At 34.7% G+C, this 123,418-nt stretch overlaps 7 protein-coding genes and 1 long non-coding RNA gene across 10 annotated transcripts in view; 5 read left to right on the top strand and 3 right to left on the bottom strand.

Moving 5' to 3' along the window:
- Positions 1 to 12,045: 12,045 nt before the first annotated feature.
- Positions 12,046 to 14,703, top strand: LOC132599925 (GCN5-related N-acetyltransferase 4, chloroplastic-like). Its single transcript, XM_060313085.1, has 2 exons — positions 12,046 to 12,315; positions 14,549 to 14,703. Exons 1-2 carry the CDS (start codon positions 12,201 to 12,203, stop codon positions 14,665 to 14,667), a joined length of 234 nt encoding a protein of 77 aa, XP_060169068.1. The 5' UTR covers positions 12,046 to 12,200; the 3' UTR covers positions 14,668 to 14,703.
- A 28,956-nt stretch (positions 14,704 to 43,659) lies between these two features.
- Positions 43,660 to 57,398, top strand: LOC132645213 (sodium/hydrogen exchanger 2). Of its 3 annotated transcripts, none has more exons than XM_060362063.1 (16): positions 43,660 to 43,924; positions 44,432 to 44,465; positions 45,422 to 45,685; positions 45,899 to 46,017; positions 47,099 to 47,196; positions 48,023 to 48,082; positions 48,169 to 48,215; positions 48,296 to 48,490; positions 48,624 to 48,670; positions 54,425 to 54,491; positions 54,577 to 54,677; positions 54,999 to 55,100; positions 55,223 to 55,361; positions 55,437 to 55,499; positions 56,387 to 56,470; positions 56,600 to 57,398. In XM_060362063.1, exons 3-16 carry the CDS (start codon positions 45,515 to 45,517, stop codon positions 56,912 to 56,914), a joined length of 1,608 nt encoding a protein of 535 aa, XP_060218046.1. In that variant the 5' UTR covers positions 43,660 to 43,924; positions 44,432 to 44,465; positions 45,422 to 45,514; the 3' UTR covers positions 56,915 to 57,398. The 3 variants fall into 3 exon arrangements, with proteins under 3 accessions (XP_060218046.1, XP_060218047.1, XP_060218048.1); XM_060362064.1 differs by having other exon boundaries at positions 45,417 to 45,685; XM_060362065.1 differs by lacking the exon at positions 44,432 to 44,465.
- Positions 57,399 to 58,899: 1,501 nt separating this feature from the next.
- Positions 58,900 to 65,736, bottom strand: LOC132645212 (vesicle-associated protein 1-1-like). Its single transcript, XM_060362062.1, has 10 exons — positions 65,377 to 65,736; positions 65,040 to 65,140; positions 64,378 to 64,448; positions 64,202 to 64,283; positions 61,811 to 61,926; positions 61,557 to 61,736; positions 61,369 to 61,464; positions 60,704 to 60,868; positions 59,724 to 59,801; positions 58,900 to 59,282 (listed from the first exon to the last, which is right to left on the bottom strand). Exons 2-10 carry the CDS (start codon positions 65,089 to 65,091, stop codon positions 59,169 to 59,171), a joined length of 954 nt encoding a protein of 317 aa, XP_060218045.1. The 5' UTR covers positions 65,092 to 65,140; positions 65,377 to 65,736; the 3' UTR covers positions 58,900 to 59,168.
- A 6,545-nt stretch (positions 65,737 to 72,281) lies between these two features.
- Positions 72,282 to 73,077, top strand: LOC132599924 (uncharacterized). Its single transcript, XR_009567069.1, has 2 exons — positions 72,282 to 72,453; positions 72,669 to 73,077. It is a non-coding gene; the product is annotated as an uncharacterized LOC132599924 (long non-coding RNA).
- A 4,880-nt stretch (positions 73,078 to 77,957) lies between these two features.
- On the bottom strand, positions 77,958 to 84,819 carry LOC132645211 (protein CANDIDATE G-PROTEIN COUPLED RECEPTOR 2). The gene is made up of 6 exons (XM_060362061.1): positions 84,370 to 84,819; positions 82,231 to 82,422; positions 79,210 to 79,363; positions 79,020 to 79,122; positions 78,355 to 78,436; positions 77,958 to 78,195 (listed from the first exon to the last, which is right to left on the bottom strand). The coding sequence occupies exons 1-6, from the start codon at positions 84,646 to 84,648 to the stop codon at positions 78,118 to 78,120; spliced, it is 888 nt and encodes a 295-aa protein (XP_060218044.1). The 5' UTR covers positions 84,649 to 84,819; the 3' UTR covers positions 77,958 to 78,117.
- A 6,212-nt stretch (positions 84,820 to 91,031) lies between these two features.
- On the top strand, positions 91,032 to 91,682 carry LOC132644326 (uncharacterized). The gene has a single exon (XM_060360913.1). The coding sequence runs from the start codon at positions 91,032 to 91,034 to the stop codon at positions 91,680 to 91,682; it is 651 nt and encodes a 216-aa protein (XP_060216896.1).
- A 22,886-nt stretch (positions 91,683 to 114,568) lies between these two features.
- LOC132599923 (LOB domain-containing protein 20) lies at positions 114,569 to 116,325 on the bottom strand. Its single transcript, XM_060313083.1, has 2 exons — positions 115,907 to 116,325; positions 114,569 to 115,085 (listed from the first exon to the last, which is right to left on the bottom strand). The coding sequence occupies exons 1-2, from the start codon at positions 116,297 to 116,299 to the stop codon at positions 114,714 to 114,716; spliced, it is 765 nt and encodes a 254-aa protein (XP_060169066.1). The 5' UTR covers positions 116,300 to 116,325; the 3' UTR covers positions 114,569 to 114,713.
- Positions 116,326 to 119,796: 3,471 nt separating this feature from the next.
- Positions 119,797 to 123,418, top strand: part of LOC132645210 (mitochondrial import inner membrane translocase subunit TIM44-2) — a 9,243-nt gene continuing 5,621 nt past the window's right edge. The window contains exons 1-4 of the mRNA XM_060362060.1: positions 119,797 to 120,040; positions 120,146 to 120,264; positions 122,081 to 122,209; positions 122,346 to 122,421. Coding sequence (XP_060218043.1) covers positions 119,963 to 120,040; positions 120,146 to 120,264; positions 122,081 to 122,209; positions 122,346 to 122,421 — 402 coding nt within the window. The 5' untranslated portion in view covers positions 119,797 to 119,962. The remainder of the gene's footprint in view (positions 120,041 to 120,145; positions 120,265 to 122,080; positions 122,210 to 122,345; positions 122,422 to 123,418) is intronic.

Here is a 123,418-nt window from a genome sequence, read left to right as displayed (position 1 = left end):
ACTGGATTCTTTCCTATACGTTCAGGAGTATTAGTCTATTGCTATGTTGTTTTAGCTTGCCTGGCTATTTGTCGCTCGATTATGCTACTCATTTGTGTTTTAGCTTTGAATTTTGTATCGATTTACAATTGGATTCACAATCTTTTACTCTTTCTATTTGCAGAAAAACTGCTAAGAATTAGGATTTTTCTACTACGATTCTTGAGCGGAAGAAAGCTGCAAATAGGCTCATCATAGACGAGGCGGTCAACTATGATAACTCCGTTATCATCTTACACCCTACTACTATGAGAAACTTCAGCTTTTGCTCATCAAGGTTTTCAATTTAATCTTCTAACTGAAACGCTCTATATTGTGTTGAGATTAATGCAAAGTCTTTAATTGTTGGAGTAATGTAACTTCTTTGAATGAATGAATTCCTTTCATTCATGACAAACTCCTGATCTTTCAATGCATTTTTCGTTGAATGGAGGAATACCTCATTTACGATAACTCATGTTATTAAACATCAATAACTGATGTATTGATTTTTGTAATAACGTGTTGTCTGTAAATGCTACGCATTAGCATTTCCCTATAAATTGAAGACTTTTGAGAACATATCAACCACCAAAAAATTATCCTTTTTGTTTTCACTAGAAATCTGAGCAATTGTATTTTTTGCAAAATACTCCAACTTCTAGCCACAAGTACACGCTTCTGGAAGAACTGTGAAACCTTGGGAGCGACCAACTATGAATGATTTGTACTGGTGTCGGGCCGAAAATCGCTTTCAAGGCAGTGGCTTGCCACGACACAGTGTTTGTGATAATTTGGTTACTATTTTTTAATTCCAAGTTCAATATCAATATTGTGCTATTTTTTCTAACAATTTGAAAGCGATTTTACACATACAATATTGAACAAATGGCTATTTCCTTGAACAAAACTCTTCCTGATATGTCAAAGCTCGAGCCTTTGGACAGAAATAATTTTAAACGTTGGTCACAGAAATTTCTCATTTTCTTTGAACAATTAGAAGTTGATTATGTGTTGTTTAACGAGCCTCCTACTTTTGATTCTAACACTGTTGATGATGTTGCTAACGCTACTACTGGTTCTAGCACTGCTATGGTTGTTGATGATGCAACTAAAAAGAAGTTTGAAAAAGATAACAAAACTGTTAGAGGGCATTTGCTGAACCATATGACTAATCCTTTATTTGATTTATTTGTTACTTATAAATCTGCCAAGGAAATATGGGACAGTTTGGAAAAGAACTATGGTGCTGATGATGCAGAGAAGAAAAAGTATGTTGTTGGCCAGTGGATTAAGTTCCATATGGTTAACAATAAGCCAATTATGGAACAAGTTCATGAGTATGAGAACTTGACTGCGGTTGGTTTGACTGAGGGCATGAAGATGTGTGAGGTTTTTCAAGCCAATGTTCTGCTTGAGAAATTCCCGCCTTCTTGGAGTGATTACAGGAACTAACTGAAGCATAAGAAGAAGAACTTGACCCTTCAGGAACTGATCAGTCACATGAGGACTGAAGAGGCAAACCGTCTCAAAGATAAGATGGAAGCTCTTTCCCTTAACTCTCCTAAAGCTAACCTTGTGGAAACTTTTGGTACTGTTGTAAAGACAGGTTCAATGGCAAGTAGAAGAAAGTTCCGAAAAAGGGAAATGGGAAGAAGAAGAATCACTTCAACAAGCTAGAGAGCCAAATCCAGAAGCTCAAGGGACCTTGTTTCGTCTATGGGAAAATTGGTCACAGGGCTGCTTACTGTAATCAAAGACAAGGGCAAAACTCGAAGCAGGGAGAACAAGGTGCTGCCCAGCCAATCTTGCTGAGGGGAATGAAGTTATTGTTGCTGTGGTCGTTGAGGCGAATCTAGTAGCTAAGAAGATTAATTGGGTTCTGGACACGGACGCTTCAAGGCATCTTTGCGCTAATAAGGAGTTATTCCATAACTTTGAGGAGTCTACTGATGGTGAGTGTGTCTACATGGGTAACTCCACTACTGCTGGAGTTATGGGTAAAGGAAAAATCCTACTTAAATTAACTTCTGGAAAAACTTTAGCATTGAAAAATGTTCTGTATGTACCCTCCCTTCATAGAAACTTAGTTTCTAGAGCACTTCTCAACAAAGCAGGCCTTAAACTTATTTTTTAAGTTGGTAAAATTATTATTTCTCGTGGAGGAGACTTTGTTGGGAAGGGGTATCTTAGTGGGGGTTTAGTTGTACTGAACACTGTTCAAGAGATTATCAATAATGAAAATGTTTCCAGTTCTGCTTATATTGCTGAGTCTGTTGATTTATGGCATAGTAGACAAGGTCATGTTAATATTGCTTCTATAAAAAGACTTAGAAAAATGGAGTTAGTCCATACGGTAAAAGTTGATGGATTTTCTAAGTGTCCTGTGTGTGTAGAAGCAAAACATGCTAAGAAACCATTTAAATTTGTTACTAGTAGGAAGACAGAATTGCTTGAACTAGTACATTCAGACTTAGCTGATTTCAAGAACACGATTAGTAAAGGTGGAAAGAAGTATTACATTACTTTTGTTGATGACTTTTCTAGATACACTAAGGTATATCTTCTTAAGTCTAAAAATGAGGCAGAAAGCATGTTTTTGAAATTCAAAGCGGAAGTAGAAAGCAATTAGATAGAAAAATCAAGAGACTTAGATCTGATAGGGTGGTGAATATAGTACCAATACTCTAGAGGATTTTTGTGAGAAAAATGGTATTATGAAGTTAGTGCTCCCTATACTCCCCAACAAAATGGTGTAGCTGAACGCAAAAACCGAACCCTTAAGGAAATGATGAACTCTATGCTTTTAAGTTCGGGTCTGTCTGACAACATGTGTGGGGGAAGCTGTTTTGTCTGCATGTTATATTCTTAATAGAGTCCCTCATAAGAAGTTAGACAAGACTCCATATGAGTTGTGGAAAGGGTTTCCCCTAACTTGAAATTTTTGAAAGTGTGGGGTGTTTGGCTAAGGTTGGTCTACCTGATTTCAAACGGGTAAATGTAGGATCTAAAAATTTTGACAATGTTTTTATTGGTTGTGCTCAAAATAGTGTTGCTCAAAGATTTACGTCTTTGAATGATTATTCTGTTTGTGAATCTAGAGATGCATAATTTTTTTAGCATGTTTTTCCGTTGAAAAATAATGTGCCTACTGATGTGCAAAATAATGCTTCTACATCTATAACTGTTAATTCTCATGTTGTGCCTTTTTCTAATGCTGTTGACAATGAGGATGAAATTGAACTTAGAAGAAGTAAGAGACGTAGAATTGAGACTAGTTTTGGTCCTGATTTTATTACAACTTTCTTGATTGAGAATTGTGATATTGATTCTTTAAATGATGAATTAGTGTCTATTTACTTAATAGAGGAAGACCCTAAAACTTATGATGAAGCAATGAGGTCAATAGATGCTATGTTTTGGAAAGAGGCCATTAAAAGTGAATTAGACTCTATAGTTTCTAATCACACTTGGGACTTGCATGATTTGCCTATAGGTTCTAGACCCATAAGTAGCAAGTGGATATTTTTTAAAAAAAAATTGAGAACCTAATGGTACAATTGATAAATATAAGGCTAGACTTGTAATTAGGGGCTTTACCCAAAAGCAAGGTGTTGATTACTTTGATACTTATTCTCATGTGACTAAAATAGCGACCATTAGAACTCTTATTGCCTTAGCTGCTATTCATAATTTAGTGGTACACCAAATGGATGTTAAAACGGCTTTTCTAAATGGTGATTTAGAGGAAGAGATCTATATGACTCAACCTGAAGGTTTTGTGGTCCCAGAACAGGAAGATAAAGTATGCAAATTGAGAAAATCCTTGTATGGCCTAAAACATGCACCTAAGCAGTGGTATGAAAGGTTCAATGGCACATTAGTGGCTGATGGTTTTGTTGTTAATGCTTGTGACTTGCATGATTTGCCTATAGGTTCTCCATAAGTAGCAAGTGGATATTTAAAAAAAAAAAAATTGAGACCTGATGGTACAATTGATAAATATAAGGCTAGACTTGTAATTAGGGGATTTAATAAAAATCAAGGTGTTGATTACTTTGATACTTATTCTCATGTGACTAAAATAGCGACCATTAGAACTCTTATTGCCTTAGCTGCTATTCATAATTTAGTGGTACACCAAATGAATGTTAAAACGGCTTTTCTAAATGGTGATTTAGAGGAAGAGATCTATATGACTCAACTTGAAGGTTTGTGGTCCCAGAATAGGAACATAAAGTATGCAAATTGAGAAAATCCTTGTATGGCCTAAAGCAGGCACCTAAGCAGTGGTGTGAAAGGTTCAATGGCACATTAGTGGCTGATGGTTTTATTGTTAATGCTTCTGATACTTGTGTTTATTTTAAAATGATAGGATCAGATTGTGTGATTATATGTTTATATGTGGATGACATGTTAATTTTTGGCCCTAATGTGAATATTTTTAATGAGACTAAGAATTTTTTGTGTTCTATGTTTGAAATGAAAGACCTTGGAGAAGCACATGTGATTTTAGGCATTAAAATCAAAAGAACTATTAATGACTTTCCTTTGTGTCAGTCTCATTACATTGAGAAGATGTTGAAGAAGTTTGATTGTTTTGATGTTGCTCCAGTAAGAACTCCTTATGATCCTAGCATACACTTGAAAATGAATAAAGAATCTAGTGTTTCTTAAACTGAATATGCTAAAATAATTGGGAGTGTAATGTTTCTCATGAACTATACTCGGCCTGATATAGCTTATGTTGTTAGCAGATTGAATAAATATACTCATAATTCCAGTAGTGAACATTGGAATGCTCTTCATTGTTTGTTAAGATATTTGAGAGGTACTATGGATTGGTGTTTGCATTTTAATAAATTTCCTGCTGTTTTAGAAGGTTTTTGTGATGCATACTGGGTAACTGACAATGATGAAGTTAGCTCCACTAGTGGCTATGTGTTTACTTTGGGTGCAGGTGCTATTTCCTGGAAGTCCTCCAAACCGACCTGTATAGCACGTTCTACTATGGAGTCTGAGTTTATTGCTCTTGAGTTGGCAGGGCAAGAAGCTGAGTGGTTGAGAAACCTTTTGCCAGATAGGCCATTGTGGGGAAAACAAGCTTCACCAGTCTCCTTACATTGTGACTCACAGGCGGCAATTGGGATTGCTAAGAATAATGTTTACAATGGAAAAAGGGGACATATCTACATCAGACATGGTGCAGTTAAACAGTTGTTGAAACATGGTGTTATATCCTTGGAATATGTAAGGTCCGAAAGAACCTTAGCGGATCCTTTAACCAAGGATTTAGCAAGGAAAATGATCCTTGAAACGTCAACGGGGATGGGGCTAAAGCCTATGGATTGAGGTAATATGGTGAATACTTGTTTGTGGTCAAACGAAGCCATATAGGCCATCAATAAACACTAAATTTCCTATCCCTATGGCGTGTAGTAGTGTTTATATGGTTGAGCTCTTTGCTCTTAATGATTCCACAGCCTTAAGGTGGTCTATGAGATAGACTTGATGGAATCACCTACGTGAGTGTAAAGGTTTGGTCGCCTTTTATGAAAGACTCGGGCCATCTTTCTAAAGCATGCACTCATTAGACCCAAGATGTGTGCATGACCATAAAGGCACTTTGTTAGTATCGCGGAGGTTACACAAAATTAAGGATGTGGTATGTGTTATGGGGGTCTCAAGTTATATCTATTTAGTTCAAGAGTACTTCACTTTGTGGATATTAGTTGTTGCCTCATTTCACTATGTGTTAATTCAAATCGAAAGATATTGACACTTAAGTACATGTTCCTTCCTTTCGCCCAGAATTTGTTCTTAATCTTTATCTTTGCATTAGTGGGGGACTGTTGAGATTAATGCAAAGTCTTTAGTTGTTGGAGTAATGTAACTTCTTTGAATGAATGAATTCCTTTCATTCACGACAAACTCCTGATCTTTCAATGCATTTTTTGTTGAATGGAGGAATAACTCATTTACGATAACTCATGTTATTAAACATCAATAACTGATGTATTGATTTTTGTAATAATGTATTGTGTATAAATGCTACACATTAGCATTTCCCTATAAATTGAAGACCTTTGAGAACATAGCAACCACTAAAAAATTATCATTTTCTCTATCCTTTTTGTTTCCTCTAGAAATCTGGGCAATTGTATTTTGTGCAAAATACTTCGACTTCCAACCACGAGCACACATTTCTGGAAGAACTGTGAAACCTTGGAGAGCGACCGGCTGTGAACGATTTGTACCGGTGTCGGGCCGAAAATCGCTTTCAAGGCAGTGGTTTGCCACGACACAGTGTTTGTGATAATTTGGTTACTATTTTTTAATTCCAAGTTCAACATCAATATTGTGCTATTTTTCCTAACATATTGTACTTATTGCCGGTTTTTTCTTGATAAATATTTACAAAATTTATGATTATTATTTAGTATTAATGTTTTGATGATAACTTTCAAACTTACAGGTATGTAGTTTACATAATAAATTCCATAATTGATTGCTTGTGGAGTCCTTTACTATTACTACTAATGTTACTAATTGCTAATTGTATAATTGTATTTGTATTGGACTGCCTCACAGCTGAACCAAAAAGAACAACCGAGTTTTATATTTTATTGTTATTTCTAACTATTGTTAAGGTTGCAAAGCTACCTGCATCTTACATGGATAAAAACACTTAGAATTGTCTCTTACCATAAAAAGTTACAATGCCTACAAGTCATGTATATTTTGATCACGAAGAGCAAGCCTACATGCTACAATAGTTTACAATTAGAGTGCAATGCATTGACTATTTGATCTTTAATCAACGCTAGATTAACACTAAAATTTAGTATTTTAGAATTGCTTATCTAACATTGATATACTATTTGAGCTTTTCATGATCTAAATGTAGGGTTTGTCTAGAGCAATTGAAGGAGGCAATGTCGAGCTTAATTTATGTAGCTTCAAAGTGCCTAAATAATTATATTCATGTCAAGATTTGGGAAGAATTCAGCGGCTATCGTACGTGTTGGAATTAAGGTATTAGATTTTCTCTTTGTGAGCCAAGTGGTGAAATTATTTAGAGTCCTTTTTTACTTTTACAAAGGATTGTAATCGTGGATGAAGTGGAGTTAGAATTGGTTTTGGCTTGAGGAATACGTCGGTGAGATAGAATTGCTATTGGAATATGATACACATTAAGAGTCATAGTATAAGAGCTAAAGTAGTCTCCTCCGATTTGTTCCGTCTTTTAATTTTTCTTTAAACAGTCATATTGTAAATTTAGAGCCGTCAAAATGGGTTTGACCCGTGATGCGGCCCTACCCAACCCGCTATTTAAGTAGGGTTGGGCTACATTTTTTTAGGTCCTTTTAGAACTGAGGCTATTAAGCTCAGCCTCAGTTGGCCCGCCAACCTCAAGGGCTGGGCTGAGGCCGGCCCACGAGGCCTAGAGATAAAAATAAATTATTTTTATTCATTGAGCCTTCCACTGATTTATGATTGTCAAATAAGAACTTCGATAAATCTTCAAATAAATCGAGGATATAATGCGACATATATAAGCGTCCACCAATTAACAATCTTGAAAGTTTTGTTGGCTATAGTTATTAAAAACCATACAGATTACCTGTAATGATCAAACAAACTTTAAACAATTATCTAATGTTTACGTCATTAGCTAGCTAGATTGCAGCAACTAGCGTCACTGTTTAATGTTAAAATGGTCACATTACTATATAAAATCATTGTTTTTATTTAGTTGGGAGATGAGTATGGCCATTATTACATATAGGCACTCTTTTTATGTTAATTTGAGAAGTATCATTATATTAGCATAATCACTCTTTGTATTAGCTTGGTATTCAAATTGCTCTACGTAGTCTAGTCACTTAATGACTGGATTTAGTTGTGCACAATATTACTATTAGACTCCAGGAGAATTAAGGAGATTCTCGCATCTTTTGATAGCAAAAGACAATACCACGAGATAGTAATTATCTTATTAATTCTTCTTTGAAACTACTACTGCATTTTACTTGGCAGAAAAATTTCTCCACCGAATACAGCTGGGAGGGAGGATCAATGGAGCATTTTGAGATGAAAACTATAAAAACACACACCATTTTGAGAAGAAAAATAATAAAACATGAACCGATATTAATTTGAAGGGCTAGCTCATCCTAGCCCGCGGCCAGCTTAGGATTGGATTGGGCTAGCATTTTGTAGGCCTTTTAGTAAAAAGGGTCAGCCCGTCCTAGCCTGTTTAAGTCTATAGCTGCGAGGGTTGGATTGGGCTGGGTTGGGCCAGCCCTTTTTGACGCCTCTAATTGTAATATCATACCCTCTCTATCTTCTCAACCATTGTGTTCTCTTTTTCAGCTTTTCATGCCTATTCTTTTCCATGAAAAGTAATATGCATTCCAAGATTTTTCGAAACATATCCTTTTTTTTTATTGCTTTTGTGTCCTACAGAGAAGAATTTGAATAAATTATCGAGCAAAGGAATGTCTTCTTACAGGAGTCAGACTTGGAGCAATTCTCGAAGCAAATGTTTCACAAAAATCCCAAGGTAGGTATTTATTAAACCGGATGTTATGCGTTAATTGCCGGACTAAAATATTAAGAGCTGTGAGATGAAATCATGTTTGGACATGCAATTTGAATTTCTTAAGTTTTATTTTTTCTTATAGACATAAAAACCCCCATAAGTTGTGAAAACTAACAAAACTTTCTCAATTCTTACAATCCTAGCAAATAAGCGAGTTATAATTCATAACAAAATTAATACGCTACTAGAAGACCTTGCTAAAAAATATAACATCAATTGATCAAACCTTAGTTCAATAAAAAAGAAAATTTAACATAAATAGTAATGTAACTATTCTTTAATATAATCCTCCACACGATACAAACATAAATAACAGTGGGTAGAAGTTAATGAGGTTAGTAAATGATTGGTGGGAGTAATTGTTAAAAGTATCTACCAACTTATGGGTCTTTTTTTTTACAAAATATAAACTTATGGATCAAGTTTTACATTTAAATTTTTTGAAATCTCAAATCATGTCTTTTTGGATGATTTGAGATTTCATCTCATGAGATGAAATCGCATGTCCAAATGATGATTTCATCTCATAACTTGAAATCATGACATGAAATTGCATGTCCAAACGCCTACTTGTCTATAACTTGATTACTGGGTAATCACAATTAATATGTTTCTTTTTTTTTATTTTATCTTACAATTGTTACAAATTGTTTTTTCCACTTTGAACGCAATTTCATCCGTTCTTGAATTGATAATAATAACAATTTAAATTAGATTACTGAACTTACTTGAAAATTACATGTGGAATCGCAGTAGCTCATAATTTTGAGTTTCTACGCCTGGAAATTTGTTATTTATTGACTTTTAAATTTTATATTATAGTTCATTATCTTAGCGCGGTGTAAAAGTAACTTTTCTCATAAGGCTATAACCTAAGATTTCAAGCAAGGTTATATGAGATCATTTAAAAGTTATTGTGTTAATTTCTTTTAGTTTAAAGTTTGTGTTTTCCAATATAGTGGCTTGCTAATATAATGAACATCTACAAAGTAAAATATAATAAGTATAGTAGCTAAATAGATTAAGAAACTTCTTCAATGTAGGGTAGAATAAAGAAATTAAAGAAGTAAATAATGGATGTGTTGGGTGTGCGAACAAAGTACCACACTGGTAGCTGAAAAGAAAAAAGAGCTACTTATAAGGAGTTGGAGACTCTTCATGATGTGAGGCCTTTTGGGGAAAACCGTGCGGGCTTGGCCCAAAGCGGACAATATCACATCATGTTAAGAGTATCTTTGGGCCGTTTTAGCCCAACAACTGGTATCAGAGCCAATGGTTTGGCGAGACGAGTATGAAAAAGGCGGAGTGTGACATCGGGCCCGGCCCAGTGCCTTTGTCCGTCTATGGGTTGGTTTACGACCTTTACCCGTAGTTTTGAAGACGCATTCACAGCCTTTGGGATTCGGTGACCGTAAATACTCTGACGATATGGGTGGCACACAGACATGTTGAATCTCTGATCCGTGGTATGATGAGCCACGTGGAACTTAGTTCAAGGGAGAGATTGTTCGGTGTGCGAACAAAGTACCACATTGGTAGCTGAAAAGAAAAAAAAACTACTTATAAGGAGTTGGATACTCTTAATGATGTGAGGCCTTTTGGGGAAAACCGTGCGGGCTTGGCCCAAAGTGGACAATATCACATCATGTTAAGAGTATCTTTGGGCTGTTTTAGCCCAACAGGATGTTCGTTTTCATTTTTTACTGACAATGAATTGCAACCTTTTCATCTTATTATTATGAGTTTGCAAGGTCTGAAGGAAGTAGTAAAGCAAATTCGAGGAAGAACCATTAGAGTCGATCCACGTCCCTATAGCATTAGAGTCGATCCACGTGTATTTATTATTAATTGGAATATCAATATCAATATCAATAACAAAAGTTCGGTCACGACAGAACAACCAAAGAGACATAAAACATACACCAAGAACATCGTGGATAAAGAGATAGTAGGTTAGATGCATCAAACATAACATTTAATTATCTCAGGAAAATTAACTATAACTATAAGTACAATATAATTAACTTACTTAACTAAATTATTCATTATTGCAACTTCAGAAGTTATTTAATTACTTTGAATTCAGCAACTGAGTCAAGTAACAACATTATTTTGTCCATTGCTATTTTACATAATTATTCTTCTTGTGTAGAATTTTTTAATTTATTGACACGTGCAACGCACGTATTCAAAACTCGTAAAACTATATTTGGCTGAACAAGAGTTTATGAAAAATTAACATTTTTGACGCATAATATATTGTATACATTACTTTACTACTACTTAGAAGAGGGAGTTTGGTCGTCCCTCTTCGTCGTCCGTTGATGGGCCCCATTAAAAAAAAAGACTTTTGGGCCCTATATTAAACAGACCCTAAAAAAAAGAAAAAAAATTGTGAATCTCATATATATTAAACAATAACTAATATTTAAAAAAATTTGTGGGCCCCATATTAAATACCAACCAGCATTATTAAAAAAAAAAAACTGAATCTCATATTTAAAAAACAAACAATGTTAAAAAAAAAAAGTGGGCCCCATATTAAACACCATGCGTATTCGTAGCAAACACTAATATAATAAAGTTTTAGATACGGAGTACAAATTACAATGTTATATCAATCGTGTTTTGAACATAATACATATAAAAAAAAAATTTGAGCCCCATATTAAACAGGCCCATAAAAAAAAACCAAATTGTTTAAAAAAAAATTGTGGGCCCCATATATATTAAACAACAACTAATATTAAAAAAATGTGGGCCCTATATTAAACACCATCCAGTATTAAAAAAAATGTGGAACCCACTACATCCAAACTCACGGGAAAAAAAAAGTGAACCCCATATTAACAAAATCAAGTAATATTAAAAAAAAACGTGAATCCCATATTAAAAAAACAAACAATGTTAAAAAAAATTGTGGGCCCCATATTAAATACCGTGCGTATTTGTAGCAAACACTAATATAATAAAGTTTTAAATACGGAGCACAAACTACAATGTTATATTAATCGTGTTTTGAACATAGTATCCCATATTGACAAAATCAAGCAATATATATATATAAAAAAGAATCCCATATTAAAAAAATAAACAATGTCAAAAAAAAAAAAGTGTAGACTTTGTATTCTTAGCAAACACTAATATAATAAAGTTTTAGATACGGAGCACAAATTACAATATTATATCAATTGTGTTTTGAACATAGTATATATATAAAAAATAAAAAAAATAAAAAAATTGAGCCCCATATTAAACAGGCCTATTAAAAAAAATTGTAAAAAAAATTGTGGGTCATATATATATTAAACAACAACTAATATATGTAGGCTTGCTTACCAGTTACCATAATAAGAAGCCAAGTACAAAAATATCCCAATAGCAGAAAAACCATTTTTTTTTTTTTTTTTTTTGGCTTGTCGTTTTCCTTCCACCCTCTTCTTCTTTCCAAAGACAGATAGAGCAGGGAAGAGAGAAGTGTTTTGTGCGAGTCTTTGACTTTAGGTTCTTTCTCCATCTCTTTGGAGGAAGAAAATAGAGACACAGAGAGTGGGTAGTGTACATAAAATTCCAAGAAATGTGGACCGTACCACTTGGAGGGACAACATGTGTAATTGATAACAGTCTGAATCTTGGTATTAACAAGATCCCATTTCCTTTCAAGGCTTCTCCTAAATCTCTCCCAACATCAGGTCCAATTCCTTTCCCTTTCCCTTTTCTATTTGTATTACACCCTCACATATATACAAGACTTGCTTATTTTTCATTCGGTTTCAAGTCTTGGGAAAGGGATATTTTGTTACTTCATCTTCTTGGAAATTATGGATTGATTTCTTAGAAAGTCACCTTTCTTCTTGATTTCAATTTTTTTCAACAAAGAAAGTGACTTTCTGAGATAATAACTAGTAGTTGAGTCACCTTACGAGAAATCAACTTGGAAATTATCATATACTAGTAGTTGCTGTTTATTTTCTTTTTACGTGAAAAAAGAAGCAATAACTTAGTACTGCTAAATTATCTGAACTAAAAGGTCAAATATTTAGGATAGATTATTAATTATGGGCAAAATTCAATTGTTAAAGAATTTGTAAGAGTTGAACTTGCTTACATGACTTGTGTAGGAAAAAGTTACTTGCGAACTTATTAAGAACTTTAACATATCTTTGGTAAGTTTTTGCTGATTGGATTTGCCCCGAGAGTAACAGACCGTCCAAGCCGAACTTGGGGAAGGTAGAATGAGCTCACAATTAGAGGCCCGAAGAGTTTTTGTATCCGTTACTCTCTCACATTCTATCTAAAAGGGTGATTGATTCTCCCTACAAAATGAGTTTAGGGAAAAGAGGTGCCTTTGTTAAAGGATAAAGTATTTTCTGTCGATAGCGAACCAAATGACCAGAGGATCATCCACCTAGTCTAACTCAATTCACCATTTTGAACCTTTTTTTTTAATGACATGGGAACCCGCAGCCGCTACCCTTCGGGTGCGCACACGGTAAATCCAGCTCCTGTGCAATAGCTCGTAAACCACACAGGAGAGATAACCCGCACTAGGCAAGCCTCGTGCCTAGTTTTTCTGTACGAGCTCCTATGGAAGTCCTTTCGAAACTTTGTGGACGTTCATGCTTGCCTTAGTTGTCTTCTGACATATCTGGTGAACCGTCTAGTGTTATTATGAATTTCTAAAGACCAGCACATACACAAATGTGATGATTGATGGCTAGCATATAGTAATCTTGGAAAATTATACTGAGAACTTTGGATTAAAAAGAGCCAGAATTCTTTGATGTTACTGAATTTGGCAGTGCTGGAGGATGGAGCACCCTGAAGATTTGTAGGAGTTTCATAAGCTAAGAAAATTCAAATGGGTTAGTGTTCTTTGCCAATGTTGCAAGTGCCATTGGATGGATGACTATGACGTGGCCTTGATTAATAAATGAGTAGCCTGCAACAGAAAGCATTGCAGACTATCCTCGGGGAGGTCTCTAATAGTGAAGTTAGGCTACAATAAATGTTAAATTATTATGACTGTATCAATGCTGGAATAGTTTCCCAGATCAGCAATTGGGAGTATTTATAGTATGGTTATGTGAAAAATATTCTTTAGCCTTGTATTTTAATGGGAAAAGATGACTTGATAAAACGTGATCAGGTGTCAGCTTGAGCCTGGTACATCTCCCCGCATTATTTTAGAAATGGAAAGAATCTCTATTGAGTGCAACTGATGCAAGTTACTTAGGGTGGTGAAATGTTTTATGTTTTGTTTTTGTGTTACATTATTCTCAATTGGTTTTGCCATGTAATTTGGTATCGTATTACTTGCTGTTGTTCGGGCATATGAAGATGAGATGCACAAATGCCCCAGTGAGGAGATGTGAGAGGTTGGCTATGGTGGGTCTGAGGAGAGATAGAGATAGGCCGAAAAAGTATTGGGGAGAGGTGATTAGACAGGACATGGTACACTTTCAGCTTACTAAGGACATGACCCTAGATAGGAGGATATGGAGGTCGAGGATTAGGGTAGAGTAGGTAGTCGAGCGTTGTCTACTTCTCCTTATCAAAATTATTATTATTATTAGTATTACTCTTCTATTATCTTATTCTTCAATTTTTATCATCACCCGTTGTTTCCTTTGCATCGGTAGCATATTACTTGCTGTTGTTACTATTCTTTTCTCCATTATTTTCAATATGACTTCTTCACTACTGTATTTCCTTTTCAAACCTACTTTGAATCGCTTTACTTGAGTCGTGGATCTTCCGGAAACAGCCTCTCTACCTTCACAAGGTAGGGGTAAGGTCTGCGCACACACCACCCTCCTCAGACCCCACTTGTGAGATTACACTGGGTATGTTGTTGGTTTTGCCATATAGTTAGGCTTATCATATTCATCTACATCTAATTGAGTGGTTTCTTTTCTCTAACAGGTCTATGTAGGGCCAGTCAAGTTGCTGAGCTTTTTCCAACTATATCACCTGAGGTTTATGTTAGGGAGGCAAGGGTAGAGGACTGCTGGGAAGTGGCTGAGACTCATTGCAGCTATTAAAAAAACATGTGGCCCCATATTAAACACCATCCAGTATTAAAAAAAAAAGTGGAACCCACGACATTCAAACTCACGGGAAAAAAAAAGTGAACCCCATATTAACAAAATCAAGCAATATTTAAAAATAAATAAATTGTGGGCCCCATATTAAACACCGTGCGTATTCGTAGCAAACACTAATATAATAAAGTTTTAAATACAGAGCACAAATTATAATGTTATATTAATCGTGTTTTGAACATAGTATCCATATTGACAAAATCAAGCAATATATATATATAAAAAAAAAATGAATCCCACATTGTGGGCCCCATATTAAACACCATCCAGTATTAAAAAAAAAGTGGAACCCACCACATCTAAACTCACGGGAAAAAAAAAGTGGACCCCATATTAACAAAATCAAGCAATATTGAAAAAAAAAGTGAATCCCATATTTAAAAAACAAACAATGTTAAAAAAAAATGTGGGCCTCATATTAAACACCATGCGTATTCGTAGCAAACACTAATATAATAAAGTTTTAAATACGGAGTACAAACTACAACGTTATATTAATCGTGTTTTGAACATAGTATCCCATATTGACAAAATCAAGTTATTATGTTCACTAAATATACTTAAAATATTTATATTTTAAAATAAGATAGAATTTAATGCAAAAGACAACATGACAAGTAAAATGAGCTAAACCGAGAATATTTACCAACAATTAAAAAATAGTATTTCTTCATTTAGATAGAAAATCAATTTCTACAACAAGTCTTCTCTTTTAAAAAATATTAATAAATTTGCCGATTTTGTATTCGTAGCAAACATTAATATAATAAAATTTTAGATACGGAGTACAAACTACAATGTTATATTAATCGTGTTTTGAACATAGTATCCCATATTGACAAAATCAAGTTATTATGTTCACTAAATATACTTAAAATATTTATATTTTAAAATAAGATAGAATTTAATGCAAAAGACAACATGACAAGTAAAATGAGCTAAACCGAGAATATTTACCAACAATTAAAAAATAGTATTTCTTCATTTAGATAGAAAATCAATTTCTACAACAAGTCTTCTCTTTTAAAAAATATTAATAAATTTGCCGATTTTTTATTCGTAGCAAACATTAATATAATAAAATTTTAGATACGGAGCACAAACTACAATGTTATATTAATCATGTTTTAAACATAACATATACTCTCTCTCTCTATATATATATATAATCACTATTCAAAGACAACTACATACACATAGATGCACTATAATCTAAAGTGTTGGGTTAGTTATTTTAGAAAAAACCCCTCTTCGGCTTGGGTTCGGTCGTGATCGTTGAGAATTTTTTTAGCAAATTTCATTTAAGGTAAATCCCTACAAAAATATGTTAGAAGACAATATATATATATATATATATATATATATATATATATATTTAAAAAAATAGACACACACACACTAGATGGTGATGGCCTGTGGAGATCTATAATTATTAACATTATATATTGAATATTGGTGTATTTACATGTTTGTGCAAATTTGAAATCTGAACTTACCAACAACCCAAAACCTAGAGAAGTGTAAAGGGAGTAAGCAATGCACAACAAATAAATTAATTGCTTGGTACTATTCACTAAGGAACCAAGTTTTACAGGATGTCCAGGGGTTTACAAAATACCTATTTACATATTAATAAACTGTGGTGCATCTACTTAAAGGTCAATCAAGGTAAAAATTGTCAGCTTCATTTAGCGTAGTCCTCGACAAAAAACATTGCGACCTGTTACATGATATAGCCAAGGTAGGAAATTACTGCCCCATGCCATGATAAGAGATATAAGGAGCATTGTAGCTAATTTATGTATTTGAACTATTCAATATCAATTTTCAAGCAACGTCTTCTGTATTCTGTCATGCTAATGTATAAATTAGGTCCAGAGTAGTTAAAAAGGTATAAATAGCGTACAAAATTTCAGCAACATTTCCTATCCCTCTGTTACTACTGCTACCTGTATCTACATGCCATAAGCTTAGCTTTTAGATTATTTGGGTTCATGGTTAAAAATGAAGGCAAGCTAGTTATTTGAATTATAGTGCAGAGTTCAGTACTTTCTTGTTTTAAATACTTTGTTAATTACAATGCAACAATTAAGAACATGTCATTCAGAAAGACAATCCCTTTTTCAAGGAAATATATATACAATAGTAGGAACATTTAAATAAGTTTAATCAATGCAGAATGCGAGAAATGAAAGGCACAAACCAATGCAAGCGTCAACCAGACAATGAAGATGAAATCAATTTACTTATTATAAGCGTTCACACCGTATCTTTGATAAGTGGTGATTTTACCACTTATTTTAGTCTTTTTGCTTTGGTTTTTGTGTTCTTCATCTATAATATGAGGCTATTCTTGGTGTGTATTGCTATTATTTCAGGTGCACTGAGTCCAGGGCACAAAAAGGACAAAATGGCGTAAAAAGAAGGAAAAGAGCTGAATATGCATTCAGTATGCGGCACCGCAAATTCTGGTATGCGGTCACATGCTCAGTCTCAGAATGACCAGTGGGTGGAGCTAAATGCGCAAGGATGCGAAGACTATGCGGCTTCGCAAACTCATTTTGCGGCCGCATGTCGACTGGCAAGAAGATCGAAGTTGCGGAGAGAATTCAGAGTATGCGGTCGCATACTCCAGTTGCGACTGCATACTTGGTCCGCAGAGCGTCATTAAAAGCCACTTTTGCACTTTTTGTCTCCCTCTTATAAATACTCTGCTAGAGTTTTGTGAACCACCTTGTAAAAGAAAGACATACGAAGATGATCTTGAACATCATTTCTTCATACTTTCGACCTAGACCACAATAAACTGATGTGAACTTCATATGTCAACATAATTAAGGATATAGCAAAAGGAGGGATCAAGAGGAATTATTGATCTATTAGATAGAAAAAAGTAAACCTCTATGTTTGACTTGTCCATTCAAATGGTAAGAGAAAACTTTGTATCTCTTATTCAATGAAAGTATGAAACTACTTAATTATATTTTATGAAAAGTATAAAAGAGCATTAGTATGTTTATGTTCAACCAGTTTCACAACCCACTTGAGACGAATAAACAGAATATCTGCATAGCATACGTAAGCTTTGCTCGAGACTTTCAGATGTATATTGAGGCAGGTAACAATGAATTAGTGGGTTTATATAAAGGTTTTTTAATCTTGTAGACAACCAATTGAATTTCTCTTTTAATTTTTTTATACAAATTCAATAAAGCAATATGTAGAGAACTCAAATCATTATCCAATTCAAACAACCAGCCTGATTAGACCACGTGAGAAGGTCATTTGCTACATGAACTGTACTCTTCAATCACAAGTTTCATCAGCCATCCTGAATAAGAAAGAATGAAATGTCATAAACAGCATTTTGAAGTTATAAGGCTTTCTAACACACATTTGATTTAGTTCTTCATATTAATCTGAAAAATAAGTTTATAACTTTCTACAATTTTTTGAAATGTAAGACAATTATGGTTGTTTAACATAGGAAAAAGACCTTGTAGTACTCCATAATCCTCAAAGAACACACTTTAAATAGCATGGTAAGAAAATCACATGATTGTATTCTACTTGTTTGATGCTCAAACAGAATGCACAACCGACTGTATGCAGTTTCGTTTCAAAAATATTTTGAATGTACATAAAATAATACCTTCGTTACTCGAGCTACGACCCCTTCTTCCCCTCGAATGACCATGTACTTTATGCCAACAAGATGCAGGCCAGTTGGAGCAGGTGAATCGGGCTCATTAAAATCATTCAGCATGTCGTTAATCTCCGCGGGTCTAAACTACAACAACGTGGACACCAGTAAGTTACAAAGTCTTTGACAAAAATGTAACACCCTAAATTTATTATTGACATTTAAATAATCTTGCTCTTATAGTAAATACTTTTTATTATTTTTCTTGAGTTTAAAATTTTAGTTTTTGTTTGAAAAAAATAAAAATTGAGACTTGTCATATTTATTGGATGAAGCCTATTAGTTGGACTCATTTGATAAAAATGGGTACTACCTTTCTATCTCAAAGAAAAAAAAGACCATTTTCTTTCATTTTTTTGCGCGGATTGCCCTTCTTTTGGTGTGGTCTTTAAATTTTGTCCCTCATATTTGTGGTCTTTAAATTATGCCCCTCATATTGCTGGTCTTTAATTTTTGCCCTTCGCGCTGTAACCCTGAGCATTCACGCAGAAATCATGATGTTCTGGTTTCGAACCCCCGCTCAAGCATAAATTAAAAAAAAAAAATTGCAAGGCAAGGTTTGGGTCGCGTGTATGTCGGACCCGGCATACACTTGTTAAGGAATTACCAAAGTTATGCCGGATCCGACATACTCATGCCTTACGGGTAGACTTGGCATAAGTATGCTACGTCCGGCATAACTTTAGTAATTCCTTAACAAGTTTATGCCGGGTCCGGCATACTTATGGGCAAACTTTTAGTTAAGCCTTAACTAAAAGTCATTTCTTATTTATGCCTTATGGGGCAGACTTTTAGTTAAGGCTTAACTAAAAGTCTGCCCCATAAGGCATAACTTTTCCTTAAGACATAGACTTTGTCTTATAAGGCAAATTTTTAGTTATGCCTTAAGGAAAAGTTCCGCCTTATGGGACATACTTTTAGTTATGCCTTATGGGGCATACTTTTAATTGTGCCTTAACTAAAAATCTGCTCCATAAGGCATAACTAGGAAAAGACTTTTACTTAAGGCTTAACTAAAAGTTTGCCCTTTAAAGGTTTGCCCATAAGTATGCCGGACCCGGCATAAACTTGTGAAGGAATTACCAAAGTTATACCGGGCCCGACATACTTATGCCAAGTCTGCCCATAAGGCATAAGTATGCCGGGTCCGGCATAACTTTGGTAATTCCTTAACAAGTGTATGCCGGTGCGGGCATAGCGAAATTTAAATTCTGCCTTGCGATTTTTTTTAAAATTTTTGACTGAGTGAGGGTTCGAACCTGGAACCCATGGGTTTTAGCCGAAGGGCAAAATTTAAAGACCACCCCAAAAGAAGAGAAATTCTGCGAATTTCCCATTTTCTTTCCTTCTCACTCTCTACTTGTTCTTCTTCTTCTCCTAAACCCTCCATTAGAAATCTCAATCCACCTAAACTACTCCCCAAATATCATCAAGATCCTCTTAGTTTTCATGCTTTATATATATTTTGGAAGGTTGCCACCAAGAATCAAATAGGTTAAGCCTTGTTTTGATAATCCTAGGTTTTGGGTTTGTGTAGAAGCTTAATTAATCTTGTGGTAAGCTTGTTATTTCATATTTTATTGAGTGAAATATTCAAGTTTTTGTTAGAGATTTTTAAACCTTGAAGTAAGACAATTTAATCCCCTTTTTGGAGCTGACAGCAATTAGTCTTTTGAGCATAACCTTTTATCTATAAGGCGGAATTAGGTGATTGAAAATGCTGTGAAAAGATAAGAAAATTACCCACAACTTTCACGTTTTGCGAAAATTCTAATTCCCCTATTTACTATGTCAAAAATGGGCTGCAAAGCGGCACATAACTGCTGTCCAGAATTTTTTCTACTTAAAAATTTGCAATAATGGCGACCCATTTAGCCCCGTTTTTGTTCGTCATGATTTAGCTTCTATATCGTTAAACTCTAGACTTTAAATGAGTATTCCATTGTGTATTTAAGGTACAAGAGGCTCTTGTAAAAGGTAAGGAAGTCGATATAATTGCTTGAACGTTGCTTTGGGGATTGTAACTTCTTGGTGCTTTTCTTTGAGATTTAGAGGCACTAAAGCTCCAAGGTTTTCACATATTCTTGAATTTCACATTTTATTTAGTTGAAGTATGTTGAATATCTTAAGCTTGGGTAAAACTTGTCTCTACTTTAATTTGCTATCCTATTCGGTTATTGCTAGTTAACTTCTTATTTCGCTATGTTTAATTGAGTATGAACACTTCGAGTCACTCAGCAACTTTGAATACCATTGGTATCATGTGGAATGCTTTGTAAGACAAACTAACTCGCCCACATATACGGACTGCTTGAGCATTATTGCATTCTCGTTGGGATTTTGTCCTTCTTGTGATAGTGACTTGTCACTTATATTGGCATGCCTCTTGAGATTATTCAAATCTTGTCCCATCTGGACTTTGGATTCACATTTCATCATAATTATGGATCTTGGTCCATCTTAACTATGAATAGGGAGGTCACTTTCAACATGGTTCTTGATTCTCTTGATTATTGGGTGATGACCCTTCATGATTTGGGACTCCGGTCCTTCTTGTTATTCGATTATGCTTTGATGTAATTGCATGATGTATGTGTTGGGAGAAATTAACCAAATGGTGAACTTTCTTGGATTTGCTTTGGAAAGCTTCTTGATATTTGATATTTTGAATATTGATATCTTAAACTATTTTAATATTTGATATTTTATTTTCTTGAAAGGATTGTATCTTCATTTAGTTCTTGATGGTGATTTTGACAAGCTTATTCCTAGAATTTATTCTTGTACTCCTTACATTATATTTTTATTCTAAGTGTTAGTTAAGTTTATGTACCACTAAGCTTTATGCTTAGCAATAGTTTGTTACTATCGTAGGTGATGTTCTGAAAGAGACTTGAGGATGACCATTTAAAGTAGACTCTTTGGATGTTTAGATGAAGATCACATTTGCATGAGCATGTTCATTTTGTATACTTTTGGAGACTTGTACGTGATCCATGTGATACACTTAGATATGCACTTTTGAATGAAATTTGGGTCATGATTCTAATATTTTGTAACTTGATATTGATGAATGACTTGACTATTTTGGGAGTGTCCATGCCCAAGTTTTATAATATTTTAAATTCAGTACTTGTGTTGAACTTGGGAACTTAATTAGTTTGTATTTTGAGATTTGGAGTTGAATTTCATGCTTGGTATGAGCCTTGAATGTGGTAGCATGAAAAATATTCCTCTACTACATGTTTGATGAATTCTAAAGTGTTGATTTAACTCAAAATAGGTGTTGTCCATTTTTAGGATTGAATATTTCTATTTTTTTTGAGGTTTCTTTTAGATCCTACTATGTTGATATGTCGTATTTGGAAACTTATTCATATGGGCCTATTTCCGCTAGCACATGATAAAGTCATTGTTTTAAATTTGTTTCTTCTACATTTTGTGGTACGCATGTATACATATGTATATATTATTTTGTTCTACTCGTGAACATGTCTATTTTGCAAAAAAAAACAAAAAAAATACTTTCGGGATGAATATTTAATTTAGTTAGTATGGATAAATTTCGATTAGTAGCATCCTCCCTGGGAGTTGCTACAGAAGAGGAAAGATTACAAAATTAGAAGGCAAACATATTCATAAACGACTCGCAACCGACTACAAAAATAATTATTCTTGTCTATTCACAACATTAGTATTGCTAGATCAAGTCTTTACTATATTTCATTTTGAAAAATATCAAGTCTTTACCATATTTCTCAGTGGATCTCAAACATTGCCTTTATTCAACATCATTTTCAACTCATCGTTTCTCTTAGTCCAAGCTAGTCAGGATCAGCGATCCTCTATATCAGTTCCTACCATCTACTTGTCAACATTAAGTCTTTACTGTGTTTCTCAGTAATTTTTCTCTTCATTAATTAGGGAAGAATCCACCCAGACCAAAGCTTTGAACAAAATAGAAATCGTGCCTTTTGTTGCAGCAAAATCCCTTTAACTTTATCTCAAAGTTCATACACATTTTTCATTAGAACACCAGTCAAAATAGAAAAGGGAAAAAGTCAGATGATTGAAGCCTATTATTGGATACTTTGGTTCAGCAGTGCGTAAGTCTAGTACCATTCTCTATCAGATGCTCACCAAAATTCCATTAGCAAAACAGTTTTGTCATTGTTCTTAACCCAGGCACATTTCTGTCCTCGGTAATCTCCATGAAAAGACTATCACGATTTCCGAACAAATCGTCGAGGACTAAAATGAACCCAAACTCAGGGCACTACACATTGTTAAACTGCATTAAGCATAATAAAATCATGTAATTCCATAAAACGACCATAACAAACCCTATCTTTCACATAAGAACTGTCATATCTTTTCACTGATATTGACAATTTCAATTATGTAGATTTTCTTTTTTTCTTCAATGCAAAAGGGAAAAGATGAAGGCTTCTAAACTAAAGGCTATTACAGATATTAGTCAGTTCAGATTTAAAACTTTTTAGTTTAGGCCTCCAAGTAAAATACATGATTCAAAATTCAAATATGTTTTGAATTGGCTTCCTTACTGCTCCAAACATACATTTTTTTTTTAATGTTGATTTGTAAACATTTAGGTAGTGACTAATCCACCCTAACATTACCCAAAAGAGAACCAAAAAGGATAATATCAAAAACACAAGAAAACAACAACTGAATTTCAAAACGACTAAAGGATCGAGAGAAACCCAAAGAATAAAACCCATTAAGGGAAAAGAGAGGATGATATAGGCAAATCAATTTACAGAGAAACCATACTTGTTAGAACCAAAACCCCCTGCTCATCTTTGACGTTGAAGCTTGCAACAGTATCAAAATCTTTTCTTAACGTCTTTCCCATGTGAGTTGTCCCTAGACTCATACAAATACAAATAAAACCAGCAGTACTTACAAACTTACGAATAGCTATGAAAGAGCTGGAGAGAGAAAATTACTCGAGGTAGAAGGCGATGCAATGAAATGCAAAAGATGTTAAGAGCGAGATAAAAACAACACTGAAAAGTAGTATGATATGTGGTTGTTCGGTTGAATGATTGAGGACACATATAAGTAAATAATGACTTAGAACAGAGAAACCTGTAAAGTGATAAATAGGAGGAAAAGAAAACAGAAGGAAAACAATATACCTAAAAATCCAAGAAATTGAGCACTGTGTGAAAATAGGGACTAAATCTAATAAACTTAGATCTAAAATGAGAAGGAGAGCAACAATAATCTGCTAGGAACAGTTAGACCATGAAAGAACATTAGAGCTTAGAGGTTCAAGAAGAATAAGCAAGAATGTTGTACAATGAACTCAACTTCAAGGGCTATGGAACAGAACAAGCAGTGGAAGATCTAGAGAATAGGAAAAGTGGTAGGCTACGTGACTTTTAGAAGAGCAAGATGAAAGACACGTACATATAAGTATTGTGAAATCTAAATTGCCCTCAATTTGCATTTTATTAACCACTAAGCAGCCATGTCAAAACTTGGCTTTTCTAATATATAGAAAAAGACACTAGTGTGATTTGGCCCATGCTTCCGGCGTTATAATTCAATTTGTAGATAATTTTTAATTTTTTTCTGCTCTTGCTTCTTTATTTTTGTAACATCAGTTTGACAGTTTCAAAAGACTTCTAAAATATTAAAGTACAAAAACATATCTGAAAGTTACAAGAAAATATTTTTCTTAATTATATATTATTTTTAAGATAAAAATCAAACAATTGAAAGCTCTTCTAATTTCTATTTTACTGAAATTTTTAAGATTAAAGTCACTCTGATGACCCAAATCAAGCATTTTATATGTTAAATTAATCTCATTTGTTTTTTCTCGAATTGAACCATATTGGCTAACTTATTTTTAACCAAAAGATATTACAATATTCAATCTGTATAAAAAATGTTTAATTCGAAGATATCATTTTATGATGATATCAATAAAGTTAACTTATAAATATAAATTATTAAATACGTTGATATTTCAAATTACTTTTGTAGATGTTCCTTTCAAATTAAACCACACAAAAATATAGAAAATTCAATAAAATTAAATTGCTTTTACTTTAAGTTTACTTCCAAAAGATGCATGTTAAAAAATAACATTTTAAATTTGTCTTAATTTAATGAACTATTTTATGAAATTCACAGTGTAAAAATTTTCTTATGTTCAACTTAAATATTTTGTCCTAAATTATATAAAATATTGATGATCCGATATCAAAATACTTTTATATTTTAAAAACAAAGTCAAAAAAATATACTTTTTGAAGTTGTCTAGTATTATTACTGTTTGGAGATCAAATTGTATTTTCTTTAACTACAATATTTTTTCAAAAAATTTCATAATATATAAAAATAATTTTTTTATAGTTTCTCTTTTAGATAGTAATTTATTAGATAAATTTTATGTTAAAAATGTTTGCATGTAAAATTTGATTAATTAACTACCATACTTTGGAAGGACTATAATTTGCATCTTTGATACATTTTTAAAGTATTTAACAATAATATAAGTTATTTATATTTATTCTTTTAATTTAAAACTTAATCCTATTTTAAGTGAATTTTTTGTTAATTACTTATGTTTGCCAACATTACTACACAAAATTACAGGAGAAAAAAAAACATACATTTAATTGGACGAGTGAAAAATCAAAATAGCAAATGATAAATTGCAAAGAACATTAATAAATAATAAGGAAAAAGGAGGGAGGTTCGCGTTTAGCTCTACAGGCGCACGTTTGGCAAGGACTCGTTAATGCACGCCATGGCTCGTCGGAGATGGCAACCAGCTAATCAAGCACGGCCATCGGAACCTATGCCTCCACCTGATCCTACCCCATCGCCTACCTCTCCCAAGAAGACGGGGGAATCAACTAGAATGGTAACTCCGGCTACAGGAATCGCCCAACCCCTCGCCCCGATGCAACTGTTTCACTACATGCCAGGGATAGGTAGTGCTCCGACGGTATTATAGCCTCTACCTAGTGCTACAACTACAGTTCACACCCCACCAGAGATGGATCCAGCTGTAGCGGCTCGCAAATTGACCTATTCAACTGGATCTAAAGAAAAGGGCAAGTAGTTGGCTGAGATAGTAAAGAGTAATCGGAAAGTGAATCAAGGCCTTCACCTCAAGTATTACCCACCAGAGACTAAGGATGGCCTCAACGTGGTAAAGCTTAACCCTAAGGAACTGGAGCAACAATGTCAGAAATTGGGCACATCTCTGATAAGGTATGTGATAGGAGGAAATCCAACATTCAAGGAGATATTGAAGTTTGTTTATGGCGTCTGGACATCTGTGGCTACAACCACGGTATTGATCCTTGTCTTTAAATTTGCATTTGAAGGTGATAAGGATGAAGTACTGCAGAATGGCCCATACACTTTCGATAATCGTCCATTGATTTTGAAGGATTGGAGCCCTAAATTTCAAATTGATAATGAACCTACGTGTGTGATCCCGTTGTGGGTTATGTTTCTAGGTCTTCCGATCTATTATTGGGCTGAGGAAAACCTAGGTAGAATAGCTAGTTACCTAGAAAAACCTCTATGTACTGACCATCTCACGGCCTAATGTGATCGCATTTCTTATGCTCGTATTCTTATTGAAATGGATATAACCTAGAAGCTACTAGATGAGATGCCCATTGAACTACCTGATGGAAGCATCTGGTATCAAGACATTGACTATGAATGAAAACCGCAATTTTGTCAAGATTGCAACCATTTCGGTCATAACACTAGAGCTTATCGTGAATCTGCAAAAGCCCCTGAAAAACTACCAGGTGGAAAGAAGAAGCGTAAGCAAAGAAAACAAGTTGAGAAGTAGGAGTGGAAATCTAAACCAAACAATGAGCATCAGAATCTACCTGGGGATCCTGCGCAATGCAGGTCCTATTCTTAGGGTAGAGGTCCCTCCCATACCAACTGAGACCCACACACATAGTAAATGGGTTGTAAGGGAAGCAGATCATACCAGAATAGATCCAGTGGAGTTTGCACAAAGAACTCAACAAGCAGGTGCTTTCAAGATCAAAGAGCCTGGAAATGATCCAAAAGAGAATGTTCAGATTGTTGATCCTCATTTAGAAGGGGATAAGAGAAATGCCCCTAAAACTCATCCTCCTACATCTTAATTTGCCCCTAGAATATTAGAGGACTCAACATGTCCTTTAAGCAAAAATATTTGAAAGATTTCCTAAAGAAGAATAAAATTGACCTATTGGGCTGCTATGAAACTTAGAGAGAGAATAAAGCTAGCAAAATCCAACAATTCATTGGCCCAGGTTGGAATTTTGCTTGCAATTATGGGTCTGCTAACAATGGCAGAATATTGATTACATGGAATGCAAATGTGGATCTTTTAGTCTTGAAAGAGTCAAATCAGGCTATACAATGTCAAATTCGAGGTAGGAATTCCACCTTCTCTAGCACCATTACTTTTATATATAGATTACATACCATTGCAGAGAAAGCTTCACTATGGAGTCACCTGAGAGAAATGAACAATACTGTACAGGGACCATGTGTTATATCCCGCATTTTTGTACAATCGGATAATTCAAGGTAATTGCGGGAAGATGACAAGCAAGACCTTACTTTTATTTTGTTAAGCATATGAGTTGCTATGAAGAATTTGGGAGTGGGAATATTAAGAAAGGTCAAGGGCATAAAGGGAAATTCGTAATATGATTCGTGGAGAACATGGAGGAAGACGAAGGGAAATTTTGGAATTTGGAAAAATTTAATTTTTCATGAAGTGCAAAAATAGAACAAAAAAAAAAGGTGGGCTTGTGGTGTTGGGCCATGCTTGGCCGTCTAACATGGTGGTGGGCTTAAGCCCACATATGAATTTAATGAAACAATTTAAAAGATGACTAAGTCATCTTATTTCATTAATTCTCTAGAAAGTTCAAGAGAAGGCAAAGAATAAAAGGAAGAGGAGAGAAACTCCTAGGCCATTTCGGCCATAGCAAGAGCAATAAGAACTTTGGGAATTTTTTTCATCAACAATTTACTTCTCCTAGCTAAACAATTCCTTGAAGGGTTCTTAACCTAGTGAAGAGTTCTTTGGAGCAAGGGAAACACAAATCTTGGCAAGTTTGCAAGTGTAGCCAAGTGAAGATTCAAAGTAAAAGAGGTAAGATTTGAGCTTTTTCTTATATATTATGGATGCTTAAGTGTGTTGTAGAGTATAAAGATGGATGAAATGTATGTGTTATGAAGGTGTGTGTGTGTGGCCGTGACTTGCATAGCCAAGCCGTGAGTGTGTATGTGTTGTGTGTTGTGTTGTGTTATGTTGTGTGTTGGTTATTGTTATAAAGTATAGAAAATATGGAGATTCATGAAAATATGTATATGGGGTGTGTTGGCCGAATGGTGTAGGTTATGGAAAGGTGTGGTGAATTAATTTTACTTAGTATTGTAATTGTTGTTATGGTATGTTCCATGATGTAAAATAAGGATTTAATGGTTAAGGAGTGAAATTGTGTTGATTGTGGATTCTAGATTGCTAATGAAAAGCTTAATGATCTTAGAGAAATTATGGTAGTTGAAGACTTGCTTTAGAGATTATGTAAATTGAAAATATTGTTCTTGAATGCATGGAAGATAATGAGACTAGTATGATGTTGTTGGTGCATGAACTATTAGGTCGTTATTGTTTTATTAAAGTTGGAAGGTCTTGAAGAAAATTGTATACTGATTGAATTGTTAGAATGTACTTTGGGTCGGTTATCGAAATTGTTAGTATGGTTGTTGGCTTTGTTATTGATAATTTGGCCGGGTTGAATTCCCGGGACTGTTGATGATTGAAATTGGCCAAGTTGAACTTGGTGGGATGGAGTATTTACAGGGGAAGTACTGTCGAAATTTCGGTAGACAAATGTTACTTTAAGATTCCAATTCCAAATGCTCTAACCAAAGTTTGGTAAATGTGACCAATTTGTAAATTTTGGCGGATTTGCGACTTGAATTTGGAATAGCAAAAGGGGCGGAAAGAGGTATGTAAGGCTTCTTCCTTCCTTCTATGGCATGTCTTAGACGTAATAAGTTGGATACGAGCCTCGGGGACAACCCTATTCTCCGGAACCCGCACCTAAAGTTTCCCCTTTTTCATTCAATGGAATTGAACTAGAAATTATGCAAAATGATGAAAAACCTTCCTAAACCTCTAGAACTTGCATAAAGAGGACCTGATTACTTTAAAACCCTCACAAGTAACGTCATGACATGTAACATTTGAAAATTTAGTACGCCGCCTCATTTGACCCGAGGTGGGCCCATTGTTCCCGGATTCTTCCCTAATGTTCAGTTATTACCCGATAAGTGTTACAACTATTCTAAGGAGGGTATTTCTATGATAATAATGATAACGATGATGTTAAGGAAGAGAGTATATCTATGATGAGTATGACAAGAGTGATTCCACGACTAAGAGTCTTGAGTTAAGGACTCAATATGAGGGTGAAAGTGTCAAGCTAGTTATGGATCTTTAATGCTACTTCTTGGTTATGACCCGAGTTTCTAAAGACTTCAAGTGAGTGATTTATGATGTTGATGACCTTGTCCTATGCTTTCCTTTAACGCTATTCTTCGTTAATAGTCTCGCCTTATAATACTAGTCCCTTCAAGGCGAGGTAAAGTCATGATGATTATTCCATAACGCAATCGGAGGTTTCCGACCTTATGTCACTCCGATAGAGTTGTAGCTTTCACTTGGGCTCTCATGCATGCTTTATACTTATGTATGAATTATTTTATGACACCGTGCCGTCCAACGGGCGGCCGGGCAGATATACACACCACTATAGTGGGCAGCTTATACCCCGGACGCGGGAGGCCTGGACGCGGGCTCACACACCGATCCCACATGGACGGGCAGTCTATACACCGTTCCTATTGGGACGGGCAGCATTACACCGCACCTATATGGTCGGGCAGTTTACTTACAGATTTTTACATATTATTTTTAAAGCTAGCATGCATGGCATCCGCCCTAAGGGGCATTCAGATGAACAACTTATTCCTTTACCCCATGGTATGCTCAGATGAAGTTACACCGTACCTCTATGGTCGGGCAGCACTACACCGTACCTATAGGTTCGGGCAGTATTACACCGTACCTACGCGGTCGGGCAGTGTACTTGAGTTGTCTATATGTTATTTCAAAAGGTAAAGTTAAACTGTAAAGGTATCTGCCTTAAGAGGCAAACAGAGATACAGATTATATCCCTTCTCCTCTATGCATGTTTTATGTTTTCTAGTATGATCTTATGTTACTATTCATGCCTTACATACTCGGTACATTATTCGTACTGACGTCCCTTCTTGCGGACGCTGCGTTTCATGCCGCGCAGGTAAGCAGGTTGGCGGACTTGATCCTTAGGAGCTCCACCAGTGGTATATTGAGAGTGCTCCAGTTCTTTCGGGGCTCCAGCTTATTGGTACTACTTTTGTGTACATGTTCGGACTCGGCAGTATCCGATCCTTTTTGTGATGCTATGTATTATGTTTAGAAGCTCGTAGGCAGACATGTACAGTTAGATGTTTTGTAGTTATGAGGGCCTTCGTCACTGTATAAGGTGCTAGTAAAGTTTAATAGCGTACGTTTATGAATATGCGGTTAATGTTAATGTCGAGTAACAAAAAAAAAATGTATGGTATAGTTCATATGGCCCACTTAGTAATAAGAATATGATGCGAGATAAGGGGTGCTCGGTACAAGTATCGGGTACTCGTCACGACCCCTAGTTGGGTCGTGACACCATGGCTGCTTATTGGTTATTTTAACAGTGTCTTAAAAACTGATGATGGAATAAATGGAGCAACAGTGCATCAGGCAGAGATCATTGATTTTCAGGATTGAGTGGAGGATCTAGGAATGAGAGTTCTTAATAAAAGTGGCAGCACTTATTCATGGAGCAATAACAGAGATGTAGTAGATAGAATTTATAGCCTCATAGACTGGCATTGGGTAATGTTGAATGGTTCCAAACTTATACTGGTATTGGAGCCCTTTATATGCTACCACAGTGCTATAACCACTCCCCAATTTTATTGAATACCACTTTAACCAGATCTGCGGGAAAAACTCCTTTCAAACTACTAACAACTCTATTACAACAAGATCAATACAAGTAGGCTGTGCAACAAATCTAGTCTAGACAGATATCAGGCTACACTATGTATGGTATTTGAAGGAAGATTAAGCTACTAGAGCTTTACGCTAGAGGAATACACATAGAGTTTTCATCCATTGAGACCAGGGTGGTGGATCTGAAAGAGAAACTAAGGGTTGTTGACACCCAATTTTAGCCCTCTGTATTTAAAAATTAACTTCTTTAGGCTTCCTAGTCATTAAATAGCACAATATACTATTTTTATACATTTTTTAACTTTAATATAATTTATTGATGATTTTCTTTATTTTTAAGTAATAGGAATTTTTATCAATTTATTTTCATTTTAAATAATTATTTTGTTACAGTCGTTTGTAGATAAACAACATGCTAATACAGTTTTACTTTAATTAATTAGCAAGTCTCCCTAATTCAAATCACATTTTTTACTTTATTCACGAAATTACCTTAAATATATTTTTATACTTTATTATTTTTAGTTACAGACTATTATTACATGGAAGTCGGAGAAACTAATTTTAAACATAGATAAGATTTAACACATGGTTTTGAGAAGCTATGGTTTTGTGAAGCCCATGATTTTGTGAAGCCCATGGTTTTGGCGCATGAGTTTGGATAAAAAATGGTTTACCTTTGCCTATATAAAGGAGGACTTCCCCTCTCATTTTTTTCATCACTTGCACACTACCTCACACACATTTTTCTTCTCTCTACACTCTCTAGATTTTCTTTCTATAGGAAGACTAGCAAGGCTAGCACTTTCTTCCTCATTTTATATATTTTTTTAAAATTGTCTTTATATTTCATTCATACATTGCTTCTTTACTTATTCATATATATTGTCTTTATATTTATTTACTTGCATTGTATTTATATTTTTTTTTATATACATTGCCTTTATATTTATTTATCTATATTATTTTTACATTTATTTATATACATTGTGTCTTTAAATATCTTCATATATTGTTTCTATATTTTTGTATTCTCTATACATTTTTCTTACACTCTCCACACTTTTCCTTTATATTATCTTACATCTATCTATTCTTTTATATATTTTTTATACAAATACGTTATATACATATACATGTACATATTTACATTACTTAACTACTAAGAAAAGAAGAGAGAAACTTTTCATTAAGAGGAATGCACTTATTGTCTCTACATTTTTTATGCATTATCTTTTGCTATATTATCTCTACAACTTTATTTATTTTCAATACATGTATACATTGTCAAGTATTTTCTTTACACTTTTGTCAATACCATCACACTACATGCCTATTTTTTTTTCTACATATTTTGCTATTTACATTTACTCTATATTGGCTATACATCATATTTATATTTACTTATATTTTCATTTGTATTCTTATATTATTTTTACATACATCATTCACCTATACATTTGTTACATTACATACACTACACTAATCCTAGGGGCAAATCAAGTTTCATCATTCTTTTGTCAAATCACTTTTTCAAAAACTTTATGTCAAACTACTTTTTCAAGGACTTTGGTCACATTACTTTTTCAAAGAATCTTTATCAAATCACTTTTTAAAGACTTTATGTCACATACCTTACTTTTTGACTTTTTTCAAAAAAAAAATTAACTAATACTTTTTCTTTTATCTTGCAATTTATTACAAATACTACACTTTTGGCCGATGAAGAAATTTTCGTCGATTTCCAAGGCCTCCCCTGTACAAAAGACGGGTTTTTATGTTAAGTTTATTCATTATTTCTTTAATTCATTCGATAGTTATTTATTCTCTTACTAACACTTTTACTAAGTGTTTATACAGATACCCGGAGACACATCCTGAAGACGACACTCGGAAGGAACCCGAAGACTTCATCGAATCCTTATACACTTTTATACTTACGAGGTACATTATCTTTTATATATTCTTTTTTAATATACATTCTTTATAAACACTTGATACTTGATATAAATACATTTTTATACACTGTATATACTTAGTATATTATCACCTAGTGTAGCTTTTCATGAAGTCACAACATTTTGAAAACAGGTAATAATAATGATAAAAAGATAGATAATCCCCCTCTAGTGTTCAGTTAAACTAGGTTTAAGGACTGTCTTCGGGCAGACTCTGTGGGATGCTTAATACCTTCCCCATGGGGTAAATAAAACCCTTATCTAGAATCTCATATGTTTCGTGGACTAAAAATGGAGTGGGCACACAAATACATACAGGTTTCCTATTTTTCCTTAAAAATAAGGTGGCGACTCTAACCCTTTTTGAACCAGTTAGAAGAACCGGGAAGTTGCAAACTATCTTGGACCCGTTCGCGTAACAAGGGTTATACAAGATGAACTCAACTTGAACCATTTCAACCAACAATTTATGGAGGAGAAAAGAACCATTACCAAACAGATTGAGAAGCGGGATGCTATCTAAGAGAAGGTGCTTAGACAAAAATCTAGAGCCACATGGATTACTCTTGGGGATAGAAATTCAAAATACTTCTATGCTCAACTTAAGGCCAGACAGTCCAGAAATAAATTATCTAGCATTTGTAATGAAAAAAATATTAGACTAACTGATCCAGTATTTATTCATCAGGAATTCAGAGGGTTCTTCCAGGGTTTGCTTGGACAAGCTGCTCCATCTTTGCCTGGACCTGACATTACAATTGCTAGGGATGGATCATGCTTAACTCTTAGACAACTATAACAAGTCGTGCTACCAATTATCAGGCAAGAGATAATAGATGTTGTTGCTGATCAGCCATCTAATAAGGCACCAGGCATAAATGGGTATCCAACAGAGTTTTTAAACCAAAACTGGGATGTGGTAGGTGAGAATGTCATCAAAGCTGTAACACAATTCTTTGAGTCTGGTAAGCTACTAAAAGAGGTCAACTGCACTACTGTCACTCTGATTCCAAAGGTAGCCAATCCCACATATGTAAAGGAATTCAGGCCCATAGCATATTGTTCTACTTTATACAAGATTATTGCTAAAGTCCTATCTGCTAGATTGAAAATGAGAGTGGATTATTTGGTAGGACCATCCCAATCAGCTTTCATAGAGGGAAGAAATATTCTTGATAATGTAGTCCTGGCAAGTGAACTCTTTAAAAGCTACACTCAGAAAACAGTTTCTTCTAAGTGTGTAACCAAGGTTGATATTAGGAAAGCCTATGATTCTCTGGAATGGGGATTTCTTAGGCAATTATTACTTGAGTTTGACATACTTCTCAGAATGGTGAACTGGATCATGGAAAGTGTCACCACCGTTAGCTATTCTCTGTTGATAAATGGGGTACTAACACCAAAATTTAAAGCAAAAAAGGGAATGAGACAGGGGGATCCAATTTCCCCCTATTTGTTTGTCTTGGTTATAGAGTATCTCAATAGATCCTTGAAGCAATTACATCAAACTCCTAGATTCAAGTACCACCCCAAATGTGCCAAATTGAAAATCATGCATGTTTGCTTTGTTGATGATCTCTTGATGTGTTGCAGGGCAGTTAGCAGTTCAATACACCTTATGATGCAATCTTTTGAACATTTCTTTGCGGTCTCTAGACTAGAGTCAAACATGGAAAAGAGTAATTTATATATTGCTGGAGTTACAAACCAATTGAAGCAACAACTAATTGATGAGTTGCACTTTGCAACTGGCACATTACCATTTAAGTATTTGGGAGCCCTCTATCATCCAGAAAGCTCTCTATTAATCAATGCTTGCCCCTAGTTGAAAAGATGATCTCTAAAGTTAGATGCTGGACTTCCAAGTTACTCTCTTATTCAGGCAGACTTCAACTCATAAAAAGTGTTTTATTTGAAATGCAAACTTATTGGAGTCAAGTGTTGCTACTGCCAAAAAAAAAAATCACAAGATGGTTATAAGTGTGTGCAGAAACTACCTCTGGAGTAGATCTAATGAATATGCAAAGAAGGCTCCTATTGCTTGGGACACCTTGTGTCAACCAAAGTCCACTGGAGGACTGAACATCATACATTTTGATCATTGGAATAGAGCAGCAATAAGCAAACTCCCATGGGCCATTGCCAAAAACAAGGACAAGCTGTGGGTACTTTGGTTTCGCATAAACTACATCAAAGGCAAAGAAATTAAGGATATGGCAACACCAAAGCAAGCAACATGGTTGGTGAGAAAAATCTTTGATGCTAGACACTGGTTAGATGACCTTGAGGATCTGAACAAATTCAACAAAGGGGAGAAATTCAGTATAAAGCATGCATATACCTCCTTCGGGCCTCAGCTTCCAAAAGTTCAATGGAAAGCCTTAGTTTTACTCAAAAATGTTATTCCCAGATAGAAATTTATCCTATGGATGGCAGTACAGAACAGGTTAGCAACAACTGATAGGTTAGCTGCCTGGGGAATTCAAGTGGATCCACTATGCAAGCTCTACTCGATTGGGGAAATAGAAACACATAAACATTTGTTTTTTGAATGCACATAGTCCAGGTCCATATGGAAATTCCTCCTAGACTGGATAGGCATCAGGAAATAGATTGGAGAATGGGCTGATGAAGTTAGATGGATGGCTAAATGAGTGAACAATAAAAATCCTAAATGGGCCATATTGGGATTTGTCTTTACAGCGGCTGTCTACCACGTTTGGATGGAAAGAAATACAAGAAGGTTCCAACAACATAGTAGAAGCAACGTTAAGAGGACAAGAGAAATAGTTCTACAACTGCATACTGTAGGCCAAAGGCAATGCAAATGGAAGGACAGTTTAGCAATCTTAAATAGTTATCCTTGTTAGTAAAGTCCCTGGAAGATACTAGCTAAATATTTGACGGGCCTTCTTACATAGCATAGATTTTGTATAAGTTATACTCTTGAGGATCCTGACTCCATTGTCCAACGAGCAGGCTGTGTACAAATGACATTTGGTTAATACAATTTTTAATTTTGACCAAAAGAAATCAATAAATATTAAATAATATTATAATAATAATATTTTAATTCAATAATTAAGCCTATATTAAGATAGAATTTGAATGACACGATAATTCTTTACATGTCTATAATAAATTTTTAAGGAAAAATATGGTTTATAACAAATTTTAAAAAATTCCACAAAGACTCAAAATATGTATGAGTATGCTTTTTGGGGCCCACTATAACATTATCCATGACATCATCATTTTAGTTGCATGAAAAAGCCCTTAATGGTCTTAAAATTTACAAAAATGAATGAAGACTTCAATTTATATATAGTGACAACTCGCATTTGATCTATTGAATCGTGACATTTTAAACATTTAGAAAACTTCGATTATATTTTCACTGGGACATGACTCGAAATTGCAGCAACAACAACAACACACCCGGTATAATCCCACAAAGGAGTTAATTCTCTTAACGGTCACCCATGTTATGAGAATTGCCTTCTAATATCACTTTTGTTTCTTTTAGGACTATAATATCACTCAACTATTATTATTTTCCTTATAATATATTAAACACTACAAAAGCCTCCCTCTCTCCTAGTTGGCATGCCATGTCACATTAAAATTTTATTTTTTAATATTAATCATTCTTAACTCATTAAACCCATTTAACTCATGAACCCAACTTTAAATCGTAACTTTTTTCCAGTCGTTCATATTCCCATTGTCTATTACAAATGATTAAAAAGCAACTGTTAGAACTACTAATTAGGAGTAACTTTTTTTCTCGTTAAAAAGATCCAAACAAGTTAATTAATGACTCATCATACAATATCCTTAAGTGTCTACTAAATCATAACGAGTCCGGCGCTGAAAGGGCATGTGTTTGGAGCTTAAAGACCAAACGGGCTGTCAAAAATTTTCGAACCAAAAAGGATTGTTCGTGAGTTAATTTGAGAACTGCAAATGTTCTTGACAAATTGCCTTTAACGTCGAATGCCAATTCTTTTTTAAAAAATAATTAATTATCAACTAACTGTAATTTAATTTAATTTTAAAAAAATTCTTACGGTTCGCTGTCCAATGTACGAACTGCAAGATGATTCTTTTTCCCCTTGCATAATTTTTTTAATTATTTTTATTATATACGGAGGAGGAGAAGGAAAAATGAAAGAGGGAATTACAATATAATAATTCAAACCCTCACTAATATGATAAAAGATTATGTAGCCAACCACTGAGCTATTAAATCCCTACATACCCTTGCTTAAGAGTTTTTGGGGAGAAGGAAATATTTGCTTGGGAATTAACTCTACTAGCCAGATTTGCAATGGACGGCAAAAATTCCCACAGTAAACGAAGAGGTCTTTGGGCAAATCAAGTGAGAACCAATTAGAATCAAACTTTTTGGATTCTTCATTACTTTACGGATAATTTAGAGATACGGATAATTTAGAGATAATATCATTTGGATCTATCTCAATAATGCAATTTGGGGATAGTATCGTGTAAGATCTATCTCATATATCTTTTCTTATTTCCGCAAAAACTCCTTAAACTCCAGTTATAAAATCTTACATTTAGGAAAAAAAATAAATTATTGAGTGGTTTACAACAAAATATAAGTGAAAAAAACTGATACGGAGGTCCTTGGGCAAAGCAAGATTAATTACTCCCCTGTCTCAAATTAAGTGTGATCTTAGTAAGAATCACGAACATTAAGAAATTTATAAATATAATGTGGAGTTTACTACACTATCCCTATTTATTAGATGTTCATTAAGAATTGAGTAATATTAAAGAGGACTACTTCGTTAATGTTGAGGGCATAGTTGAAAATACTTGTCAATTTTTGTCTTAAATTTCTAAGGTGACTTATTTTGGGACAATTTTTTTTTTTTTTTGCTAAGACGACACTTATTTTGAGACGGATAACGTAATTACTTATGCTTAGTTGCCTACATAAATCGATGTCCAACACTTATTTTGCGACGGAGGGAGTAATTACTTATTCTTAATTGCCTACGGAGATCGCTGGCCACAAATGTGGAAAATTGACGAGTTGTAATCCCTCTGTCTCATATTATTTTCGTGGATACTAAAAATATCCGTCTCATAGTATTATTTATCGTTTTAGAAGTTCAAGACACAATTATTAATTTTTTTCATTTTACCCTTAGAAGAATTTTGTCATTAATGAGAGATGACACATAAATAGATTAAGCATTCAATGAAGAGATATTATAACTTAGATATTAATAAGGTCGTCAAATACCCCTCCTAGTTAATACTCCCTCCGGATAAAAAAAAAAATTCACTTAGCCTCTCTTTTTTTGGGGGTAAAAAAAAAGTGTACACTTATCAAATCAAGAAAGAATTAACCTTAATTTTTCATATTTTCACCTATTAAGTATTATGTGATCAAATCCCAATTCCTATTTAATTAGGGACAATTTAGTCAAATTATCTGTTTTTGTCTAGGAGTTAGTATTTTCTTAAGGGGTGTGCAAATGGCTAAATGGACACTTTTTTTTTTATCTGGAGAGGTTATTTTTTAAGGGGCGTGTAAAATAAAAAAAGGACAAATATTTTGAGATGGATGGAGTATTGTTTTATTACTCCCTCCGTTCACTTTTAATTGTTCATTCTTAACTTTGCACGCCCCTTAAGAATTAATAAATGACATACATATTTTACCATAATACCTACATTAATTGGTGTATAGTGTAGTGTCAATAGACTTGAAAAATGATTTGAAAATAAGTAATTAATATTAAGGATAAAACAAGAAAAAAAGTTTATCTTTCCCTTGATATGCTAAAGCGAACAAGTAAATGTGTTGTAAATCATTTTAGTTTGTAGAATATCGAATCACGTGCATGGCCCTTTATTATTTGCTAGTTCCCTTCCAAACTTTACTTCTTCATAAAAAGATCAATTTTTTCAAGATTATCCAATTATGTGACTAGAAACTTTGGTTCTTATGATAACTTATCGACAATACATGCTTACGTGCTACTGCCATAAATTAATTATGCAATAGAAAAATGTGAAAAAATTATATCATAACTAAATTTAAGACTTTTAAGTTTTGAGATTGGCCCAAGCTTTTCACGCACCTGCTTGAATTAGTAATAATAATAACATGGGCAATTCGCAGGACTGCCCTTGTTTTGGGGTGGTCTTTAATTGTTGCCCCTCAAAATGTTGGTCTTTAATTTTTGCCCTTCACGTAGAAACCCTAAGGTTCTGGGTTCGAACTTTCGCTTCGGCATAAAAATAAAAAATAATTTCGCGAGGCAAGGCTTAGGGAAAGTTATGCCGGAGTCGGCATACGCGCTCTTAAGGCATAACTAAAGTTTGCCGGAGGGGGCAGATTTTGCCTTAAGACATATATTTTATTTTTTTTACTTTGCAAGGCAAACTTTTAGTTATGTCTTAGGGAAAAGTTCCGCCTTATGAGACATATTTTTAGTTATGCCTTAATTAAGAGTCTACCCCATAAAGTATAAATAAACTATGTCTTAAGGAAAAGTCATAAGGCAGAACTTTTCCTTAAGGCAAAGTCTATGCCTTAAGGAAAGATTCCGTCTTACGGAGCATACTTTTAGTTATGGCTATAACTAAAATTCTATCCCATAAGGCACAACTAAACTATGCAAAAAGTTCTGCCGGATTCGGTATAACTTTAGTCATGCCTTAAGCGCGTGTATGCTAGCTCTGGCATAACTTTCCCTAGTCTTGCCTTGCAAAATTAATTTTTATTTTTATGCCTGAGCAGGAGTTCGAAACCCAGAATCTCAGGGTTTCTACGCGAAGGGCAAAACTTAAAGACCACAAATATGAGGGGCAAAATCTAAAGAACACCCCAAAAGAAGGCAATCTGCGCAAAAAAAAAATGTAACAACATTGATCAAACAGAAAAAGATTTGTAAAGATTAGATATACGCACAAAATTTGTTTAATCTGCATCCCACAAAATGTGCAGAAGAAAGCGAACTCAGATTTTTTTTTTTCTTTTTTAATAAAAGAAGAAGCAAAGGAAGTACTGCTATAATAATTATCGTACTTATTGCTAGGACACCATATCTTAATTCATATTCCTCCTGGACGCGCACAGTATTAATAGGTTCCAACTTGATATAAATATACATTTTTCTCAAAATGAATTCAAGCGATTCATGCTTCATGGCATGATCCAAATGAAATTAATAAATATTAAATTCTCTAAACAACTTATGAATATTAACTGGTTTGGATCTTTTTTAATTGACAAAAGGTTGCTCCTAATTAGCAGTTGTAACAGTTGCTTTTTAATCATTTTAGTAGACAATGAAGATATGAATGACTGGAAAAATGTTACGATTCAAAGTTCACGAGTTAAATGGGTTTAATGCGTTAAAATATTTAGTATTAAAAAACAGAATCTTAATGTGACACGGCATGCCAATTAGGAGAGAGGGAGACTTTCGTAGTGTTTCGTATATTCGGAGGAAAATTGTAATACTTGAGTGATATTATAGTTCTAGAAGAAACAAACGTGATATTAAAAGGCAATTCCCATAACGTGAGTGACCAAATTAGGATATGGAAATGATAAGATGTACGCAGATCTTACCTTTACCTTTATGAGGTAGAGAAGTTGCTTTGGATAGACCCTCGACTCAAAAGAAACATAGTTAATCTACGCGATACCAAAATAATACACACATAAGGATAATGATCTACTCGATACCAAAATAATATTACTACGAAAAGGAGAGAGAGGATAGAAAGGCTAGCCCCCTACTCTCTCACAAACAACGCGATGAAACTCAACTACCTACTAACCTTCTATCATAATCCTCGACCTCTAAAGTTTCCTATGGAAGGTCATGTCCTCAGTCAGCTGAAGTTGTGTCATGTCCTGTCTAATCACTTCCCAATTCTTCTTCTGCCTACCTCTGCCTCTTCTATATGGTGTATCTTCACACCTCCTCTTCACATGCCCGAACCATTTCAGTCTCGCTTCCCTCATCTTGTATGCCACTGAGGCCACTCCGACCTTGTCTCGTGTATCTTCATTCCTAATCATATCTCTCCCAGTATGACCATACATCCATCTGAGCATTCGCATCTCCGCTACCTTCATCTTATGAACTTGAACGTTCTTGACTGGCCAGCATTCTACCCCATACAATAATGCTGGTCTAACCACCACTCTGTGGCACTTACCTTTCAACCTACGCGACACCTTCTTATCGTAAAGCACCCCGGAGGCCAGCAACCGTTTCATCCACTCTGCTCTAATGCAGTGTGCGACATCATTGTCAATCTCACCGTCCCTTGTATTATGGACCCAATGACTCGAAATTGCATTTCAGATAAATAAAATTCAATTGAATATTGAACTAGAGCTCATTATAGTGATCTCATGATTTGCAAAACATAATTAGGTGGTTTGACCAAACAAATGTATTGAAGCAAAATAACAAATCACGTTCATTGAACAATATTCCAGTTGTGGACGTGAAAAGATCAATGCGCCACAATTACATCAATTTCAATGTGAATTTCACAAGAATCTTCTGATTCAAGAAGCAAAATGAAAAGGGCAACTTTCATTCAAATTTTGTTTTTTCTTTCAATCGGATGTTCCCGAAGGGAGTTTCATTCAAACTTCAAAGTCTACTCTTTTACGTTTCCAAATAGATCACAAAAAGCAAGAGATACTTTTAGGGGAATACAAAAATTGTAATCCTACTTTAAACAACTAATTAGTAATTAATTAATTTATTTATTTGAAGCTGTTATATTAAAATTTTATTTTCATTTCGGGGAGAAAGTAGAAGAAAATTTAGTATGACAGTCCGGAGCACAAATCATGCAATATTAATAGGGTCCGGGTAAGGTTCGAATCCGTGACCTGGAGACAACTTCACCGTTACGTTAAGGTTCCTAGAAGAGAATTTAGAACAAATAAAATTAAAAGATTACTTCTTCTTTTTTTCCAAGTATCCGGTGCTACGCTGAAATCCGATTAAATTTAAATTGCGCGTTGCAGGATCCATTTTGGTGACAGCGTTTCCAAAGGATTTTTCTCATTCCTTGGGCTCGAACACAATAAGTTAAAATATTACTAACACATATTGATGAGATAATAATAGTTTCAGTTTACAACCAAAACAATTATATGGATTGTGAGATTACGTGTGTAAAAACAAAGAGAAGTAAATACTACTACTATTATCTTTCCGTCGAGAATTCCACAAGTGCCCCGTGAATTTTGATGCATTAACCTAGTAGCTCGAACATCAGACACGTGAATATGTCAACTACTAGCAAAGAAGCTGTAACTTATAATGTTAGCCATTCTCTTTTGTTCTACCTTTTTTTTTCCTTTTTTTACTAGATTATTATTTGGAGTACATTAATAATAATAATAATAATAATAAAAGGTGAGTAGTACTGTATTAGGAAAATTCTTAAAACCATTTGAATATATTATTATATGTTTTTTGAAGGTAAATTCATCAATTGTTTTAGAAAGTCTCTCTCCATAAATCAGATTGGGATTTTACTAGGTTTATGCCGCCATTGCTACTTAGAGAAACTCAAAGACAGTTTCTCATAATGAGCCCGTTTAGATTGGCTTATAAGTTGCTTATAAATTGTTTTCAGCTTTTTTGAGTGTTTGACTGACCAGCTTTAAGTTATTTTGTGCTTAAAATAAATTTAAAAAATTAATTGAGCCCGTTTAGCTTAGTTTATCTAAAACAGCTTATAAACCAAAAAAATAAATTGACCAACCCCAACTTATTTTCTTTTAGCTTATAAGCTGGGCTGATTTTTTTAAGCCCATCCAAACAGGCTCAATGTGAGCAGAAAATGCCATAGATGAAAGTGATTTGTACGTCAATCTTTAGTCTTTTCATTACGAAAACCTTTTAAGCACATGAAATAATAATAATATAATAATTATATTAAAAAAAAACTTTACTCCTATTGAGTGTCTATAATAAAAAATAAACGAAAATAAAAATAAACGAAAAGGCTCAAATATGTCATCGAACTATTGAAAATGACTTATTTATGTCACTTATAAATAGTTTGGCTTATTTATGCCATCGAACTATTGAAAATGACTCATTTATGTCACTCGTCAATAGTTTGGCTCATTTATATCATCAACTATCAGAAATGACTCATATACCACTCATCAAGAGTTTGGTTTATTTAAGCTATCGCTGTTATCAAAATGACTCATTCATATTAGTTTTCATTAATGACGATTTTATAATTTCAGATATGACCAGTAAATACAAATAAATGAAAAATATGCATGTGCATGTAGAACTAGTTTTTTATGATCTAACTATCATGTAGTGATATTTTTTTAGTTTAATTTATGAGTTTTATTTTAATTGTTTAATGTGGTGTCAAAATGTATGAGTAGGATCAGCACTATACCTCATCTGCTCCAAAGTGATAAGCCAACTGATAACACATTGACGTGATAAGACAAAAGGACAATTACTATTCCTACACTTGTGGTTGTAATGAATAGACAGAGAGCAATAATTAATGAAGCATATAGATAAGAGCAAGGGCAGGTACATTGCGTGTTGAACCCTCTAATTAACACTAGGATTTGTAAAACGGAGAAACTTAAAAGAGGAGTTAAATTTAATAATTGATTGATATTTATCACTAGAGTTGCTAATTCTTAGAGTAGCAATTAAATTATACTGCTTTCGTCACGAACTAGCAATTTCCCAAGAAAGAGAAAAGGGGGCTGATTCTTGCAGCCTTTGCTAATAGAAGTGCCAGGGAATAACATTTCGATTCGTGTAACCTATTTTTTACTCTCCATGCTTGACTTACGGACAGGTTTAGAGCAGCAGACAAAGAAAAAAATTTTCAGTCAAGGACGCTACGCCCACTCCTTATTGAGGGTCGTTTGGTACACCAACTGAGTTATCTCGATACTAATTTATCCTACATATAACTTAAATAAAATCTTCTTAAATGGGTGCCTAAAAGGCCTTTCAACGGTCAGCACTATAAGGACACCTAAAAGTGAAGCATTTTTTTATTAACAAAAAAAAAAAAAATCCCGAAAAGAAAGAAATTATACCGTCCGTATATATAGAGAGAAAAAGTTTTTTTTTTTTTAAAAAGGTCACGTTATTCCCGTAATTTTCTCCTCCTGTTTCCTTTCTAGAAATTTCACATTTCTCCCCTAAAAAATAATCATTCTCTCGCTCTTTCTCTGTTTGCTTTTTTTTTTTCTCCATTTCCATCGAAGCACATACATTTGAAGCTTTGAACTTTATTTTTCCATTTCTTTCTTCCTTTTTTTTTTTGGTTGGGTTTAGAGGATTGAAATCGTTTGTCAGCTCTGTTTCTGGCGCCTTTCTGCATGCAATTGCATTGGTCAGTATATCCTAAAACCCGACTATTTTCTTTTTCGTTTCTTGTTGCTCTTGTTTTAAAATATTGTTCAAATATCGATTTTCACCTTTGACAGATGAAGTTCAAAAAAAATAATAAAAGGAAACAAGCTGCTCTGATTTTTTAAGGAACACAAACGTTTTCATATATTCATGTCTTTTTTTTTTCTTTTGCTTCTTCGTAGCGACAATGTAAATTCCACTAGAAGTGATCATTTATTGGATACATACAGTAGAAAATTATGGAAACATGCTTTTTTTAAAAAAAAAAAAATTATATTTGCATTTGATCATTGGATATTGGTTAGAACTTTTTCTTAGCATTTGGTGTGAATCTTGATTTCGTAGGAAAAATTGATCTTTTTCTCTTTGTTTGCTCAGAAAATAAGGGAAAAAGGGAAATTAAACTGAGCAGACTTTTCAGAAACATGGACGTTTTGTTCTTTGTTAAATTCGTTTTTTAACCGAAGTTTTTTCATTTTAATTATAGGTGAAAGGCACTGGAAGCTTTTCTCTTTGCACTGGTGAGAATCTTAATGTCTTAGAAATGATGTTTTTTTTTTCTATTTGGGTGTTCAGTAGATTTTGCAAACTATTGAAGAAAAACTATAGAAATTTTCTGAAACATATGTGGCTTTGTTTCCCACTTAAACTTTTTATTTTTATTTTTTATGGGAGCTGTTTCCTATTTATTAAAGTTTTTTTTTTCTCAAGTCGCTTAATGTACTGCTCCCTCCGTTTCAATTTGTTTGTCGGGTTTTGAATTGCATGGAGTTTAAAGTAAAGAACTTTTTTAAATCTTGTGGTCTTAAGTCAAAGATATGTGGAATGTACCAAGTCGCCCTTTAATCTTGTGGTCTTAAACATGCCACGTGGGAAATTGGAATTAAAGAGTTGCCATAAAAGGAAAGAAGCCTTCTTTTTTAAATGGACTAATTAAAAAGGAAAGTAAGACAAACAAATTGAGAGAGAGTAATTGGGATCATGGCTTTGTTGTTTTTATTGCATACACATTAAGTTTGCTGTTTGTCAAGAATCTTGTTAGAAATATGTATATCCATGTAGGTATAAGCATGAGAGTTAGAGAACATCTCATTTACCTAAGAGATAATCTTATATTGAAGTTATGGGCCGAAATAGAGTAAAAAAGGACTCTAACTATGTTGGGGGTTGAGATATAACTGATTGATTGATTAAATTTATTTTTAGGAAGCCTTTCCTTTGCATGTGTGAGATTCTAATTTCCTAAGGAAATTGTTGTTTTTGTTTTGGTTGCTCGAAAAATTTGGAAAATAAATGGAGTAAGCTGGGGAGATTTAGTTAGAAATTATTTTTAGCTGGTTAATGAGAATTATTCTTTTCTGCACCCTTGTTTCGAAGGTATACTGTTTTACTTGCCTAATTGGATTTCGATTTATGTGGGACATTCTATTTCATGGAATATAGTAATGTGCAGAAGTTTTGTTTTGATCTAGGACAGCGTAGAGACATGAAGGAAGCAAACCACGGTGAAACTTGGCTAAGTTGAAACAAAGTTGGTGAACTGTGGTTGTAATAGGAAGCGGCAAAAAAGATGGCTTCTGTGCTGGCTCTGTTACCAAAACTGGGCTCTTTGGGTACTTCAGATCATGCAGAAGTTGTATCCATTAACCTCTTTGTGGCACTCCTTTGCGCTTGCATCGTCCTTGGTCATCTCTTGGAGGAGAACCGCTGGATAAATGAGTCCATTACTGCCCTCATAATTGTGAGTGTCACTCCTTTTATTCTACACAGGGGTTTCCATGGGAAGACACATAATGCAGATGGTGTAAAAGTATCAAAGTTGAAGTGAAGTATCCATGTCGCCCTTGAATGTCTTTTTACTTTGAATACAAATTGCCAGTTCGTCATTTATATTTCTTACATTCCCTGATTTGCTTATAATGCTTACATTTATTTTCATGTTTGTTAATTGCAGGGATTGGGTACAGGAGTTGTTATCTTGCTCATAAGTGGGGGAAAGAGCTCACATCTTCTGGTGTTCAGTGAAGATCTCTTTTTCATATATCTACTTCCTCCAATCATATTTAATGCAGGGTAAAATAACCATTTTCCTCTCTTGTTACTGTTTTTTGTGCTTCATTGCATGTTTAGAAGGTTGCCAAGAGCTTTCTACTTCATAAGTTTGCCTTCTGGATGTTATGTTTACTGACAAGGAAGCATTCAAAAATATTTATGCTGTCTCATTGTCATGGAGTATGATCTGATGATATATACTATCCAGATAGATATCCCTGTCTATAAACAATAGGGGAGGATATTTAGGTCAGCTAAGTTATCACTGTAAAGATTGGCAATGTAGTGTAAACTAATAATATAGAGCCAGAGTATTATCAATAATCAGACTAGAAGCATTACTTGGATGACGAGGAAGTTGAACGCTAATTCATTGATTGAAGATGGTGAATAATGGAATCAAGGACATTTATGCGGTTCGAAACATTTCATTGAAGTAGTTCCTGGAAATCATGTAGGAGCTTGTTGATTTTCCGGCTAGTATGCATATCCTCAGGTCTTTATCCGCTAAGCTATGGGTTAGTATGTAATTGCAGCTTCTGGTTAGTATGTAAGCAAGAATTATCAGGAGAATAATTTCATCTTGTTCCATAACTCTGTTATTGATGTTTGATGAGCCTACATAGTAGTGTGTGCTGTCAGATATCTTCTCAAAAGTTTAGGTAGACATCTCTACCATCAGTCCTACTTGAAAGCTATCACCAAGTTGGAGAGTTGCTGTGTCAACTTGTCGACCTTGCTCATTAAAAATGTAATTGTTGAAGTTCTCGTACAAGGAGTCATGAAGACCAGTTAGACTAAAAATATGGGAGTAGCGTTATTGGATCTTATGGATGATTAAATCATAAATGGTCGTAAAAATGAAAGCGAAGGTCTAGAGAATTTTAAAAACCCTATAGGAGGAATGATCAATAGAGAGGATTGAAATGTTAGTAAAGGTCTCGAATTTTCTGTTGCATTGATCTCCTCATTGACCATTTTTCCATGTTTGCTAGTGTATCTTTTTTCTCTTGCATACGGAAATCTCATACTGGCCTGTGTCTTGACTGCTAGTATTTTTTCCCCCAAAAAATTAAACATTACATATGTAACTCTTTTACAGGTTTCAGGTAAAAAAGAAGCAGTTTTTCGTGAACTTCGTTACCATAATGATGTTTGGAGCCATTGGTACACTGGTCTCATGTGCAATTATTTCGTTAGGTATTATTTAAAGCATTGTTTCCAGCATATGCTTCGACATTATTGCAAAAGCTCATGTTGTAAGTTTTATTGGTTAGAGAGGTCCTCCACCAGAGAATTATTCTGCAACTGGGGTACCTTGTCAGCAGATTGATGCTTGTTGTGGTTTTATCATAACAACCACTAAAGGTACTTAGTTTAAAGAGTAGAAATTACACCCAAGCCAAAGTTGTGTCATGCCGGTCTGCTTTGAGATGTTCTCTCCATGTTGTACCTGATCTCTTCTTATTTCCCAAGGTCTTTCCTACGAGTCAATGAATGATGAGGGATGAAACTGTAATAAGTTTAATGATTTGTAGTGGCTTTTTTTCTTGCTAAAACATGTTCATTTATCAATGTGCCTGTCCCTCAATAGGAATTTTTCATTATCGATTTTCATATGCTTTTCCACATATCAAGCCGCCTATATGGTGTGCATGATGTCGTGTCCATGGCCTTGAAAGTGACGGTGAACAAACAATTATACTCCAGCTGTTCTGACGGTAAGGAAGAAGAAGGTGATTTCAAGATGGCTTGATTTTGCTTACCTTCTTTTCATCAAGCAATGATGCAAAGCTTCTCTATTCAAAATGACTGGGACTAGGGTAGATTTGTTTGACACCTTAAGATTAAGCATTTTAGTACGTTCACCTAGAGATTTTGCCGGACATGCTACTGTGTCCTTGTTTTCTGGCAATGAAATTGTCCCTGTTATATCCCAATCTTTGAATAGAATTTCAATGTAGCATGTGTTCTCTCAAGCTTTGTTAATTAGCCTTTGTTGATATTCTTTCTCTGCCATGTGAAGGTGCCATTCAATTCTTCAAGAAGTTGGACATTGGATTTCTAGATATTGGGGATTATCTCGGTATTACTTGAACCATTGTTCTGTTGCTGGTTGTTTGTGTTTCTATCTCTGACGGCTTTTATTACTTTCTCTTCTCCGTTTGTTAGCAATTGGAGCAATATTTGCTGCCACAGATTCCGTCTGCACATTGCAGGTACAGAAGTAGTGACCATCATATGGCTGATGCTGATGACCCAATATAATGCCCTAAAGTACAAGTTTTTGCTGCTGCAGGTCCTACATCAGGATGAGACACCCCTCCTTTACAGTCTTGTATTTGGAGAAGGAGTTGTAAATGATGCTACATCAGTGGTGCTTTTCAACGCTATTCAAAACTTTGACCTTTCGAGCGTGAATCTCAGTATAGCCCTCCATTTCCTTGGCAACTTCTTCTATCTGTTTCTTGCTAGCACTTTACTGGGAGCAGCAGTAAGTTTCATTCTCTGTGTGTGCGTGTGTGTGGGAAAAATGATGTGTCCATGATGCGTCATTTATCAAAATCTTTGATATTGACTTCTACTTGGGCTTTTCCCCTTAAGTTGACATCTTATTCTTACTGCAGACCGGTCTTCTTAGTGCTTACATTATCAAGAAGCTGTATTTTGGCAGGTAATGCCTCAATTAAGGATTTTGTGGTAGCACACATTTTTGGTTGTCCTGCTGCAATGATGTTACTGATATGCTTTGATTACAATGAATTCATTCCTTAATTGGTTAAGTTGCCTTAACTTTGCAAAAATAAAACATTTTTCTTGTAATTAATAAATGGGGTCTTCTTGCAAGCTTGATTATTCAGATATGATGCTTTTCCTTAGGACGTCTGTGGACTCTAGCTCAGTGCCTAAATCCTCTGCCATAGTTGATAGGTATACCTACAACAACAACAACAACATGCCCAGTAGAATCCCACAATGTGGGGTCAAGGGAGGGTAGAGTGTACGCAGACCTTACCCCACCTTGAAAGGTAGGGAGGCTGTTTCCGAAAGATCCTCGGCTCAACAGAGAAAACAAGACAAAAAGTCAGATAGGGACAAGCATATCAAAAACAATATGAAAACGAGGAATAACAAAAGCGAGAAAGTCATGATAGAACAGTCTGGAAAGAAAGGAGCATTAGCTAACATAGATAAATAAGATAATCAAAGTACAAGGCCCAACAAATATAAGCAGAAATCAAATGGCAATAAACGAATGAGCAAAACTATAACTACTAGGATGAAAGGATAAGCAACCTAGCCTTTTATCCTAATCTGAGTCCTCCACAACCTCCTATCTAAGGTCATGTCCTCGGTAAGTTGAAACTGCGCCATGTCCTGTCTAATCACCTCTCCCCAATACTTCTTCGGCCTCCCTTTATCTCTCCTGAAATCGTCCATAGCCAACCTCTCACACCTCCGCAATGGAACATCTGTGTCTCTCCTCTTCACATGCCCAAACCATCTCAGCCTCGCTTCCCGCATCTTGTTCTCCACCGATGCCACTCCCACTTTGTCCCGGATATCTTCATTCCTAATTCTATCCCTCCTAGTGTGCCCACACATCCATCGCAGCATTCGCATTTCCGCGACTTTCATCTTCTGAACGTGAGAGTTCGTGACTGGCCAACATTCCTCCTCGTACAATAAAGTCGGTCTAACCACCACTTTGTAGAACTTGCCTTTAAGTTTTGGTGGCACTTTCTTGTCACACAGCACTCCGGAAGCGAGCCTCCATTTCATCCACCCTGCACCAATACAATGTGAAACATCATCGTCGATATCCCTATCTCCCTATATAATAGACCCAAGATACTTGAAACTTCCTTTCTTTTGAATGGCCTGAGTTCCAAGCCTCACTTCCTCGTCAGCCTCATGCGGTACGCCACTGAACCTGCACTCCAAGTATTCTGTCTTGATCCTACTCAATTTAAATCCTTTAGACTCTAACGTCTGTCTCCAGCCCTCCAGCTTAGCGTTAACTCCGTTACGAGTCTCGACAATCAAGACTATGTCATCCGCGAACAACATACACCAAGGCACCTCACCTTGTATTTGTTGCGTCAATTCATCCATCACCAAGGCGAATAGAAACGGGCTAAGAGCTGATCCCTGATGCAACCCCATGAGAATAAAGAAGCGCTCCGAGTCTCCTCCTACCGTCCTTACCCTGGTCTTAGCTCCATCATACCTGTCCTTTATCGCTCTAACGTACACCACAGGTACACCTTTAGCCTTCAAGCATCTCCATATGACCTCTCTTGGCATTTTGTCGTAAGCCTTTTCTAGGTCAATGAATACCATGTGCAAGTCCCTCTTCCGCTCCTTATACTGCTCCACCAATCTCCTTACAATATGAATAACTTCTGTAGTCGAGCGCCTCGGCATGAATCCAAACTGGTTCTCTGAAATAGGCACACCTCTCCTCATGTCACGCCCCGAACCTGGGCCTGGACGTAACACGGCACCCGGTGCCTGACTGCATGTGACCGAGCGAACCAACTGGCTGGCTGAATCAACATGTGATACCAAAACATAACTAATTTATAAAATAAAACTAACACATGCTGATTAACTAAAAGTCTCACTGAAATATCATAATGCGGAAATACTTAGACAATCTGAAATATATCTGACAGTAGCATCAACTGCCAACAAGGCTAACATAATAAATATCTGACTGTCTGAACTGTGTCTATGAAGCCTCTAAGAGTACTGAATAATAGAGCTGTCTATAAACTGAAATAACTGGAAAAAGCTGACAACGCCCCGAAGGAATGTGGGGCTCACCAGTAGCTGATACGTGCACTCCTAATTAGCTGAGTCGTCAACCTGTGTATCGTTACCTGCATCGCGAGATGCAGGCCCCCAAGCAATAAAAAGGGACATCAGTACATTTGAATTGTACTAGTATGTAAAGCAACTGAAGCAATAAAATACTGAAACTGAAACTGAAACTGATAACTGTAACTGTAATAGCAAGGAAGTAGAGATATGAATACTCCCTGCTCTGTATCTGAATCATCTGTATTATCTGTGTTTGTATATGTGGGGCCTCGGCCCAGTAATAAATGCACGCTATGGCCTCGGCCTAGTAGTGCGTCAGTCAATGGCCTCGGCCATGTATACGTGTACACAAGACTGTGCTGTGCCCTCGGGCAAAATCACATATGTATAATTATGGTTAATTAATAAGGACTGAGACCATAACAACAATGAATAGTGCTGAACTGAAATAGACTTGCTGGACTGAATTGAAAACACTGACTGTTTCTGAGCATACTAAATTTCTAGACTGAGACTCATGTGGTAACAATACATAAGTCTATAAAGATTACTTGCTGAGTTCATGATATTCAAATTGATAACCATGAACGAATTCTGTAACTGCAACCCTAGAAGATAACAGTTCTACAACATACCATAAAACTGGGCTAAACTGTATTCTGAGTCAAATTACTGACAAGTATGAAGAATGAGGCGTAGGGAGAATCATGAACATTCCCTAACGTAGATAGTTAGCCTCACATACCTTAATTCCAGCCTTTGAGCGTAATACAATGTTCGTCAACCCTTTCAACTTTGATCTATATCAATACAAGTCAAAGGGATTCTATATTAGCAATAATATTCATGTTTTGGTCATCTAAGCATTTTATCAAACACTTAGTGGGCATGAAGCTCCACAGTCTCCATTAATGGTGATTTCTTCACCCAATTCCCATTCTATTACTTCTAGGTGATTCTACAATCTTAATTAGATGTAATTAACATTATTCTCCATCACCCATATGAATACTACAATCCCAAGTCAACAATCCAAAAACCCTAGCATAGTTCATATAATTCTCTTTATCAAACCCAATTATTATTCTCCCAAGAACTTATCAACACTTTAATCATCATGAAACATCATAAAACTTACCTTAGTTATTGTAGGAATAAGCCTTGAGTTGAAATGCTTCACTTGAACAAAACTCTAGTTCCACCTTCTATGGAATTTCTTGACTTGAATGGATTTGATATGTTTCTCACACTTAGTTTTGTGGATTGATGAAGTGGATCTTTAGTTTCACTTGGATTCTTGCATATGAAGTGTTTGGATGGCTCTAGAGAACCCTTGAGTCGTGTAGGAGAAATGGGAATGAAAAAAAATGAGTTTGGGTCTCTTATTAATATCTTAGAATCTGACGCATCGGGCAATTCTACGCCCATTTTAACTGACCGTCAAACTGTTTGACGGACCGTCAAAATGGTCCGTAAAACTACCCAGCAAAAATTGAGTTTCTGCTATCATTTTACGCTAACTTGAGTCAATTTGACGGACCGTATAATTGTTTTACGTACCGTCAAAATGAACCGTAAAACTGCCCAGCAAAATATGGTTTTCTGTGACCATTTTACGGACCGTATAATTGTTTTACGGACCGTCAAAATATTATACGGACCGTAAAAATGAACTGTAAAACTGACCAACAAAAAATGATCCTCTGTGACCATTTGACGGACCGTATGATTGTTTTACGGACCGTCAAACTGTTCTACGGACCGTCAAATGGTCCGTCAAAATTCTTCTGCTCGGACAGTCTGTCGTATAATGGGCATAGCTCTTTGCACAGATGTCCGTTTGAGGCCCATAATATACCGTTGGAAAGCTATTTCAAGGGGATACAACTTTCATCAAGGAAGTTTTCTCAAAATCCAAATTAATAGAGGGGTTATGGTCGATGGAAGTAAGACCTTCCATAAACTCACTTGCAAACATGCCCCGTAGAGTGGCTTCCAACTTTTCTTTGCCCAAAGACATTTCTTATGACTTAATTGGTTTTCAAAACACTTCCTATAACCCTCATATTGGTTCCATTATATTATCATCTTATGAGTCAAACTTTCGTCCGAAGTTACGAGGTGTTACACCTCACCCTCATCTCCACCACCCTTTCACACACTTACATAGTGTGACTTAGCAGCTTGATACCTTTATAGTTGTTGAAGCTTTGAATGTCGCCCTTGTTCTTGTACAAGGGAATCATTGTACTCCACCTCCATTCTTCGGGCATCTTCGCTGTCTTAAAAATGACATTAAACAACCCAATCAGCCACTCCAAGCCTACCCTGCCTGCACTCTTCCAAAATTTCTCAGGAATCTCGTCAGGTCCGGTAGCTCTTCCCCTGCGCATCCTACTAACAACTCCCTTAACCTCCTCAACCTTTATACTCTTACAATATCCAAAGTCACGACGCCTATCAGAGTACTCCAAATCTCCCAACACAATGTCTCTGTCCCCTTTTTCGTTTAAGAGTTTATGAAAGTATGACTGCCATCTCTGTCTAATGTGAGCTTTCTTTACCAACACTTTGCCATTCTCGTCCTTGATGCACTTTACTTGATCCAGGTCGCGTGCCTTCCTCTCTCTCGCCTTGGCAAGCCTAAACAACTTCTTATCCCCACCTCTATCCTCTAGTTCTGCATAAAGGCTGCCGTTTTTGCCGCCGAAACTGCCAACTTCGCCTCCTTTCTCGCCATCTTATACTTTTCCCTGTTCGTCCACTTCTCTTCATCATCCTTGCTATCTACCAACTTCACATACGCCTGCTTCTTTGCTTTCACCTTCCCTTGGACTTCTCCATTCCACCACCAATCCTCTCGGTGCCCACCACGGCGGCCTCTTGAGACCCCCAATATCTCTCTAGCTGCTTCCCTAATGCAACTGGCCGTCTTATCCCACATACTGCTTGCATCCCCCCTACTATCCCACACTGCCATAGCTATCAGCTTCTCCCCCATCTCTAGGGCACTAGACAAAGTCAAACTCCCCCACCTAATCCTCAGTCGGTCATCCACGACCCTCTTATTCTTCTTCCTCTTTATCTCCAAATTCATCACCAATAGCTTATGCTGGGTCGTAAGATTCTCACTCGGAATGACCTTGCAGTCCTTACAGAGGCCTTTATCATCTTTTCTAAGAAGTAAAAAGTTTATCTGCGTTGCAGCCACCGAGCTACAGAAGATTACCAAGTGCTCCTCCTTCGGAAAACTCGAGTTGGCTACCACTCGAGGTGATAGGTATACCTACAATAAGTGGAATTCTATAATCTGGCCTCATTTGCAGTTATATCTATTTGTTGCTTATTAGCAAACCGGCAAACCATAGGAACTTTTAGCAGCCCGAGATCTTCTTATGGAAGTAACTTGAGAGAGCCAGGACATTTTCTAGTAAAAATTTAAACATCATTCTTGTGAAAGTTTGACATGTATAATTACAGGTTCGTATTTAGTGAAACTCTGCTTAGTTCCTCTAACTTAATTGCAAAAATTCTCTACCCATTTTCCCTGACTTCCCTTATTGCAATAATAGTAATGACAAGTTACTTTTACTGTCTCCAGGCACTCCACAGATCGTGAGGTTGCCCTTATGATGCTTATGGCTTACTTATCATACATGTTAGCTGAAGTAAGATTTTAGTTTTAGAACTTTGCCGTTTGTATCCAATATACATGTTTCTGATACTAGTGACTCAATTCTTCATCCTTTGCAGCTATTCTATTTGAGTGGGATTCTCACTGTATTTTTCTGTGGTATTGTGATGTCCCATTACACTTGGCACAATGTGACTGAGAGTTCAAGAGTCACTACGAGGTACAATTTCCTATTTTTCTGCCGTTAGGTTTTCCAATACATTCTGCCTGGGGAACAGGGTTTTGTGCATTTCTTATTAGAACTTGATGGAATAAATTTTTTCATCTGCTACCTCTTGTTTAGATCATACCTCAGAACCCTTACAACTACTAAAAGGAACAGCTGATCTAATTAGCTTTGGCAAACAGAAAAACTCATTTATGTAGCTTATCCAAACATCATTTATATAAATGATCATGTGTCACCATCACTAGCTATTTTTGGAGGTGACATTTGTGTCCACATATTTCGTCTAAATGTTATCGGTCTTTGTTTGTGTAGGCACGCTTTTGCAACTTTGTCATTTCTTGCTGAGACTTTCCTCTTCCTCTATGTCGGTATGGATGCTTTGGATATCGAGAAGTGGAAATTTGTTAGTGATAGGTATGCTGAAGCAGGATAGAATAGAGATTAGTATTAACTCTTTCATGGTTAACCTTTCTCCCGTTTGACTTATGGTCATACAGTTCGTAGTTCTTATCAGGTGCTTCTGTTATTTCTTGCAGTCCTGGATTATCAGTTGCAGTGAGTTCAATACTGATGGGACTAATCTTGCTGGGGAGAGCTGCCTTTGTTTTCCCATTATCATTCTTATCCAACTTAATGAAGAAATCCTCGGAGGAAAAAATTACCATTAGGCAGCAAGTGAGTTGTGGCTTGATCAAATTCTCTTATATTAGCCATCTCATACAAATATCGGTTACTAACTTTCTTTTGTAGGTGATAATTTGGTGGGCAGGTTTGATGAGAGGTGCAGTATCCATGGCACTGGCATATAATAAGGTAAAAGTGCTATTCATATACTAGGGCCCTGTTTGGACATGATTCAAAATTATGATATGGAATCAGTGATTTGAAATCAGGTTGATTTGAAATTGAAGTTTTGTTTGGACATGTAATTTGGAGTTCTTACGTTGTTTTTCTTCATATAAATCTGAAAACTCCACAAGTTGTGAAAACTATCAAAATTTTCCCACAATCTTACCAAATGAGCAAACCATAGTGCATAACAAGTTAATATGCTACCAAAACGGCCTTTTTAAAGGATGCAACATCTATTAATCGAACTTTAGTTCAATAAAAAGGAAATTGAACATGAGTTGTAGTGGAACTATTCTAGTTGTAGTGGAACTACTCTTTAATATAATCCTTCCACGTGGTACGGACAATTTTTTCACGCCAAGCATGCATTTCCGATCAGATGACCGAGAAAACGAACCAACGTTGTTATTTTGAGTCACATTGTACATTTAAAAAATATATCTACCAACTTATGGATTTTTTTTACAATAAATAGTTATGGTTCGAGTTTTACACAAAAAAAAAAATTAAAATCATGATTTGGAATCTCAAATCCTACTTTTGTTTTTGGAAAATTTTGAGATTTGAAATCATGATATGAAGTTGAGGTTGAAATTTTGTGCAAATTTATGGTCCTAATTTAAACAGTCACTGCCATAGTTGACCCTCTCTTCCAGATCCTCATAAACAAATGCCTGATTTGAAATCAAAATATGAAATCATGATTCCAAATTACATGGTCAAATGCTTGCTAGGACCATTGTTCTTACTTTTTGGGAATATTAGCCCTTATATGACACTTTATGTTACTTATTTTCACATCCCTGTATTCTTTTATGTCATGAACCATTGATCATTTGGTCATGCAGTTCACTCGTTCGGGACACACTCAATTGCAAGACAATGCGATAATGATTACCAGCACCATAACCATTGTTCTTTTCAGCACAATGGTATGTACCTCCTGCCTCTGCCTTGACATTCTTTGTTAATACCTAGTTATCCAACTATCCACTCGTGCGCGAAATCCAAAATGGTAAACGTGTTTTTTTTTTCTTTTTGTTTTTTTATCTTTTTTCCAGGTATTCGGTTTAATGACAAAACCTCTTATAAGCCTCCTGCTGCCACACCAGAGGCAGTTGAGTACAGTGTCATCAGATGCAAATACTCCAAAGTCTCTAACAGCGCCACTCCTAGGCAGTCGGGAGGGATCCGAAGTCGATTTAAATGGTCAAGATCTTCCTCACCCACCCAGTCTGAGGATGCTACTTACCGCACCAAGTGATAAAGTGCATCGGTACTGGCGCAAGTTTGACGATTCATTCATGCGCCCCGTATTTGGTGGTCGGGGATTTGCTCCTCCTGCCCCTGGTTCTCCAACGGAACCGGGTCCATGATGATGTGCACGAGAGAAATGAAATTGACGTGAAAAAAAAATGGGCCAAGGGACTTCCAGTGGATCCTTAAAAACTGTATGTGTACAGATTGCTGACAGCATTATGAGCTTCACCCAGATCCTATACATTTAGTGCTGCTGTCACTTAACATTGCTTTAGCAAACTATATAACTGATTAAATGATCATAAATACAAATATACACAGCAAAATCATCTCGTTAGGGGTCGAGTGTTTAGAAACGGTGAAGCTTTGGCTGACCATGGCGAGCGTGTTTGTAAGTTAATCCGGAAAGACACTTTCCTAGATGGTGATATGTCTATTCTAACTTGTTGTAAATTTTGGCTACTGAAGTGTTTCCGTCTTGTTCTTGCTTATGTACCAATTTGTGGTGTTATTACCTGGTATACATTCCAGTTTGTAACATTTGAACTTCAGAAAGAAATAATTGTCAAAAGGCAGTAATAAAATATAATTTTGAAGGAAGCTTTTCACGAAGTGAATTTCATATCCCTCGTTTCAACATGAGATTGATATGTAGCTCTTTCGGACTTCCCATTGAACGATCACCGGAACTAATTAAGGTCCGTTCTGGATAATCCATCTATAGAGTTTTCATCTTCTACGTGTTAGAATTGCGTGAATATATTTGGATGTTAGAGTTGCGCGAATGTATATGCAAATTGAGGATTTGTTTTATTTTTGAATTTAGTTACATCATGTTATTAGTTTTTACTTTTTAAGTTTGTTTCCTCCTTGAGGACTGAATAGTGTAATTCAAAAACAATTAATTCAACTTTAACTACTTGGCGAGACAAGTAGGTCAATATTAAGCTATTTCATGTGAGAAACCTATCCCGCGACTCATGAGTTTTGGAAAAAAGGTCAAGAAGTAGCAAGTATAACCATCAAAGCAGAGACCAAAACAGGGCTCGACAAAACAAAAAGTATCATGGTACGTCGTCAGCGAAGAAATAAGGTGACCAGCTGGAAGTTTTTGAAATTCCAACAATATTTGCTATATAAAAAGAATCCGAAAAGGAATCAGAGGAGAGAGATAGAGTAACTGTCGTTCTAACCGCTGTCAGAAGACGCGAAGTGAGGGCGTTGTGACATTTCATGGGGACTCATGAATAAAGTAATTGTGTTATCGGCATAAATTCCTATTCATAAATTCGCACTTCCTGAAGGGAAACCTTGGAGCAAATGCACTTCCTAAAGGTTTTAAAAAATCTTGGAACAACGGTAAACTTGTCTCTGTTTGACTTATCGGTCATGGATTCAAGCCGTGAAAGAATTCATTAATGTTTGCATTAGAATAGACTGTCTACAACGCACCCCATGGCCCTTCCCCCAACTCTGCTAGCGCAAGATGCTGTGATTGCACGGAACTGCCCTTTTTTAAAAAATAAAAAATAAAAAATCACGCGCTTCCTTCATGCTTTTCTACATCTAGTGTTGATAATAGACGAACACACTAAAGAGGGATATCCTGAATATGCCCGTCCTTTATTCCACGCCCTATGAGCTATATCCTCTTGAACAGCCAAACAGTCCTAGATCAAAAGATGAAAGGGATCTTACTTAAAGTCGTGAAAACAATACAATATTCCGCCATATGCCGTAAATTGGGGACTCTACGTCACAGTTCCAATGGTTACTAACATATTGTTTCCCTCTTTACAAATGAGCCACCAAAACATATTACCCCTTTCCTTTCCTCTTACTGAGCGCAAATTTAGGAATTAGGGAGACATGAGGTAAGTGCTAGAATGGGAAAAGTGTTGTTTACCAAGAAAATATTTCCTTGATTAAAATAAAACCTATCTGATATTTCCTACGAAAACTAAAATGTCTTTCGTGATATGAAAGAAAAAAGAAAAATAAAAATATTCTTTTCGTTTTTTAGTATTCACAGTAATTGCTCTCCCATGTCCGATATCTAGCCACCACTACTATCACATAAAATGCAAAACGCACCCTCACAAAACCATCACTAAAATCAACACTTTCAGCAAAAAGATACTCCACAACTCCTCCCCCTGCTGGGATGGTGTGGTAGACGGAGATTATTACACTTTATTCCATCTAAAAACAGCATTTACAACACTTGATATACTCCACTACTGGTCAATACAACAACATACTTGATCCTCAGCTTTAGATAGAGCAGATATGGCTTTATGAAGGAAAAATCGTCTATCAAGATATAGACCATAACCTTTCAGTCATAGTAGCGTGTATTAAATGCTTCCATCAGTAATGCAAAAGGTAACCGAACACCATACTAATAAAGGCCACAGTAATCACATAGAGGAGAGGAAATCCAACTCGGACTTTCTTTCCGCCTTTCTTATTTGTCAACATGACCTGCAAAGCACATCACCACAAAAAGAACACGAAAAAAAAGGGGTTAATTGGGGACACTTCTTATTGAGCACAAGATCATACCAAAGGAGCATTGTGACTGAAATACAAACTTTTTTATCAGGTAAAATTTGGGGAGAGAAACTGAAACACAATTTCTTCCTCCCTCACTTTCACGGGTGCACATTTTGTAAGACTTAAATGGATCCGACCAATCAAAGACAAGAACATAATTTGCTTGAGGTAAAGCTAGACTAACATGGACTCAGACCAGTTACGCAGCATACTGTGGCTATCATTAACCAATAGAGATTTAGTTAAGAATTAGGGTAGCATCCCAAATTTTTGAGGACTTCTACTGCTGTCGATCTTAAATTAATAATATTAAAAAAAAAAAAAAAAAAACCCATCTTGTTTAAACCATATAGGAACAAACGAAAATACCAATTCTCTTTGTAAGCTCTCTCTTTCTTGAGCGGTAAATTTCCTCTCCTCCGTTAGCCTTGAGATGGTGTCTTTGGCCTGTAAGAGTGTACGAAAGAGTGAGAAACAGCACTTCCCCAAAATAATTGCGGACACCAAACCTAATATTAGACTCATCTGTGAACAAAAACTTCCCGAGGGAGGGAAATCTCGAACTCTATGAAGTGCTCCAGAAGAATAGAAAAATCTTCAGTAAGAAGGGCCGAGGTTGATTTTGGTTCCAAATTTTATTCTTTTGGCATTGAATTCATCAAAAATGACTAGACAAGGCAGCAAACTGCGGTATAAACTAGCTAAACTAGATCCTTTCCAATTTTCATCAATAGATCAACTTGACCAATAGATGCCAAAGCTAGCACAAACTGAAATTCTATGATAAAAATGAGGCACGCGTAAATAAGAGAAACTCATTGTGGTTGATTCCCAGTATTGTTTTATATTCTGTAAGGTCGATGTTACTGTGTACTTGCCAAAGAAAAGATCTTATGCAACGACTCTGAACCTTATCATGCATTGGACATCAAAAAAGAAGAAAGTGTTTCAACATAGTTTGAGCAACGTATTGAAAACTTCCGAAATTGTGAGTTGGCCATGTGTCGGAAGTGATCCGGCATATTTTTGTACAATCCTTTCATCCCTTGCTTGATTGATGGAAGGTATGTCTTCCAATTCTCCATTGGTTGGTTTTACCCCCTTGATTGCACAAAATTGATTCTTATTCATCAACGACAAGTGGCTTCTTTTCAAGACGTAAATAACATTTACTTAAAAAATAAAACCAGGCAACTCCTCAGCAAAGCTGTATCCATATAAAAACTAAAACCACAAAGGACATTGACTAAATGTGGTTTTTGCAAATGACATAACAGAGGTTGTTCCAGACTCAAATTGAAATTTATAAAAAAAAAAAAAAAAAAAGTGAAAAGGTAAAAAATTCTAACCTCACTTAGTTTTCGTTCTAGTTCACTTATTTTGGACTTCATGATCCCAACATTCTTGACTAATTCCATCTCTTCTTCATGCTTCCTCGTCTCCAACTGCACATGCTTTCCTTCCATTTGCATGTTGGCATTTTCCTTTTTAAACTCACTTACATTCTCATCCAGCTGGAAAGTGTAAAATATATTACCAAACGGCTAACTCAATGTTCATAAAATAGACTAAACACCGGAAACTCAATTTATCAACTTATCAAGCAACTGCTGAAATAACTGAGAATTAATATAGTTATATGTTACAGCATATTCTACATTTTCTCTATGTGTTTAGGTTTATAGTATAGAATACTCTTCATAGTTATGTCATAATTAGGAATATCAAGATTTAGATATTTTTTCCTTATTTGATAACTTCCCTAATTTTATGCAGTCTAAACTTTGTTTCGAACTCCTATGTAAGGAGCATATTGTTTAGAACAAATTTAAGACAAATTCTCTCTTTTTCTTTTCTATATATTCAGATGGTTCAGAGCCTTAATCATGGTACTTGGCCGCAGTTTTACAACCAAATCCCAAATTGACATATCTGAACATACTTAGCATTACTCCACGGTATTTTTTTTCATTTATAACCGGTCTCCAAATTCTAGTTCAGAAGAATAACTTACTTCTTTCTGTGGATTTTGATCAAGTGGGTTTACTTGATCTCTAGTCAACGATTCTTCGTATCTTCCACTGTGGTTATGTACTCCATTGATAGATCCCTGAAAAAGATTACCATTATTTAGCTTGTTGTCATTTTAATATAATAAACAACATGGTCAAAAAATTCTGGTTTCCGAAGAGTATTACTTACTTCTTGCTGTGAACTGATATTTTCATTACCATGTACTTGATCTTCTCGTGGTGAATCTGTGTAACTTGGAAGATCACCTTGTGCTCCATTGATTGGTGATAAAACAGGCGAACTGTGTGGACTGACAAGGATAACTCTCATCTTATTTTCTTGAACATACTTGCCATCATCTTTGGAAAACTACAGTTAAAGCAATCAGAAATTGTGTCAGAGGAGTGCCCTTTGAGAAATTGTATAATCCACTGAGAATATACCATGGCTGATGTAATATCGTCCTCAACAGTCTCTTCTGCCACAACTGTGCATTGAACTAAGAACTTGTCCTTGCATGCCATATCAGGAGGAGGTGCCTTTTGTGCCTGCATGGTCACTGCATAAACAAATGTTAAAAACCCTATATATTGCCTACGATAAATTGATCATTGTTGCTAACAGAAACAATATATTAGGCAGAGGATTATTTGCAATCAGATGTTTCTCACCAGGGAGAATTGACGCATCACAATATCTGTATATATGTTGTATATCATCTCTAAATAGGAACAAAATCTTGCAGAACAACAGTCTGTATTAAAGACAGGCGATCGAAGCAGGTACAACTTGAGTTACAGGTTGAATTAAAATTGAACGGAGAGGACACTCCGTCCCAGATATTATGCTCACACATCAGTAAATTAACAAACAACATGAGACACAAAAAGAAGGGAATGCCCCAAAATACTAGCATGAAAGGTTACTTGACCCATGCCCTGATTGGAAGTGTTTAAAAAAAAAAAAAAAAAAAAACTGGAGAGTGTCTCAAAAGACCGACAATCACTCAAAATTCCTGCAAGAGCAAGATAGTGACAACACCATGGAGCTTCAAGCAAGAAGAGATGAATGCATGCTTCTTTGAACTAAAGTGCATACTTTTTTCATCAGTAAAAAGAAAATCAATATACCTTATAACATCAAAATTCCAATTAACATTACTAATTATGCTATCCAATATACAAACATGACAACATTAACCCCAACAACTCAAATTAAATTTCATTAAAATGTTAATTCAGCAAGGCCATGCAAGATAACTCCAAAAAACTACCTTCACTTTTCAATTAATTAGTCATAACAATCAATTTGCAACATAATTCCATATATAACTCTTTAACAACAATACTAGCAAATAATAGTGATTCCAAAGAGCCATTGTAATATTCTCCTAGCATTCAGCTAGAAACTAGGAAGTGGAGAATATAAAATGAACTAAAGAACAAACAAGAAAAGAAGAAATAGAAACATTAGCAGCAAGGGAGAGTAGAAGAGAGAACCAAAGCAAAAATCCCAAAGCACAATTGTATAAAAAGACAAATCGTACAAGGAAGAAGAATGAATAACCCCCCCCCCCCCCCCCCCAAAAAAAAAAAAAAAAAAAAAGCAAATCGGGAAAACCAAAGAGTAATAAAAGAAGAGTAGCAGCAAAGGGAAGAAGAATAAAAAGACAATGAGAAGAGAACTGAAGCATATATGGAGAAGAATTCTAATACTCTAATAACCCAATTATGTCCTCTTTTATTATTTTTTTCATCTGTTAACGCAAATTCGAATAAGCAACAGCCTCTGGCTGAATTTGTTTTGCGCTTTAAATAAAATAAGAGTTTAGTTCGCTAGTTTTTGTTGAGGAACACGACTTAGCCTTGGTACTTGCACTAAACGCTACCTAAGTGATGCAAAACACCAAGCTTCATAGCACCACATAATTTTAGCTATTAAGTGTGCCTTTCTAACAATACAAAACAGTGATTTTCTAATAACTAAGAACCACTGGTGCACGATTCAAAACTCGGTGGACAATTGGTCCGTCCCTCTACCCTTCTCCACCTAAATACCAAGCTATAGATTTCAACCCACGACATGCACCTAACCCACATGTCAAATGTTGCACTCTTACCACTAGACCTAGCCCAAGCCGCCAAAACATGTTAGTTTGAACCCGTGAGGTGCACCTAACCCACACGTCACCTGTTGCACTCTTACCATTAGACCAAAGGCGTGGCTATCAAAGCATTGGTTGGTTGTTCTTCTTGATTATATTGCTCATGTTCAGTCTATTTAGCAATTTCTTTCTATATAGCGCATGAACTTTCTCCAGTGAAGAAAAAGAAGGACACCACCATCAAAACCAATTCCGTGTCAATTCTCAAAGCTTATTTAGTTTAGGCTGACATTAGCTTCCATCGTTACCATCTTCCTCACTGTTGACCCTAATCCATAACACTGACCCTTTGATTCTAGCTGCAAATTCCCTCAATTATATAAAAGACTAGAATTCTCTATCCATTTGATAGCATAACGACGAATAATCCAAAATGATTTCTTGCAATACATTCCAGAACATCATCCAGACGTTTTTTTTTTTAAAATTAAAATTAACATCATCCAGACAAGTAATCATATTGAAAGGTTTAGCAATGCTGAAGTGATGGCTTATCTTCATAGTAAATTGCACAAGCAAAATCATGCACCAGGAACTACTTCTTGTACCAAGATCCAAGAATAATCTTAAGTTGCATTTACTACTACAAGAAATTTAATGATTTGTTATAGCGCTGCCATACTCAAAACACAGACATGGGTATGCTGCCATCGCGAAGAATTCTTCTTACCTGTAAAATCACAGGATGATCTGGGCTTAATAACTCCTGTGTTAGGTCGAACACAGTATTTCTTTGGACTAGTAGTCTTGACCTGTTAAAATAATTCCAACATGATACTAATCAACCTCTTCTGAATAAATATAATTCCCAGATAGTACTTTTACTGAAACAACAAATACCCATACCTTAAAAGCAACATGATTTTGGGACTTATTAACTAGTCGAATAGTGCAAGAGTTTTGCTTCTTCGGTTCAACTGCAAGGAAAAAGCCAATATAACTAAATATCAGTTCAGTTATTACATCCTTCCCACATTTATACAACAAAATTTCCAATATAAAGCAAAAAGATGCGTCCCCACCCCCCACCCCACAATAAAAATAATTGAAAGTGTAAATCAAACCAAAAGCCTCGGCCTCATTTATCAATAATTCTTGTTAGAATAATTAAATCCGTCTGTTATCCATGTGAATGCTTCAGTCTGATTAAGTTGTACTCTTTATGTGATACTTTTTGCTTTTCGAGAGTCAATATGACTGTACTTTGAAGCTAAATTGGATTAGATTTTTAAAATTTATATATTTGAAAACTACATGAAAAAGTAGTATAAGTTTCAACTTTTCTCGTATCAATTTGGTAAAAAAATACGATCTTAAAATGTTGGTCAAAGTTCGTTTGAACCTCAGGAAATGAAAAGTATCACAAATTGGGACAGAGGGAGCAGCATGATTGCACAGCCCAATTTTGCACTGCTCAAACTCACTGTTTTCTATATTTTTTTTTTCCAAACTAAGTTTCATGCATCTCAACACAATTAAGCGTGTAAATGGAATATGGAAAAGCGTACATATGAACTTGAGTTCCCTTGGTACAATCTCCACCAGCTCGGCGGCATACATGGTTATTCTCTTATCTTAAAATTCAATCCAAAGTAGCAGATATCACTTCCTGCAACAAAAAAAAAAAGGAAGAAGCTAAAACATCAATAATTAAATCTACAAAATGCAGGCATATTTGCAAACCTAAAAGTATTATAAATGCATGGCAGAATCACATTTAAAAATCACATTGAAAAAAAAAAAAAAGGTTGATGGGGCGATTTGATCTAGGAAAGTGAAAGGATGTTCCAATGAGAGAACAAACGACACCGTTTCGAAATGGGAATTGAGAGAGAGAAAACTCACCGGGCGACGATAACAGAAATGAATGCTCTGTGTTTTTTGGGGAATCTTAGAGAATTGAATGGTAGCGTAAATATGTCGTTACTTTGGGTGGTTAAAGCTCTCTGATGTATGCATCAATGTTCTCTTACGGATAATAAACAAAGGATGCAGAGAGAGAAAGCAACGTGCGAATGTAATGCATATATTTATATATAATATATAGATCGATGAACCCTAGAAAATTGAATTGAATATATCATGATGATGTGTGTGAGAAAGAGAATTTTTGGTTGTTAGGGTGATCAGAAGCACAGAATTAGGCAGAGACAGAGAGAGTAGAGGTAAGTGTGAAATGCGTAGGGCTGTTGGCGTGGGTTCACCGAAAGGATCCCAACTGGGGCTTAAAACCTTGTTTGGATGGTTGATACTGTATCGTATTTTATTGTATTGATAGTATCATTTTTTGAAGAATAAACACACACAAGAAAAATAGGATACGGGACAAAGTTATTATAAAAAGGTAGTGTAAAGGATAAAATATGATTGTTAGATACTTGAGCAAAGACAAAATGAAAATAAGAAACGATAAGGTCCAATAAAATTTAAGTAATAATCAAAATAATGTTGTATTTAAACTTATGGCGCTAAATAATATACTCCCTCCTTCCCAATTTATGTGGTACTATTTGCTTTTCGAGAGTCGATTTAATTAAACTTTGAAGGTAAATTGAATTAGATTAACTCGATATTTTAACATTAAAATTTATATATTTGAAAACTACATGAAAAAAACTATAAGTTGCAACCTTTCTCATATCAATTTGATGAAAAAATACATCTTACAATGATAATCAAAGTTCATACAGTTTGAATCTCGAACAATGAAAAGTGTCACATAAATTGAGACAGAAGAAAGTAATCGGTAACAACCATCCAAACAAGGTGTTAGGTTTCGTTCAATCGAACAGGTTCGACCGGACCGCCTGTCTCCATCTAAAGATTCTAGAGTTGGGAGATGTGCAAGAATAATTCGAAAATTGGTGGAAAAAACAAAATATAGAATCAAATCAACAGAGGAAAACTTATGATTTCAATTGATTTAAATTTTAGTTCAGTATTAAATTAAATTAAGAAAGTCAATATGTTTGGATTGGGTTGCTGCTAACCGAAAAAAATAAAAAAGTTAACCACCCAATATGTGTTGCTTGGACTCTTCAAAAATATTACCTCATTCATATCTATTCTTCAAAAAATATATTACTTTTGGAGAATTCACAAGCAACCATCAATATTTTTTAAGAATCCGAGCATTATAAACTGATATGCATGCAGATATAATGTATGTATATGTTTTATTCTAACTCATTACTAAAAAATAAAAATAAACCAGACTTGTAAGCTCATGAATTAAACAAACAAAAATAATAATAAAAAATTGATTTCATTTGTTATAGGTACCATGTGTGGCAATTGAGATTTAACATCTCCATACGTTTTCGTAATTTCAATAACAAAAGTTGCTTTGCAAACACTAAAAAAATAGCTTTTTCTCAAATATACTTTTGAGAAAAATACACTTTCGAGCAAGTAATTTATTCATCCTTTAATCAAAAAGGAAATCTTTGATATTTTATACGTGAAAAAAGCTATTGATATTGTTCACATGCTACCAAATTACAAACATGGCTGAACTTTGGAATATGAAATAATACTTTCTGCACCTTTAATTGTCTTTTCTTTTTTGGTTTTTGATGGTTTTATAATCCAACATATATTGTTGTTATTTGTCTTTTTTCTTTTCAATTTCTTAACTAAATATATACTTTTTTACCTAAAGTTAAGAACATAAAGTAAATAGATAAATGACTTGAGTGTTCAAAACCCGTTTATGTATTCTCACCTTTTTACAGTTGATTAATGATCAACTTAAATATCACAAGCAAATGGAACTCTTTTTCCCCCAACCATACGATATGTGAGGCTCAAGCCTCAACGGGAAGAGAGTTTAAAATATAAACAAGAAAAGTTAGCATAACTTATCAATCTCATTAGCAAAGTGTCTTATTTAATCAATGTTGTTAAGGAACAGAATTATACGTAATGAATTGATAATTGATCTTGAAGTTTATACCTTCACAGGCTAGATATTGTAAAAACCATTCCTTGTGCATTAAACCGGATCCAAAATTTTACCTTCATGAGTTCAATTCTAAGATTCTTAACATTGAATTCATTATACTTTTAAAATTATGTATTTAATCTAATAGTTATTAAAAATATTTGAATTTCATATAAAATTCTATATCTTCCATTTAAGATACCGAATTTGATTTAACCTGATCTTAAGCCACTGGCCCGCCGCTGCTTAGTTTGATTTGATTTTGTCAATTAGGATCCAAACGCAAACAGGCATAATTGAGGTTTCATTTCTGGTGCATGTATATGCATGTTCTAGAGAATTCAGAAATTTTAATTAGGAGTAAAATATTTGTTCACAAATAAGTACTTTTAACCTCATGATCGGACGAGACATAAATTAATTCGTTTGGACTCATGTACGTGCTGCCAGCTTAAAGGACCTTTTGGATAAAATTCATAAACATACTAATACCGACATAAAAAATAAAAGAAAATAAAGGACGCAAAGAGGCATAATTGAGGTTTCATTTGTGGTGCATGTATATGCATGTTCTAGAGAATTCAGAAATTTTAATTAGGAGTAAAATATTTGTTAAAAAATAAGTACTTTTAACCTATTGATCGGACGAGACATAAATTAATTCGTTTGGACTCATGTACGTGCTACCAGCTTAAAGGACCTTTTGGATAAAATTCATGAACATACTAATACCGACATAAAAAATAAAGGAAGAGTCATTTTTTCACCATTTGATGACTTTATATTTAAACTTTATTTCCAACTTTATAGCACTCTAATAATCCCTTCTTGATGAATGTCCTTTCAATATTGTTTCTGTAGGAAAAATACACAATCTATAAGATACAGTTCTCGCAAGATCCATATATTTATTTCACTAATCGATAGTGTAATTATATGTTAAAAAACACGAATTACACCATATATATTCACAGTCTAAGTCATACCTGTTACAGAAGTTTGTTTCAGTATTCGGTGAAGATACTTTCTTTCTTCTTAGAAATCTGCCACTGTAGTTCTTCACAGAGAAGAAGAGAGTTTTTTCTGTTTTTGGAATGAAGAAAGGAAACACCTTTTTTTTTTTTCCAGAAATGAGAAGCTCTTCTGCAGAACTTCTTTAATGTTTCTTGAATAGGTACAATTGTTCAGAAACTTTTGTCCAACAGTTATGTCCTTTCCTTTTAACTTAAATTAAATATATAACAAATATATATTTATTATTTATATGAATCCGAGTTAACTCACTTGGGTGACCCGAATTTAATTCCCTCAGTTTCTTTGACCATCTTTTTGAGTTGAAAACTTAAAATAAAGCGAGTAATTAGAAAAAGGTTGCCCTTGATTGAGAGCTTTTTATGTCATGGTGCTTCCTTCACCAAAATTCCAAATTTTCCTACCAAAAATAATTCAAACTTTTCACCAAAAAAAATAAACAATATAAAGCCTAATATGACCTTTTACGAAGTTACAAGTTTGCCTAAAAATAAAAGTACTTACTAAAAGTGATCACGTATTTTACTCATTTGGTTCAAAGTGAAAATATAAATTAATTAAGAAAAAAAAGGAATTTCTATACTAACTATTCACGTTCCTGTGACTAATTTTTTCCAATAAACTCGAAGTGAGTCGATTTTATTCTTTATTAATAGAACTTGGTGGTAAAGAAGAAAATTTATAAGTTTCAATAGCAAACCGTAAATGACGTAATCGAGATGGAAAAAAAAATTGAAGCACATTTTCAGTTTCACCTAGTTGATTTGTTTAACATTCTTTTTTCAATTATCTAGTATTAGAATCATACTAAGATGACTAAGCTAGATTTGTGTCAGGTAGACGAGTAATTTAGTTTTTTCTATTAAAAAGTTTTTCATTCAAAACCCAATACTCGAACGCCAAATTTGTAGTTGAGAGCGGAGGAATTTAAATCGTCTCACTGTTCCTTTGATATTACTTAGTCTAACTTCAAAAATGTCAAGGGGGTAAAATAAAGGGATAATTACGGGACGTAACTTACTACTACTATCTAATTATATTTAGTAGTTATAATTTTAATTAATTACATCTCATAGCTAATAATTGTATCTTAATAACACTTAATAATTATTAAAATAAAATAAAGTAAAAAAGAAAAAGGGAAGAAAGAAAAAAGCATTGGAAATGTCCGTTCTTCTTTGACTCTCTCTTTGTACTTACCCACCTTTTTCTTCTTCTCCAACTATCTTCTCTCTCTAAAACTCTCTGTTTTCTTTCACTCTCTAAAAACACACACTTGTTTTCTTTTTCTCTCTGAAAACACACACAAAAATTCTTTCGTTTTTTAGTTGTTTTTTATGTGTATTTTGTTAAATATCTTCTTCCATTTTTTTGATTTTAACAAAAAACGTTTCTGACATTGTTAGGGTTCTTGAACAAGCTTCGATTTCATTTTAATGGAGGAGTTGTTGGTGACGATGACGATGAAGGATAACAGCGGTGTTTGTTGGTGACGGCGATGTTTTCGTAGATCTAGTGGCGTCGGTGTCAGATCTGGACGGAAACAGTCAGATCTGGCCGGAAGTCGTTGTATTGACGAATACGACGATTTTATTCACTTTTTTGAGCTTTTTTTGGTAAATTTTTCTATTGTATTCATTTTTGTAGGGTGTATTTGTTAACATAAGCGTTGTTGTTGTTGTTGTTGTTGTGAAATTTCCGGCAGATCTGGCCGGAACTTATGGTTGGTGTTGTTGTATTCATGAATTAGACGATTGTATTCACTTTTTTGAGCTTTTTTTGTTAATATTTTAGATTGTATTCATATTTTTTAGGGTGTATTTGTTAATTTTTGGAGTATCTATGTTTTTGTGTATTCAATTTTGCTCGTTGTATTCATGAATACAACAAGCCCGTTTATGAAACAGATAGTCATTTTCATGAATACAATGTAAAAAGAAAAAAAAATTGTAATACAGCGGGGGAAAAAACGAATACAGCAAAAAAAAAAAGTAGCTATGCCATGTAAATATTGAAAATGTAGCTATGACAATTTTTAAACCACCAAAATGTAGTCATTTATGTAAAATCACCTAAATGCATCCGAGGATGTGATCTAGTAGTCAACGGAATCAACTGATCATGAGGTCTCAATTCGAATTCCATCGAGGCAAACACATTAAGTGATTTCTTTTCATCTATTCAAGTTTTGATGGATAGAGTTACCCGATACTTGTGTTTGTGAAAGATAGCAAATATCTTATGAAATTAATCAAATTATGTACAAGCTAATCCGGACACTACAGTTATTAAAAAAATAATGATAAGGATGGACGACAAACAAGAAGTCATGATCAGGAAGATGGTTGCTTGGCTCTTGCTGAACCATTCAAGTGTATAAATGGTAGCATTAGTGTACTCTATTATTTTGGGCAATCAAAGATTGGATGATTAAAAAGTTGTGTCAAACAAAGTTGACTGTCAGAACACGCTTAAAGGGACAACTTTATGTGCATAATTATATATATATCAACGACTTCCCTCGTTTACATTGACAAGTCATTTTTGTCCGTTTCGACAATATTTTATAAGTACGGTACATTTTGAATTTCGAGAGTTAAATTTTTTAATTTTGATCGTAAATTCAAATATGAATATTTAAGTTTTTCCAAATAAAATTTTAAAAAACTTAAATATTTGGAAAAGACTATGTAAAAAGTACTATAAGACAAAATTTAAATGATATATGAAAAATTACGATCAAAGAAAGACTTATTTGAATCTCGAAATTGAAAAGGTGCCACACAAATTGGTACGGATGGATTACTTGATACGATCGATTATAATCTTAGTTGTTTTACTTCTTATTCATCGAACTAAATTAAATATTCTTTTCATTTCCTTTCCAAAAGTTCCATAAGTTTTATCTTTTCTTTTTCTTTTCTCTAGAGTAGTGTATCTTATGTCTAACTGTTCCTTTTTCCTCCAACATGACTCAATCATTTGATTTGAGCAATTAAGAAGAAAAAAGGGTGCAAAAGTCATAAAATTGATGTAGGTTGAATGAAACTAAAGCAATGTTAAATTATTCAGTCAAAATAAATTAAGGATTAAGAAACAAATGCTTTCTCTCCATATGATACACTAATCAAAAACCCTTTCAAAAGGAGTCAATGCATGATCATAATGAGAGCCAACTGCTTTGATGCAAATCACTATTTGTAATATTTGTTTTTGATTGCCTTTTGTGCTTTGCATAAACACATGAAGCAAATGTAGGTGGGGCAACTTTACTTTAGTTTTAATAATGATGATAGTGAAATATCACCAGTGGAGTCGGTTGAAATCTATATATAATATAAAGCTAGGAATAGAAGAGGTGATGTGGCACCTCTCTATGGCCTCCAATGATATTTATCTTTTTTCTCTTTTTTTCTCCTTTTTCTTCCATTTTATGTATTTACTTGCCCATCAAATTCTGATCACGAGACTCTATGTCTCTACATCAGTTACAAATTGACCATAATGAGTATTAAGGAATGAGTAACGCTTTTGAGGCATTTTGGTGACAAATTCCTTAATTACAATATATCATCTTTTAACTTAAATTCCTAATGCTTGTAACGTAAAAAATGAATAAATTTTTACTCCTGGAAAGTCAGCAAATTTTCATTCTATATTATATTTAGGATCATCACCTATATATATATGTTTGACCATCTCATCTTCTTAATTTGATAGTGAATTTTACATTGATTGATCATCCGATTACACTGCTAACCGTCGGTGAGTAATTTTTCCATCTGATTTGTATCATTCAATAAATTTTACTTTGTTCATTTCTCTTTCATTTTGCTCTAAACAAGCATGAACTAAAATTATGTCCGTTGAATTTTATAGAGGGACAAGTGGCAATATTATTTTGTTATGGGTTTATAGAAAGTACAGCTCTGCCTTATAATGAAAAGGTCAGATATGATATGTATATTTCTTGATAATAAAAATTGATGAACGATATTGTCTTAACATTCCTGTAAAACGTATATAATTTGATGATTTGTTGTTATCAACGATCTCTTATTATTTGTTACAACAACCAATAGGAATACATCTAAATTGTAATTGAAAGATTTCCATCTTAGAATATTTGGGAAGTCATTAATTAATCCTTTTGGGTTTGGAGACTTATTGTAGTTGACGTCGTTTCTCCTACCAATTAAGATCTAACAAGCACATATGCAATGCAATAAAAAATTCTCGTGAAATAGACTCAAGAAATGAAGAGTTAAAGCTCATTTCTCTCTGCCGCACGCTCTCTTATCAAGTGATATTTGGTCAACTCGAGTTAGGAGCTTTTGGTACAGGTTGATGATAAGTAAGAAATTAAATTTGATTCCGCGACATGATGCATAATTGATTTTTTCTTTTTGTCTTTTCATTTTGTTTCGTGCTTCCTTTAATTTTTAGTAACTTTTGAAATTGCTATATGAGAGATATGAAAAAATATTATCCTTGTAAAACATTAGTTTCAAATTCACATATGTACAAATTGAAAAGAGTTTTTTCATATTAATGCTTCTTATTGATTCTTTGATCAATGGCCGTACAACTTCATCATCGCCCATCTTTGATCAATTAATTTGCTAACTCTATTGTTTGGATAAGAATTTACAAGGAACCTATACAACACATACATTTAGGCTCTTCAGTTTTTATAGAGTAGTAGTTTGTTTAGGTTCCCATGCATGTGATATTTTCTTAATCTTAATATGTATTAGTGTCATGGGTGCTGCAAGATGTTCTCTATCGGAGTTGTTTTTGATGTTGTTATCTAATTTAGAGATTACAGTTTCTTTTTAATTTTTCCTCCACTAATGTTTTCTTTGAGAGGTTATATCTTATATTCAACGTTAATAAAAAAAAGAGAGGTATGTCATTTTTTATGCTCACTGTTAATTTGTTTTAAAGGGCAGGAATTCATTGAGGATTATTAGCAATGGGGTATTTTGAAAAGAAAAAAAAAACAGATTTTTGGAGGTGTGGAGTTGTTTCATTTCATATGAATATCATATCAGTGATTTTTTCATGTAACAAAAGTCATTATTGATTTTCATGTACTACATATTAAATTTCTCGCATTCTTTTTCCAGTGTTTGAAGCATGTTTGACAAGGAAAGAATTCCTAAGTTTAGAGAAGGGAGACCTAGCTCTTTATTTTGGCTTTAACTTCATCGGATTGAAAATTTCAACTTTTAATTCTTTCTGATAAGGATTTACAGTTTATCGAAATATCAATTTATGTAAAAGAAAAAAAAAATGTAAATTTTAACATATATATACTAAGAAGTCAAGATAGCTGTTATGAATTAGAGAAATAAACTTGAAAGTATCCTTCCACCTCCCTCCACGAAAAGATAAGGGAAAAGAAACAAAGCCAAGTTTATTTCAAAAACAAAGTTGCGATTTTAATTGACATTTATTTTGTAGTTACTTAATTTTTTAAATTGAATCATAAAATTCCTGATAATTGCTTATGCCATCCATACCCTTTCATATCCACCAATGAAGTTTCACGACAAGTGTTAAGGTCAAGTATTGAAAAACAGCTCTTGAGATGAAATTTCACTACTGATATAAATAAATAATATTGTAATTGTACATCTTTAAACTTGAGTTTTGTGCTTATATATATGTGTGGCACTTCAATATTATTTTAGAAAACAGAACTAATCTTGAAAAGACAATTCTAATGAAGAGATTTATATCTGTGTTTTTTAATTTATAATATTGACTTTATATTCATGTACATAAATTTATAAAGTTCTACGGCGTAAAAGGGTTTTGTTCTTATATTTACATGACATTTGAATGTTTTAGAAAGAACAATCAATCTTGTGAAGACAATTCTAACGAAAAGATTTATACTTGTGATTTTTCAATTTATAATATTAATTGTATATTCATGTACATAATTTTTTTTAATCTCTTCTATCTCGACTAAATTTAAAATAAATTATTTTTGCATATTCATTAATGTCTTTTATCACCGCGCGAAGCGCGGATACATTCACTAGTTTATAAGAGGAAAGGAAATTAAAAAAATACTCATGACTTTTGCACACATTATAAACAGAATTGATTCTTGCAGTTTCCTCTATCTCTTATCTTTCTAACAGTCGTCAGGATTAAAGTGTGTATGGGCCACCAAACCTTGAGATGCTGCATTTTGTTTTGTCTTTTTTAATCATTCGATATTCGAAAGTTGATTATTAGTTCGATTAAGTCGAATTCGAGCAACATTTATCACAATTCACAATTTCATGCTTAACAATTTAATATTCGAAATTCACGGATTCTATTAGTTTTGATTAAACGTTCTCTGTTAAAGCTGTTTTTTTAAAAAAAAAAAAAAAACAAAAGTCCACCCATGGTGGATTGTGGGGTTTAGACAAGATCCCAACCTGTATATTTATCAAAGGTGAGCAAAACACGGAGAAGGACATAGACCATAGCGCCTCCAAACAACATTGAAGAATGTAACATTAAAGCTGACTTCATATCTAAGTTTCAAACCCAAAATCTCTTATTAAAATGTTGTAACTTTTACCAGTCCAGCACTATCTACGGTACTTGTGTGTTGTGTGCAATTTGTTTTGTCATCAAAATTCATATCTTCATGCTTAAAAAGGAATATCGAACAAATAGACTCGGAATATATATTCGGTAAAATAATTGAGGTGCAAGCAAATTTATCCGAACACTATTTTTATTTTTTTGAAAAATAGTTTTAATCGAGTACAATAGTATTTGATAACTTAAGAGTTACAAACATAAAAGTATAACAACCTAAAATCATGTTCTGAATTAGGGTGTCAGCACTATTTGATAACTTAAGAGTTTCAGACATAAAAGTATAACAACCTAAAATCATGTTCTGAATTAGGGTGCCGTTGGAACGTAATTTTTCAAATAAAGTAACTTATTTTTCGAACTTTTAACATTTGATGAAAACAACCTTTTTCTGCATTAGACCTAAATATATTACTACATTGATTACTTTTTACGCTTTTTCATAGCAAATTATATGTCGACCCTATTAGAGATACATTTTAATAATTTACAAAGCACTTTATTCTAATGATTCATGTTTTAGTATACCTATGGGCTCAGGATTTCTTGACCTTTTAAGTTTTTGAGTTTTGGATTAATAATTTGTACATATTAATTGGATTTCTTAAGATAAATACAAAGTTTAAATTAAAGTTATTGAATTCGGCTAAACCGGTACCTTGTCTCTCGCTCCAGCCCTATTAACTACCACATTAAGAGCCTGTTTGGCCTAGCGGTTTTGAGGAGAAAAGCGCTTTTTTTGATAAAAAAAAAAAAATTGGATACTTGAGGTGTTTCTTTTAAGTAGAAGCAGAAGCAGTTTTTGTGCGGTTAGGGAAAAGCAGAAAATTTCTGCTTCTTGGAAAAAGCAGAAGCAGAAGCAGAAATTAATTTTCTTCAAGACAAAAATATCCCTATCATAAATACATATTTACCAAGTATCCCTCATTAATCCATTAGGGATGAAATCATTGAGAATATTCGTGATGTATGAAGAATTCTGCTTATTTTTGTGTTGAATTTTAATTTGTGGAATGATTTTAAATTTTATTTTGGTTGTAGTTTTTTAGTATACTTAAATCATCTTGTTATATTATATCAATATTTAATATTTATTTATTTATGTATGTATTATATTAATTAAAAAAATTTAATATGTACTTTTAAATTTTAATTAGTTAAAAGCAAAAACTTAATAATAGTCTTTCATAATACTTAATAATAGTCTTTCATAATACATATTTAAAATAATTTCTCTTTGTAAAATAATCTTTATAGTAAACGTTTATTGATACTTGTCCTTTTTTGTAATTTGACACCCAAAAGCACTTTTTTAAGAAGATTAACCAAACACGATTTGCTTATTAAAACAGTCAAAAGCACTTTTCAAACGAATTAGTCAAACACAAACTGTTTCTCACAAAAAATACTTTTTTGAAAAACACTTATCAAACAGTTTTTAGCCGCTAGGCCAAACAGACTCTAAGTCATTAATCCACTTCTCAAAAGTAGGAAACATTTCTGTGCAAGTCATTGGGCTTTCTTGGACAGAGGAATAAATTTGGTAGACAGATGAATCGTTGGAGTACAGAAGTTATGCACATTATTTCCTTTTGGGCAAAGTAGACGTTGGTGATTTCTTGTAAAGATGGTTATTAATGATTTACACGCAGACTCCTCCAATGAGAAATTCTTTCACTAGGAATATTAACAAAATTGGTTAAATGGAGGATTGAGACTCTCTTTCCAAGCTTCAGCAAAATGCATTTGCGATTACTCTAATTAACAAAGTATTTATGGTTTAATCTAATGATTCAATTATGTTTTCTCGTAGAAATGTCTTTCAAGCTAAGGCTATGGACTTTCGTTAAGGAAAATAAATGACGGGTTAAGAAGTAAAATATGAGAAATTACAGTTTCCCGTCAATTGTCATGATAATGAGGAGGGTTGTTGAAAAGATTGATTTGTCTCCAAGTTATATCAAGAGGCAGTTGAGAAATATTTGAAGAAAATGCAGGCATTTCTTTTTTCCAATTTATCCCTTAGAGTTGGCATTTGATTGAAATAACTAATAGTATGTTGAGATCTTTTTATTTTTCCTTTGGTATTCTTTTCATCACCCATTACTTATGTTAAGATCGTAGTACACCAACATTTAGTATGATGCATAATTACGTGGTACTCTTGCTATGTTAACAAATTATAGTAAAAAAAAAATAATCAACTGATTTGAAGAATAAGCTGTTTTGTTGCCAAGCTTCTTGTGGCCTCAAAACTTCCTGTGGTAGCCTTCAAGATTGTTGTCGTAGCCTCAACAACACTAAATAGCTTTCAGTCAATTGCGCCATCTACGAAAAATTAAGGATGAAATACCAAAAGCGAACGTGGATTGACAAGGTTATCTGAATTCTTAGATTGCTGATCCTGACCCAGTTAGTTGGCTACCTTAACTCCCACCTTGTTAATGAAGGCTTGATTCTCCACAGTCGAAGATCCATCATTGGCTTCACAATGTATGCAGTTCAAGACAGTATAGAATTCGTGTGAAGAAAGGAAATAAAATTGAACTTGCTAAATGAACTGTAAATCCACGGTTCAATGGCTATCATCTAACAAATCTATATGTACACAATCCGTAGCAGATAAAATACAGAAAGTGGTGCAAGAGCACGTTGTATATAATTCATTTCCAGACTGCGCAGCAGTCTTTATCCTATCTCTTTTAGGAGTAATAATAAATATATGCTGCTAGTGCTAATAAGATTCGTTTTTCTTTGAAACATTTCTGGGTGTTAGTTTTCGGATACCGGAAAAAACAATGTATGCATAAAGTATCTTTTTACTCTAGTAGCATAGGGGAAATAGCGGTAAAATCCTTGAGAATTTATATAACTTGGAAGGGAAACAATGTATCGTCAGTTTAGGAAATTAATTTTTTTTTATTTTCTGAATTTCCTAAAATGTTACTAGTACATATTTACACATTTACAGCTTCAAATTCACCTCTATTATGCCTGCTGAATTACTCCCAATCGACATCAAAGAAGCCAGCATCTTTCATTTCTGAGTAGTATACATTCTCCAGATGCAAGTCATCCTCCTGCACACATGATTTAGAACAGAGCATGTAAGCTTTTACAAATATCTTAGTGTACAACTATGTAAATCTATTGGATAAATAGGTTTAAGTAAGATTCCTGTTTGAGCTTTGCAGGTCAAGGAGATGGAGGGAAGAGGATGAATAATGAATTTATGATACCTGGAGAAAGTCCGCCAGAAAAGTAACATACAACAGAGGAAGGTACATGGCGTGGTAGCAGATGACCGTGATATTGTACAACCTGTGTTGCAAAATGAGGATGTCTGAGTAAACTAAAAGTAGCTGAAGCATACACCATTCACTGTGTTTTAACCAACTTCTCATTGCAAGATCATTATTAATATAGCATGAAAAAGACAATGCAACTTGTTCAAGTTACCGCTGTTTCATGTGTAAAAATCAGTTTATGTGAAGTTGAAAATAACTGTTTGGATGTGATAGCAACGAGACAATTGATTTCTCCATTTGCACTTTATTACAAAGTTTCTTTTTCTGGTCTATATCACAACTTTTGTCATACCCTTGCGGAGAGAAAGGAAAATCTGTTGTCTTTGGTGAGACAATATACATTGAACTTAAAGATGTAGAGGACCCTAGAAGCTACATCACGTTTTTCTTAAAAATCTTTTTCCCCCAGTTTAGTTGTAATTATAAAATTGCATCAGATATCCCAACTTCAGAACTCATACTATTACTTCCAATATGATAATATGAATGGCCTCAAATAATCTTTAGGATAAATGAATGCCCTTAATAATCACACTAGAGAAGAAAGAACATCTGATGACAAAGACTTTCATGCGAATTGACTAAAAGATGCATACCATAATCCAAATCCAGCGCCATGTGCTGCAAGTGCACATGCAATCAAAGCAGTCGCATTTAAGCAAAACGTGATGGAAATATAGTTCTGGAATGCAGGTCTTGCTGCAATGAGAGAAAGATATTAATAGCAAGGATACAATATTATAAGCTCACAAAAGACCCAACATAAATTCATGAGATGAAACTCACCTGGCAACCTTTCTCTCCATCTAGATCGATACATAAAAAAGATGAGGCCATATACTCCAGTTAGCAGCAACTTGTGAACAACCCATAAGGCCCATTGCGAGCCATTGTTGCTAACATCAAACAACTGAATACCAAATCCAAATAGGTAGATCCCCTGGGAGAATGAATAGCACGCATCAATACCTCTAGTATTATAAAATTCACAAAAAGAAGGCGAACTACTCTAAGCAGGGATGAGGGACATAGGAAGCATCGTGGAAATGACGAATGCTGACATGAATCTCTGATCCTCAATTTTTTTTTTTTTTTTTGATCAAGATGAATGCCTGATCCTCATAGGACATAAAAAAAACTCAAAGGCAACTAAAATAATTGAGAACTAGGTCATTCATCTAAAATTTCAACGAGGATAAAACCAGCAACATGACATGCGCCACTGGAACTTCTGACTTTCAAACTCATTTGGCGCCAGATACCTCTTCTTCTTTTTTAAGTGCTGTTTCGACTTAATTAACAATAATAGGGTCTCTGCTCTATCAACTTAAGCTTTCATATGAGGCGATCACACACTTCAACATGGTATGACAGCAGAAAAAAATCCTGGTTTCAAATCTCACCGCCACCAGACAGAAAAAAAAAAAGAAAGAAAAAAAAAAGATTTTCAACGTGTTTGCCGGAAAAAGGACCCACGTGTGACTGAGTGTTAAGCCATAATTATATCAACAAAAATTTCTCCTTTCAGACAGCTTAAACTTTTAAACGAGGCAACCATACACCTTCAACACATATAAGTAGATACTAAAAAAGGAAATAGATGCCTTTTTTCCTTCATGCCCATTTTGTGCCAGGATCTATTAATTCTTTTCAACTAACATTAATTCTTGCACATAAAAATCTCCCTTAAATAAATAGTACGCTATATCAAAGTCGATTTAGTCATCTTCATTACTGGGAACTTTTTGTGAGCTGCAATTAGATTAAAAAAGTAAGATTCTTCGAATGTGAAACATAGAGTTTCCATTCCTTCAAGCACTCCATGTGCTAGGTTCATTGGCTGATCCCAAATCCATTAAGGTTCTAGGATCTAGAGAAATCCATCAACCCCACTACAGGTAAAGCTACATAGATTTGTTCGGAGAAGGAAGGAGTTTTTACTTAAACACATTATATTGCACAACATTGCATCTGCTGACAAATATAGGTGCCGATATCAAAGTATATTTATATGCAAATAAGAAGAAAGGATGAATATGTGTTTCTTAATGATGTTTCTGCTTGTTCTCTCTAATATATGCACCATCCTCAAATTGACTACCTTTTTTTGATCAGGTAAATAATTTTATTAACAATTGGGGAAACCCCCGTACACAAGCCGCATACCAAAAGAAGAGAACCTACACCAAAATATGGTTCTCAACAAAAGAGGTCCAATCCTCTATACAAATAGGAACCTCGTGAGTACACCAAAAAGAGACTAGAGACAAAACACTACTCTGAATTTTTACATAATCAAGCTCCAACCCTTCAAATGCCGTCCTATTCAAATGACCCACATGATTGCTAATGGGGAAACGCTCCAAGCCCTTGGGCTTTTCTTCCCCCGTCTATGAGTCCAACTTTGCAAAGCCTCCTTCACTATACCTGGCATGACCCAGTGCATCCCAAGCAAATTGAGGGCCGCCCTCCATAACTGGTTAGCCACCTTACAATGCAAAAGAAGTGATCTACACTTTCGCCTGTACTTTTACACATGAAACACCAACTAACATTGGTGATTCTCTTCTTTCTCAGGTTCTCCGCTGTTAAGATCACATCCCTTGCCGCAAACCATACAAAGAAACCAACCTTCCTCGGTGCTTTAGGGATCCAACTGGAGCCATGGGGGAAAGAACATTCCTCTCTCACTGGCAACCTCTTATATAAGAGCTAATAGTGAATAAGCCATCTCAGCTCTCTCGCCATCTCCAAACATCCAATAGGTTGGCATTTCCCAACAAATGCATAAAGAACATGAATAGAAAAATATGACAATATGCTCGCTTATTGCCTGAATATACATCCTCCTCAAGTTAAGTGCCGTTCATGATTGAATGCTTTTTTTCTTTATCCTCTTTTGACTATCTTTGAATGCAAATTGCCTCTTCAACTCCTTCTATCTCAGACAGTAAATACTCATTCAACTCTGGGACAACCACTAGGCTGCAAGATGATCTTCCATCTTAACTAGGGGAATGGGAGATCGACAAGTTACTTACTTTTAGGATTAAAGAAGAGAATAAGTTGTATTGATAAGTGACTACTCAGGTCTACATAACCTTTTCTTTTATATAAGAAGTTCCACAATCCCTTCAGTGACATGGACTTTTCTAATACAGTCTAATAAGGATAGTTAGACATTCACTATTGGGCCACAGGATATTATTTTCATCAAGTCTTTAAATCTCTAAGCATATTCTTTACAAGAGAGGAAGTAATTAGCTTCCAACTTCAATTTAAAATGAATCGAGGAAAAACAAAAATATAAGTGAAGGAAATAAAATGAAATTAAGTTTTATGTTAAATTCTTTCAAGAAAATGAAAACAAATTTGAGATAAAGCATTCGATCGCAAGAACAATGAGAAAGAAGTGCGCCTAGATAGATGGCATGTTTGTTTGCTGCTATTGTCAAATTACCACGGCATCTGTATCGTTTTCTAGTTGAGTATATTCTCCTTCCCAGTGCTTTCCCTGTCCCCTCTTCCCTTTCCCTGCAATTTTCCTACATCTTCAACACTGAACACATCGCTTTCGCATTCCCTCTTCCGTTCTCCCAGCCTGAACATATCCTTTTTTTTTGTTATAACATAATAAGAAATTGAACTTCCAATTTTCTTTTTCTTCTACTCCTTACATTATCCTAACAACCGATATATGTGCCTCTAAGCCGTATGAACTTAGCCTTAAGCTATTGCATGACATGGTAACTGCAATGCTAGGCAACAAGAAGTGAAGTGCAGTGGTTAAACAGAACAAGATCATACCTTGAGAAGCATATCCAATCCAACTACAAGTGCTGAGATTAGAAAAGTCTGTGTTAAAGCCTCACGTCCACTTGCATGGTTCCCTTGAAGTAGAAAGGCTATCAAGCTTACTTCAAGAAATAGCATGCCAGATGTTGTGAACAAGGAGATGACAGTCCACACAAATTGCTTCCCTGGAGCACACTCCCATGCCTGTACGTAAAGTAGTTTAAAGAAGATAATGATAACAGATAAATCAATTTATCTTAATTGCAGGTAGATCTTTAGGCAAATGTGCACCAACCACTACAAATTGGACACTCAGAAGCATCCATACCAAAATCGAAATGATATATATTGTATTTAAAGGAGATATCCTCTTCATAGGAACCAAAAAGAACACATGTTTTTAACATATAAGGTAGGAACTTTAGAAAGGAAGAACGAAACTCTCTTACATGGTCAAGCCCATAAAGAGAATCATATAATACATTAGGGACCAAAATAACTCAAAAATTTGCCTATACCAAATATATCATATACGGCACCAGCATCCAATCAGTTCTAAGGTTCTCTCTGGGATCATAATGCAGAAATGCTTTCAAACCATTGGTAGCCCATACTAGAAACACAGTTTGGGCAATAACAACTATCTGTGATATTATAATTCTACATGATCCCATATGCAAGATTTAGAGGGTGTTTGGATTGACTCTTAAAAGTAGCCTATAAGCTAAAAGCCATAAGTTGGGAATACTCAACATTTGTCTTTTGGCTTATTTTTGTACTTTTATGGCCTAAAAGTAAGTGCTTAAAAGCACTTTTTATCTTTGCCAAACACCACAAAAAGTAGAAAAGAGCTTAAAAGTCAATAAGCAAAAGCTGCAATCTCATTCTCTGACAATTAGCAAGCAAAGATGATCATTGGCACATTTCCAAAAGGATCAATCACATGTTTATGAACAATCCTTTCTAATCTTATTACAAATTTACAACAACAACAACTACATACCCGGTGTAATCCCACATGTGGGGTCTGGGGAGGGTAGTGTGTACGCAGACCTTACCCCTACCTTGGGAGGTAGACAACAATTCTTTCTAATCATAGCCGCAAACAACTCACTAACCACGAATTATAGCTAGAAACAAAAGTTCCATTTTGGTAACAGTAAATGGCAATTGTAATTTTTTTTTCAGAGGAACAGTTCTTGCTGCAACTTTATCAGGGAAAAGTAAGAGCAATCCCTTAGAAAGTCGTACATTTTCTTTTTCACTATAATCATTGTGCTAATTCACTAGTCTCAAGCCTAATTTCAAGATGTATGAACATTTATTCCAGGAAGTATAAATCTCAAAAACCAAGAATTACAAAAAAGTTAGTACTCCCTCTGTCCCAATTTATGTGACACTCTTTCCTTTTAGTCAGTCCCGAAAAGAATGACACCTTTCTATATTTAGTACTCCCTCTATTTTAATTTGTTTGTCTTACTTCCCCTTTAGTCCGTTTAAAAAAGAATGCCTTTTTCCTTTTTCGGCAACTCTTTAATTTCAACTTTCCACACGACATGTTTAAGACCACAAGATTAAAGTGCATTTTCTAGATTTTTTAATTTAATACCACAAGATTCAAAAAAGTCTTCTTTACTTTCTTAAACTCCGTACCCAAATCAAAACCAGACAAACAAATTGAAACAGAGGGAGTAACATTTTAACTTTAAACTCCTCATTTTACCCTTAATGAGGTGATTTATAGCCACACAATTATCTGTGGCTTCAAAAGTCATCATTTCCTTCTTAAACTCCGTGCCCGGTCAAAAATTCACATAAATTGGGATTGAGGGAGTAATACTTAAAAAACTAATATTTTGGTACTTGTCTAAATTATATACAAATGCTTTTAGGATAATATTTTTTGATTATGCACCGAACACAAGAAAATAAGTAACAAAAAGTTAAAAAAACTCACATATTTTCCAAGGAAACATTTTCATTCATACCAAAAACACCCTAGAAAGCTGAACATTTTCTTTTTTCACTATAATCATTGTGCTAATTTACTAGTCTCATGCGTAATTCCAACACGTACGAACATTATTCCAGTAAGTACAAATCTCAAAACCAATAAAGTTAGTACTTATTAATACTTCTGAGCATAGGTACCTGAAGAGAGGACCAGACCAAATTGAAGATACTAACAAGCCATAGAATAGCATAAAGAGCAGCTACAACATGCGATCTACCATTAGAAACCTTGGAGAAGCTTCTCTTAGCTTGTGAACCCAAATACAAAACAAACAGTGCTGAAGGCACTATCATCAACACATTATGCCATAAACCATGACACTCTACAAGCCAACCGTACAACCAACCCCCGCCGCCGCCGCTCTCTGCCGGTGTTGCGGAAGAAGACGGTGGTAGCTCCGCCACAATGGATCTCATTTTTTTTTTCAATTAATCAAGAAAAGCCCCAGGTTTAGCTAATCTAATCCGTGTAATTATTAGATGAGAGGTGGTGGTGTTAGAAGATAAACTGATCGGGAGTTTAGAACCGGTGTAGGTAGAAAATAGAATTGGACTCTTTCTATGCTACAGTTTTTTATTTTTTATTTTTAAAATTTTAAGAAAGGTATATATATATATATATATGCCCTTAAAAGTAATTAAATTGAGCAACTATGCCCATCATTAATAATTGGCTTAGAGCTTGTTTGGATGGGCTTAAAAAAATAGTTTATAAGCTGAAAATAATTTATAAGTAAAAAAAAAAAAAAAATGGGGTAGCTTAACTTATTTCTTTTGGTTTATAAGCTGTTTTTTTTAAGACAATTGGCTCGAATGCCCCTCAGACGAGCTGGTCTTTAAATTTTGCCACGATAATTCGTGGTTTTTAACTTTTGCCCTTGCCATCTAATGGAACGGAAGAAAAAGACTGAAATACCCCTACACCATAAACATATAAATAACGAAACCCAAACATAACGAAAACATAATGACCAGAAATCTCCATTATCTTCAATACAACGTCGCAAAAAAGGTAAATACAAAACATATAGATTCAAATTTATTATCTTCGTTGAGTTATTATAATCTAATTGTTCAGAAACATCTGATATTCAACTGAAAATAAACATTGTGGATGACAAAATTTACTAAACAACATCGAATTCATAGAATATATTGTGATTATTATACAATGCTTATTCTGATTTTGATTTTGATATTCATATTCTGATTTTGATTAATTTATATGTTACTTCTGATTATTATACAATGCTTATTGTGTTGTTGTACTGAAATTGTGATAACTTCAGTTGACATAATTGTGAAGCCTCTACATATCCTTATCAGGCAGAGTTTTAGTGCAAACTCTACCTTCTCATAGGCAGAGTTTTTGCAGGGGAGCTCTGCCTTAAGGCAGAACTTAAGTTTGTAAACTTATCCTTATCCTTACCAGGCAGAGTTTGATAAAGCAAACTCTGCCTTAAGGTAGAGTTCTTGCAGGTAAACTCTGTCTTAAGTAAGAACTTACAAATAACATAATCTGGTTTTATAAATGCAGTTTTGACCAGTAGAGTGTTATACCTTAAGACAGAACTTACAGGCATAAAATTTGTTAACTTGTGATTTTTTTTTTTTTTGAAACTCTGATTGTACAGGCTTAACTTTTTCTTAACTTGTGAATCTGATGAAACTCTGCTTGTACAGGCATAACTTTTTCTTAACTTGTGAATCTGATGAAACTCTGCCGGTACAGGCATAACTTTTCTTTAACTATGTCATATTTTTGAAACTCTGCCTGAAGAGGCTTAACTTTTGTTAAATTGTGATTTTTTTGAAACTCTGCCTGAAGAGGCATAACTTTTCTAAACTTGTGATTTTTTTGAAACTCTGCCTGTACAGGCATAACTTTTTCTTACCTTGTGAATTTGATAAAACTCTGCCTGTACAGGCATAAAGAACTTGTGATTTTTGATGAAACTCTACCTGTATAGGCATAACTTTTGTTTAGTTGTGAATTTTTTGAAAGTCTGCCTATACAGTCATAATTTTTTCTTAACTTGGGAATTTGATGAAACTTTACCTGTACAGGCATAACTTTTCTTTAACTATGTGATATTTTTGAAACTCTGCCAGAAGAGGCATAACTTTTGTTAACTTGTGTGTTTTTTGAAACTCTGCCTGTACAAGCATAACTTTTCTTAACTTGTGAATTTGATGAAACTCTGCCTGTACAGGCATAACTTTTGTTTAGTTGTGAATTTTTTGAAAGTCTGCCTGTACTGGCAGAAATTCAGAACGTCAGTAACTTTGGTAAATAAACTTAATTTCACTGTGAAGTCTCTACTTATCCTTATCATGCAGAGTTTGATAACGCGAACTCTGCCTTAAGATGAAAAAAATGAAATTTACAGAACACAAATAAGATGAAAAAAAATAGATTATAAAAATTCATACAAATAACATAGTAAAAACTAAGCATAGTAATATTCCATTAAAAACCATTAACATAGTACAACAACAACAACAACAACCCAGTGAAATCCCACAACGTGGGGTCTGGGGAGGGTAGAGTGTACGCAGACCTTACTCCTACCAAGGTAGGATGGCTGTTTCCGAGAGACCCTCGACTCAATAAAAACATAAAAAGAGGTCAGATACGGCTAAGAGATTCAAAGCGATATGGAAATGAAGTAACGCAAGCGACACAGATAACATAGAATAATCAAAGCACAGGAAATAACAGATAATAGCATAATAGCATAAATTAGAGCACAAGAAATTATACTACGATAATGCGACTATTAATAAGGCAGGGTAATGAGACTATCTACTAGCCTTCTACCCTAATATGGGTCCTCCAAACCCTCCTATCTAAGGTCATGTCCTCGGTAAGCTGTAACTGCGCCATGTCGTGTCTAATTACCTCTCCCCAATACTTCTTTGGCCTACCCCTACCTCGTCTGAAACCATCCATGGCCAACCTCTCACACCTCCGCACTGGGGCATCCGTGTCTCTCCTCTTCACATGCCCAAACCATCTCAATCTCGCTTCTCGCATCTTGTCTTCCACCGAGGCCACTCCCACCTTGTCCCGAATATCCTCATTCCTAATCCTGTCACTCCTGGTGTGGCCACACGTCCATCTCAACATTCTCATCTCAGCAACTTTCATCTTTTGAACGTGAGAAACCTTAACTGGCCAACACTCCGCCCCATACAACATAGTCGGTCTAACCACCACTTTGTAGAACTTTCCCTTAAGTTGTGGTGGCACCTTCTTGTCACATAGCACTCCGGAAGCAAGCCTCCATTTCATCCACCCTGCCCCAATACGATGTGTGACATCATCGTCAATCTCCCCGCTGCCTTGCATAATAGACCCAAGATACTTGAAACTACTTTTCTTCTGGATGACTTGGGTACCAAGCCTCACTTCCAAGCCGGCCTCCTGAGGTGCTTCACTAAACTTACACTCTAAGTACTCTGTCTTGGTCCTACTCAGCTTAAACCCTTTAGACTCCAGAGTTTGTCTCCAATCCTCCAGCTTAGCGTTAACTCCGCTACGAGTCTCATCGATCAGGACTATGTCATCCGCGAAAAGCATACACCATGGCACCTCACCTTGAATTTGCCGCGTCAATCCATCCATCACCAAGGCAAATAAGAACGGACTAAGAGTTGATCCTTGATGCAACCCCATCACAACTGGAAAGTGCTCTGAGTCTCCTCCTACTGTCCTTACCCTGGTTTTGGCTCCCTCATACATGTCCTTGATCACCCTAATGTACGCCACAGGTACACCTTTAGCCTCCAAGCATCTCCATAGGATTTCTCTTGGGACTTTGTCGTAAGCCTTTTCTAGGTCAATGAATACCATGTGTAAGTCCCTTTTCCTCTCCCTATACTGCTCCACCAGTCTCCTCACAAGATGGATGGCTTCTGTAGTTGAGCGTCCCGGCATGAATCCGAACTGATTCTCTGAAATAGACACGCCTTTCCTCACCCTCATCTCCACCACCCTTTCCCACACTTTCATAGTATGGCTTAGTAGCTTGATACCTCTATAGTTGTTGCAACTCTGGATAACTCCCTTGTTCTTGTATAGAGGGACCATTACACTCGACCTCCATTCTTCAGGCATCATTGCCGTCTTAAAGATGACATTAAACAACCTAGTCAGCCACTCCAAACCTGTCGGGCCCGCACTCTTCCAAAATTCCCCAGGAATCTCGTCAGGTCCGGTCGCTCTTCCCCTGCGCATCCTACGAACAGCACCCTTAACCTCCTCAACCTTAATACTCCTGCAATACCCAAAATCTTGACGCCTTCCAGTATGTTCTAGATCTCCCAACACAATGTCTCTGTCCCCTTCTTCATTTAAGAGTTTGGAGAAGTATGACTGCCATCTCCGTCTAATGAGAGTCTCCTCTACCAATACTTTGCCATGCTCGTCCTTGATGCACTTCACTTGAACCACATCACCATTAACATAGTAATATTTAAATATTTCAATAACAACATAATAAAAAAACATCCATGTCCTAAAAAAAAAGATAAACAATATACTTAGAAAAAACAACAAACCACCCCCTATAAAATCACTCATAACCATTATAAATAGCCCCATCATCAACTTGACCAGTGTGCTCAAAGAGCCTTTGCCTGACATATCGAAGTTCTCTGCGTAGATTATCATTGTCTCTTCTTAGAGCATCGTAAAGAGCTCTTAGAAAATCTACATCATGCCTGAGATCAGTGATTTCTCGAGTAAGATGGTGATTCACATTATTATGGTTGTAAGGGTAATTAAAACGAGGATGATCATGTGGTTCCCTGCGATGAGGACGTTGGTATGGTTGAACATCACCATTAGGACGTATATTATTCCCATTAGATGCCATTTTGCAGATGAATATATCTGTTTTTGAGAATGTAAATTGTTTTTTATTTGTTTTCCAAAAATTGTATTGCTTTATATAGAGGTAGGAATTATGAATATGAGCAATTGGAATAACTATTGAACCGGTTGGATTCCAATTTGGATAAGAATATAGACAGTTTTTCAATATTTTTGAATATAAATAGTTTTTCAAGAATATAGACAGTTACTCCATTTTAAATTGTAGTAACTGTTCAAAAGTAAATAAAAAATCTTAAACGGTTTGGATTTCAATTTGTATAAGAAAATATACAGTTTTTCAGTATTTTCGTTTATTTTTTAAATAAGCATCGAACTCTATGACTTCTAGAGTTTGAAACTCTGCCTGAAGATAGCAAAACTCTCCCTGAAGGCAGAGTTTGACTGCAAACTCTACCTTATGAGTCATACTCTGCCTTATAAGGTAACTCTGCCCGAATGAAGAGTTTCAATGAAAATCAAATCTGCCTGAACATAGCAAAACTCTCCCTGAAAGCTGAGTTTGACTGCAAACTCTATCTTATAAGGTAAACTCTGCCTCAAGGGAGCGTTTCAATGAAAATGAACTCTACCTGAAGATAGCAGAACTTTCCCTGAAGGCAGAGTTTGACTGCAAACTCTACCTTATCAGTCATACTCTGCCTTATAAGGTAAACTTTGCTCCAAGAGAGAGTTTCAATGAAAATCAACTCTGCCTCAAGATAGCAAAACTCTGTCTTCTTATCAGTCATACTGCCTTATAAGGTAAACTCTGCCCTAAGAGAGAGTTTCAATGAAAATCAACTCTGCCTCGAGATAGCAAAACTCTGTCTTCTTATCAGTCATACTGCCTTATAAGGTAAACTCTGCCCCAAGAGAGAGTTTCAATGAAAATCAACTCTGCCTGAAGATAGCAAAACTCTCCCTGAAGGCAGAGTTTAACTGCAAACTCCACCTTATCAGTCATACTCTCCCTTATAAGGTAAACTCTGCCTCAAGGGAGAGTTTCAATGAAAACCAACTCTTCCTGAAGATAGCAAAACTCTCCCTGAAGGCAGAGTTTAACTGCAAACTGTACCTTATCAATCATACTCTCCCTTAAGGCATGGTTTAGCATACAACTCCCCCCCCCCACCCCACCCCACCCCAATCAAACCTTGACTATTTTGAACAATTATGCCTTGCACCTGTGTGACTATTGTTTTTTTAACAAGTGCATCTTCTATTTATGCAGGAAGTTTAATAAAAATGGTGCCAACCTGCATTTATATAGCTTTCAACGAAAAATGGGACGCCAACAACTATGTGAAACATGAGACGAACATAATACTTGTAAATGATAGTGTAACTTTTGAAGAATTCTGTTACCAGTTATTTGAGACACATACAGAATATATTCAGCAGAAAAAAGACAACATATGGTTTGACACTAATGAGAAAACATCCAAGGGGATGCGGGTAACAAATGACAAGGATCTTACCACTTGCTTGTACTTGCTCAACAACAATGAGAAATTCAGAAATTCCCGTTTCATAGTAGATTTCAATCAAACTAATACTGAAGGTCAGACCATAGAATAAATTGACAGTCAACTCTGCATTGCTAATAAAGAACACATATTTGTGAATGAATTTAATGGGGAACAACCCAACTCTATTGAACAGAACTTTGGGATTCAACATTACCAGACTGAAATGCTAACTCCAAACCAAACACCTCAACCTCAAGAAAGACAGTCACCCAACATTGCACAAATTGAAAATAATGACTGAAATGCTTCCCAACATCCAGCTTCAATGGGGATTTTATTTTTGACTCCAAACTCAACAGTTCAACAAACAAAAATACAGCCATACAACCAAAGTATGCTTTTTCGCTTATAGTGCATGGATTGAAGGCTGGAAACACTGCAGACCAGTAATGATGGTGGATGCAACGTTTTTGAAATCGAAATACCGTGATGTCCTCATGATAGCAATAGCAAAGGATGGCAACAATAGCATATTCCCTCTTGCATTTGGAATTGCAGACTCTGAGAACAATGAATCCTACAAGTGGTTCTTCAAACATTTAAAGTTTTCTTTTGGCACGCGAGAAAACCTATCAATTCTTTCTGATCGCCACCCAGCAATTGCAAATGCAATCAACCAAGTGTATCTAGATTGCCAACATGGAATATGCATCTACCACATACCGAAAAACTTGCAGAAATATTTCCCTTCTGAAGCGATTCTAGCCCTATTCTACAATGCAGCAACTACATATAAACGGGCAGATTTAGAGAGCTACATGACACGGATACAAGAAATTGACCCACAAGCTACAGAATACATAGAAGAAGAACCACCAGAAAGATGGGCTCGTTCGTTTCACACCAACAAGCGTTACAACATGCTTACAACAAACAATGTCGAGACAATTAATTCTGTGTTGAGGAAAGCAAGGGAGCTTCCGGTATTGGAATGTATAGATTACATACAAAACAAGCTACAAAATTGGTTTTACAACAGAAGATTGGATGCAGCAGGCCCATCCCGTGACCTGACATGTTGGGCTGAAATGATGTTTGCTTGAAAGGTTAAGTAGAGGCTTCACAATGAAAGTAAGTTTATTTTGCCAACACTTGACTCATCCTAAAATAAAATAAAGTTATGCCATTTCAAAGTTACTGAAGTTAAACTCTACCTTAAAGGCACAGTTTTATCAAAACCTGCATGATAAGGTAGATTTTGCAATCAAACACTACCTGACAAGTATAAGTAGTGAAGGTGCAAACTCTACCTGACAAGTATAAGTAGAACCTTCACTATGAAATTAAGTTTATTTTACCAAAACTTGACTCATCCTAAAACAAACTCTGCCTCATAAGGGTAAGTAGAGGCTTCACATATGAAAGTAATTTTATTTTACCAACACTTGATTCATGCAAAAATAAAACAAAGTTATGCCATTTCAAAGTTACTGAAGTTCTGCCTTAAGGCAGAGTTTCCCTGCAAAAACTCTACCCTTTGGCAGAGTTTTCCCATGTGAAGGTAGAGTTTGCACTAAAACTCTGCTTCATAAGGATAATTAGAGGCTTTACAAATGAAAGTATGTTTATTTTACCCATACTTGATTCATGCAAAAACAAAACAAAGTTATGCCATGTCAAAGTTATTAAAGTTCTACCTTAAGGCAGAGTTTCCCTGCAAAAACTCTACCTCAAGGTAGATTTTGCAGTCAAACTCTGCCTGATCAGGATAAGTAGAGGCTTCACAAATGAAAGTAAGTTTACTTTACTAGCACTTAGTTCATGAAAAACAAAACAAATTTATGCCATTTCAAAGTTACTCTGAAGACAAAGATTAGCACTTCAGGCCTAACTTCACTCATTTATATTACTACTTTCCACAGGTAGAAAATATAACTGCTGTCAAATTTATCGTGAAAGATGGAGGTTATCAATATAACATAAACCTGAAAGACATGAGTTGTGACTGCTTGGAATTCCAAACTGATGAGTTACCATGCACATATGCCGTGGCAGTTATAGATAAGAGAAGTTTCAACAAATCTACATATTGTTCATACAGGTTCAAGAAACAAGCCTAGCAAGAGACGTATAAAGGTGAAATCCTATCAGTTGGAAATGAAGACTCGTGGATTGTTCCACAAAATATCAAGGATATCAAAATAAGGTAGAGTTTGCAGTGAAATTCTGCTTTATCCGGTAGACTTTCACTCTAAACTCTACCTTAAGGCAGAGTTTCCCCTCGCAAACTTAGAAATATACTAATGATATTATAGAAGCTTGTCGATTGATCATAGGGCAGAGTTTGATGAGGCAGAGTTTATGATGACTCACACAATTAAGATTACTTATAGATGGACTAAAAATCAAATTTAATTCATTTTCCAATTCCTCATGACCACTTACAATTTAAATAAGAGAATGATTCCACAAAATGTTTTTCTGTTACTTAGGGCAGAGTTTGATAAGGAAGAGTTTACATTCAAAGTCTGCCTAATCCGGTAGAGTTTAACTCTAAAACTCTACCTCAAGGCAGAGTTTGTAATGAGTCACATAATTAAGATTACTAATAATGGACTAAAAAATCAAAACTTTGCCTGATAAGGTAGAGTTTGCAGTGAAATTCTGCCTTATCCGGTAGAGTTCACTCTAAAACTCTACCTTAAGGTCACATAATTAAGATTATTCATAATGGACTAAAAATCAAAACTCTGCCTGATAAGGGAGAGTTTGCAGTGAAATTCTGCCTTATCCGGTAGAGTTTCACTCTAAAACTCTACCTTAAGGCAGAGTTTATAATGAGTCACATAATTAAGATTATTTATAATGGACTAAAAAATAGAAGCTTGTGCATTGATCTTAACAAAGATAAACTAATTTTAAAGGAACTAAAATAAATACAATAGATGGCTATTAAGCCAAAAGTACCTACAAAACAACAAAAAACTATTACCAAAAAAAAAAAAACTAACTAATCACTCTCATGAAACTCATCAATCTGCCTGAGATAAGATGACAGTGATGAGGATTCATCAGAAGAGGAATCGTCAAATATTATAATAGGATTCTCAGGGAAAACACCCCTAAGTTCGATGACTGCATCCTTTAGTACATTGAATTCATCTTCCAACTCTTTCTGTTTTATTTTAATTTTATCCATTAAATTAAGAATATTTTGCAACACTATTTTCATCTTGGCCTTATCAACCATAGGACTAGACGAATCAAACTGCCTTGTTATGTTGTCAAATGCAGAATAAGTCCCATGTTTCATACGTTCTTTATTAAATAACTACTAGACAAAAATTTTGGTCTGATGGTTTCCCAATCAGATTTTATCAATCCCCACTTGTGCATGAGAATTCACATAGATTCATTACTTCTGCTTGAACTTGCGTTATTCATTTTGAATCTGCAAAAAGAAATTATATTGAAACCTCTATTTTTTATGTTAATGTGGATATGCATATAACCCTAAAAGAGGGTATTTATAGAACCAAAACGAACCCTAAAAGAGGGTAGTTGAGTAATTACAAGTTCATTAAATGAAAGATAGAAAAATTTAAGTCTACAGTCAAACAGGTAGTTGGCCAGCATAAGCATTGAAAACCAAACCACAATAGTAACTATTGAACCGCTTGGTTTTCAATTCGCATAAGAATAAATATAGACAATTTTTAAAGAATATAGATAGTTACTTCATTTTGAATTGGAGTTACTGTTCAAAAGTAAATCAAAAATCTTAAACGGTTTGGATTTCAATTTGGATAAGAAAATATACAGTTTTTCAGTATTTTAGTTTATTTTTTAAATAAGCATCGAACTCTATCTGATAAGGCAGAGTTTGACTGTGCCTGAAGATAGCAAAACTCTCCCCGAAGGCACAGTTTAATTGCAAACTCTACCTTATCAGTCATACTCGGCCTCAAGGGAGAGTTTCAATGAAAATCAACTCTGCCTGAAGATAGGAAAACTCTCCCTGAAGGCAGAGTTTGACTGCAAACTCTACCTTATCAGTCATACTCTGCCTTATAAGATAAACTCTGCCTCAAGGGAGAGTTTCAATGAAAATTAACTCTGCCTGAAGATTGCAAAACTCTCCCTGATGACAGAGTTTGACTGCAAACTCTACCTTATCAGTCATACTCTGCCTTATAAGATAAACTATGCCTCAAGGGAGAGTTTCAATGAAAATCAACTCTGCCTGACGATTGCAAAACTCTCCCTGATGGCAGAGTTTAACTGCAAACTGTACCTTATCAGTCATACTCTGCCTTATAAGGTAAACTCTGCCTCAAGGGAGAGTTTCAATGAAAATCTCTACCTTAAATGTAGAGGTTTGCAATAACTCAAAAAAAAAAATACACATCCCCTGGTAAAAAGGAAAACACAATAACAGAACACTTGCCTTCATCAAAAAACACAAAAATGAGTATACAAAATGTGATTAGAGTTACAAAAACTGAATACAGCTTGCTACATAAAAATAAAAAATAAAAATAAAAACTAAATCTTTTTTTTCTTGTTAACGTTTTTCTTCTTCTTACTTATTCCCATAAGTACACTTCATGTCATTGTACTCATAGTAATCATGTGCTGCTTTTTCAGGAGGTGTCTCATAACCATCCTCTATCTTGTTTAGCGCATGACAAACCAGGTTTATTGACCAATTCTTCATATAATCCATCACAGCAGAAGGATCCCAACTCTTTGGATCTTCACCACTGATGAGCATATCAGCAAACTTGATGACAAAGCGCCCACAATTGTTATCTCTGAAAGTCACAACACAAAATAGCTTTAGGACAAAAGAGAAAAATAAAACATAAAAAATAAAAATCATCTAAAGAAACCTGAAAAAATATAAAAAAAATAATGAAGATACATACAATCCTTGCTTTGGACATTCAACGAAAGTATATGTCAGTTTGCTGGTATTTTTATATGATAGCTTGTATTGGTCAAAAGAAAATTTCTCCAGCACGTTGGGTGTTATAGTACAAAAGCACTCTATATGGTTAATCAATTGTTGATCGTTGTCATCAAGTGAGTTGTAAATTTCGAGTATGTGCTCATCAATAAAGAATACCGCAAGCACATAATGTAAGATACCACCAACTTCTTCTCTGCCTGGGCGCATTGGTATTAAGACTCTGTCAACATTCTCCCACGACATCTTCCTTTGTAATACCCCATAAATATGATCATCAAGGAAAAAGGCGAATCGACTTTCAGAATGAAGAGGGTAGTAAGAAGATTTATCTGCCAGTTTAAGGTATTCATCCATTTCGAATTTGAATATATTATCAAATGTTATATTCGAGCATGCGTACTTGATGGCATTATTAGAAGTGGGATGATATATCATCTTCTTCCCCATATAATACATCATCGTATTAATATGCTGCATCAAGTAAAAAAACCAGAAGATACAAAGTTAAGTCAGGCGTAAAGAAGAAAAAAATAAATGAACATATAACAAAAACGAATATGCCATCACGAACCTCATCATCAAGCGGATACACTCCGTGGTATATTTCATAAAAAACATCCTATATTTTGGTATCAAATCTTTAAATTTAATGTTTTCATCAAGCTTATTCGCTACAACACCATAGATTACTGCATCCTTTGTCCTGATTAAAAAAGAAATTATTAATAACACACATAAGAAACCTGTTTAGTGAAAGAAAATAAACAAAAAGGTATGCCTTAGTTATGTGTTAAGCCTAAATTTGAAAAAAATTGCAGCTCAATTTAATAGACAAAGAATTAAAAACTTACTTCGGATGATCAAATTTTGAGGCTGGAACCTTTCTTGGATTTATGAACTTATTAAATCTGGCCAATGACTTTTTTTGTGTAGCATAATGGAATGGGAAAATCCGTTTGTAGTTATCCTTCCAGTCGCTTATTTCCTTCCGTTTACCTCGAGGTAGTTCATTGTAAGCAGACTGGAGGACCCACTCAGGTGCAGGGTATGGGCTACCTTCCTCTTTTTTCTCTGACCTCTTGTCTTTAATGAAGACAGTGCTTTCCCTTTTACATTTGCTTGTTGGATAACAGTAGGGGTTTGCATACCTTTATCACAATGAACATCTTCTTTTGGGCTACCCTCTGTGTCTTCAACACACAGTTCACTCCTTAACGGAATAACATTTTAAATAGCGCCCTCAAGAACATCACCTGTGATTTCATCTTCAATGGTTTCGGGTGCATCATCTGAAATATTTGCACCTTCTTCTGTTGTATGGCCTTCAAGAACATCACCTGTGATTTCATCTTCAACGGTTTCGGGTGCATCATCTGAAATCTTTGCACCTTCTTCTGTTGCAGGGCCCTCAAGCACATCACCCGTGATTTCATCTTCAATGATTTTGGGTGCATCATCTGAAATCTTTGCACCTTCTTCTGTTGTTCTATCTCTAACAGGAGATTCATTTAATAAAGATGCTACTTCAATATCAGCTGCCGAACTACCTTCTCCTGTAGCATCTCGAACAGGAGTTTCAATATGTTCAGATGTCACTGATATATCAGCTAGCACATTATCAATTGTATGTTGAACAGGAGATGCAATTAGTTCAGTATCAGGTGCCTTGGTAGTTGTTTCAACAGATTCCGACACCACTGAATCATGCACTTCTGTTCTTTCTTCTCCAACAAAAGATTCGACATGTTGTGATGCTTTTTGTAGAGTTGGATCCGGCATCAATATATCAGCTTGTTGAGATGATAATACTGTATCATTTGGAATAGAAGGTGTTTGATCAGGATCCAACAACAACTGATCAACATGTTCTCTTGCTTCGTCTCCAATAATTGGGAAAGAAGAATCAACTGCTGTTTTAGGAGAACAATCTTTTTTTTTTTATTCATGTAGGGCCAAACTATGAGAGGGAGAATGGTGTGCCTTCTTCAAACGTGTTCTCTTATATGCTACAATAGAAGTAGCTAGTCTTTCAGAACTGACATTACTTTGTTCAATTTGTTGTGTAGCCTCAGCAAAAAGTGGATCAGATGACTGTTCAAACTCAACAGTCTGTTGACCCATATCTGAGTGCGATGATCTTTGTTATCGCCCAATAGACAATCCCTCCACATTTTTATGAGAAACGCCTCGTCTATTTTTCTTTTGGACATCGAGATTTCTAGTGACAAGTCTATATGTGCTCTTTCTATGCTTTTCAACATCTGACGACATTATTAAATCATCGGAATGCTGAGAAACATCATCAGGATCGGCAGTACTTCCCGATTCAAATTTTAAACCTGATTTTAGAAGAGCAGCAACCAGTTTATCCATACGTTTCTTCTCCTTCTCCTGATTAGACAAAATCTTATCCAAAGTCTTCTCCAAAAACTGTACACAAAACAAAAAGAAGAAATTTCAAAAAATTTGGAACTCAAAAAGAGAACAACTTATGCTTGTACAGGACACAAAAATTTATGCCTGTACAGGCAGAATTTCAAAAAAATCACAAGTTAACAAAAGTTATGACTCTTCCGGCAGGGTTTCAAAAATCACAAAGTTAAAAACAATTATGCATGTACAGGCGGAGTTTCAAAAAATATCACAAAGTTAAAGAAAAGTTATGCCTGTACATGCAGAGTTTCACAAAAATCACAAGATAATAAAAGTTATGCTTGTACAGGCAGATTTTGAAAACAATCATAAGTTAATAAAACTTATGCCTCTTCAAGCAGAGTTTCAAACACAATCACAAAGTTAAAGAAAAGTTATGCCTGTACAGGCAGAGTTTAAAAAACTACACAAGTTAAGAGGATTTCAAAAAAATCACAATTTAACAAATGTTATGCCTCTTCAAGAAGACTTTCAAAAATATCACATAGTTAAAGAAAACTTATGCCTGTACCTGCAGAGTTTAAAAAAAAAAACAGAAGTTAACAAAAGTTATGCATGTACAGGCAGAGTTTCAAATTCTGCACAAAAGTGGAATTCAAAAGAAAATCACCAAATTAGCCAAAAAACAAACACAAAATACATACCTCAACACGATGCTCTAGAGAAGAGATTTGATTGTTATGTTCTTCAACAATATTATTCCCTCTTTCATCACTCTATTCGAATGAAAAACAAACAACAATCAAATAACAAACACAGAAAAAAAAAAAAAAAACCAATTTACAAGGGAAAACTCAGTAAAAGTTGAGAAAAGTTATATGTTATACCCCGTATATTTATATGTCGAATTATTCGCAAGCAAATCGACTCAAGTTAAAGGCGGAGTTATTTTCGGACACGAAATAGAAATCTTTAAATTTTAATTTTAATTAAAACATAAATTGTTATAAATTTTATTTAGTGTAAAAATATTATTGGAGATTAGGAATTAATCAATTGTGATTATATTATTAATTCGGAATTAGTAATTAATTAAATTAATTAAAATTAATTATTCAAGTGGGCCCCACCCGAATTAAAAAAAAAGATATAAAAATAAAAATAAAATAGGAAATGGTGACACATAAGAGTGCACGTGTAGCATTTAGGAAGAGAGTATATATATAACAAAGAGATGATTCATAACTCTTATGTAGCATTTCATTCTTGAAAAAAAAAACAAGACCAAAAAAAAAAAAAAAGGAGAACGCAAGAACAATTTCCATGGCTGCTCACGGCCAGCCATGGATGGAGGTGAAAAAAATTATTTTTTTTTGATTAGTAATCAAGTTCCAAGTGTTACATAAGTTCAAGGAGTTGATAGCAACGTTGGATATTGAATCGAGGAAGAAGAAATTGCAAAATTGGAGCAATTGAGCGTAGAAATTCCTCCGAGAAAAATTTGGTAAGATTTTCTTGTTTTATGGTGTAATTGTGCTAATAATGTTGTGATGGATTTATTAAAATTGGATTGGACGAAATTGGAATTAAGAAAATGCATAAAATCGATGTTATAGGAAATTGTGGGTTGAAATGGGTTAAGAGAAAGTTGTTGGGTTGTTAGAATTGTTATGGGCTAAATTGTGAGACTTGTATGTGCATATCATTGTTGTTGGTATTTCTGTGTTGACAGGAGGACAATTAGAAATTCGGGTTAGGCGAATATATAGGGGAAATGCTGCCCGATTTTCGTTAAGCCCTTAATTAATGGAAAACCCTAAATGAGAATATATATATATATATATATATATATATATATATATATATATATATATATAAGCTAAAATATAGGTTCTATAAGAAATGGGCTATAGATTTGTGGACTAGAAAATATAGTCACTAACGATAACGTTATTCTTATATTAAATAGGCTAAAAGAGCGACCAAGCGAACGGTTTTGCGATTAGTCGTCAACAGGTATGTAAAGCTGTCCCTTCTTTCTTTTGGCATGTCTTAAACTTAAGTGATGACTGATATGAAATTTCGGGTAATTCCATTCATAAGATTTGAGTGATATTTATGATTCTTATTCACTTCTTGATGTTACAATTCTCAAGTGATTGAGCCTCCCTCTTCAGTTTTCTGTACGTTGGTTAATAGTCGATATATATCCGTTCCTATTCTTAGGAACTCTATGATAACTAGTGACTGGACTTCTATAAGGTGTTTCATACTATAGTGACATATGACTATGATCCTTAAGGCTTTGTGATATACTTATGATGACATCCAAGGGATGTTTGATATGTTCCGAGTGACATTCGAAAGGTATTTGATACGACTATTGCCCTGATTTTCAAATGGTAATTCGTGTTGATTATTCTATTGAGTCTTTGAAAATGTTTTTAAATTGCATATAGTTTCTCACTACTCTGCTCGTGCGTGCCTCAATATGTCTTTCACTGAGTCCCGGGCCAGGACACGTTTTCGTGCACAGTTTCACTGCATTGTTCACCGAGTCCCTCACTAGAGGGTCGGGACACGTTATATATATATATATATATATATATATATATATATATATATATATATATATGATATGATGATGTGATGATATGATGATATGTTATGGCGGCCAGGAGGGCATATGATGACTTTATTCACCGAGTCCCTCACTAGAGGGCCGGGACACGTTATATATATGATATATGATATTGATATACATGATTTTCATTTCATAAGGCAAGTGTGTTGATGTTTTAAAAGTCATACTTGTTTCTGGTAATCCCTATTTCAGTTATGATCCTTTTACTGCATTTCATGCTTTATATACTCAGTACATATTCCGTACTGACCCCCTTTCTTCGGGGGGCTGCGTTTCATGCCCGCAGGTACAGATAGTCGGTTTGGTGACCCTTCAGCATAGGACTTCTACTCAGCTGTTTTGGAGAGCTCCGTTGTTCCGGAGTCTAGACCTTTGGTTCAGATCTTATAATGTATATGTATATGTTTATCCAGGGGTACGGCGGGGCCCTGTCCCGTCATATTGCACTGTTGATACTCGTAGAGGTCTGTAGACATATGTGTGGGTTGTGTATGGGTTCTGTCAGCTGTGTCTATACGATGTGCTGTGTTATGATGTTCGTCTATGATGGTAGCCTTGTCGGCTTGTATATGATATTGATATGTGATGGCAGCCTTGTCGACTTGCGTATTATTTCATGATATGCTCAGTTGTGACTCCTCAGGAGACAGTGTATCTGAATATACATATATGTTGACGCTATGAACCTTCAAAGTTCTTTTGTAAAGTTCCATTTTGTTCATAGTTTCAATTCGACTATATCTGATAGGTACGTATACGGGTGTCCAGGTCGGGCACTAGTCGCGGCCCCCGGGGTTGGGTCGGGACATTATACCTGTACAGGCAGAGTTTCAAAAATATCACAAAGTTAAAGAAAGGTTATGCCTGTATAGGCAGAGTTTCAAAACAATCACAAGTTAACAAAAAGTTATGCCTCTTCACCTAGAGTTTCAAAAATACCACAAAGTTAAAGAAAGGTTATGCTTGCACAGGCAGAGTTTCAAAAATCACAAAGTTAAAAGAAAAGTTATGCCTGTAGAGGCAGAATTTCAAAAAAAACCACAACTTAACAAAAGTTAAAGTTAAAGAAAAGTTATGCCTGTACAGGCAGAGTTTCAAAAAAATCACAAGATAATAAAAGTTATACCTGTACAGGCAGAGTTTCAAAACAATCACAAGTTAACAAAAAGTTATGCCTCTTCACCCAAAGTTTCAAAAATATCACGAAGTTAAGAAACTTTATGCATGTACAGGCAGAGCTTCAAAAAACACACAAGTTAACGAAATTTATGCCTCTTCAGGCAGAGTTTGAAAAATCACAATGTTAATAAAAGTTATGACTGTACAGGCATAGTTTCAAAATTCTACACGAAAATGGGATTCAAAAGAAAATAACCAAAATAGCGAAAAAAACAAATAAAAAATGCATACCTCAACATGATGCTCTAGAGAAGAGCTTCGATTGTCATTTTCATCAACAATATTATTCCCTTCATTAATTTCTCTTTCATCACTCTATTCCAATGAAAAACAGACAACAATCAAATAAGAACCACTGAACATAAAACCAATTGACAAGGAAAAACTCAGTAAAAGTTAAGAAACTTTATGCCTACACAGGCAGAGTTTCAAAAAACATACAAGTTAACGAAATTTATGCCTCTTCAGGCAGAGTTTGAAAAATCACAATGTTAATAAAAGTTATGACTGTACAGGCATAGTTTCAAAAATCTACACAAAAAATAAATTCAAAAGAAAATAACCAAAATTGCCAAAATAACAAACACAAAATACATACCTCAGCACGATGCTCTAGAGAAGAGCTTCGATTGTCATTTTCATCTTCGATTGTCATTTTCATCAACACTATTATTCTCTTCATCAATATATCTTTCGTCACTCTATTCGAATGAAAAACAGACAACAATGAAACAAGAACCACAACAACATATAAAAAACAATTGACAAACAAAAACTGAGTGAAAGTTAAGAAAAATATGCCTGTACAGGCAGACTTTCAAAATGTCACAACTTAACAAAAATTATGCCTCTTCAAGTAGAGTTTGAAAAGAAAATAATCAAAAATAGCCAGAGAAAAAACCAAACACAAAATACGTACCTCAACATGATGTTGTGAAGAAGAACTTTGACTGATATTTTCATCAATATCATCATTCCCTTCATCAATATATCTTTCATCACTCTATTCGAATGAAAAACAGACATAGTATCAAATTCTACACAATAATGGGATTCAAAAGAAAATTACCAAAATAAACAAAAAGACAACACACAAAATACGTACCTGATTCTCCAGCGAAAAGCTTTGATTGTCATTTTCATGATCATTATTATGCTTTTCACCAATAACTCTTTCATGACTCTATTAAAATGAAAACCAGACAACAATAAAATAAGAACCAAATATGACATAAAAGAAAATTAAAAGAACCATTACCTTTTCATAGTACTTTTCATCGACAAGCAACTCCTTTACTCCATTGAATTGTGGAGCACGCTCTTTTTGATTCTTTTTGTGCGTGTATGACAGCATAGTAGGTTCTTCAACTATGCCAACAACATCACAATATTTTTCGCGATAAAAGGTCCATTTAGACCAAATTCAAACCATAAAAGCATGGATAAAGCCAACAAAATAATAATTTGTGGTCTTTATTTCTTCACCTTTTTTGAAAATACTTCTGAGTGAATTGATAAGATCATTATAACACTCATGGGCCCAATTAAACTGCTCAAATAACTCAATATTCTCTATATATAAAATATGGTCCCACTTTACAGTCTTATCGTGTCTACCACCTAATAATACACGTCCTAGTATATACACCTCAGCTAACATGACAGCATCAATTAAACTTTTAGAGTCTTTCATGAAAGCCTTTAACTCGGTATTTTCAAACTCTTTTTACCATCCTAGATTTCAAAATACTTTCTCAATAAAGAACTTTCATTCGTTGTTCGAGGTTTAATTCGAAGACCAATGATTTTCTTAAATTGTTTTTCTGTAAATTTTGCAACTTTCCCATTGAAGTTAAAATACATGTTGTCCCCCGTTCTGCGAACTTCGGACAACAAAACAGCTGTCAAGAGGACTCCAGACAACTTCAGATTATTCAACTTCATTACATTCCCAAAAGGAGGTTTTTCCAACATGTTCAACTGTCGTACTGATAAAAAATCCTCAACAGTCTTAAGATAACTCCCATCCCCTCGCCACGCAGTAGTAATAAGTGGCCACCTATTTGGGTGAATATAATAATCAGCAAATCGATCATCAACATTGCCACTGTCACTACTCATTTTCAAACACTGAAATTCGAAAAAAAAAAACAAATAAATGTCAAATAGAAATACAAAATACAGAATGAAAACCCATCAACAACACCCAAAACACATACCCATCATAAAATAAGAATAAAATACAGGCATTTGGGGAAAAATGAAAAAGAAAAACTACACACAAACCCCTTGTAAAACCTAAAATACATATACAAAACGTTTAAATTAAAAAACTAATCACAAAAAATAAATAACTATTAACAGGAACTCACCCTTGAAATGCAACTTCCACTAAGAGAATTCAAGTTTGAAAGAGAGAATCGAACTTGTCACAAACACCGAATTGATTGGCAGTTTTCAAATTGAAGAAAAAGAATAATAAAGTGAAGGAAAAACGAAAGGGCGGGCAATTTATATATGTCATAAAAAAGTTAAAAAATTACCCTAGTGCACATGGATTTTAAAAAATGGCACGTGCACAAAATTAGGCCTTCAGCTAGAAGTTTGGATGTGAGTAAAAGTAAACTTCTGCCTGAAGAGGCACAAGGCAGAGTTTCAAAGTGAAACTATGCCTGATTAAGAAGAGCTAGAAGCAAAATTCTACTTAATTAAACTAAGCCTCTACCCACCAAAAGTTTTTTTTTTTAAAGTTGGTTATTCATTATAAAACCACAAAAATAAGAAAAGGTATACATTAAATCCAAAAAAGGATGTATTTTTTAATTTAAATACAAGATGCTTTAATAGTTTTAAAATAAATGGTAAAAGAACATGTGTATACATTTTTAAATGTCAAGGACTTGTGTAGAATGGACACATTTAATATTGTATAAGTTGATTAGAATTTGGAAAAATATCAGTAATACTGTGCCTTATAAGGTAAACTCTGCCTCAAGGGAGAATTTCAATGAAAATCAACTCTGTCTGAAGATAGCAAAACTCTACCTTATCAGTCATACTCTCCCTTTTAAGGTAAACTCTGCCTTAAGGGAGAGTTCCAATGAAAATCTCTAGCTTAAATGCATAGTTTGCATTGTTTAGCAAAACTCTCCCTGAAGGTAGATTTTAAATTGCAAAGTTCTGCCTTAAGGCTTAATTTTGAACAAAGTTTTACCACCTCCCAAAAGTTCTGCCTTAAGGCATAGTTTAGCATACAACTCTCCCCCTAATCAAACCTTGACTATTTTGAAAAAGGGAAAAGGGTCAAATATACCCCTCTACTTTAGTTTAATAGTTAAATATACCCTCCGTTAGTCAAAGTAGATAAATATACCCCTTCCGTTAGTCAAAGTAGATAAATATACCCCTTCCGTTAGTCAAAGTAGATAAATATACCCCTTCCGTTAAGAAAGTAAACAAATATACCCCTCAGTTAACAAAATCCCCAATTCCACCATTAATTACCCTATTTAACTTTAAAAAACCCATGTCCGACCCACCCCGACCCACAAATTAAATTATTTCCACCCAAATATACCCACCACCACTACAACCGACCCAACACAACAGCCACCACCACTTCCACCACCACCGCCACCACTGTTTAGCACTCCCCCTCCCCCCTTACCCCCTAAACAGTTTCGGCAACAATGGTAAACTTCTTTACCACTATTTTCCCTTCATTTTCTTTTTTTTTTATCCACCTTAGACCTTAGTTATTGAAAAGTTAAAGAAAAAATGAAAAGAAGTCCTGACGTTTTTCCTGGAAACAGAGTACAAAATAAAAAAAGAAATAAACAGATTAAAGAAAAAACAGAAAAAGGTAAAAGAAAGAGAAAGGAGAATATTACAGAAGAATTTCATGCAATTCGATTTCGTCAATTTGGGGTTGACAGATTCATTCTTCTTTACAATGACTGGTTTTCTATACATTCTTTATAGATTTTAAAGGAGAATAACTCTATTTTGAATTTATTTTTATTCAACTCTCAAACAAAAGGAAAAAGGTTAGGTACAACTCTAGTTTACATTTCCCGGATTGTTGCTGGAACTGTTTAGGGGGTAACGGGGAAGGGGGAGTGCTAAACAGTGGTGGCGGTGGTGGTGGAAGTGGTGGTGGTGGTTGTGTTGGGTCGGTTGTAGCAGTGGTGGGTATATTTGGGTGGAAAGAATTTAATTTGCGGGTCAGGCATGAGTTTTTTAAAGTTAAATTAAGTAATTAATGGTGGAATTGGGGATTTTGTCAACTGAGGGGTATATTTGTTTACTTTCTTAACGGAAGGGGTATATTTATCTACTTTGACTAATGGAGGGTATATTTAACCATTAAACTAAAGTAGAGGGGTATATTTGACCCTTTTGCCTTTAAAAAATTATGCCTTGCACCTATTTGACTATTGTTTTTTTAGCAAAACTCTCCCCGAAGGCAGAGTTTGACTGCAGACAGTATACATCATTGTAAAAAAAGAAAAACACAATAACATAACACGCGCATTCATCAAAAACCACAAATCAGCATACCAAAATATTGTCTTTTTATAACATATATGACACACAAAAAAATATTGTATAAGTTGATTAGAATTTGGAAAAATATATGCAAGTTGCAAAAGTCTACCTTCAGGCAGAGTTTGACTGTAAATACTACCGGATCAAGCATAGTTTGACTGCAAACACTCTACCTGATCCCGGCAGAGTTTGAGCAAACTGCAAACTCTACCTTCAGGCAAAGTTTTACTGCAGAAAAAATAAACCAGTATACATCATTGTAAAAAAATAAAAAACACAATAACATAACACTTGCATTCATCTATTGTGGTTTCATAACATATACACACAAAAAAACATGAAATTCACTTTTCTATATCAGTCCCCAGAAATCAAGTCTCAACAAGAGTATCTTCCGATGAAATCAAAGTCCAACAACGTAAATCATCATCATCTTTGTCTCCATCTTCGGATCTCTGACGTTTTCTAGAAACTCCAACATCTACTGCTACTTCATTTAGATTTTGTGATGCTTCATTAGAAGACAACACATAATCTCCGCGTGCATAAGCATCATTAAAATCAGCAACAATTGATGCTTTAAGTGCCTGAAATTTTCGCGCTCTTCCTTTTCTTTTGCAATTTTCATTTCAACCCCATAAAGTGTTTGAGTTTTACCAGACAATTGACTTGATGTAGAAACAGCAGCATGACAAAGAATATCCAAGGGATCATTTGTCGTAGAAGTAGATTTACAAAGCATATTCTCCGGATATTGCTGCAAATGTTTGCAAATGTGGATCTAACTTGCCCTCTTAGTTTACCGGATCAGCTAAATCAGAATCTCTTTTAGTATACACACAACCTAAACATGATTTGTTTTCACGATGGAGTTGAACTAAACTTTCAGTAGTGCCGATCACAGAAACAAATCGTGTGTCCAAAGTGTCAATTCTACTGTCTAAAGTAGTCTTTTCAACACATTCAGCAACAGCTTTAGTCAAGACAACAAAAATAATCAAAAAAGTACAATTCTTCTATATGGCTATTGAAACAATCCTACAAAAAGTAAGAATAATCAAAAGAGTAAGAATAATCAAAAATAAGAAAGTAAGTAAAAATAATCGAAAAAGTACAATGCATGTATACAAACAAAGATATGATAAAAATTAAACAATACCGTGACTTGCTTGACAATACTAGAGCATTCATCTTCCAGTTTCTTATTCACACTGGACATAACACCCTATATAGATAAATCAAATAAAAAAAAACATGTATTATTACGCTAGAACCCAAACATAACCTTAAGGAGTCTTGAACAAGTTAGGCCTGAAATTTTAATAACTTCAGTTGACATAAAAAAGTTAAGAAAATCAGGTAAAGTTTTGCATTTTTTTATCAACTCCTGCTTACAAAGTAAGCAAAATCCTTGTCCTAAAACTTACTTTTATAACATAATCTGGTTTAAAGGCAGACTTTGACAAGCAGGGTGGTATACCTTAAGGCATAAAGTTAGGCCTAAAGGCAGACTTTGACAAGCATAACTTGTGAATTTGATGAAACTCTGTCTGTACAGGCATAACTTTTTTTTTAACTTGTGAATTTGATGAAACTCTGCCTGTACAGGCATAACTTTTCTTTAACTATGTGATATTTTTGAAACTCTGCCTCAAGAGGCATAACATTTTCTTAACTTGTGATATTTGATGAAACTCTGCCTGTACAAGCATAACTTTTTCTTAACTTGTGATATTTGATGAAACTCTACCTGTACAGGCATAACTTTTCTTTTACTATGTGATATTTTTGAAACTCTGCCTCAACAAGCATAACTTTTGTTAACTTGTGTGTTTTTTGAAACTCTGCCTGTACAAGCATAACTTTTTCTTAACTTGTGAATTTGATGAAACTCTGCGTGTACAGGCATAACTTTTGTTTAGTTGTGAATGTTTTGAAAGTCTGCCTGTACTGGCAGAAATTCTAAGGCATAACTTTTGAACAAAGTTAGGCCTCAAGGCAGAAGTTGCATCACAGTTCTGCCTCTAGGGAATAACTTTTAAGTAAGTTATGCCTGAAGGCAGAAGTTGAAATACAAGTCAGGCCTGAAGGCATATATAGTTTGAAACACACACACAACAATCTCTGCTTGTTAAAACAAATATAATAGGGGAGTTTTGAACAAGGCCATAAATGCAAAAATACAAATAAATAAATAAAAAAAGACAAAAATACAAAAAAAAAAGAAGACAAAAAACATAATTACTACTTACATCAAGTATGTGATCGGGGTGACAAAACCACAGTCGAAGAACAAGAGCTTGAATCAAAAGCAAATTGAAGTGCAACTGGATAATTGTGCCTCTCTTGTCCCATAGCAACAACAGAGTTCATATGTAACCTATTAAATTTCTATACCACAATACAAAAAAACATGACACATTTAAAAAAAATGACAAAAAAGCAAAATAAAAAGAAAAAAGCAACTGAAAAACACGTACATTTTCAACATGGAAGAAATTCTCAGTAGCAACATTATAAGGAGCTAGCTTTGATGGACCCCAACACAACATACGAGGAAACTTCAGACCATTGTACTTTGAAAATCCTCGGAAAATAGGGCAAAGCTCAATTGCCCACACATGTAAAGCATAAGGAAACCCGGTAATCATATAAGTCATATTTCTATTAAATGACACAGTCTTGAAAGTCCTCAAACAACAACGAATTGACTGTACAAACCATTCAAAACCAAGAGTACCCCAAGGATAAGAAACCCAAAGAACATCGTCATCAATTATCTTCATTATATGATCTTTAACGAAACAGTGCTCATCACGTCCTAACAACACCCTCTCCACTATATAGACCTCAGCAAGCCTAACAACATCAGTATGTTTTGCCCAAAAACTAGCAGGCCAATTAATTGAACAAAACTGTAAGAACCTCTTGAGATCAGACAACTTTATTCTATCCTCATTGGAAAATATTGCCTCAACAATCTATTTGGTCTGGTAGAAACAACACTAAAATCACCACCACAATTATCCAAACCCGTAATAAGACGGAAACATTCGCGATCAAATACAAACTTACGACCAAATATCATAAACTTTAACACACTATCAGTACCAGACTCAACTTGGGAGAAAACCAAGCAATGGAACATATTATCACACAAGTGTAGATCACCCAACTCCATAAAAGATCCAAAACATCCCTTTTTAACAACTCCAAATTAGAGACACTCAAAAATGACATAATCAAATCCTTCAATTTAAAATCACTACTCCACAGACCACATGCTTCAAACCAATGTTCAAACTTAACCAAAAGATCGTCTGCCTATAAAAGAAAAATTAATATGAAAAGAAGTCAAATTAGAGTCAAGTTAGTCCATCAGGCAAAACTTTATAGTCCAAAAAGGTAGTCAAGTTAGGTCATCAGGCAGAACTTTACAAATCCAAAAGTTAGTCAAGTTCTACCTTTAGGAGCACTTTAGAGTAAAAAAGATAGTCAACTTAGGCCATCAGGCAAAACTTTACAACTTCAAAATTAGTCAAGTTCTGCCTTCAGGCAGCACTTTAGAGTCCAAAAAGGAAGTCAAGTTAGACCATAAGGCAGAACTTTACAATCCAAAAGTTAGTCAAGTTAGGCCATCAGGCAAAACTTTACAAATCCAAATATAAACAAATTATTAAAAAAAAAAAAAAGGACACAATTAAAGTGTACCATAATACAATGAGTTACTGGACTGCTACACACCTGCATCATATAACAAAGAATAGACAAAAGGTCAGTTACATAAACAAAAAAACATACACAAAACCATACACACACAACACATGCTAGAATAGAAACACTTACAAAAATAATTTCATGCTGGAATAGCGATAAGTTTAGTTACAAAAACAAAAAATTAAACATAAACTAAGGAGTTTGAACAACTTAGAACTGAAGACAGATGTTGAATCACAACTCTGCCCTCTAATGCATTACTTTTGAGCAAGTTAACCAGAAGCAACTTAGGCCTGAAGGCAAAAGTTGAATCACAGGCAGATTTAACATTCAACACAAAGAAATCCTAAAGCACATATTAGGCCTGAAAGGCAGAAGTTGAATCACAGGCAGAAGTTGCCTGAAGGCAGATATTGAAGGAAAACTAAGAACATTCACCAGAAAGAAATCCAAAAAGCACATATCAGGCCTGAAAGGCAGAAGTTGAATCACATGCAGAAGTTGCCTAAAGGCACAAGTTGAATCAAAACTATGAACATTCACCACAAAGAAATCCAAAAGCACATATTAGGCCTGAAGGCAAAATTTGAATCATAGGCAGAAGTTGAATGAATGCAGAAGTTGAATTAAAACTTAGAACATTCAACACAAAGAAATCCAAAAGCACATATTAGGCCTGAAGGCAAAAATTCAATCATAGGCAGAAGTCGCATGAAGGCAAAGGTTGAACCAAAACTAAGAACATTCAACACAAAGAAATCCAAAAGCACATATTAGACCTAAAGGCAAAAGTTGAATCAAAGGCAGAAGTTACCTGAAGGCAGAGGTTGAATCAAAACACAGAACATTCAACACAAAGAAATCCAAAAGCACATATCAAAAATCCACAAAAAACACTTTTTTTTTTTGCGGGGATTGCCCTTCAAACGCGATGTTGAGGGGCATTCGCGCCAATTGCCCCAAAAAACAAAGGAAACACGACATAACCATGAAAAAAACATACAAAAACTTTGAATAAACACTAAAATCATAGTTTACAATCAGAAAACGATCAATTACATACAAAAAAATTATGGAAAAAAAAACAACAAAGGTGAAGAATATACCTACAATAAACAAAATCGACTACAACAACGATAACAATAACAGCTATAAATTCGTACCTAAATATTCGTAGAATTAAAGAGAAAACTCAAAGAACAATTTAACCGGAGAGACAAAGAAAAAGCGCGTTAATCGAAAAAACTGCAAAAACGAAATAGTAAGGGTTCAAGAGGGTAAGGGGTAATTTCATCCGAAAAATTCATTAAAAGAGGCGGAGAGGTTAATATTAAAGACCACGTGTTTGAAGGGTAATCCCCGCAAAAAAAAAAAAAAACTTTTTTTAAGCTAGGCCAACTTATTTTTTGGGGCTTATTTTAAGCACAAAATGGCTTATAAACTGACCAGGCAAACACTAAAAAAAAGCTGAAAACAGCTTATAAGCTGTTTTGAGCAACTTATAAGCTAAGCCAAATGGGCTCTTAATGCATATGCAGCCCCTGAACTTGTTCCTTTTTTCCATTTTGACATCTTAACTAAGTGTTGTTCCTATTGAACCTCGGAACTCGTCCTCAAGTGTGTCTATCAAACACAATCTGACTTACATAGTATTCTATCTTCAATGTAGCAACATGCTAATATATATCTAATTTAATTATACCATTTTTTAGCTAAGATTAGCAGCAATTGATAGGGGGAAAAAAGAGTAAGCTCTTAATTAAGCAGGCAGTGGAAGCTCTTAATTAAGCAGGCAGTGGAAGCTCTTAATTAAGCAGGCAGTGGAAGAGAAAAACCAGCAGAAACCGACACATCCATGACCTAAAGAATAGCTTACCACACGTCTAAAATATTACTTCACCTTCATTACCACAATTTAATTTTTGATTCTAATAAAAATCAGATTTAGAGGGTTTGATAGACATACTTGAGGATGAATTCAGGGATTCAATAGAAACAATACTTAGTTGAGGTGCCAAAACGAAAATAAAAGACATGTTTAGGAGGCTGCATTAAGTCTTAATAATTTAACTCATATATGCGGTTGTCATTCAATAATTGATCCGAATACATCCTTAATTCAGTTGGAGCCTCCAAACTAACTTAATTAGCTAATTAATAAACGAGAAGAGACGAAATAATGCGTCTTTAAAGTATGTGAAACTAAGCAAATATGTCATTTGTTAATGGTTTGACAATTCTTTAACATGTACAAATTTAATATTTCTTTTCTATTTGTATTTATGTAACAACCAAAGCTGAGCATCAATTTCTAAGTTTGAATGTAAATAGTTTAGTTAAGTTAATATGGTTATTCTTTTACATAATAACGATGTAAACAATATATCGTTGTAACAGACGTTCATATCTTTGGTGATGAAAATTGTAATTCATAAATATATTTTTGTTCTTCAGTTTTCTGATTCTTTTACAATTGATACACATTCTCTGCACTACACTTGAATATCCTTAATTAAGGATGAGATAATTTTCATCATGTTATTATAAAAAATAAAAAAGCAATGAAGCTTACGCTAAAAAGTTTAATTACATATATAGCGTCTAAATCAGTAATTTTGGAATAACAACAGTGCTCAATAGTCGATTTGCTTTGCGGAAAACAATGTTATAAAAAATCAATGGGGATTAAAAGGGGTTGCCAGCCAATGAATCTCAACAAAATGTTAGCCAAACGATTATTTTCATTCACTCGTGAAAAAAAGTCTAGTTAACCATTTTGCTAGCAGAATTCTGTTTTAAAATGTTTAAGGAAATATTCAGCTATGAGAAAAATTGAAGAAAAAGAAAAACTCTCCAGCCAACAGGGCAAAAGAAGCAGCTTTTCTTTCACGATGAGCATGAAATTGTTGAAAAAGAAACTAACATCAGTAATATTTGCAGCAGAATTGCCAAACTTAGAGATTGCTTTTTCCCAAACATACTTTATATTATAGTTAAAATGCTTATTAAACTACTTAAACCTTTAAAAATTAAATAGTATATGTCACTCATCCATATATGCACTAGAGAAAAATGAGATGGAGAAAACCCGTATCTCAAGATGAGCATGAAATGTGCTTCACACCCCTCATTATTTTCGTGCTAAAAAAACAACATAAACCTTAAAATGAAATTCTACCTTAAACATTGTATTCTCTGATGGAATACAGGCATACGCAGCGGAAACAAATAGTTAGGATCGAACTTGCATGTAATATATACAACACATAATCAAGATATTAATCAAATATAAAATTGATACTTATCTCTTGAAGCGTGACCGCGATCAAGAATCGAATCTTCAACCACGAGCACACACCATCCAGCTCATCGTCATCCTTCAGTTCCATGGTCTTCTGCTGTGTAACCCGAATAATATCAGAATTTGTGAAATTCGTGTGGGCAAATTTCTATGGAAGAAGAGTAGAAACTTGTAAAACCCTTGACCTCCTTATGGAATAAGAGCCCTATTTTATAACTACAGGTTTAGGGTTTTTACCCTTTTCCAAAACCTGTTGGGTCTTTTTATATTCCACCAAGAAATAATATTCCATTTAATTCTTTATTATCCGGGCACAACAGGGACCACCGAATTTATTAACGAGGCTTCCTATTATGGAATTAATTCAAAAAATCTGAATTAATCCTACCATAATAAATTGCGAATTATTCCACCAAAAAATCGTAACTGCACTCCTCAGTTCAATTTCGAAATCATACATTAAAACTTATTTAACTCCCCATGTTAAGATTACAGATACCAATCAATTAAATTAAATTACTGACAATTTAATTCATTGACTAATTGAATCCTTTATATTTCTGCTTAACTTACATCATGTGACGGATACAAAATCCACCTGCAGGGTTTTCACACGAGACTTATAAGCATCCATAAAGGGGTATCATCAATCTCAAAGTCGAGACATGGATTCTATCAACTAATTATTATTTCACAAATGTAATTTGCCATTATCCAATTCACCAGGAATACATAGACCCGCAATTGAGTCGTACCTTTTAATAAATCAAAATAATGAACAAATCACATTGATCATAATAATTATATCAAGATTAAGAGTATAAGTACATTTAATGAACTAGAGAATTTGTTTTATATATTCAATACAAAAACACTTATCTCTATTTGGTCCGTTCAATACATACAAAATGTACTAGCACAAGAAGACGGAACTATACCGTTCCCATAATGAAGATACATTATATTAATCTTGGGCTACAATCATACCAATGGCTTTGTCCAATTTCCATCTTAGATTGTGAACATAAATTTTATACTTATAAGAACCGACGATTTAATCTTCCGTGTATAAGCTAAACTCTATACACTAAATCATCTACTATATAAGTAAAGGACACACATTCTAGTACATGATCTATTTAATTCTTTATTAAACAACGAATAAATAATTGTTCTATAATAAATACTATATTCAAACACATGGTTAATAGTATATATCCAACATTCTCAAGTACTAGTCGGAAAGTAAAGCATGCAATGAAATATTCTTGTCTACTATATATATATAGTTAACTTTCTATGGACATGGTAATTAAAACATCTCAATTATTTGTAAAACAAGACTTTTAAATTAAAGGTGTGTAGTGTGATTATCTTTTTGTTCTTGTAACACACTATACTCAATGAAACATGTGATTAGTAAAAGCAAGTGGATTATGGCTCTCTTCCTCCTCCTCATCATCTTCATCATGGAGTTGATGAATTGGGTCAAAACTTGGAGAGTTATTAGCAGTACAGGTATCTGATCCATGCAGCTGATGATCAAAAGCAAAAGAGTTATTGAAATTGCTGACACTATTGATATTGTTGATCAGGTTGTTGTTTGAAACAGAGGAATTGTTTGAGTAACTTGGCTGTAGAATTGCAACGTGTTGTTCTTGTGGTTGTTGTTGGTGTTGTTGTTGTGAAGTTTGAAAGACAGTTGCCACTGCATATCTGCTGTTCATTAGCTGTGTCTGCACTAATGCTAGCTCTGATTGTAAGGATGCCACCTACAAAATTTAGCATTTGTACTTGCTCATGTCAGTCCTCTATATATTTCACATATCTTATGTATACTGTAATTGGGCATCAAGGGATGATCTAGTGGTTAATAAAGTAAAATGAGAACATATAAAGTCCCAGGTTTAAATTTCAGTAGAGTTAAAAAATTACTAAGTGATCTTTTTCATCAAGGTGCATTATATAGAAACACATAAGGTATGGTTTTTTGTACCTGATATGATTAAATAAGCAATATATATCCAACCTGATCAATATAAAGGATTCAGCAAGATCATGTGTAATGTGTGCAGTAAAAAATTCAAAGAACTGCAATAGATGTGGAATTAGAATAAGCAGCGAAAAATGGACATTAGTCAAATGAACCACACTGCTTTTTGTTTCCTCTTCTTGTTAAAATATACTCACTGTAAGTCTGTAAGTACTATTCTAGGACAAAGACCTAGAAATAAAACTTTGTCCTTGATCAACACAAAACCTCACCCCACCGCTTCTTCAGCTTAGTTTTGAAAATGACAATCAATTTAACTCCATTCATCAACCTTCAAATATGTCTTAGTACGTAGTAGTTTACAAAAAACACTACAACTATTAATCATGGCAAAGCCAGAAATTAGCTAAGAGTATTCAAGAAGAAGAAAATATATATGAAGTTATATTCCATCTATATCTGCAATACTATAATTTTTCGACAAAAGATATTCGACTGACCATTTTCGGCACATATAGCTATGCACTAGTAATAATTCTACCATCAAAATGACAAAGTTATAAATTATAGTACTCGTGGTATCTAAAACTAAATGTAAACCTGTTGTTGCAAAGCAAGAATGGCTGACACACAGCCATAAACAGGATCGGAGAGCCTAGCCTGAGCCTCATAAGTTATAGTAACCACTGCATCTTGCCGCCGGTTAGCAGGAATGTGCAACAATAGCTTAGACACATTGCTGGCTCCGAACACCTTGTGCACGGCCGCAAACCGAGCCGCGCCTTGGTCAGAGCCAAAATAGGGAGCGAAAACGCACCCATTGATGCATTTTCTTCTCAAGAACTTGCATGCACCACAAGGGGCCGTGGATGCCACAAGAGTCGTCGAGACTGACGGCTCCACGGCCCCTGCAACACGCTTTCTGGGGCCCTTACGCCGGTTTTGATCCGATGTGCCATGATCACTTGGTGGCTCATCCATGTGATCATGCATGGCTTTTGCTAGAGGGAGAGAGTGAAAGTTTAGTTAGTACTGATAATTAAAAGAGAAAGGCTGTTTAAAAGAGTTGTTTATAAGAAAATAATGAACAAAGGCACGTAACTCTCGTGAAGGGTTTGGCAAAGGTAGAGACGTTAAGGTTGGTGAGAGTTGAGTAATGGGGGAGGGGGAAATAGGAATGTACTTCTTGAGTGTGAGGGGCACGTGCAAAGAGAGTGTTGTGCATGTTCACTGATTTTTAATCAGAGTCTCTATATGATTACTTTGGGTATAATGTTTTATAGAGTTTTTCACTCATACCAAAAATTTATGTCGGTAAAAATATAGAAAGTTTATAGTAATATTTTCTTTTATATAGTATTGAATTGGGATGGATTCAAATAAAATCATGTGGTGCAATATGTATAAGATCAACCTGACTTACTTGAGATCGAGACATAATAATTATTATAATCAGTGGCTAAACCAATATAATTTTCACTAAGGTAATTCAACATATAAAGATGTAAAATATAAGAAGAGCAAATTCAACATCTACTATATATGTAGATAAAAATATTTTGACCTTATACATGTATTGTAACTTTTTTGACGAAGATGAACCCCTTACGATACCCTAATTTCGCCCTTAGTTATAGTTGTTATTGGGAAAAAATAACATGGGGATGGTTTGTGGGAGGTTGGGGGAGTGTTTGTTATGATTGGAGGAACTGTCTGTGATGGGAAGACACAAGATTTATGCTGCCCGTGGCGTGTGGGAAGGTGGAAACCATACGTATTTAGTTATCATATCATGGAATCAATACTTACACTAGGATTACATGCTTTCTTTGCTGTTGTCACAAAGCTTGCATAATCAACCTGTATGCTAAACTCTATTTTTCTGAAAGATTTTGTTCTATAAGTTTCGACTGTTTTCGGATGTTTCAAAGAAAGAAAAAAAAATCCTTGAAAAGGACTACATTTTCATCGATTGTCACGGTACATAATATCTTTATAGCAAACTAGATACAGTTTCCTATGAAACACACATTTATTTTTAATTAATTAGAGGCGTCTAAATGTTCACTGTTAAAGCATCAACTTAACAGATATGATAGACAATTTTAAGGGGTCATCTATAGGGGCGGGTACAAACCACAAAGCATAAGGTATGCCGTGAGGGTTCGATAGAATAATTTTGTATATGTGTTTGAGAAATGTAATAAATATGTATAAATAATAAACTTTGAACCCAATATGATCTTATATGTATATTAATTTGATTCAAAATATTATCGAGTGAAGAATTATTAAAACTCATAAACTTTAAATCCTGAATACGAATGTGATCATATATGTATATTTGAATAACAATGTTGTCGATACTTGATCCTTGATACTGTGCTTTTCCAAATCCTTCCGTCAGGTCAGAGAAAGTCCCTTGAGGCCATATATACCAACACGAGGTATTAACCATTTTCTTTTCTATGATCCTTGTACTATCATTAGATTGTGGATAACTCTTCTATTTCAATTTTCAGTATCAAACGCTTAGCCCCTTAAAATAGAATCATACACGTACACACAAATACAAGTCCCATATTTTAAAATCAAATATTTAAACCTTTATATAATGAAAATTTTATATGTGATGATGTTTACTCTAATTATAATGGTGTTTTAGCTCACTTCTATGCTACAAAAAGATACTACTGATTTTTTAAAGTTCTCAAAATTAGGGGTGTACGTGGACCGAATTGGTTCGGATTTTTTAAACACCAAACCAAACTAATTGCGTCGGTTTTTAAATTTATACACCAAACCAAACCAATAAAATTCGGCTTTTTCAACCTCGGGTTATTCAGCTTTCTCGGATTTTTCGGGTTTTTTTTCCCGGAATAGTCTTGATACAATACATATAACTTTTACTTCAAATATTTCTGTCCTAGTAAGATACAACTATATAATTGAGGTGTTTCTTAAGAAAATAACACAAAATGTGAAAAGAGTGATAATATTGTATTAAAATATTCAACAAAAACTAATAAAATCAGTTAAAATAAATATTGCTAATTAACAAGCCATAAAGAAAATGACCATAATCTAAAAATATTAAGTCATGCTAAAATAAGCACGGCTAATAAGTATTAGTTACATGAAAAAGAAAAAAACTTAAGTTATGTATTTTCACTCTCTAAACTAATTAAGCAAAACTAAATAATAGATATCCAACATTATTGTCATTCCTAATGGTAAATTGAATTTCTTTTGTTAGCGTTAGTGTTGAGCTGGTTTTGGTTTGAACTTTATTTGAGTTACAAATATCAATAGGATATAAAACTTATTGACATTCAAAATTCTAAGTTCAAGCTTGAATAATATGATAATAGATAAAAAAAAAACTATGAAAATATAAAAGAAATATCTATAAATTCCATTACAAATAAATATTTTTATGCATAAAATATTTTAAAAATTGAATACATGTAATGTCGGGTTGGTTTGGTTCGGTTTGAATTTTTTTAGTTAAAACCAAACCAAACAAATTATGATCGGATTTTTTTTTCTCAACACCAAACCAGTAGTCGGGTTTTTTTCTCGGTCAGTTTGTCGGTTTACTTTGTACACCCCTACTCAAAATTACAAAAGAACAATTCCTCTGGTATTAATATATCTAATGCACAATTTAGATGTGAAAAATTGTCCTCTAGAAAAGGAAATGTTGAATGAATTGATCATAAATTATGAGATTTGAAAATGTGATGTACCAAAAAATCAGTGGTTCCTAATGGAATAGGTAACAAAGCCACCTTGCCACCCACTGCCACTAAATCACCACCCCCAAGTTAAACTGGTGCTTGTTGTTGCACCAAGAGCCGTTGTAACAGGTGCTAAAGCATGGGTGTTTTGTATCCATTGAGCAACAATGACGACGAGAAAAGGATACATTAGCTCGTTATTTAGTACGAATTGGTGAAATGACAGAATCCATAAAGATTATTCCAACGGGCTGGGAAAGAATGACAATGTTCAAAATAGGGGTAATAATTCATCGCACGAAATTAGATTTGTTAAAATTTCCGAATGGAATTCATATATATTACCTTCTTTTGTTTCAATTTGTTTGTCTTTCTAATCTTTTTGTGTATTTCCTTTTTTGGCAACTCTCTAATTACTACTTTTCACTTGACATGTTTAACATCACAAGATTAAAAAGGATGTTTTAGTACATTTCACATATTTTTAGTTTAAGACTTCACAATTTTAATTTTAATTTTATTTTTTTAATTTCTGTGCCGAGTAAAAAAATTAGACAAACAAATTGAAAGCGAGATAGTAGTAGGGATCTCGTAGCTCAATTGCGTAGCTACTTAAACTTTCACTTTATTAGTGAGTTCAAATCTCCACGTTATAATTCCCTTGCCCAGCCTCTATGTAATAATTTTACTTTTTTTCTTAAATTAGAAAGGATCGAGTTTTATTTTAAGGAAAAGAGGAAAGGCGAGTAGTAACAATTGGGGCATTATCGTGCGGCCAAACAAGTTGTAGTATTAGGGCAGGAACTGGGGAAAAGAGCTTAAACTAGAGACCTTCGTTTTTCCTTCTTCACCACAACAACAACAACAAGAAACTTTGTTGCTTTTCTTCATAAAAAGCAGGTTAAAAAGATTCCAAATGACCAGCAGAAAGATAGCACGGGACTTGTTTATCTCCAAACAACCTATTTTCCGCCGAATATTAGCACCACAACAGGTTCTTTTGTCTCTGTGTTTGATATTTGCTTTCTCTATTAATAGGTTTTTGCTGCTTCTTATTTATAATTTGATTTTTTTTTTAAATTTTTTATGGTTGCATTAGGTGGTTTCTGGTAGAGTTGCAACAAATTTGAGGTTGATTGGAGCAGATAGGTATCTCGGTATTCGTCATTTTGGTGTATTCAATGAATTCTCCAAGAAGATTAAAGGCGAAGTAGACAGGTATATTGCTTTTTCAGTTCAATGCCATAGTTTTTTACTTAGTTATTTGCTTTTCTTTTAAGTCAAGACTGTAGCTTTACCAATTATTTTCCTTGGATAATGGTAGCAAAGGAGAAAAAAAGGGATTTTGTGCAAGCTGGGCAATTTTTATTCTTAGAATTACAAGTTCCCTTTGTACCTATTTTTTTTTTTTTTTTTTTGTGTGTGATAAAACGTCGAGCTTGCCGTAAAAAGATACCTTTCGCATTATTTACAATCTGGGCTACTTTTGATCTACCTAGGCTAAACAACTATCTATGCGAAGGAATTCTTTATGCCAATGTATATATGAAATAAAAGCGAGATATTTACATTAGCTTAAATTTTTTCTCATTGCTTTGAAAAATTATCCAGTTCCTTTGGTTCCAAATATTGTAGAAAAGAACATAGTGGACACGTAGTTACAAGCTTCTTTAACCTCCGTCTTTCCATAGCCTCTAACACTCTCTTTGGGATGCTCAATCAATGTTACATTGAGAGAATTCCGCTGCCGAAAACTAGGAAGCTAGTCGATAGTGTAACAGCAAGTGATCAACATATGCTCGCGTCCTCTGCACATAAATCTCCCTCTTAAAGAACTGCGTTTATGCTTTATTGGATTTCTTCGTAAGGATTTCATTCCACGTGACACACCCATGTAAAAGGAGCAACTCTCTTTGGTGCCGTAGTATTAGAATCTCCTTTCATGATGTCTTCTTTTCTCCTCAATTAATTAGACTGAAGGAATAAGATTTTAATGAAAATATATACATACTGACCCTTTTTATACCATCCTATCCTTCCCACGTTCCGCCTCAATGTAACGATAACACTTTTTCTGGGCACTTCCACTTCTCGAACACTCATCTGAATAGCTCCTCAAGAGCATAATTCCCTTGAGTGATTTCTAAGGTCATGTGTGGCACAAGCCCTTAATTGCTTCCTATTGTTAGCAAGAGCTAACACCAATGAATATAGATTGCATCTTCATGCCACATATCCAACCAAACTTTGCCATCCCAACGACGAAGCAAATGAATCTCGTGAAGTCATCTTTTTTTCTTCATAATCCCTTTTCGCAGGCGTGCTCTCAGTAAATGGCTAGTCACTTCATCTGAAAATCATCCATTCATGTCGCATATTTAGCAACTATCACCTTCTTCATAATTCATCTCTTTATGTGCGTATCTCCACCACCCTTTCCGTACATGGGCATGTGAAATGCATTAGTCTTCTGACCCTTAAACCTCCTTCTCTAAACAAATATTATTTTTCTTTGCTCCACGAATTGATATTTCTTGTGGCAATCTTTTTCTTTCCTGTAGAAGATTCCTGATCATTTCATCCAATGTCTGCACTATTGTCATACAAAACAACGACACGCACGAAGTATGTGGAAATACTAGACAACGTAGTTTTTTCAAATATGTTATTTTCCCTATTATGATGGATTATGTCTTCCACTCAACTTAACTTGCATTCAAGATTTAGTATCGTTGGATACTGCATCTTTATCCTGAAAATCCTCCAATAGAAGTGGCTAGCCTACATATTAGTTGACAAGGTCTGTCGAAATCCAGTATGAGCAACCTGATTCTGAGCATTTCTTTTTTCCTTGGGGGTGGTTAGTATGGGGACATGTTGGTATCTTTTGAAGTGAGAAGGCGGAGAATGCAACTATTTCTCAATTTTATGACTATCAAGTTTTTAGCTGTTTGTTTTGTCCTCTCCATCTATTTGCTTCTTAGGCTTTGTTGGGGGTATCATTGGGTTTATTCCACTATGCTTATGGCTGCAGTAATCAAGAATTCCAACAGTCAGTCAAGGTGCTGAAGGAGAAAGCAGAGGAGTTGAAAGGGGTGAAAGACAAGGTGCTGAAGGAGAAAGCAGAGGAGTTGAAAGGAGTGAAAGAAGATCTTAAAACAAGGTGCCTTTTGGATTTCCTTTAAATGTAATCTTAAAGTGGTTTTAGCCTTTCTTTAAGGGGCTGAGACATACTGTTGTATGTCAAGGCTGGCAGAACTACCAATGGGGACCCTGAAATGGTGAACTGGCAAATGCAGAACGAAGCAGACGACTGAGCAGCTTTACAAGCATGTCGATGGTGTTTGGACGGAAGCTGAAGCTACGGCAAAAAAGGTAATAGTGCACCCTCGATCAGTTTCTTAGGTGTCTAATATTTCATTACTGAATGAGATTATCCAAAATGAATGCTGCCAAGCATGTATTTTTCCTGAAGACTGTTTTAGCAGCTGTGCAAACCTGCTTCTAGGTATGTAGATGGTATGCCACATTGATTCATATTAATCTGTTGCCTTTTCTTATAAAATAATAAAAAATCTGTTATGGGGGATCCAGAGGATGCAATGAGTATAAAAGCAGCCTCCCCTCAAAAATGAAGGGAGATAAAGCCCAGGCATTACATCATTTACAAACTTTGAATTGAAGCGACAAGTTAGATTAACTAGGCATCTAGCTTTCAATCTATCTATGGAATGTAAACACTTTCTAAAAATCCTTGATTTTGTTCTCCTCCATTGTGTTTTTGTTCATATAATACATGCTTGTACAGTTCCTATATCTTGCAATTGAGTTTTTCCCCCGTGTCAGCAGCTATAGACAACTTTTAGGGATTCGTATGCCTCTCTGATACCAGAATAAGTCGAAAACCTGTCCCACAACTTTTTGCAGCCTTCTAGTGAATAAATAGATGGTTCACAATTTCCACTTCTGTTTTACACATGTAACATCTCTTACACATGTTGGATCCTCTTGTACGCGGTTTCCCCACCTTTTTTTAGTAATACAAATATTTGCAATAAAGTCTTTTTATGGGTAATATTTGCAATAAAGTCCTTTTTTTTTGGGGAACTGGTAACTGTATCTTTTATATTTCAAATGTAGCGAAACAGTACTTAGGTAGTACTGAAACCATATTTACAACCTGTCCTATTTCTATATTGAATCTAAAACATCAATTATAGAGACAATATCATTTGAGTAGATAATCTTGCGTTGAGAAAAGATGTAATCCCTTGCAAAAACACAGAAGGAATAGTTTAATTTTGCAATGAGTAAGTCCAAGACAAACTTGGAACGATTGCGCACCAAAAACACAAAAGCAAGATAAAGTTTA

This window comes from Lycium barbarum, chromosome 6, assembly GCF_019175385.1.
Source record: "Lycium barbarum isolate Lr01 chromosome 6, ASM1917538v2, whole genome shotgun sequence".
In the NCBI taxonomy this organism is placed as follows: Eukaryota; Viridiplantae; Streptophyta; class Magnoliopsida; order Solanales; family Solanaceae; genus Lycium; species Lycium barbarum.
Note: the sequence above shows the minus strand (reverse complement) of the source record. Positions and strands in the feature narration are given on the sequence as shown.

Excerpts from the sequence above, each read along its gene's own strand:
- LOC132645211 (XM_060362061.1), bottom strand. The coding sequence starts at position 84,648 with ATGAGATCCATTGTGGCGGAGCTACCACCGTCTTCTTCCGCAACACCG. Across the intron at positions 79,123-79,209 it reads ATGGAGAGAAAGGTTGCCAG|CAAGACCTGCATTCCAGAAC; the intron begins GTGAGTTTCATC and ends CTCTCATTGCAG. Across the intron at positions 78,437-79,019 it reads GGCGCTGGATTTGGATTATG|GTTGTACAATATCACGGTCA; the intron begins GTATGCATCTTT and ends TTTGCAACACAG.
- LOC132645213 (XM_060362065.1), top strand. The coding sequence starts at position 45,515 with ATGGCTTCTGTGCTGGCTCTGTTACCAAAACTGGGCTCTTTGGGTACT. Across the intron at positions 46,018-47,098 it reads CCAATCATATTTAATGCAGG|GTTTCAGGTAAAAAAGAAGC; the intron begins GTAAAATAACCA and ends ACTCTTTTACAG. Across the intron at positions 54,492-54,576 it reads TATCATACATGTTAGCTGAA|CTATTCTATTTGAGTGGGAT; the intron begins GTAAGATTTTAG and ends CATCCTTTGCAG.
- LOC132599923 (XM_060313083.1), bottom strand. The coding sequence starts at position 116,299 with ATGCATGATCACATGGATGAGCCACCAAGTGATCATGGCACATCGGAT. Across the intron at positions 115,086-115,906 it reads TTCTTGCTTTGCAACAACAG|GTGGCATCCTTACAATCAGA; the intron begins GTTTACATTTAG and ends TAAATTTTGTAG.
- LOC132599925 (XM_060313085.1), top strand. The coding sequence starts at position 12,201 with ATGTGGACCGTACCACTTGGAGGGACAACATGTGTAATTGATAACAGT. Across the intron at positions 12,316-14,548 it reads TAAATCTCTCCCAACATCAG|GTCTATGTAGGGCCAGTCAA; the intron begins GTCCAATTCCTT and ends TTTCTCTAACAG.
- LOC132645212 (XM_060362062.1), bottom strand. The coding sequence starts at position 65,091 with ATGTATGCCGCCGAGCTGGTGGAGATTGTACCAAGGGAACTCAAGTTC. Across the intron at positions 64,449-65,039 it reads AAGGGAACTCAAGTTCATAT|TTGAACCGAAGAAGCAAAAC; the intron begins GTACGCTTTTCC and ends TTTTCCTTGCAG. Across the intron at positions 61,737-61,810 it reads ACGATATTACATCAGCCATG|TTTTCCAAAGATGATGGCAA; the intron begins GTATATTCTCAG and ends CTTTAACTGTAG.
- LOC132644326 (XM_060360913.1), top strand. The coding sequence starts at position 91,032 with ATGGTGGATGCAACGTTTTTGAAATCGAAATACCGTGATGTCCTCATG.